The sequence below is a fragment of the Typopeltis vanoorti genome, chromosome 9 (genome assembly GCF_054136105.1).
Source record: "Typopeltis vanoorti isolate ZY-2024b chromosome 9, IOZ_Tvanoo_1.0, whole genome shotgun sequence".
Classification (NCBI taxonomy): Eukaryota; Metazoa; Arthropoda; class Arachnida; order Uropygi; family Thelyphonidae; genus Typopeltis; species Typopeltis vanoorti.
The window spans coordinates 78,619,298-78,763,476 of record NC_143557.1 but is presented as its reverse complement, the minus strand read 5'-3'; the positions used below and the strand labels follow the sequence as shown (position 1 = coordinate 78,763,476).

The 144,179-nt window shown below is 34.9% G+C and overlaps 2 protein-coding genes and 1 non-coding gene across 4 annotated transcripts; 1 reads left to right on the top strand and 2 right to left on the bottom strand.

The window, feature by feature from the left end:
* Positions 1-36,380: 36,380 nt before the first annotated feature.
* On the bottom strand, positions 36,381-36,453 carry TRNAR-CCU (transfer RNA arginine (anticodon CCU)). The gene has a single exon. It is a non-coding gene; the product is annotated as a tRNA-Arg (tRNA).
* Positions 36,454-38,388: 1,935 nt separating this feature from the next.
* LOC150103176 (N-terminal EF-hand calcium-binding protein 1-like) lies at positions 38,389-99,093 on the top strand. Its single transcript, XM_090397942.1, has 13 exons — positions 38,389-38,466; positions 38,584-38,608; positions 40,371-40,479; positions 41,922-42,045; positions 44,242-44,384; positions 45,476-45,591; positions 52,799-52,866; positions 59,201-59,254; positions 60,111-60,220; positions 64,853-64,930; positions 75,290-75,381; positions 75,478-75,557; positions 94,820-99,093. The coding sequence occupies exons 1-12, from the start codon at positions 38,410-38,412 to the stop codon at positions 75,495-75,497; spliced, it is 996 nt and encodes a 331-aa protein (XP_090254068.1). The 5' UTR covers positions 38,389-38,409; the 3' UTR covers positions 75,498-75,557; positions 94,820-99,093.
* A 5,011-nt stretch (positions 99,094-104,104) lies between these two features.
* Positions 104,105-133,168, bottom strand: LOC150103175 (acyl-coenzyme A diphosphatase NUDT19-like). 2 transcript variants are annotated; one of them, XM_090397787.1, is made up of 4 exons: positions 133,053-133,168; positions 121,513-122,270; positions 115,151-115,358; positions 104,105-107,232 (listed from the first exon to the last, which is right to left on the bottom strand). In XM_090397787.1, the coding sequence occupies exons 2-4, from the start codon at positions 122,263-122,265 to the stop codon at positions 107,012-107,014; spliced, it is 1,182 nt and encodes a 393-aa protein (XP_090253913.1). In that variant the 5' UTR covers positions 122,266-122,270; positions 133,053-133,168; the 3' UTR covers positions 104,105-107,011. The 2 variants fall into 2 exon arrangements, with proteins under 2 accessions (XP_090253913.1, XP_090253912.1); XM_090397786.1 differs by lacking the exon at positions 133,053-133,168 and adding an exon at positions 132,614-132,844.
* Positions 133,169-144,179: the final 11,011 nt, after the last annotated feature.

The following is a 144,179-nucleotide window of genomic DNA, read 5'->3' as shown; positions in this document are numbered from 1 at the left end:
AGAGTAAAAGAACGAGAGCTTCAAAGGCCTGCTATGTTTCGATTTTCTTGTGTTATGAGATGAGATGAGATGGTAGAGTTCCGGTAAACTTATATTTAGAAAAAAGGCCCTGCTTGGTATTATGTTTATCACCTATTGGTGCTACTGTATCTGTAGTTAGTCGTGTTTTCTAAAAGTAGTGTTTCCCTACTTCGAAAAGACTTTGAAATGAAAGCCAAGGATTTTTCAATCCACTTATGTTTGTGTGTAAGAATATGAAGTCGGAAATTTGGGAGGTTTTGTCTGCTTGCGTCAAAAACCTTGAAATTTACATTTTCCGATTGGATGGTTGCAGAGATTTGAAACTGGCATGTTACATCTCTTAGAAATACATTTGCAGGTGTTTATCTATTTATTCAGGATAGATGAGAATGAGACCTAATGCACGCGAATAATTATATTATACTATTGCACTTTGCACTATAATAATTAATTTAAGCGATGTAATTAAATATACTTCGCGCAATACAAACATGTTTCTATGTATATTAGAAACATTGCGAGCGATTTTCTCGTAGATATTCCAAGTGTCCGCTCTATTAATTCCATCAGAGACTCATACCAGAATAAACGAAAAAGACTTTGAATGATTGTTTTAAAAATTTATTAGCAAGTTTACTGTGTCATCCAAAATTCATATTTTAGTATTCCGAATAAGCAGGGACCTCCCTCCCTCCCACGAAGTTGTGCTCACCGCACAATTTTAAAATCTTCAGGATTCGCATCTCTAATCAGGAGAACAATCTGTTCACAGCAGGAATGAAGACCTTTACATCATCCGCTTTATACTTCTGAAGAAATATCGAAACTGATCACAAGAGGAAAGTGGGAGTTATTTATAGGCAGAAACTCTCTGTTGAGTAACAACACGCTGCGACGTCATAACGCTTCCATGAAATAATTCTGGTGTGTATATGTCTCTCTCTCTCACTCTCTCTCGTCATCAATATCAATTGTTGTTTTATTTCTTTGCTGTTGCATTGTTATTTATTTTGAATGAATTACTTCAACGTTACCATTTTAGAATTTCAATATGTCATCATTTGCAGCATTCGTTCATATGTATCCATATTTTCATTAGGTTTTCTATTCTCGATTTATATTACTATTCACACTTTCGTATTCATAAACTGAAGGCACATTCATGCATTCTGAAAGGAATGTAATGTAAACAAAGACGAGATGAGAATTCCACTATTTCACTGATGTTCTTCTACGTACTTAATGTGATATTTCTGTGATTATTAATCGTAAGAAGTGCTAGAGTTTGATAACTTTCGTGACCGATTGTGGTTACCAACTTTACTAGTTGGTAACCACAATTGGTAACCACAAGTGCGTGCGTGCGTGCGTGCCTGTGTGTGTGTGTATGAGAGAGAGAGAGAGAGAGAGAGAGAACTGAACTAAATATTAAATAATATTCAAGCAACAAAGCATTGCCGTTCCTTTTTTGATAATCCCACACAAGATAAACTTCATAGCGTTGGATTTGAATGCGTTAACTTGTACTCTACAGATATACATCAGACGAAGGCTGTATTGCATCAACAATACGGTATGCAGGATCTGCATCAGCAAAGAATCTGATGCAGATCACAGTGAGAATGAAAATATTGTCGAATATGCTAGTAGACGAAACTGAGTGTGTGAAAGAGACTTGAATGAAATATTGAGAGATTCATCTTTAATCAACCTAATTGTCCTCTTATATGCCGAATAAAATGTTTCAAGGAGATTTTAGGGGCATCACCATAAATAAAAATATATGAACTTCAAATAAACTAGATCGCAATCTACCAATAATCCTGCACTACGTAAAATGCGATAACAAGCAAGATGTCATTGGGGGTTAATAAAAGATGCAAATTCAAAAAGATACTTTGGTCTGTATATTGAAATCTTCGAGAAGTGGAATTTCCATGTCTTCTATTTGGAAAACAAAAGAAGAAACCGAATAAGAAACTCAAAGATTGGAATCAGAGAGTTTCATGCCGAATTTAGTAAACTATAAAAGTATCGGCGATTACTAGCTTGAGCTAATGCAAGTAGTCCTAGTACGTGGTACAATCTCGAGCAACTCGCAGCAAAGATGGTAAAGTTCTGATCGCTATTCTTGGTATTTTCCATAATGTAAAAACACATTTCCTAGGAAATGTATGCTATTATTGCATTATGGTGGGAGGTCACTACCCAGACCGGTTTCAGCCGTTTTTGAGGCTTCATCAGTGAGTAGCTAGACCAAATGAATACCAAAGTTTTTGGAGACTTCCCTTCAACTATATAGAAAAGTCGGATGGGTAGTCGCTCTTCAGATTATGCATAACATTATACACGTTCGCAATGGGGTGTGCTTTGCATTATGGGTAACATAATAAAGCAAGTGATATGTAATTAGCCTCTATATACAAGAGGTGAATATATTTCACGCGCATAAAATTGATCTGCTTCATTGGAAAAAGGATTAAAACCAAGTATAGATCCAAGGTAAAAACAAACTTTATATATATATATATATATATGTATGTACACACTGGACTTCTCACTTGTCTACTGTAGTCTTGATGCATATCTTTGCAACAGTGAGCATATATACTTCAAATTAGATATTTGCTCAAGTGTTATTGAGAAAGTCGGTAGATTACTTGCTTTCATTAAATTGGAATGATTGTGTATAACGTCCTCGGGAGAGTCTCCAAGGATGACAATATTATTGGCATAAACTAAGACATGGCTGGTGACAGAGCATCTCGTCACAAGAGTACAGATTTTATTTCAAAACTTCACGAATCTTTCTGGAGGAAACGAATTTCAGAGATGGTATGGTGATTACAAAGTCTTATCATAGGAATATCGTTCTGTGGTATTCTAATAAGATCCATTGCATCTCATAGTGCATTTCGTGCTATATTGCGCGATAATATACTTGGAGAAAGTATAGAGAAAATAACATATTTGAGCCACTTAGGCACAGTTTAAGTGAAGATAGCAAATCAAGTTTTGAAATAGACAAATCAGAATAAGCAAACCTGGGGAGCCAATTGAATAAAATTATATGGAATAAGAAATTAGCCAAAAAGAAGTAAGAGAAACCTCCTTAAAGAAGGTTCTTCTCACTGTGGTTGGAAAGACCTGCACTAGAATTTTGTTTAGAACAGAAAAAGGTTTTCCAGGGATTTCAATTAAAATGAGTTATCTGGTCTTATACTGAGGTAGATTGATTTTTCTCTTCGACTTTTGGGTTTATCAGCTACACGCAATATACGAAGACTTTATATTTTGGCTTGAGTCTAAACAGCTGGTAAATACTGAGGATTATTATTACTGCAGTAAGAGTTGAAGAATAACAGGAAAGATTAGCTCGGAAGTGCAACCTAATGAACTCCATGTAGAAAAGTATAAACTTTGCTGTAGAGGTAATCAAATGCTGGCTACTTTAGTAAACTACTAGTCTTGTAAATTTGTATACAAGTAATAAAATCTGCTCTTTAAAATTGTTTAGACACTCACATATCCAACATCCTTTTTCAGGGTCAGAAATGCTTATTTTATGCATTCAAGAGAGAAACCAAAACGTTTTAATGAAAATGCTTCCGAAAAAACTCAATAAAACACTTTTTTGAGAAAGTCTAATAAGAGTTATATTAAAAGAGCTCACCAGTGCTTGCAGCAGCAGCAGCGGTTCTTAGTTTTACTAAAAGCAATACTGTTATATAAATTACCTCTGTCAGATAGATAGAGAGAGAGAGAGAGAAATCTTTTAAACAGTATGCAACAGTCAGTAGCATAATTAGCTTATTGATTTTGCTGAATAACAGAATCCAACATACAATCTTAACTAGTTAAACCACACTATGAAATTTCATTAAATTGTCGATTTAATACATTACACAAATTATGAATTACATCTTGAATTAATTCTTTTTGTTATTTTTTTTACAATTTAAAAAGTAAATCTATTTTCTAAATATAGAAAAGTTCAGAAGATACACTTTGCATAGCACTTAAAGTTAAATAGAAAACTTTCACATAGCCTATAAGGCATATAGATAACCGACACGATTTTCTGAACTAATATCCAGTCCACACTTTCTGATATACACCATTGTCAAGTATCAACCTAAATAATTAACTCACGGAGAAGTATTTCTAATTTCAAGCTTCGTCTACTAAATTATATTCTCTATTATCTTTAACAGTGGACAATTATGAAAGTAAATTCGATAAAATATCATTCCTCTCAGGACGTTGCTATGTCAAAGAAACCACGGTCAGTGGTTTCTTTGACAGAGACTGTGCGCACTGTTTCCGTATTCTCACACGGAAACAGTGCGCACAGTGAAACGTAAGTTACCCGAGAAAATATCAAAGTCAAAGGAATTGAATATAAACATGACGAAAATCAGAATCAACCTTGCATAAGAGATGAATCTAGTATAAAAATCTCAGAAATAACACCTCGACATAACTTCTGTTACCGACAAAGAGGTGTATAATAGAAATAATTTCAGTTTTATTAATCTCCTTTACATTGATTATTATTGCCTGAATGTTCCATCACACGATTAAGTTCTATCTGTAAGTTGAGTAGGAGTGGGATCTGTTCAGAACTGCTGTCACTGTCTCTGTACTCTCATGGTGTGGCAGAAAGCGGCTCGGCGTGACGACGGGCAGTGAAAAAAGGGACACCTTGGTGGAACCAAGAGCTCCAAAAAGCTGTCCAGGCAAAAAAAGGAGGCCTACCTAATGTGGCTGAGGGTCAGGTCACCTGAGATGCGTTTCCGGTACGCTGAGGCACGAAACGCTGCTGCTGAGGTAGTAAAGACAACAAAGCAGAAAGCTTGGGAATCCTTTGGAGAAAGATTAGACTCATCCTATGCAGATGCAAACAAAGTATTCTGGCAGACCATCTGCAGCCTTCGAGGGAGGAAATCGTGCACAGCAAGGGCAATTAAGGCCTCTGATGGTGCACTTTTATCAACCGACAAGAATATCCTCCAGAGATGGAGGGAATATTTTGAGAGCCTTCTTAACCCATGTGGCCGAGCAGTTGTGGAACTCCAAGTGGTACAGATCAGGGCGATGTCTAGTCTCACAGCAGAAGAGGTCTATTTAGGAATAAAATCGATAAAATCTGGCAAAGCTGCAGGTGATGATGAAATTCGGCCCGAAATGCTAAAAGTCTTAAATCGAGACGGCGTTCTTTGGCTGACTCGAGTGTGTCAGGCTGTTTGGATATCTGAGTGAGCACCAAAGCAATGGCAGACTGGCATAATAATACCAGTCTTCAAGAAGAGAGACCAGAGAGAGATTGCAGCAACTATTGTGGCATCTCTCTGCTCAACCTTCCTGGGGAAGTATATGATAGGTGCTTCGAAAGAAGGTGCACGAGCATAGTTGAGTCAAAGTTTCAGGAAGAACAATGTGGCTTTCGTCCTGGTAGAAGCACAACTGACCGAATCTTCACTTTAAGGCAAGTCTTTGAGAAATCTTGGGAATATGCCAAGAATGTCTACACATGTTTTGTGGACTTAGAGAAGGGATATGACCGAGTACCGCGGGATAAGCTTTGGCAAGTAGAACAGGAGTATGGAGTCGATGGCCAACTATCAGCTGCCATCAAGTCCCTGTATGAATGCCAGGAGTGTTGTGTCAGGGTAAACAGCACAAAGTCTGAACCTTTCAGAGTCTCCGTTGGCCTCCACCAAGGGTGTGTTCTGTCACCCCTCCTTTTCATAATATTTATAGACTGGATTGATAGGCACAGCCGAGGCAGTGTCTCAGAATTGGAAGATGTAGCATCGGACGTCTGCTTTTTGCAGATGACCTAGTTTTGCTTAGCTCTTCTATAGATGACCTCCAGGATAGGTTTGTAGCTGTTTGTGCAGAAACTGGAATGAAGATCAGTGTGGCCAAAACTGAAACATTTGTGGTCTCAAGACAACCATCCCAGTGCACTCTACATGTGAGTGGAGTCCCACTGAGGCAGGTGGAGAAGTTTAAATACCTTGGGTCCATATTCACGAGTGATGGAATGTGGGACGTAGAGGTAGATTGCGGGAGCTTGGCCGTTCGGTAGTATTGAAGCGGGAGGTAAGCCAGAAGACAAAGCTGGCTGTTTTCAATACAGTCTACGTCCTCATCGTCACCTATGGTCATGAGAGTTGGGTAATGACTGAAAAAATGCGGAAACGAATCCTTGTTTGGAAAGAGTAGCCACTGGAATCCTGAATTACGATACGAAGTACCTTCATCAGGGATTTTAACTGATGTGAGTTAGCTGGTCTCATACGGATGTGGAAGTGATTTTTACTTCTGTAATTTTGAGTTTCGCCTACACGCAATTTCCACACAAGAATATATACACTGATGGCAAAAAAGGAAATGGACGCCAGCGTGTCTGGAACAAGCAGCTATGGCGCCCACGTTAATAAGATGTGGGACCTTCTTTTGATACAATGACTGCAGCAATCCTACAGGAAAAATTTTCCACACGCGTAGGATAGCGATCAATGGGAATTTTTGATCATTCATCCTATAGACATGTAATGAGGTCGTGGACGCTTGTGGGACAAACGGCCCTTGACCTCACTCGACGCTCCAGTTCCTCCACAGATGTTCAGTAGGGCTCAGATCAGGGCTCTATGGGGGCCAGACAATTATGGTGACGTTCATGTCTACAGACAGTGGTCTGTAGACAGCAACTTGTCTTGCTAAAACAGGCAGTTGTCAAATTCGTAGAAACGCCATAAAGTATGCATCCCCCTATTGTTCAGACACTTATCGGAGATCAATATCCGTAGTACTACAAATAAAAGTCTGAAGCCAAACCAAAGAAATCAATATCATACCATCACACTTCCACCTCTAAAGCCGGCCTGGTTGGCCGAGTAGTCAGCGTATCCGCTCTTCAGCCAAAAGGCTGCCGTTTCGAATCCCTCCAAGGGTATGGTTGTATGTGATTGTCCTACTAACGGTCTACCATATGCACTGCTGTAACTTGTGTCCTGGCGCAGTATGACCTTTGATGTCTTTGTGCCATAAAAATCAATCAACAACAATAACAATAATCACCTCTAAATATAATAGTTATGGTTACACAGTCTGGTAAAGAAAAGTTCGACGGTCATCCGTGACACCCACACCGGTCCATCTGTTCGGATAAGAGTGTATCGTGATTCGATGCACCATAAGAAAGTTTTCAAATCTTTCCTCTCTGCACCACTGAAGACGACGCTGCATGTTGGTTAGGGTAACATTGGGCTTGCATATTCGGGGTGTTACCATGGAGACCAATGTTGTGAAATTCCGTTATGAAAGTTTATGTGCTGATTTATATAATCTACACGAAAGGTAAAGGCCTACTGAACTTACTTTATAAATTATGGTCAAACGAACTTTAAAAAGGACAATTTGGATACACTGATAGTGATCCTTAACGGACAATCCCAGAATTACTATAACAGAAACATATGCTCTCCAGCGCAACCTAATGAACTTCGGTTAAGTAAAGTATAAACTTCGTCGCAAACCATCAGTATGATAGTATTAAAGGTATAAAGAATGTCTAATTTTAGAAATGCTTGTTTAGGCACTGCGTTCGTTGAATTCTGTCTGTCCTATATCATTGAAATTTTTTCATCTAGGTAAATTGATGTTTGAAATTCAAGAGGACTAATGAGAAATACCAAAATATTTAATGACAGTGTTTGAAAAAACTGAACAAAAATTCGATTCGCGTTAAGAATTTCGCAATTTGTATCATAGTAAAGTAGGTAACCACAATCGGTCGAAGCTTATCAAACTATCACTTATTACGATTTATAATCACAGAAATATCATTAAGTTCTTACCTGTACGTAGAAAAACATCAGTAAAATAATGGAATTCTTATCTCATATTTCGTTACATTACATCCGTTTCAGGCTTCATTCATGTGCTTTCACTTTATGAAAATGAAAGTGGTGAATATTAATATAATTCAGAACAGAAAATTTGTCACTGTCAATATTTTGTGTATGTACTCATTTGTGAACATAATGATTTATGCTGTGCAATTGTTACATTTCTTGTAACCTGGATGAGCTCATGCTCTTCGGTTACCTATAGGATGTCGTTGTTTTACAATTTTATCTTTATGAAATATAATCTAAACGAATAAGAATTAATGTAATGATGTGCATGATAATGTAATGTAATAACGTAGTCATATGTGATAACTCAATAAAAAAAGTAATGAAAATATGGATACAGTTGGATGAATGCTGCGAATTCTGACATACTGAAATTTGAAAATGGCGACATTGAAAAAATCCACTTCAAATATATAACAATGCAACAACAACAAAGAAATTAAACAACAATTAATGTTGATTACAAGAGAGAGAGAGAGTGAGAGAGAGAGACATATACACACCAGAGTTATTTCATGGAAGCGTTATGACGTCGCAGCGTGTTGTTACTCAACAGAGAGTTTCTGCCTATAAATAACTCCCACTTTCCTCTTGTGATCAGTTTCGATATTTCTTCAGAAGTATAAAGCGGATGATGTAAAGGTCTTCATTTTTGCTGTGAACAGATTGTTCTCCTGATTAGAGATGCGAATCCCGAAGATTTTAAAATTGTGCCGTGAGCACAATTTCGTGGGAGGGAGGGAGGTTCCTGCTTATTCGGAGTACCGAAATATCAATTTTGGATGATACTTTCTAATAAATATTTAAAACATTCTGAATTTTTCATTTCGTTTATTGTGGAATGGGTTCTAAGTCTGATGTAAATATTAGAGAATGCACTTGAAATCTCTTCGAGAAAATCGCTGCGATTTTTAGTTAGTAATTATATCATAAACGTTTATATGCCACGAAATATAATTAATTACATTGCTTAAATTATTATTATTATTATTATTATTATTATAGTACATTATTAAATATAATACTTAGAATGCATCATTCGACATTCCCATAACTAATCAGTTTTGAATCCTGTAAAGCCCATCAGATCATCCTAATAGGAGATATTAACATAAGTGCGCTGGATCATTCTACTAAAACCACTAACACATACCTTGATATACTAATTCAAAACAAAAGTCCTACAATAAACTTCACAATAATTGAGAGATACTAATATGATTGAGAAATACAACGCACTAATACGATTGAGAAATACAACGCACTAATACGATCAAGCATCGATCAAATCATCATAAGGGCTCTAATTAAAACATACATTATGAGTAATCACGACGAAAATCGCTAACCACTGCTGTATCTCAAGTTTGTTCAACGATACAATCTCTACTTCACTACATTCTTCAAAACTAATCCGGATAAACTACTCTACTATCATGGTAAAGAGCAACAGTCACATCCTTACAAAAACATAGACTACTGAATATAAATGATCCAATAACAATACGAAACCTTCGAATTCCTGTTCAGAAACAGAAACTCAGAATGATAATTTCTTATGATGATTATGATGATATTTCTTCTTTTGTTTTTCAAATAGAAGACTTTGGAATTCCTCTTCACGTAGCTGTCAATTATAGACAAAACTATCTTTTTGAATTTGCATCTTTTATTAACCCATATTGACATCTTGCTTGGCATCATATGTTATGTAGTGCAGGATTATCGGTAGATTGAGATCTAACTTATTTATTAATCTGAAGTTCATATATTTTGGCTTCTCTAAATTTATTTTGAAACAGTGTGTTTCATTTTTTCATATCCAAATTTATGAGGCATTTTAAAGCATTGATATTAATTTCGTGGTTCATCAAAAATGTCATCAACAAAGCAATATTTTGCGAAATAAGGTGTGGCCACAGAGATCATTGACTTAGAATAAAAGAGAATAAATATTAGTAATGATATTGAGGTATCCATATGAGGTAACCCAAAGTTAATGAATTGTTTTCTGTTAACTAAATATTATTTAAAGCATTAGCAACACTTGTGATACCATATGTATACATTTCTGTAAGCGCAGGTCGTGATGGATACAGCAGCGCTTTTCCGTGTTCAGACTCTGTCTAAAACATGGAAAAGTCAAGTCGATTGTGTGTGTGTGTGTGTGTGTGTGTGTGTGTGTGTGTGTGTGTGTGTGTGTGTGTGTGTGTGTGTGTGTGTGTGTGTGTGTGTGTGTGTGTGTGTGTGTGTGTGTGTGTGTGTGTGTGTGTGTGTGTGTGTGTGTGTGTGTGTGTGTGTGTGTGTGTGTGTGTGTGTGTGTGTGTGTGTGTCGGTAATTTTACTATTATTACGCTCTTTCCATATTATTACGCTGCTCTTATGTACTTGAGTTTTTCACTACCGACTTTGCTGGAGTATATGGGGTGTTTTACACAGGCCAAGTCATTCACGTAGATTGCTCTGTCCACAGAATTGGCCGTAACTACCGAAAATGGTAAATTGATGATTCATTTCATTGGTCTTGACATCGTTGCCATTTTCGAATATATACATAGACGTTTTATCTTATGTTTTCTTTTTTACGTTTGATCTTGTGATGTTTATTGTAAAGCTTTTGTCTCATCCTTATCATATTTTTAATTCGTCCGTATTACAGAATTTCTATAGACTATTTTTTTACCATTTGTTGTTTTCAAGTACCTGAATTTATCATTAGCGTAGTTGGTCCTTTTGACAAATTCATTTTATTATTGTTCTACATCTGACCGGTCATCATAGCGTCGATAATAATATTTATACATTTCTCAGACATATTGTAAATGAATCCGTTTTTAGTCTCTTCCATTTGATCAGCATAATTTGATCTGGCGCTATGTGGCCTTTTGACTATCTCAGTATTAGAAGATGATGTTGGTGTGAGACGTTATTAAATTTGATTACCTAAAGCAAATCTATATCTTACAAACGTATAATCTATGCAGCTTACTGAGTTCTACACTTCCATCGAATTACCTTCTATGTAAAATAGGAACCCATGAGAGAGGGAGAGAGTACAATATATTTTTACCTTCGTCAGTAGTATTGACAATTTTGCATAAGAATAAATTAATATCGCGTCCTAAAACAAAATTATGTTCTGATGAGTTTAGGACATTATCTATCTCAGTTAAAAAATCTTAGTCGGTATATTATTTGCACGATAAACAGTTTAGCTCGTATTACCACAAATGTATCATGAAATAATATTGATCCGTTTGCCTTCCAAACTTTCTCTGCAATGTTTAAATAGAGCTGCCCATATTTTTACTATTGAAAACGAAGAAGCACATTTCACTACCATCCTTTACGAACTGTTTTTTACGGAAAACAGTATTTTCCATAGTTTTTAAAATTGCAACTATTCGAATCAGTAGGTTAGGAACAGTAATCGTACAAGGGAAAGGAAGGGTAGAAGTTCCAAAGGCCATTTCAATTGATAGTGTTACCTTTGTAGTAGCATAGGACAACGGTTTGGAAGTGGTTGAATGTAGAACACATACTGTGAGAAAGGTAAGTTGAACAAGATTTTTGAATATGATCTGTGTTAACGATAGAAATAGTCACCTCTGTAATTCATTTCTAAGGATGACTGGGTAAAGAAAAAAAAAAAACATCAATGTTAGGTGGAGGGGATTATCAAACATTTCGGCACGTAGATGCACAGTTACTCATAGCAAATACTTCCGCTTGTAGCACAACTTAGTGAGTAGTGTTGGAAAAGGGAAACCAGTTGGAATTGGGACTTTAAGGTTACCTAAGAAGATGAGAACATACTTTTATAGTAAATGAAAACAGTGGTCGCAAACGCATTAAATCAAATAGCAACGCACTTTGCATCCTACACAAAAAGTTTATTTAATTTCATATAATAATGTACTGTGCATAGAATTAGGTAAAAATATATATTATTATACTACTGCATTTTCATTCTAACCTAATTGTATCAATTGCAGAGCGCATGAGAAACCTCTGCGGAAACCAAGCAAAGGCTTTTCCTAACAGAACTACTTTTGCTTGCGTTGAGATCAGAAGTTTTTTGTCCGATGTAAGAAGTGCTGGCAGAAGAAGTACTGTTTCCCAAACTTTCTGTAACAGCTTGTCTCTTTTAAGATTGTAGTAATACCGTCATATCCCCATTTCAAGAAAATGCAATTTGGAGATGTTATAATAATATTTTACTCACACAAGAATCCTTATGAAGTTTCTTTTTTTTTTAACATTGGCGCTATAATAAATACGAGTGGCGCCTGGAAAGTTTTGCTAAACGCGTAGAATAAAAATGATATTAAAGCAACTGATATAACCACAAGAAACAACATAAGATATAAGAACATAAGTTACTTTTATAACTCTCCTACTAGTATGCTCTTTCTTGTGATTATATCAGTCGCTTTAATATCAATTTTGTTCCGGTGTGGATCAGAACTTTTCAGAACGCCCCTTCGTACAAAGGAAGCATTTTTATAATAACATTCAGGAGAAACATAAATTAGGAAATTAAAGTTTTGGTAATAAATTTCACTAAGACGAATTCGGACCACAGAGTTCGAACATTTTAAATTTAAACATTTAATTCAAACAATTCGAACCACGCAGAAGAAAAGAAACGCGATATTTCCATCAATCAGATCCGCACCAAAGTGAAGGTCAGTAAATCCATACTAAGAGACATTTTGTTTAAAGCATACTTTTGACTTTTTGGTTATTGAAAAATAAAAGGATGGTATAGGCCTTCACTTTTCTACCATATTGTGGTACAAAAATATAAAAGTAATTTGGAGGGTACGCGTACACCGGTTTAAAAACAAACTTAGGGTACACTGGTTTACGGCAGTGTGCTTACATAACTCAGTCGGTTTTGACGAAACTCTTCGGTTTGAAAGGAAGATACCAAGATCGAATCCTTTATAAAAACTTTTAAGTAAAGTGAGTTATCAGATCTTAATAGGAGATCGAAGTTTGTTTGTTTGTTTTTTCTATTGGGAATTTGAGTTTTTCGGCTACACGAAATTTCAATACATGAATATATATTTAGGCATGACTACTCATCCTATAATTTATAGTACGAAAGTCAAGGAGACTTGGAAGAGAGTTGTCGTTGTTCTTAAAGGCCTGAAAGGACAGTGTATTACTAGAACAGGAAACATAAGTTACCAAACACAACGTGGTGAACTCCGTGTAAGTAACGTATAAATTTCGTGGTTTTACAGGATCTTTCCGGTTTTTACGTGCCACCCGTTTTGACACCAGTCTGTTCTTGTCAGTCATTTTCGGCGGCCGCCCTGGGTGTTTTCCTGCAGTAGCGATGTCAGAACGTCATTTGGTGGTATAGGGTTGTGTTGCCATACCACTTGTATTCAACTGGAATTATTAAATTCTGCTTCCTACTATCTATATACTGGTTTTTATGTTATTAACAAGCCTGGAATGTTCCATAACTTCAAATGACATTTGAAGAGAAGTCCCGCCAATTATTTGTAGATAGTGTATATACACTGTGGCTATAATATAACTTTCCCTCTTTGGAGACATCTGTAACTAAAGCCAATAACGCAATGAGACCAAATTTTATATTGAGACTTTTGATGTCATGGGGAGATGAATTCCGCAAAAAAAAAGATTTAGTATAAAAAGTCGCCGATAGGGGTAATTTTAGCGCCGGTGGATCCGAAAGCAGTCAAATATTTGCAGTACACACAGATAAAAAAAGATTATGCAAATTTTACTGTGCGTACGTACCAGCAGCGCCACCAATACCACTTAAAAAGGGATTAGGAACTTTCAGGCAATTATTCGAATGACTGACGAATAACATTTCGACACCGTCGAAATGTTATTCGTCAGTCATTCGAATAATTGGAATAATGGAATAATAACATTTCGACACCGTCGAAATGTTATTATTCCATTTTATCTGCCTTTAATGTAATTATCCGCTTGTTTTCGGCTCTGCCAGCGCCAAAATTTCCCCCAATTGGTGATGTTTGGTATTAAATCTTTTTCTCGCGGAAACTCATCTCCACATGTCTTCAAAAGTCTTAATATAAAATTTGGTCTCATTCGGTTTATTGGTTTTAGCTACAGATGTCTCCAAAGAGGGAAAGTTATTCTCTGGCCACCCTGTATTTAGGCATGAGTCTAAAGAGCTAGTAAATACTACAGATTACTATTACTACAGTAAATGTTGACGGATAACAGAAAATATAGCCTCCAAAATATATGATGGACTCCATGTAATAAAAGTATAAATTTTGTGACACACTATCACTGTAGAGATTGACAATTGCTTGGCTGCTCTAATAAAGTACAAGTCATGTAAATGTGTATACAAGTAATAAAATCTGATTTTTAAATTGTCTAGATACTCATGTTGTCACCTTTTTAAGGGGCAAGACCTATTTTATGCATTCAAAATGACGATTAAGAAACCGTAAAATTTTTAATGAAAATGCTCGCGAAAAAACACAAGAACATTTGTTTTCCATGCGTCTGATAAGAGGCATATTAAAAGAGCTCAGCAGTGCTTGCAGCAGTTGACTCCTAGATTTACATAAAACAATAGTGATTTATATTTCTGCTGTCAAATATAGTGATTCACAGACGATGTATCTTTTCAGCAGTATGTAAAAATCAGTAGCATAATTAGCACATTGAGTGTGCTCAATCACAGAACCTTATATACATGAGGGATTCATACACATTTAACTAGCAAAACCATTAACATGATTTATTATATTCATACAAGCATTTGTAGAATGTAGAATTCGACCCATGTGACTGCCATTCAATTGTTGGAGGTCAATTTCTGGTCAAAGTCGCTGAAAGCTTGGGTTTTCTTTGCAACTTTATATGCAGCTCTGAAGATTCTACAAGTGACTTCTTTCTCATGTTCAAATGCTTATGAACAAGCTACGTCCAATTTTCGTTCTTTTGCCGATCCTATAATTTTAGAGGCATCAATGTGAGCTGAACTGTTCTTATGGTCGTGAATTTTTTTACGTAGTGAAGTCGTTTTCTCTTTTGTATTCCTACCATAATGATAAATTTGAATATTTGCCCATGGCTTTGAAATATTCATAACTTGCTTATTCCTTTCTAATCCCAAACCTGCGACTTCCTTACATATTTTACAGCCAATGTTTTTATTCTCCACCAACAACCATTCAATTTTATTGCAAAAATCAGATTTTTGGTCTAGACTCTAGAGCCAACAGTTGCGCAGATCTTCTTGTGCGTCTTTATTCGTTGTAGTCGCTGTAGCAACCGTAGCAGCCACGTGTTTTATCTCTCCAGTTTTTCCTGTCATTGTCCACCGGGTCTGTTTTTACCTCATCACTATCACTACACTTACTGTTTTCGAGCTTTAACTTTTTAGTTGCGGGAGCGGAAGAGAAACATTGTGTCATTTTACTATTCATCGTGTAAATCTGGTGAAACTTACATGAAACACGTTAACCTCACTCACCCAAGTTGTAAAAGTGCGACTCTACTTGCGAGAACGTCTGCTTGGATGTATCACATAGCAGTTCCGCTTCCGGTAACTACCGTACCTTCCGGCCGACTATCGATTCTAATCGAAAACTTCGATCTTCGAGGTTCAATGTCAACAACACAAGATGGCAGCACTAGATTGGATGCACCAAAGATGACCCTTGATTTACGTTGTCAACGACCATAACTGAGAATTTAAAATGGAGGCAGTTCTAGTTTTGAAATACTTATAAAATGTGTTTAGGGACCATTAAAGTCTTAAATGTTCAGTGGAACGCGTTCCAGACAGTTCCAGCTGAAAAAAGGCCCTAATAACAAGACACCAGATAATAATACACACATCTTGCTGCAGGAATTAGAAAAATTCGGGTCAATCCGTACAACACATCAGCTCATCCTAATAGGAGATATTAACATAAGTACACTTGATCATTCTACCTCAACCACGAACACATATCTTGATATACTAATTAAAAACAACATACGCCCTTCCATAAACTTCGCCACAATTGAGAAATACTCAGTAATGCACTAATACGATCATGCATCGATCAAATTATTACGGGCTCCAATTAACACACACATTATGAGTAATCACGACCAAAATCGCTTACCACTGCTGTATCTCAACTTCGTTCCACGATAATTCACTACATTCTTCAAAACTAATCCAGATAAACTATTCTACTATCATGGTAAAGAGCAACGGTGACATCCTTACAAAAAAGACTATTGAATATAAATGATCAATAACTTAATACGAAACCATCGAATTCCTGTTTATAGAAATAGAAACTCGGCATGATAATTTCTTATGATATTTCTTCTTTTGTTTTTCAAATAGAAGACATGAAAATTCCACTTCCCGAAGATGTCAATATACAGAACAAACTATCTTTTTCGAATTTGCATCTTTTATTAACTCATAATGACATCTTGCTTGGCATCGTATGTTATGTAGTGCAGGAGTCTCGGTAAATTGAGTTCTAACTTATTTGTTAATCTGAAGTTCATATATTTTGGCTTCTCTAAATTTATTTTGAAACGGTTAACATGAAAATTTTGTCATATCCGGATTTATGAGACATTTTAATGCATCGATATTACCATCGTTGTACATCAAAACGATCTCATCAGAAAAGCAATATTTTGCGAAATAAGGTGTGGCCACAGAAATCATTGAGAGAATATATCATAGTACTGATATCTGTGGTATCCATATTTTATAGTTTGTATTTCACTGTTGTGATTGCCGAAGTTAATGAATTGTTTTCTGTTACCTAAATACTATTTAAAAGAATTATTGGTAACACGTGTGATACCATATTTATATACACATTTTCTGTAAGAGCAGATGGTGGAAATGAACTGTTGCTCTTTTTGTTTATATATATATGTCTATATATATATATATATGTCTATATATATATATATATATATATATATATATATATATATATATATAAACGAAAAGAGCAACATTACCGATACCATACCCTTAATATATATATATATATATAGATATTAAGGGTATGGTATCGGTAATGGAGTGTGAATGTGAATGTGAATCTATGTGAATGGCCTGGGCTGTGGCCAGGTTATTCACAGGATTGCTCTGTCCATAGAATTGATGTCGTAACTACCGAAAATGGTAAATTGATGTTCCATTTCATTGGTTGTGACATCGTTGCCATTTTGGAATATCTACGTATACTTTTTATTTCATCTTTACTTTTTTAGGTTTGATCTTTTCCTTTACGATTTTCGCAAAATTTCTATATTCCTTTTCACAGATTATAGTTTATAGTTTATGGATAAGTTTGTATGCTTATTGTAAATTTTTTTTTCATGCTTATCATATCTTTTAGTTCGTCACTAATCCAGAATTTCTACAGACTTTTTTTTTTTTACCATTTGTTGTTTTTAAAGTACCTGGATTTATCATTAGCTTAGTTGGTCCTTTTGATAAATTCATTTTATAATTGATCTACATCTGATCGGTCATCATAAGGTAGATAACAATCATTTTTATACATTTGTCAAACATGCTGAAAATTAATCCGTTTTGAGTCTCTTCTCAGCATAGTTTGAACTGGCGCCGAGTGACCATTTGACTGGCTCGGTCGCAGAGGAAGGACTGAGCCGTTATTAAGTTAAATTAACGAAGATGCACCTGAAGCAAATCCATGTTTTACAAAAGTACAATCTATGCAGCTTACCGAGTTATTCACTTCTCTGGAATTACCATCTATTTAAGCTAGGAATCGATGAGAGAGTACAATATATTTTTACATTCGCCAGTAGTGTTGTCACTTTTTCATAAGATGCAATTAATGTTGAATTCTAAAGCAAACTTATTATGTTCTGATGAGTTTACAACATCATCTAGTTCAGTTATAAATTTCTCATTCAGACATTATTGGCGCAATAAGCAGTTAATCCCGGATAACCATTAATGTATCATGAATACGGATTCGGCAGAGTTTATCTTCCAAACAATCTCTGCCATGTTTAAACAGAGCTGCCCATATATTTCCCATTGAAAACGAAATATATTTCACTGCCATTCTTTACGAAAAACAATATTTCGTCTTGTTTTTAAAAGTGCGGGTATTTGAATCAGGAGATCAGTAACAGTAGCCTTACAAGAGAAAGAAAGAGTAGAAGTTCCGTTCCGTAGGTTATACGAATTGATCGTATACTTTTGTAGTAGCATATGACAACGGTTTACAAGTTGATGAATGTAGGACGAGAACACGCACACGCACGCACACACACACACACACACACACACACACACACACACACACACACACACACACACACACACACACACACACACACACACACACACACACACACACACACATTGTGAGAAAAGGAAGTGTGACCATTGACCATTTCCATCGGTAACACAGATTGTTATCTGTGTTACCGATGGAAATGGTCAATGGTCACCTCTGCAATACATCTTTAAGGACGACTGGGTGTAGAGGATTGTACAGTGCATGAACGCCCTCAACGGTAAACCATAAGCAATTCCTTTTCCCAACAGTACTGCTTTTGCTGGCATTGAAATCGGAAGTTTTTTTTGTGCAATGTGAGAAGTACTGCCAGTGAGTAGTATTTTTTCCCAACTTTTCTGTAACCGCTTATCTCTTTTAACACTTTCATTGCCAAGCTGAAAAATTGGAATTTCGTGTTGTGGGCAAATTTTTTTAATTTTTTTATTTAGTTAGCGACGTCCATGCGATAACGCGTGATCGCGCGATATCGTTCATTGGCAAGCTGAAAATTGGAATTTCGCGTGGCGGCCAAAATTTTTTTTATTTTTTATCTAGTTAGCGGCGTCCACGCGATAACGCGTGATCGGCCGTTTGGTGAGAGCTCGCATCGCGCGATATCGCGTGATTGGCAATGAACGTGTTAAGATTGTAGTAACACCGTCGATCCCCATTTCAAGAAAATGATTTGGAGATACGTGGAAATACTTATGTGTTTGCGGTACATGTTAATTTATTTTCACGATATTGCTGACCACACAGAATAATAAGAAAATGATTAATAGATATTAACTTATGTGCCGATATTTATATTTCGCTGGTTTTATATCTAGTATCTTCAGAGCACGTACGCACGCGCGCGCACACACAAAAAAAAAAACCGTTTATCACAGTACTTGAAACAACAACAATTTGGTATAACAGTGGAATTAGTTTAAAAAATGGTAACGGACAACACAAGGAAATAAAGTCCTAATTAGATGCCATCTATGTGGATAAAGAAAGAAAACAAGTATTACAACTTAAAATGACTCTGCCAGACTTCTGGTAAATTTATACAGCCATACTTGTTCAGGTATGGAGTATGTTTTTAAGCTTCTGTTGGCTCCAAAAACAATCTCTCTGCTTATAATGACTTCTGTGTAGCACGTTTGTTTTCTTCCATCTGATTCTGTGTGAAGAGGTATGAAAGGCATGGTCTGCTAGATCCGACTTGCCGTAACGATAGTGCCTAATGTATTTGTTATGTTCACCAAGGGTTCTTCCTGTCTATCCGTAGTAAGCCCGGTCAAAAGAACAGAGCACTTAATAAACTCCTAGATGTGATAAAGAAGACCATTTGTCCTTAAGTGAACGGATAACAGTTGGCAATAAGTTGACCACAATGGGATGTTAATAGTTTTCCCTAGTCTTGTGTGGTAGGCAATGGAGGGGATTTCTGGGGAGCATTTAGTATTTTTTTTCTATCCTATGGAGAGTATAGCCATTGGCTAAGGTGTGACGTAAGTGAGTGCATTAAGCAATAAGAGCATTGTCATTGGAACAGATAGCTCTGGCTCTGTGAGTTAGTGTCTTTAGGATACCAAACTGTTGAGCTGGATGATGGTGTGACTGTGCAAATATCTCTCTATATGTGTGGAATTTCTATAAAAGAAAAAGAGATAAGGAACCACCTGGAAGTTGTGTGATTAGTATATCCAGAGAGGGCAGACAGTTATTAGTTTCCTGTTCCATTGTGAAGTGAATTTTAGGGTGTTGGCTATTTAAATTCCCTAAACGTGTATCCAATGTGTCTGGATCATGTGGTCAAATAGCAAACACATCATCAACATAGCGTAGTCAAAACCACTGATTAGAGAGCGGATGTTGCTGTTTGTATGGCAAGTTCCAAAAGCCATAATAACAGCTTCCTTTGAACGGGGAATTCATGACCTGCCTACAGTAACAACGAAAAACATTCGTTTGGATGTGGCCAACATTCAAATACATTCAAAGCCTCCCATAAACAATATCCCACAAAAGGAAATCAGAGCTTTAAAAGACCTATACAGTAATAACCACATTGTTATAGTTAAGCAGACAAAGGAAATGCAACTGTGGTGATGAATTTGGCTGAATATGAAAGCAAAATGCACACAGTTTTACAAGACCAGTCTACATACCAAATTATAGATCGTAAACCCACAAACTCTCAAAAGAATAAAGTTTGGAAATTATTGAAAAAAAGTCACTTCCTGGCCAAAAGAAACATATTGTGTAAAATATTGTACGACAATATCTTAAACGCTTAAAAGGTCGTCACAGAAGAACTTATTACAAATAATAATTACAGAAATATTATTTATGTACTTATCTGTATGTAGAAAAATATCCGTCAAATAATAGCATTCTTACCTCATATTTCGTTATGCGAGATCAGTTTCCTTTGATGTACATAGAACTCTAATTACAGTTTAAGATTACGAAAGTGATGAATATTACTATGGATAGAGAATACAAAAAGTAATGAAAATATAGAAGCAAAGGCATGAATGATGCAAATTCCGCCATACTGATATTTGCAAATGCTTCACTTCAATAAGAATGATAGCAACTAACAAATGAAACAATTACTTGAAGCAAAACGTAATATTGAAAAATAGCCTAATATGTAACAATGTTATAACAACAATTAAGCCCTACAGCTGCTCAACAGAAGTCTGGGAAATTCGGAGAATGAAGATATGAATTTTGGAGGACACAGTAAACTCTCTAATAGATATTTAAAATAATCTTTCTAACGCTTTCGTATCGTTTATTTTCGTTGCTTAAACTCTAGTGAGTTTGTATGTGTTTGAAGTAAGTAATTAAATATGTATATAAAATCCTTACGAAAAATTCTCTCCCAATGTTTCGAATCCAAAATTAGAATAACATACTTTTGTTTTATAATGCCTGTATTATATTTAATAACACTGGGCAAATTATTATTATTATTATAATAATGCAGAGTGCACTATAATAATATAATATCGAGAGAGTATTAACATACGGGTTCCTGTTAAAACATACAGGTCGTCAGTAATCACCACAAAATCGTTGAACACTAATATATGACAATTTCGTTCCAAAACACTACATTTTACCCCCAAAATCCAGTAAAACCCCACCAGATAAACTGCCCTCTACGGTCATAGTAAAACGGGAACGCTAATAACTGTACTTACAAAAAAAAAAAAAAAAAAAGGAACTGACTAATTAATATAAATAATCCGATAACTGTCTAGGACAGCCTCAAATTTCTGAAAGCCACCATCATGACTATTTCGGTGGATGATGTATCTTAGTTTGTTTTTCAAATAAGGAACCTGGGAATTCCATATGAAGTTGCTGTCGATAAACAGACTTAAGTATATTATTGAATTTCCATTTTTTTTTTATATACTTGCCTGTCATCGCAATTAAACTCGTGCAATTTTATTGATAGATTGCGATTTAGCTTATTTGCTAAGCTATCACATGTATGTGTTATTTAAATTGCTTTTGCGCCGTTAATTTGAAGCAATTAGTTTAATTTTGACATATCCTAATTTATTTGTCTATTAATGGGTCGCTATTAACTTCCTTTTAATTTAAAACGGTAGCATCAACAAACGACAGTTTGCGAAACAAGTTACCATGAAAAACATAATTGAATATAATATTGAATATAACACAAAAGAATATATCATAGTACTGTATTTCGCTGTTATGGTTGCTGAAGTTAATAAATTGTTTTCTGTTAGATAAATACGAGCAATTATTCGCAACGCGACTGATATCATACCTGTATATATACTGTATGAGCAGATCGTGATGGATACCGTCAATTTTTTTTTTGAAATATCGTGAAAAATATCTGCTGCGACCTTCCCACAATTTGTTCGTGTTGTGTATTGATTCCGCGAAAGCCTACAACATTTTTCTGTGTTGAGACAGGGTGTAAAACCGAACCGAACACTCATAAAACCGAAATCTCATGGACTTTAGATAAAGTCGATAGTACAAATACGAGTCAATATTTTTTTTTATATCGTTACGGTCACCGCCTTTACAAATTGACAATACAGAAACTACCTTTAAGTCTTCATTAAGTCTTCCCATTTTCGATTTATTTATTTATGATTTTGTAAGAAAATTTCACTTCTCTTTAGCTATAATTTGTACTTTTAGAACGTTAATTTGATCACTTTCCGCATTTCTGCCTTTATTTCACTATTATATTCTTTAAGACGGTCTCCAAGTACGTCGCGTTTCTTATACAGGGGATGTCACTCATGTCTCTTGTCCTCTCCATAGGTTCGGATTCCGTATCTGGTAAACTGGTGATTCGTTTCAATGGGTGCGGTTGTTACCACTTGGGAATATACATGTAGGCTTTTTACCTCCGATTATAGAACTGACTAATTTCCATTCTTTATTCATGTCTTTGATCGAGTGAAGAAATTCCTTTAAGCGGAAGTTTTCTTTTGATTTTTCCTTTAAGGTTTTCACAAAATTTCTATATTCATTTTCACAGACTATATGGTATGGATTCTTTTTATGCATATTGAATAGTTTTTTCATCTCATCCTTTCATATTTGTAATTCGCCATTGATGCAGAATTATTTTTTTAATCATTTATAGTAAACTGATTTACTATTAGCCTACTTTTGATAACGTCATTATATAATTTATCTATATCTGATCGATCATCATGGTATAAGTAATAATTTTTATACACATGTCTAACGTGTTGACATGTGTATAAAATCCAATTTGAATCTCTTCTTGTTGATCAACTTAGTGTGAACTACCGATAGTGGCTATTTGAGAGGCTCAGTCGTATAGAATGATGGTCTGAGACGTTAATAAAATCGAATGCTGAAAATATATCTAAAGCCAGTCTCTCTCGTACAAATATATGATCTGTGGAGGATACTGAGTTATCAGTTTTGCATGAACTCAAATTTATGTCGCCTACTAAAATAACGTTGTTATGTGTCGATGAGTTCAGGACATTGTCTAAATCAGTAATCAATTTTGGGGCATCAATGGCGCAATAAACAGCTAAATCCAGTAAGTATATCCATCAACGTATCGTGAACCATTACGGATTCGGAACAGTGCACATTTATATTAAGATTGTTAAGTTACGTTTGTTCTTCTTAGTACACACGATTCTATCTCTGAACGATTATAGCCTCGGCAATCATAATGCATATCATAGCCATTCAGTCAGTAATTTGCCATTTCAAACTGCTTTGTAGATATTTCACTTAATATTAGTATATCGATATGCGTCTCGATTTCTACAAAACGTAAAAATGTTTATCAAAATAGGACTTAAGAAACATAACATTTACATGATACAACTTGATGCTTATTTTTTGAGTCAATAATGGAAACCTCACGTAAAAACTTTATCAAAGTAGAATTTTCGCCAATTATCGTAGGCATGGTCAGTGCAGGATCACAGAACAGCAATTAAACAATAAGATACAATTCTAGACGAAAGGCAAAAAAATATTCAGAGGTCTTAAAACTTTGGCTATGCTTTCAGTAATGCTTTGCTCATAAGGGACAGGAATGCGAATTATTTCTTTTATATTAGAAGTAGAGATACCAAAACTGTTAAAGGCTTTTTTGATGAAAGAAGCCTTAAAACCATTAGACAAAAGGGTGGAATTAATATGTTATAAAGCTTTCTGTAAAAGTTCGTCATAAAACCTAAAGACCAATGACTACGATGTACTAAAGACTTAATAGTTCCAGTCTTTTCACTAGGATAGTGATGAGATTCCGCGTGGATATAAGGCCTGATCAGTCTTCTTCCAAAAAACTTTAAAAAAATTTTAAAAAAAAGTAAGCTTTCATCTGGAAGAAGACTCATAAGGCCATTATATCCAAACAGCATATAATGCAGTTTGGATATAATCACCAGCAAACTATTTAAAAAAAACAAAAACTAGAATTATTTAGATCTTACTGCACCGTGCTCATTTTTGAACTTTTACGGAAAGAATAGTACAAGAAAAAGATCACAGACTTACTCTCTGACACATCTACCTACGTGTTTTAGATTCAGACCCCACAGGAAAAAATCACAATGAAACAAACAGCTTGTTGCATAATATGGACAGCTGGCCAACAGACTTAAAACGAAGATTAAAGTCGTTGCATCCACAAACGCCGTTACTATATGTATGGCTCTCCCAAAGTGCACAAAAATGGAATACCACTGCGCCCTATAGTAGATGGAATTAATTCTTCTACATACTTATTATCGAAACGCCTCGCAGGTCACCTTAAGGCACACATTCGTAATTCGGATACCCACATAAAAAATTCACAACATTTCGTGGATAAATTGAGGAACATCTTGATCTCCGAAATAGACATTCTTGCAAGCCTGGATGTAACATACTAATTTACGAATGTTCCAGTAGACGAAGAAATCAGCATTTTGAGAAACCCTTTCTCAAAATGCTGATTACTCTTTTGTAATCAGCATTTTGAGGTTTTCTTGAGGTTTTCAAGTAATATCTTGAAAACCTCAAGATATTACTTCTCTTTTCCATCATTGCTTAAAATCTAATTTTTTCTTATGGAATGAAACGATTTACGAACAATTAACAAGCGTCGCAATGGGCAGCCCCATTCCCCTTGTGCAGATCTCTTTATGGAGAAACTGGAAAATGAAATTTTGTCTCAATTAGACCCTAAACGTGCAATTAGACCCTAATTGCGCGTTTAGGGTCTAATGACATTTGTGGATGACATTTTTATTGTATGGAAAAACACGGAAAAATGTCTTTTTGATTTTCTTACCAAGATCAACTCCTTCCATCACAAAATAAAATTTACCTTAGAACTTGAGAAGGACAAACAATTATCATTCCTGGATACTTTAATTAAGAAACAAATGGATGGACGTATCAGCCTTGCAGTCTATCGCAAACCAACCAACACAGGTCGATATTTGCACTTCACATCTTCGCACCACATTTCTCAAAAACTAAGCATCGTACACATGCTAAAAAATAGGGCCGTTCGCATCACTACAGAAGATAAAGATCTCAAAGATGAACTATCCCACATATCAAAGAACCTCATAGACAATGGTTACCCCAAAAAATTGATTCATAAGATACTTTTCTGTGACCCCCACAACAACAATCTGAAGAAATACGTTATAAATCCACCATTGCCATTCCTTATGCTGGGACAGTTTCCAAAAAGATTGCTACACTCCTCAAGCCACATGAAATACGAGTGACTTTTAAATCTTTAAAGACTATCCGCCAATTTTTAAGATCTCCGAAAGACAGTCATGCCTTCTTCAAATATGCCGGTGTCTATAACATCCCCTGTTCATGCGGATTAAACGATATTGGTCAGACCTCTAGAAGTTTGGAAATCAGGAAAAAAAGAACACGTAGGAGATGTAAACAAAAACAGAGAAGACAATCTGGGTTAGCCCTTCATTTCTCGAGGATAAACCATGCCATCGAATGGGACAAAAGCTCCATGCCCTATTTAGAGGACGATATCAGCTCCAGAAACATCAAAGAAGCCATAACAGTAATCCGTTCTAAACTCAACCTCAACAGAAACCAAGGATTAATTCTGGCTGATATTTCGAAGACCCTCATAAGATCTTTAAGAATACCAGAGTTAAATCTCGCTGCTAATTACAGAACGTTCCTGCATAACAACAGTTGATTTCATACACGCTCCATGCGTGTGATGTACGCGTTCTTCTGTATTTGTAAAAAATACAATTGTATTCGGCTCTTCCCATCATGAACAGTTTTAGTGTTTAAGTTGTTTTGTATCTATTTAATTTACCCTGAAGAAGCCAAACAGCTAAGTTGGCGAAACCTGTCTGTAATTTTTACTCAGTATCAAACAAATTACTTCGGCCAATATATATACCCAGTTGATGTCAATCTTTTCCATGGTTTTAAGGATTCCTTTATGATAGTTTTATGAAAACGTAGAAGCACGAATATCGAATTGGGAGACGAAGAACATTTATCAGGGCTTTTGACTAAAGTAACTTAGTCTATTACAGATGTGAAAGAGTTTCTTTCCCCTCCTAGACATCTCAGTTTTTTTCAGCTACACGCAATTGATACCCAAGTATATACAATTAGGTCAGTGTTTCCCAATGTGGGGCGTACGCCCCACGGGGGGGGGGGGGGGCAATTAGAAAATGAAGTTGCATTCGTCACCTCATCACCGATATACCCAAAAAACTCACCATTATCGGCGAAAATTTGTCGATGTTGCAATCCTGACTTTCCGAGAAAAAAACTGACATCACTAGTGCAGAAGTCAACATAAATACAGTATCAAGAAGAACTCTCAGAAAAGCAAAATGATGAGTCTATTAGAACTTTATTCAACATAAAAGGAACAATGGCATGGCTTTCTGACGAGACAGAAACGAAATACCGAAATTCACTTAGTTTTGCAAAAAAAAAAAAAAAATACTGTTGCAATTCCCATCATCACATTCAACTAATGTGGCTTTAGTGCTGTAAATGACTTGCTACTGAAAAAAATAAATCATCTAAATATCACAAACCATGGGGATTTGAGATTGAAAATACTAAATTAGTACCTCAAATAAAATAAAAACTCTTTGCAGCAGACATCAAGCTCAAGGATCGCATTAACTTGGATTTTATTTTCCCGAGTTCAGTTCGATTTATGTTTTATAATATGCAAAGTGTAATTAAAATTTATATTCATTGAAGAAAGTCAAGTTAAAAACAGTTTTACCTATGTTCCTTTTTTATTTAAAGTACATATTTATATTATACTTTTTCAGAACATAGCTGACTATCATGCTAGACGGGGGGGGGGAAGATTAATTAATCAAAATCTTTGAGGCGTTGAGGTGGGGCATGGCCCAAAAAACGTTGGGAAACACTGAATTAGGCTTGAGACTTTCTATAAATTATGGTGCGAAAGCCAAGAATTTTTGAAAGCCAATACTTTGTAGTTCTTAAGTGCAGTATTTACTGCCACTTACTATAAGAGGTAACTTTATTATTATACCACTGCACTTACTAAGCCGCCATACGCAACTTGTTGAACTGCACGTAAGATAAATATAAATTTCCTTGCAAACTATCATCACTGTAAATGCAATAAATACAAATATTTTATGGTTTTAAAAATGCTTTTTTACGCACTTACTTCGTGAACGTCCATTTATTCTGTATCCATGAAATGCTTTAGATAAGTGAAATTTAGATAAGTAAAATACCAAATGGCAAATGGCCTTCTACACTTTGAATGAGGTTCTGATATCACGGAATATGACGCAGAATAGCTATTAGAAGTGTTCTATTGTCCAAAAATCCGTTCGGGACAGTCCTACACTAATTCCAGGTCCGAAACCAACTATAGCAATATTATATTATTCTTTACTATTTGTTGTACTATTTGCTGCGGATAGATACAAATATCAATCGTGACACTACAGCGTAGAACATTATGAACTTTGTGAACATAGCGGCATTGCAAATTTCTGGTGTGAACGAAAAAATCACGTTACGTTCTTTTCTTTTGTTTTGCCTTACCTTCTAAGACGGTTTAAAGAGCAAAATGCGTGTCATTTAATATGTATTATACTACAAGTGCTAATGCAACATGCTTTGAGAGAAATTACGTGAAAATAAAACTTGGCCGGCCAGCTTACAGTTCCGATCTGAACTCAAATGAACACCTTTGGGATGATCTACAACTTTGGCTCGAGGTATGCACACAGAGCAACTAATAAACCTGAAAAGACTATTTCCTATAAATAAATGTCCTATTTTTAGTTCCTAAAGCGTTGAACAAACGCTGAGAATTTGAACACAAGTGATTGTTCAAAAGTACATTACCTTGAAGGACAGGTCAGGTCCTATATGTGCATCTGCTCTACAGAAGGCAATGACAAAATTATGAATTACCAACACCAGAATTTTGGCCTTCCAACGGTGCGGAGAATCAGCTGAAAATCTTAAATGTGAAATTACGTGCATGCCGGTGGAAAAAAAAAAACTCACGAATTGAAAATTTTGCAGTAAGTTGTATTCATGAAAGTGAAGTGTAAACAGCATTTTAATAATTCCTTATTGTCCGTTATCAGATGAACAATAACCGAAGAGACAAACAGAGAACCACATAGAATATCATTTCCAAATGTTATTTATTAACGCATTGAAAATCTTTTGATCACCAAACTCTACTTTTAGCTTCCTTATTGAACGTTCCAAGGATAGATAATCTGCCAAAGCCATGGAGACGCTTCTATTAAAATACAATTCGAAATTATGCATTCCCACCCACCACACCACATAAATTCTGCCAAATCTTCCCGAACCGTGTAGAACCGTTCGTTAGTCAAGGGAATCCTAGCTTGCCTCAACCTCGCCAACACCTCACTAAAAAAAAGAAAAAAGAAGAAAAGCTCTCTCGTCGAGAAGTAGGCTAGAAATAAGCACTACAGCATCCCTTTATCGAGAAGAGCGAAAACACACAACATGTAAACCACCCTCTCCACTCCTCTAATGTCATGTGCTGCTAAGATAAGCCTTGTCAGATTCGATCTGGGGGCATCCAGATCCCATCCGTAACGATACCGACAAAGAAGGAATAAAGACAATAAATCTTGATGTCTTTCTTTGGGCTCCTCTAGTGAGATCCGAAAGCAGATCACAGAAGGAATACTGGAACTATTTATAGGCTGAGAAATAATTATTGCGTAATGATGTATGACGTCACATTGTTTTTCAAAAGGAGACTCGTTTCATCTCTCCCTTTCTCTTTAGTCGTATTCATTGTTACTCCATTATCTAAAAGAACATACAGTAACAATGAATTGTGATATTCATCAAAATTAGAACAACTGTAGATAAATATATGATCATATATTTCGTAAAGGAAGCATTTTATCCGTTTGTTGATTTTCTTGATTGAAGTTCTCTCACTCGTTTCAAGGATTCTCCCCTTTTTCCTCTTCTGAGAAGAACTAAATATCTTTAGGTCTTCTCAGACTCATCGGTATAGTTTCATTCAGCTTCTTATAATCTTTGTTTTCCCTGCTGTTAGAGCTAAGATGAAAACTTTCATTTAATAAACGTGTAAAGATCTATATAGCGTAAAGCTCAGTGGAAGTGGTGATGTCACTTTAAGAAATCTGTAATAACTTGCAATCGGCGTACTTTTAACATGATCGTTACAGTTCCTATAAAATCATAGCAATGCTCACAGAAATAGTCCAAAATGTATTGGCAGAAATGTTCGAACAGATTTGAGTGGAAAGAAAAACGAAACCATAATGTGAAAGGAGGATTGGAAGGTGGAAATGCATTCATTAAAGCAAAAAAACAGAAAACATAGCTGAAGAATTAGATAAGAATAATATAAAATCGCATGCATATTGGAAGTAGAAAGGTAAAGGAATGTATAAATTTAATAACTATCGCATGTATTTCAGTGGAGTAGAGAAACAAGAGAGAGCCAAAGCAGGTGCACGAATAATAATTCTTGAGATTTTAAAAGTGAGATAAGTGAAAGAATACTTAGAATAAAAATAAAATTTGCAAAAGAAACCTCTTAATATAATCAGTGCTACAATCCCCTAGGACAATGGTTCTCAAACTGTGGGGCGCGACCCCCTGGGGGGGGGGCGAATAGCTTGAAAGGGAGCGGGGCATACTTTCCTAACAGATAATTTCTGTGTGTGTGTGTGTGTGTGTGTGTGGAGTGACTGATCTTCAGAGAGAAAAGCAAACAACTGGTGTGGAACATCACCGAGCATCGGAGTGACCATACGGCATGTGTAGATGCCCAGTGAACATAGTAGTAGTAGTAGTAGTAGTAGTTAGTTAAATATAGTTTCATTTCAATACATATTTTGGTTAATTGCAGGTGTTAAAATACCTTGAAGGACCTGATATGTCCTTCAAGGAAATACTTCTGAACAATCACTTGTGTTCAAATTCTCAGCGTTTGTTCAACAGTTTCTTATTTTTAGGAACTAAAAATAGGAAATTTATAGGAACTAAAGAGATCTGTGTGCCTACCTCAAGCCAAAGTTGTAGATCATCCCAAAGGTGTTCATTTGGGTACAGATCGGAACTGTAAAACGATAAACACTTCCAACTTTTAAGTTTTCAAGAAGAAAACAAACAAGGAATGAATTAATCTTTACACATTAAAACCATATTCGTTACACGTTAAACAGTTTCGTTACACGGATTAACTTATTAATTTTTTTTCGTTTTTGTTTCGAGAAAGAATGACAAGTTCTTAACATTTACTGTAGCAACTCTTGCAGGCAATATTCTGTACTTAATAATAATAATAATAATAATAATAATAATGAAATCAATGATGTTATGACAAGCAAGAGAAGCAAATACAATTAATTTTAACATGAAGAATTGCAAATACAATTAGCAGGCAATTAGGAAACATAATATGCTGGTATACCAGCATATTATGTTTCGGCATATTACGTCATAACATCATTGGTTTTTTTTTTATTTTATTATTATTAAGTAAAGAATATTGCCTGCAAGTTGCTACAGTAAATGTTAAGAACTTGTCATTCTTTCTCGAAACAAAAACGAAAAAAAAATTAATAAGTTAATCCGTGTAACGAAACTACAAGTAACTCTGGTTTCAATATGTAAGGATTAATTCATTCCTTGTTTGTTTTCTTCTTGAAAACTTAAAAGTTGGAAGTGTTTATCGTTTTACAGTTCCGATCTGAACCCAAATGAACACCTTTGGAATGATCTACAACTTTAGCTCGAGGTAGGCACACAGATCAACTAATAAACCTGAAGAGTCTTTAGTTCCTGTAAATTTCCTATTTTTAGTTCCTAAAAATAAGAAACTGTTGAACAAACGCTGAGAATTTGAACACAAGTGATTGTTCAGAAGTATTTCCTTGAAGGACATGTCAGGTCCTTCAAGGTATTTTAACACTTGCAATTAACCAAAATATGTATTGAAATGAAACTATATTTAACTAACTACTACTACTACTACTACTACTACTATGTTCACTGGGCATCTACACATGCCGTATGGTCACTCCGATGCTCGGTGATTTCCACACCAGGCCTCGCCATGTAGTCCTGTTGTTTGCTTTTCTGGCGGCCTCAACTCTCTGAAGATCAGTCACTCCATACACACACACACACACACACACACACACACACACACACACACACACACACACACACACACACACACACACACACACACACACACGCCATCCATCTCATTGATGGTCTGCCCCTGTCTCTTTTTCCAGGAACTTTACCTTCTATTACTGTTCTGAGAAGACCTCCTTCCATTCTTAACAAACTAACAGGTATTTAATTTTTCTCTGTAAAAATAAGCAAACATTTAAATGTCAAAGTTACACCCTCAAAACGTGGTGTAATATCAGAAATTTCCCACAGAAATTATCTGTAGGTAAGTATGTCACGCTCCCTTTCAAGCTATTTCGCCACCCCCAGGGGGTCGCGCCCCACAGTTTGAGAACCATTGTCCTAAGGGATTGCAGCACTGATTATATTAAGAGGTTTCTTTTGCAAATTTTATTTTTATTCTAAGTATTCTTTCAGTTATCTCACTTTTAAAATCTCAAGAATTATTATTCGTGCACCTGCTTTGGCTCTCTCTTGTTTCTCTACTCCACTGAAATACATGCGATAGTTATTAAATTTATACATTCCTTTACAATTAGGAAACCTAATATGCTGGTATACCCGCATATTATTGTTGGTATTTGCTGTTTCGTCGTAATAAAAACCAGAGTAGCTTTCAGGACAAATAATAATAAAAAAATTGCCTACCACATTCAGGGGAAAACTTTAAGCATTTAAAGCAACAGTTCTTCCTTATAATGAAGAACTGTTGTCCTTGCAACCGTGGAAGAAATAAATGTTATCTGCCTGAGAACAAAAAAAAAAAAAAAAAAGCAGAATCCGAAAATGGATAAAAGTGGTTGCCCCTTCTCCAAGGAATCAAAGTTAAATAATATTGCAATTTGAAGTTAAATAATTCAAATGAAAACAATTATATGGGTTTCGAAATATTTACAGATGGTTAAAAAATATTGTAAATATTATTACTGAACAATTCAAATAAATTATATTAAAAAAGCAAGATTTTTTTTTAAAATAATATTTGGCATTCCTATCTCAAAGAAAAAGCCTGGATCTTTTACTGAGATCACTCAGGAATACTTCATAACGTTGTGCTCGAATTAATTCTGCTGATGTCAAATGGCTATAAGCAAATATGTTCCTACCAGTTGAGATTGAGTCAGTTCGTATGTCGCAGGAATCCAGTTACGAATAGGAATGAACATTTACTTCTCCATCAAATATTATTGACGTGTAGTTCCGAACAATAACTACAAGCGATAATATAGAGATTTATAGTTAAAGAAAATACTTAGGAATAAAGAACAAAAAATGGAAATAGACCGGAAAGAACTGTACAATGCGTGTGTCCAAGGACCGTAGTCCGACTGGTTAATATGAAAATACAAATACAGGCAATATAGTCACTAAAAAATTAAATGACTATATCTATCGAGCTACACGTTTCTATACGGCATGTTATTGAGACATTAGATTTGAGCAATTTGAAAAATTTACATTAGAGAAAATTTTTAATTTAAATAAGAAGTATACCACGTGTTGTGCGCTACAGAGTATAAAGAAACTTCCACCTTCTTGTCATGTCGTTTATTTGTTTTCGTCAGTGGAACGCTAAGTTGTAGTACATATAAATGTTTGAATTAAAAATAAATGTAGTAATGGAAATTATTACTGTAATATTTGCGAAATACCTTTCATTATAAGAGTTCCTAACAATGGAAGCCCTTTCTTCTATGTCTCTTCATGCTAGAAATCCTAAGGGATCTTCCTGTACGCCACTGATTTGACTGCAACAAAATACAATGTTATTACTGTACCTTTTGAAAACTGATGTAAATTAAGCGTGAGTATTTCTAAAACAAAAGAATATTGTTTAAAACCTTATATACTTAACCACAGTTGTTATAATTATTGTTATAGAAGCACCTCTCTATAAAGTCCGAAGACTCATCGCAGGAGACACATATTATCAACGCAATTTCTTTCATATCTCTTCTTGGATCATTGACAGACAAAGCACTCACAGCAGACTCTGGCAATGTATTCCAATTGTTCGCCCTCTTCTACCAACAAATCAAGTCATCACACCTTTGTTAACACTCTTATTCGATTTTCAGGGATGAACTCATGTTCTATCGATTCTAGCCAATTGCTGAAACATTTCCCCTGTATTAATCCTATAAAATCCTTTTAGCAATGTAAATATTTCTATCATATCTTCTCTTTTATACCTATCAACCAACGTTTTCAACCTACAAACCTTAATTCCCATCATAATAGGGAATTACACTCACCACCATTGATCACCCGCCACTGAATCTTCGCCACCACTTTTTCCTTCACGAGAAATACAGGCGATCAGACCTGAGCATAATAATCCAAAAGCGAGCGTATCAAACCTCATAATCAACAAGCAAATAATCTTCAACAACCAAATACTCCTACGAGCTATCTTCGCAACTTTAACAATATGCCCTCTGGACTTCAGCTCCCTATCTACCAACGCCCCCAAGTCCCCCAGTTTCATCAATTTCCTAGTGTAGAATTCCATGAATGTGGTACACAACTTGTAATCTTTTTTTTTTTTTAATCTCAAAATGCATAACTTTACACTTTCCTACATTAAACTGAACCTATTATCTTTTGCCATTACTGTAAGCTTATTTAATCATCCTGCGGGAGCTCTCAACATCACCTTGACTTTAACTATTGCGCTCCTATTTTTGCATCATCCGCAAACGAATTATAGGATTTAATATAAAGATAGCTGATTGTATTATCATAAATTGGTTCATTTTACAGCCCTTGCAAGAAAGTGAGTTATAAAATTAATACGATGTACAGAAAACCAATAACCAACACCTATGATTAATATCTGGAAATCGCACATTGCCACGACCATTACGTGTAATGTTAAGTAGACTTCATCTGAATACACTCTTAAAGGCAAACATCTAAAGCATCTTAGATTCAAAACACACTTCAGTACGATATTCTTCGTTCGGCATTAATCTATTCTACTACTGAAACTTTTAGTGTCAACTGAAAGTAACCCAGATCATAACTAGAAACAAATCTAGAGGTACTGCAATATGCAATAAACATACCGCAAATGTTACACCTTAGGCAATTATACATCACTATAATTTTGTTAATAAAAATCGATAATTCACTATCAAACAAGATATTTCTTTAATAAACAGCAAAAGCATAAACTATAGTTTCAAAATCACATAAAGTTGCAATTCATAAACACTTGGTGAGAAAAAAAAAAAAATCAACAGCGATCTTGAACACTAAGAAATGAAATCAACCCAGACAAATACAGGAATCCAATGAAAGTATATTTATTTTTCTACCGAAATTAAGAAAGTTTATTCAAAATAATTGTATAAATTAATCTTCGTGAAATAGTTCACATATACTAATTAATTAATAGTGATTAAAGGATCTTTGTGTATATAACATATAAATGGCGCTACTTAGCTGCTCTGTTTATTTTCTTAAAAACCTAACTTTTTCTAACTACACTTTTTGTATTTATTATGCTTCTCTTCTTACATATATGTCTATAATGATGATGATGTATACTGCTGTCTGTAACTTTCTGCATTTTGTAATCTGGATCAGCTGTTGCTTTTGTATTATTTTTCAAAATTTTGTTCTGTAGAGCGAAATTAAAATAAACTGGTTGATCGACTGCTTCCTTGATGATGAATCAGCAGATTTCGCAGCATTTCTAGGAAATTTGATTCGGTTTTTTTTTATCTGACGACCACCCATGAAAAGTTGTACCGTGGTGAGCTAAGTATTTTTGTCCATTTTTATTATATAATCCAGCAACTTTGCTCTGGAGACAAACGTTGAACTTTATAAGCCACTTCGGCCCTCCAATAAGCGGCGAGGAGATCTGACACTGACCGATGAAATTATCACACTGTTCAAGACAATCATAAACATCCACGGAGGGATTTGAAACCCAACAGACTATTGGTTGGGGAGTAGAACCAGTAACACTCGTCCAAACGAGGCACGCAAATACCTTACAATTCTCGAAGGATTTTTTTTCTCTCTGGCATTTCATGTCTGGTGGCATTCTAGAGAATGCACTATACCAATCATAAAAATTAAAAATGACAATAATTTTTTTTTTTTTTACTTAATCAGTCATTTCTCATTTTTCTATGAGGCTCAAACAATGAATTAGCATATCTGACCTAAGCTGGCACAAGAGTCGATTTGAAAATACTGCATGAATAAATAAAATAAATAGATAAACAAAACAACGTCTAATTCAATCACGTATCCAAATTAAATATTTATATAAAATACCAAAGTTATTAGCCATTAACCAGTTAACTGGCAGTCCATTTTAACTGATGGAGATCTTTCAAGAGCAGGCAGCAGTTTACTTTTCATCAGCATATCACAGAATGAGTTCCATCACACAAACTTTCCATTATTAATTTGATTTGTGAAACTCCTTAGCGATTTATATGATATTTACTTATTCTAACAATAATACAATTTGCATATTATATATAGTATTTGAGTGATTGTAAAGTGAATATTTCCAGTGTGCATATCTGCAGTCCCCCAACCCCCGATCAGTTATTACCTAACAATTCGGTTCCCCCCCTCCCCTCCCCTCCCCTGCTAACTCCTGTTTTGGTTGGTCAATAGCGTAAACTTTATTGCACACATATATTAGAATAAGTGACTTACTGTGAAGTGACATCTGATTAATAAAAACAGAATTTTAGAAGCGGTGAACTTGGGCTTTTAGTGTAAGTAGAATTCACAACAACCAAAGTTGTGTGCCAGCATCTGTGAATTTGATTATGGATTGCTGTATTTCCAACGTAATCAATTACAAAAGTTCCAAATTACATATTCTTTTATGGGCTATAATATAAACAAAATAAACTACCCCTGGCGGGATTCGAACCCGCAATCCCCGGTTTAGGAGACCGATGCCTTATCCATTAGGCCACAGGGGCTGTACCGAAGTTGTTTCTCTTATCATAGAGAGAACGATGCTTGTGATAATCCCTCTTCTATATCCTTTTTATGTTATATTTTCTTAGTGCCTGATTTTATCAGTCATTAAGAAATCTTCGATTGTGAATTGGAATTAGGCCTCATCAGGGACAGTCTTGCTAAACGAAACCAAGCAATTCCGAAACAAAATGTCAAATCTGAAATAATAATTTTGAGCACAATCTTGAAACCAAATATTTAGGCGAAAGGTACAGTGGAGCTCGAGTATTTAAACCAAATGTTTAACACATTTAAAGTACGTCATAATATACACAGTCGGAAACGATTATTTACGTGACTGCTTTTACCGACGAAGTGTGTTATTGTTCTGTTCAACGAGTAACAGAAGTCCCCTCCTAATATTTTGCGCTCGTGGCTACCGTTACAAAAGATTGACTTGGTCTCTCCCCATGCAAAACACAAAGTTTACGTAATTTATGAATAAGTCAATATGGTGAACCTTTATCCCACAGTTTCGAATACTATACTACTGAGTGACGGGGGAAAACTATTACTGTTAAGATTATTAAGCTAAATTAAAGAAACAAACTGACTTATGACAATTTAGCTGCTATTAACACAAACTGATATTGAAAGGGGGGGGGGGTAGGCTTCATAAATAAGAACAATTAAAAAAGCTTAAAAATAATATGATTATAAACTCCAAACGCCAGTACAGGTTTAGAAATTCGACTAGCAGAAATATATTTCTCCCTAAATTCCTACAGATAACTGTGGCTAGCAAATCGCAACTCAAAAATGTACCTGCACATGCACACACACACACACACACACACCAATGAAATATTCTGCAGTCCTTACGTGTCATTTGTAGTTTAAATTCATAGTCGTATTTAAGTATTTTAAACTTAGTTTGTTTATCAAGGATTGCTTTTTATGTGAGAATACATATTATAGTTAATGCCAGCACCTCTTGATTAAAAAAAAAAAAAAATGCTAACAATAAAAATTAGTCAGTGCTTTTTTTTTTTAAATTTTCTCTACATTGTGTACCTAGGACTTTATTTATTCGCCTTTTTTTTTTTAATTTCTCTTCAACGACAGTTTTCTCTCCCGCCCCCTGCTTTTTATCTTTGTTAGGCCTCTTATTTGAATTTACCCGTGTCAGACTAAACTGTTCACAAACTCTGACGGAGGAAATTAAATGGTCCTTAATTTAGTCTGCTCGGAGCTTTAGGAAGTTCCACACTCTTCTTGTTGTGCAATGTGCACAAGTCTGGGATGTTTTATACAATCAGCTATACTCTCTGATTCTCTTTCTTCCATTCGTTGTCTTTTTTCTCTGTATTCTTTCATTGGCTTCCTCCAAATATATTTCTTTTTCTCTTTCTCGTTTCTTTCCTTCTTTTTTCTGTATTTTTAATTTTCTCTCATTCCATTTCTACCTTGCTTCTCTCTCTCTCTCTCTCTCTCTCTCTCTCTCTCTCTCTCTCTCTCTCTCTCTCTCTCTGTCTCTCTATTATAACATTTCATGTTTGTAATTCGCTTTTAGGAAAGCTCCACTGTCTGGATAGCTTTGTAACTTGGTAACCTTTCAACGAACAAACTACTGGAGAGTGCAAAATGTTTTACCGATAAAATCTTAATTAGCACTATAATTGTACTGAGGTGGCCACAGAGTATAAATATATATATAAAACCGCGCGCAGGGTGCAGCCTAGATTTAACCAATTGGATAGGAGATTAAAACTTAATGAGATAGAATAGGAAGCCAGAAAAAGAATGGACAGTACTATAAAGGACGCATTGCTAATGTCGTAAGTGTGTGTTACGCTGTAAGTATTACTCGATTACAAACCTTGAAAGACGTAACGAAGCTCCAAACAAACTCTAAAATAGCATCATTTATTTTAAGAGCTATTGCTGGCGGTAGAGGGCAGCATCAAGGCCTTGTCATGGAGCCGCATAACCCATTTCTCTCACTACAGAAAGGAATTTCAGTATTGTTGAATGTAAGAATAGCATAAATAATATAAAATGTAATAGCAATTTATCATTATTATCCATTAATAACTGCTTTAAGATATTAAGTGTGTTGATACTACTAAACTTGTTAATTTTTTTCACAGGTGTTCCACAGAGCTGATGCCAATGGTAAGCCTAGCAGTGAAATTGTAAAATGTTAAGAACAAACAATAAGATCTCTTTATTGTATCTTCCAGCTATGCTAAAAAAAGTATACTAAGATTTAACATATTTTTATCTTTGCTGTTAAGAAAATAGTATTGTAGATTAAAACTGGCTTTTTTTAAAGCAAATTTACTCGCCTTAAATTGTGTCAGTAAGTTCACAGAATACAATGCTTCTATTATTAACCCCGTGACACGATAATACACGCAGACGACAACTTTTGTTTTTTTCTTGATTTAAAATGTTTCTATTTGTGACATAAAATTAAAATCATTTTCTGTTCATTATGGTTCAAATAAAGTTACTTTAGATATATAACAAATTTACAAAATATTTATATTAAAGATATCACCGATCTGAATTATCAAGCATTATTTATTATTTATTTAAATCAATTAAAGGTGCTTTGGGAGTACGTTTGACCCTTGATGAACGCGGGTCTACTTACACGCGTTTTTTTTTTTTTTTTTTTTTGAATAAATATATTAGAAACTTTTTTGGAGATTTGCGATAATTAAAAAAAAAAACTCGCAGACAACCCTGCGTAGCCTAGAAATATCGAATATATTAAGAAAAAGTTAAGTATGTCATCAATGCATAAAATACTGTATATGTAGATATAAAATTGTCATTATTAATATTATTCTATTTTATCATTTACTACCAGAAAGTATACATAAATCTATTATAAAAAGTTAAAATTTATCAAAACGTACGCACAGAAAAACATTTACAGACTGTACATGCAATTTGCAGTCGAGAGACATGTAAACAAACGTAAAGATGCAGTATTAAATCATAACTGCATAAAATTAATTGTTGTTAATTAGTTTAATTAATTAGCATAAATTAAAATTTTATAACGATTTATTCATTAGTGTGTAGGCTAGGCTACCGCGAAGCAGGTCGTATCGATTGCACTAAGCCACCATAAAGCAATTATATTACTGCTTCTTCCTTATCAATGCATGAAAATCGTTATACCTGTAAATAAATATGAACTTCTTTTTCACATTATCGTTTCATTTTTGATGTCTAGTGTTAGTAATACGTATAACATCTACAACGTTTTGTATCATATAAGACAACACTGATTTAGGTACTGACAGACATACGATTCATCTTGTAAACAGACGACGTAAACTTACGGTATCGATAAAAATATATTTTCTCTTCCTTATGATTTTCTTTAATGACATTTTGTTTCCTCTAGCTTACTTTATTATAAGAATATGGTATATAATACATCCATACCATTCAAAATATGTGTTAATTAATTGACTGTTTATTATTGGTAAGGCTTCCGGTCAACAGTAGGCTATTATTAGTTAAGATTTTGGGGAGTCAAAAGTTATACGCGGATTTTCAAACAACGCGGAGGTCGGAGCCCCTAACTCTCGAGTTGTTCAAGAGTATATTCAAAGAACATTCGATTATACTTGCAAATAGAATTATTATATTTACAGCGCGCACACGCACCCGCACACAAACACATATTTAAAAGTAAATTGCTTTAATGAATAGAATTAATTGTCATTACAGAATATTACATATTTATAAATATCATACCGTGCCATTCTTGATATTTAAAGTACTGATTATTGCAAAAGAAATTAATTAAAATCATTAATATATATTATTTTAATTTATATGCCAACATATAGTTAAAAAACGTACTAACAAATATTTCGGAGAGCTTACAATATAAAAGCGAGTGTCTTTTTAGGTGATGGTGTTTTGTCTCGCGATGAATTTGTTGATTTTTTCTGGGATGGTATCTTGACAGAAGGAGAACTAGAAGAGCTGTTTCATGACTTCGATATCCATAATACGGGGTAAGTTCCATTCTTTCACTGAATTGCATATTCCATTAGATAGATGAAGAGCCAAAGGCTTCAATTTGACCCTTGATGAACGCGGGTCTACTTACACGCGTTTTTTTTTTTTTTTTTGAATAAATATATTAGAAACTTTTTTGGAGATTTGCGATAATTAAAAAAAAAAACTCGCAGATAACCCTGCGTAGCCTAGAAATATCGAATATATTAAGAAAAAGTTAAGTATGTCATCAATGCATAAAATATATGTAGATATAAAATTGTCATTATTAATATTATTCTATTTTATCATTTACTACCAGAAAGTATACATAAATCTATTATAAAAAGTTAAAATTTATCAAAACGTACGCACAGAAAAACATTTACAGACTGTACATGCAATTTGCAGTCGAGAGACATGTAAACAAACGTAAAGATGCAGTATTAAATCATAACTGCATAAAATTAATTGTTGTTAATTAGTTTAATTAATTAGCATAAATTAAAATTTTATAACGATTTATTCATTAGTGTGTAGGCTAGGCTACCGCGAAGCAGGTCGTATCGATTGCACTAAGCCACCATAAAGCAATTATATTACTGCTTCTTCCTTATCAATGCATGAATCGTTATACCTGTAAATAAATATTCCATATTCCATATATTGGATTGCATATTCCATTTTTTTATGGAATATGCAATCCAGTTACCACTTGAACAATAACTAGTGAACATAATTTAAACATAATAATAATAATAATAATAATAATAATAATAATAATAATAATAATAATAATAATAATTTTGTTTTACCCGTAGCGCTCACTGCGTTCAAATAACATCAAAAACGTTTCGTCTGCTTCCACTAATTTAATAGTTGTAAGTTATGAATTTCCAGGTATTAAATTACGGTACGCAATCATTAAGGAAAGTTAACTACTGAAAAGTGAGAACACGATAGTAATAACAGCCTTCAGCCGAAAGCTTTTACTATTATCATGTTCTCTATAAATATTTGCAGAAGCTTACCATGAATATGAATGAACCACGATATTTCGATATCGTTTTAAGAACAGAGACAACTTCGCGGTCTACCAGTAGATGGCACTACTAATGTAAATAGTTTAACGAATTTGTTTACATTCCAATTTTTTACGATTTGGCGCCCCTATCTTTGAAATAAATACTACGTTCAAAATTAATTGTACAATTCTCATGATTATTTTTATTTTATTTTTTAGTTGATAAAAGACACTTTTAAATTGCAAGCATGAATTTAAAAATAAATATACGAATTTTAAAATTATGTCATAATTTGTTTACTAAATTTTCAAATATCTATTTAATTATATACTAAATTTCTTTTATATTTAATTATAAAATAAATTCAGGACCATAGAATGATCATTTAATTCCAAGAAGTTATCGTTTTCATCAAGAACTTTGTTTATTTACAGGTCAGTTGATGCAGCAGAACTTTGCGCATTTCTTTGGAGACATATTGGACCATTTGCTTCCGTTTTAGCAGCATTGGAGGATTTGAATTCTGCAGTTGGTCACGTTCTATCTAGTTCTGAAAAGGTATTCTAATTAGGATATGTGCCGCATAATCTAATTCATAACCATAAATTTTATTTTCAAATTAAATAATGCATTAATTATGTTGCTAGTAAAAAACAATTAGATTAAATAATATATTTATTAAATAATTCGCTATTTTTTTTATCAAACATATCCAGACAGAAATATCCACATATTATATATATTTCTTTTCGATTTTATTTTATTTGAAACTTTGGAAATTCTTGAGCTTCAAAACCAGTTTTATTGCAACAGTTTAAAGATTTCATTTTGATTTTGCTGAAATGCGCCAAAGTAAATTTGTTACATCGACTCTATTTTCTTTTGTACGCTCAGTGCGTAATTTTTATGTTCACTTTTGTAGCTAAAAATACAAATGTACTAATTGAGCCAAAAATATGTCAACGGCACTGAAGCTTAATACATATTATTTGCTCTTGGCGAGTATCTAAAGTTTGCCAACCTCTTTTCAGTCTCTTGTATAGTCAGCAGAAATGGATGCCACAGATTTTATTTACATGCTGTTCAACCGCAGAATGAGTTACTAGCTGTTCCGTATTATGTGAGAAGTCGCCTATTTTCAGTAGCAGATTACACTACAGGTATTTAGACTTTCAGGAAGAAAAGACAGAGAAAGAAAAATGTTAGATCCCGTTTTAATTACTCGTCTGAGTTCTAGTCCGCAATCACAGTATAACAGCTTTTGTGTTGGTATACGATGTTCTTCACTTCTCATGTTCTTCAGCATGCGCTTGAAACAAATTCGACTATTACGACGAATTAGAAGGAAACAGGAAGGTATTCAGCTTATCTGTAGTTTTGATTTTTAATCGAACTTCAGGTTTTCTGGAGTAGCTCATCACATAGAACACAAACTAGATCGATCCAAGCTTTCGGCTGACATGCATTTAATAAGGATGGTTAAATTCGCTATTTGAAATGCAAACTTTTATCGTCTGAAAGGCAAAAGACATTCTTCTTCCATATAATAGTCATTGTGTGAGATAAAAGTGTTTTTTCCAGCTAAAACAAACCTATGCTTCACGTAAACTATATCCCGTCCTCAAGATATAGTTACTTATCTAATTTAAATTCCATCTGAATTGTCCAAATTTACTCTAGCCTCTGAATTAGTTCGTAACTGTGCCATTATTGTCCTAGTTTGATATGTGGACTTCATTTACTTGGCCTAGCAACTTAACATTTTATATCATTGGAAAGGGATTCTTTCAGGGGGTCACTGCCTGAAAATACTAAAAGCTTCATTAAAAAAAAAATCGGAAGGAGCTCTTCCGTAAATTATACAAGTCTAATTTCAGGATTTTGTGCTACTTCCCTCCGTCTCCAAATTGTATATGATGAATCCTTGGTATTAGCAAGGATTCATCATATACAGTACAATTTATGGTGACCTCGAGAAAATGTATATACAGTATTTTGATATTAAATTTCGCCTTAGTTGAATCAAAGGACCAAAAGAAATCCTGACAAATTATTAGATAAAGATAAATAGTATTCATTATAAAATTGTACGGATTATCGGCATTCCTGTTAAATACTACCTTAAGGAGAAATATACACCTGGGGAATATTTACACGTACAATGCAGGTGTAGGAATACACTTACATGTAGGAAATATACACCTATCCTTCAGGAGAATCCCGAAATTCCAGAGGACCAACTGTAGTTGTATAATTATAAGGATTATGATTATGTAATAATTAAAAGCGTAATGGCAATAAAAAAGGATATTTCAAAGCACCCCATGCGTACTGTGGGGAGACAATGTGAACTAAATCCAGAAAGCAGCTAACGTGGCACAAGAACTCAAGCACAAATTAACTTTTTGTTTTTGTTTTTGAAGAAGAATTAAAATTGACAAAATTATTCCGAAGCTTTGTAATTATATATAACACCTCTACCCTACCCTTCATGTAGAACAAACTATTTTTACCTTCGTTGCTGATATCTGCAGAGTGTAGAATGGAACTGATGCTGTACATATACCACGAACTATTATGAACTGTGCACAGTTCATAATAGTCCGTGAGAGAGAGAGAGAGAGAGAGAGAGAGAGAGAGAGAGAGAGAGAGAGAGAGAGAGAGAGATGTTCACACACAAAATAAGAAAATGTCCATTTTTATTTTTTATTTTTGAAATATATATATATATATATTTTTTTTTTTTTATTTCAGAAATATCCTACCTATCTTATCCCTGAACAATTTGTAATACGTTTCATGTTTCGAGAAACTCAATTTCAACTTGCTCGCTTTTCTCAACTACTAGATGGCACTGCATCGAAATTAGACGAGGAAACTATTCCTATCATTGACAGGTAAAAATAATTTAACTTTTTTAAACTTATATTATTATTAAAATCAATCAAAATTTTTTTATTATCAAAAGCAAAAAAAAAAAATTGTGTGTGTGTTGATTAGATAACTACCTTACTGCGATACATGAACTTACTTATGGGTATTATGTTATGCACACACACACACACACACACACACACACACACACATATGCATATCTCTAACGACTTTTCATTTCCTAAAGTGAGTATATGAGACCTCTTTTAGCACTGACTTTTGGAAATTGGTAGGCAGCAAGTTTCCAGCCTTAGTTATTTATCAAGTAGTTGAGTTAACTTCTACTGATAAGTTGTGGACTTTTAGGTGATAAGAATACGAGTGACAACCGGCACCATGGCATCAGTTATCTTAACTCTAACTGGTATTATTATAGGAAAAAGTGTGAGTTATTAAGTTGCCTTTTCTGAGCTGTGGAGTTAATACCCGCATTTACGAGAGAAAAACACTACTAAAAAAAAAACAGTAACTTGGGAATCAATTGAAAAAAAGTTAGGATCAATAAAGCAGTCTATAATACAATTTAGCGTTATATATTGCTTTTATAGCCTTATGTCAACGTCACAAGGCTATATAGGCGACAGTCTGAATGTTATTATGCAATGTAATTTTTTTAGTAGGATGGCCCTGTGAAATATATGTCAGTATGCTAAAAACAGCATCAAGAATTTCGTGTGTACACGAAAAATACCTACGCAAGCGACTTTATTCTCGTTGATATCTCTCTGTCAGGCAAATGAAAAATCCAGAACATACTCTTTAAAAATGAAAGCAAGAGTTTATAGCAAATGAAGTCATCCGGAAGTACTGGCAGTTAATCTAGGTATTTTATTAAATTTAGAAAACTTTAATTTAAGTATATTTAAATACGTTTAAGTTCTTATAAATTATTTTATATTAAAAATGAGTACATATTTATAAGATTCCACCCAAAATACTAGTATGAATGCATAGTTTATTTTAAATTATAATGTATCCGTTGTGTGTGATCATAATGTTATTTGGCAATAACGGTAACAAATTATTCATGGGTCCTTTCCTTCATATTTTACAGACAATCTCCACCTCCATTTAAAGTCACATCAAAATCACTTCAAATGTGTCCTACAGTGCGACCACCTGTAAGAATCAAACGGCAAATGGTTACACAGACTTCCCTCCACTTGGAAGGTATGGTGATATTTTCATTTCTGAATATTTAAATATGCAAAATGCTACAATGAAAGAAATCGGATAATGGCTAATCAAGCGATAAATAATATCGTATTTGTTCACTTATGAGATGGGTTTCTTCCATAAAAATATCTCCAAAATTGCTATAACAATTTGGATTTTTTTGTTTATTAGCCTTTTTTTTATCTAAAATTAATAGTGAAAAATGTTTAGGACATCAGTTTTGTGTTACTGTGTCTTCTTTTAGTTAGGCTTTGTTTCCTTGAAGCCTAACGGTTTTTATTTTATTTGGCTGCTACCAGTGGCGGCCCGTACATAAGCACTGCGCCACTGCAGTATCCCCACGGAAAAAAATAAAAACATTAAATTTTGTTTGTGTTTATAAATACTAACAATGCTTACAACATTATATAAATGCAATACAACATGTTAAAGGTTACAGCTTATGTTTTGACATTGATTGAATAGTTAAAACTTGGAATTGTTCGATTAACGTTTTAGATTATGAAATAAATGCACTGCGATCTAACGCCGATAGTTTGCGATTGTCATCGCACGTTACGTCATTCCCAACTGTAACTGCTCAAACGGCAGTTAGTATGCTTACACGCCTTATTTCTGTGAGATATGAAACGTCTATTATTGGTGCGTGTGCGTGGTTAACTATTTTTTGTAAATCTTATTTTATTTTGTTAAAATAACATATAATTATTTATTATAGATACAAGGCTGAATTATGGTGAGTGTCACTGTGAAAATATGAAAAGAATTATAGTTTTTCAATTATTGTTACACGAAACAAATGCACTGCGATCTAACGCCGATATTCGTTTGCGCTTGTCATTGCTATTGATACGAAACTTTTATTATTGGTGTTTGTTCGTGGTGAGGATGAAATATTTTTAATAAAGCAATTTTTAATATGTAAATTTATTTATTAATAAATTCGTTACGGATTAGAAAAAAAATTTTTTTTTTTTTTTTTTTTTTTTTTTTGTATATGCAGCACTTCCAATTAAAATTTTCACTGGCCGCCACCTTATATAAGTAGCTCACACTTTTTTTTTTTCTCCATAAATTTGAAAAACCAAAATACTGCTTTTTCTTGCTTAACATTTAATCATTCTGATAACATTTTGGAAGTGAAGTAAACTATTCTGCACTTTTCCCTCTTTACGAGTTCATCCACATATTGTCACTTAAAGTTTTGATCTAATAATATTCCTACAAATAACCAGTGGAAGATCCTCCATAAGGGCCTGCAGGGCTGCATTGAATGCAGCTCCAGCGTTGAGTATACTAGCCAGTACTACTCGTTAGTATACTCAACGCTGGAGCTGCATTCAATGCAGGCCTGCAAGCCCTTATGGACGAGCCGCCACTGCAAATAACTGTTTATTCTGTGAACTTCTAAGAAACATCACGGTGAAAGTCAAATCTGGTACCATTTATCCATTCCTCATCAGTTCGATATGGATTGAGTCCTCTAATTAGAGGTTTTAGGCAATTAATGGAGCCTGCTTGTCATTTCTCTGCTGCATCCCTTAATGACCAGTATTTTATGTCTGTACAACATCACCGATTTTTGTGTATAGTATGAGAGAGAGAGAGAGAGAGAGAGAGAGAGAGAGAGAGAGAGAGAAGTGATCAGTGTACCCTTCATTGCTGGATACATTATTAAGTAGCTTACACCCAATGTTACAATTCATTTGATAATTAACTAGTGGCTTCTGGTTCAACATAAACTTCATTACTCATTATGTTTTGTGAATCAACTTTTTCCTAATTTTCAAATTAACTCTCACCCTTTTTCCTAAAATAACTTTGAAATTTTTGGCAACTTAAGTTCTATGGCTTATGTAATCCAAATCATTGTTTCAGAAAGAACCGGAATGGCTACTAAAAAATTTTAAAAATTTTAAATACGTGGAATCATAACTGGATGTAATACTATCACTTATCTAATTGTAGGCTTGAAGTAGCAGAGCCCTTCAATATTTCCTTCCAGTATATGCAGTATGGATATTTTTGAAGATTCTTCGTGAAGTCACATCAAACATCATAAAGAAACAAAAATTTTCTTCCTTTTGAAGCTGCAGATTTAAAACGGTTATTCCATGTCCATCCTTATTTCAACCGAATTGAGTAAAAAATCTTCATTTATATGACTTAGTAAATAATCTATTATTGCACATTCGATAATTCGTCCTAATTCATCTTACCTTTAACAACAGGTAAAAAATGCATTATATTATCAAAATTCACGTCACACTCCTCCAGTTGAAATCAAAGTCAAACAGTTGCTATATATAGTATTCAACAGCGTTTGACACATTATCTTTAAAATTGTAATATTTGCATTAAAAATCCTCTAATGCCTTCTTAGAGTTAAAGGAGTTCCTCATAGAGTTCCTCATAAACGGTTTCCTCCCTCAGTCATTATTGAGTAGGACTTAATTTCTACCCATGATTTGTAAATTTACGTATAATGAGAGTACGGTAGACAGTTGCACCCACCTCTGGTTGCCAACTCCAAATTATATTATTTTCTGAAATATTGAGAATCTATAGTGGATTTGTCACGCGTTTCCGAAGCAGAAAAAGAAAATCCTACTTGACTGTTCCAAATATCAAGTGATTCAGGAACTGACTGAAGAAAAAAAATTCTAGAAAAATTTCTAAAAGCTATGGAAAAAAACTTTCTCTAGTCGGTAACTAGAATCTAGCCTATTACACAAACATCTCTTTTTCATTTTCAGTATTAAAATGCATGATTTCTGTTAATAAGCAAACATACTAAGCTATAATACAACATCATCTATGAATCATCTTTTTTTCTGGTACACGAAATTGGAAATCAAACCGTCTGTGTTACATGCTTGTTATAAGACAATCGCGACACATGATTTTTATAAACAAATAAGGAGATAATACTAAAAAAACTGTGCTTCTAGCATTATTGTACAATTACCCATTCATTATTACAGCAACCTCATCAACAACTGAACTCTGAGATATTCCCCCTCCCATCTTCTGCATGGTAGTCCGTTTTCTTGTTGTCATTTGCAACAGCTAATTCAGCACAATTTTGAAACGTTTCGCATAAAAATGGTGCGATTTAAGCCAAAATTGTATCTCTTGGCAATTTTAGACTCCATGCGTTTGCACACCACGGCGCTTAACCGCACAAAGGAAGACTTGCTTTCGATTCTAGTCGGCGACTAGAGGAAATTTTTCTAAGCCTTTTTTCGACCGTTTCCCGAGTTAGTCGATCTCTGGCACGGGCAAGCGGGTTTTTTCTCCCAGAAACTCGGGTTTTTCGTCCCATAAACTTAAGAAAATCGACCGTAGAACCCACATTATTTCAGACATTAAATATATCGTGTTAGGGTTAGGGACCACGAGATGGCGGCTCATGTTGAGCCGTCTCTCTTCACTGTGTGCTGCTTAATTAGTGATAGCCTTTGGCCATTTATCTCTGATTGGGTACCAGTGGAGATTGAACTGCCCACTCAGTCTCCAAAAGTAGATAGGGCTAACTGGCCTCGCTTACTCCCTGTATACTGGAATAAAAAGGCGTGCTGATTTTTTTTTTTAATACCAGATTCGTTAAAATTTGGTCATCAAAAGCAAAGCAATGGTGTGTGCTTAGACGGAGAAAAAAATCCAATGGATGTTTAAGTATTTTGGGAAACGCCTAAAATGATTGCATAATGCTATTTTTCTTTCTTCTCTTAAAACATGTGCCTTCCTGTAATTAATACTCCTTTTAGAAGCGAAGATGAATGGCCCTCCAACATCTCAGGAACAAGCAAAATGTACTTTCATTTCATTCAGGATTATTAATACTTAGATAAGAATTAGTTACATGAGATGCCCATGCAAAACGGAATACAAGATGCATTCGCCTGAATTGCGTTTTGCCATTTCTGAGGAGTGTGATTGTTCTGTATTTAGGCAGCGTGCTTTTTTGCAAAAAAAAAAAAAAAAGCACACGCTGCCTTTCCATCTTTATTAATGCTCAATATTATATTTAAATTGCCATGGATTTTATAAGGCGTTTAAGTACTTGGCGAGCAGGAGCACAGTTATCGCCAATTCTGTACTAAAGAAAGGCTGGACTGTGTATATAATGAGCCACTGATTAAACTAAGTCGTGTATCAAATGAAGCCTAAAAACGATGATTTTGAGAAAATAATGAAGTTAACTCCAACATCTTAAGATTTCATAAGAAGTCCATGATTATCTTTTGGTTCCATAAAGATGAGGGAAGGCGAGTATTTTGCCTTTCGGAAGTAATTACGCAGTGACTCATATCGATCCTACGCAATTTCACTGTAAAAATAAATACAGTGGCGTAGCTAAGCTTTTGCCGCCGAGGGCCGTCCCTGAGTTTGTCGCCCCTTCTCAATACACACCAAAAATGCTACAAATAGTCAAAACGACGTATAGGGAAATAAATTAAAACACTGTTTATTTTTGAAGTAAAACTTTAATTCCAACATTCTAAAATGTTATTTTTCTTGCTTTTTCGTTAGCAAAATCGTCGATGACATTGTCGAAGTCTATTTCATCACTCAGTTGTTGTTCTATGGACAGTATGGCAAGATTTGTTAAACGCAAAGTGCTGCCCCTCCATCTATGCCCCTGCATAAATAAATAAAATAAATCATCTGATGTATTTTATTCCCCAAAGGAAATAAGACTGAGCTCCCTAACTAACGTTTTCGTACGACAGAGATATCATACGACAAGCAAACAAGCAAGTAGTAGCAGTAAGCCCACTAAATTAGATTTCCTTTCGAGCTCTAAAAAGTGTAAATCTTTAGGTATCAATAATCACATGTGTCTCCCCATGGAATTTAATTTTATACTTATCTATGTGACTGTCACCTGGCAGTCATTGATTAATATAGAGTGTTTGTAAAGTGTTTATAGAGAGTTTATTAATATAAAGCCTCCGTAGCGCAATTGGAAGAACCACGGTACATTGTGCCCTTCGATTGGAACAAGTTTTTATCTGGACGATTATCTGGAGGAATCTTTATCTGGACGATTTCAATCGAAGGTGAGTTAGCCGATCTCATACGGAGGTAACAGGGTTTTTTCTACAGGAAACTCGGGTTTTTCATCCCGCATACAGACAAATCGGCCCTTCAGAACACACAATTTACAGACAAAAAAATACTAGTTGTGGTGGTGGTGGAGGTGGGCGGTAGATAGCGTTGATGGAGATGATTCGTAGTAGATGTTCGGTGTAGTGGTTGAGACAGTTGTAGGTGTCCTCCCGCGATGAGTTTTCTCACTCCTTGGAGGTATCAGGAATAATAATAATAATATCACTACATACAGAAAGTCGAGCCGTTAGACACTATTATTTCTTCCATAAATAACGATGGAATACGGTAGACAGCTGCCGCCATCTCGTGCGGCAGCTGTCTACCGTAATTTTAACTAATTTAAGTTATTAATTTAAGTGAAACTAATTTAAGTGAAAGCATGTGATTTTCAAGCTCAGGTTTTTCACTGTATAATTAAAAAGGCGAGTTCCTATGGGGGGGGGGGGGGGGACATTGATCGAAAAATTCTGAAATTGGCTAAAAAGGTATAGAAAATTTCTTTAGCAGATGACTAGAATCGTACGAACTTATACAGTTGACTCTCACTACAGCAACCACCACTAACAAATTCGCTCACTATAACAAACTGCGGAAAAAAAAGTTCCAAAGAAACACTCTATATCTAGAATGCTATGTTAAAATAATATTCCCTTTTGAAAACTATCCATTACAACGAACTCCTCCTGTGATCCCTGCCAGTTTACGGTCTTGGGAGTCGTCTGTAATATTCATTCTCCTTCCAATACAGCGTTACATAGGCACAACTCTGATGCATTTTTAATATGGAAGCGAACAGGGGCGGCTCGTGCATAGGCACTGCGAAACTGCAAACCCCCAATTTTTTTCGATATATAAATATATATATTTATTAATTTATTTATATTTGCTTGTAATATTTAATTTATCATCAACAATCTATACAATTCTCTTATTTTGTATAAAAATAATAAAAATCCATCTTGTAGCACTTAGGAGTGCGAAGGACGCTAGCAGCAGTGTGTTTACCATAGTGTCATATTGCTAGTATTTGCTACGCGCTCAAGCATATGCACGTCATTGTGAGAGGCGAGATATTAGCGTAATGCGGTACTGTCCGTCACGCAGTTCCACTGTTGTTTATATGCAGTTTGCGCCAGTAGTAGAGTGTTCGTAGTGCTTATCGTGTTTACTCCGTCTCTTTAAATATTTGGACATTACAGTTAAAGACATAATATTTGTCATAATTTTTATTTTAGAACATTATTGGGATTATTGATAATTATGACCTCAGAAATGCAACCTCAAGAAATAAGTTCTGTGACAGTAGTGACTGTAAGTGAACTACAAATTCTTCGACAGTCCTACAAACATTAAGGAAAAAGTTATTGACCTTTTCGCTCAAAACAAAACAAGAAGAATGGATTTCATTTTTAAGTAATTTTGAATTATACTAAACTGTATAATTTTATCGATAATAAACAATATTTTTTCATGTTTAATTTTGTTTTTTAAATTTTTATCGTAATTTGATATTTTATCCAAACACGTATGCACTGTATTTACAGTGCGTATGTATATTTCGAAAGTTGCAGTACCCCCCCCCCCCCCACGATTTCAAGCCACGAGCCGCCACTGCAAACAAAATAATTAAATGAAGTATTGCATTCTCTAAACTATGCTCTTTAATAGATATTTCGATCCTTTATACGTTCAACAAAATCTTGTTTTCTAAAATGAACTTGGCGAAAAATTCTACTTACCGTACTTTAGAAGTTTTATTAATGATTATGAGACTTCCATAAGTAGCACCTGTGACGTCATTATTTCACTCTTCAAGTAACAATCCACAATTTGACAAAAAATTTCTACGAATAACAATGTTATTCCCTGCCTTATATGCAGCAAGAACATTAATATTATAATGTATAATTTAATTATCATAACATATTAGATTTTATAATTATATGTCAATGACTATATATTATATTAAATAATATATTTAATAAATACATTAAATAATGTATTTTAATACATTATGAATTATTTAATAACTAAATAATTATTTAATAGTTTTAATAATTTCCTTTTAATATTCTTTATATAGACACCAGCCAAGATCTTGGAGCACAGGTGAAAAAATTGGAACGATTAGTGAAGCAATTGGAATGTCAGGTATGATAAGGGCTGTCTTTTGCATTGTCTATGGAATCCTAAACACAAACATATTTATTATAATGTATTATTGTCGCAACGAATGCCTTCATGAGTTTCAGGGTAACAGAGAATCTTCAAATCGCTTGCTTCCTACAATCTTTGATCCTAATTTAAAATATTTATTTCTCATCTGAATTCGGGTGATCCCCTTAGACTAAAAATGATATTTTCCTTAGTATTTATTCATTCTGCTAATGCTCTTTAAAAGATTTTCCAGTTTAATTACTTTTTTTTTTTCAAGGTTTCTCATTCGATCAGATTGTGTGAGTTGCTGCGTCCTTCAAAACCAGTCTGTAATCTTGCTACCTGAACACGTTTTATTTAAACACTGGAACTAATTTTTATGACAAAGCAAGCATCTATACGGTATTACGTCAACATACTTCGGGCCAAAAGGAATGCATAAATTATATCTCAAAATACAGCGAAACCTTGTAATGGAGAGATGGGATTCAACAGGTTCTGTGGAGCCGCAAGGGAGGCTGACTTAACTCCCTACCCTCCATGATCCTCAACTGAAGCGTGGTCGATGGAGAGGGGGATAAGAAATTGACTCCAGGTCCATGCTAGAGGACCTTAATTTGACTACTAAAAGCTAATAATTTTGTAATGGTTATTTCCTATTTGGCAATATTCCAACAGCTCTACTCTGAAACATATCAGGAAAAAAATATCTCTTTCAAAAATACATTCTGACGACATCATTTAGCTAAATATCTGCAACTAAGTCAAGAAAAATTAATTATACTTAACAATATTTATTGTGATCATAGACGGTATCTCCAACCGGTTTAAATTTTGTAACCTTTTGCTTCTAGTGTTGAACTCTATTTGACTCTTCCCTGCAACATTTGTTCATCTTGTTCTGAACGTCGACATGGTAGTTCTACTACGATCTAATAACTATTTAGATCATTGTACCGTAAAGTCATATACGTCTACAACACAGAAAGCAAAAAGACATGAGATTGATAATGGATGCAGAATTACGCCACTTCTAATCTTTTAACACCAGGAGAGTCCCACTTAACGCTATCAACCAACATAAGTTCGTCGTACTGCAGTGTAAACAATGTTTTTTTTTTTTTCGTTTAAATAACAAACAGAGAAAAAAGTTTTTAATTCACAGATTTATTTCCATTCCTAGTAAATATTTTATATAATTAAGTATACGGGAGACAAAGACAACTGTTAAGATGTGTTTTTTACTAACATCTCGACTCATCGCAATATTATTACTACATATCTATGCCTCACCTATTCCAGCTTATCTAAGAAAAGTGAATTTCACATTATCATTTTCAAATGGCTTTAAGTTGTGGAGTATACAAAATAAGATTACAAGAGATTATATAATCCCACGCCCTTGGGACATTTTGCGAATTAGGCAAACGCAAAGTTATGCATAAAGTAATAAAGTATACATGCATAAAAGAGCTGTAATTTATCCTACAGTAATAATGAATGAATGATACAAGAATGTAATTATGAAGCGTATCTTTTTTTGCTAATGATTATATTTATTTATTTCTATGATTATCTGAGATACTTTCCTTAGTTGTTCAAGTAAGTTTTAATGTATTCGCATTTTATTTGATTTTCACAAGCGATAATAACATTGATTTTCAGCACTGTCTACAAATTATTGAAACGATTTCTAATATCTCTCTGATAGAATGAAATTATAATTAGACGTGTCTAAACCACACATCCTGGGAATACACTGTGTTTCCAGAATACAAGATATATACAGCAGTCGGTGGTTTACCAATTAAAAACTGTTGCTGCGTGCTAGAAATGAATGTTAATAAATAATATTATTAAAAACTATTTTTGATGGTTTCATAAAATAGTTTTTAATAATATTGTTTATTAACATTAATTTCTAGCGCGCGGCAACAGTTTTTAATTGGTAAACCACCGACTCCTGTATGTATCTTGTATTCCCGTTTCTTTGATTTGCTTGTTTCTATGCACTGGTGATGATGTACTGTTATTTTCAGTACAAAATATCTGTACTTTCATTACATTTCATCAAAGTTAATTACTTAATTAACTTTGATGAAATTAATTAAGTAATTAAATTAAGTTCATGTGTTTAAATGTGTTTAAATTAAGTTAATGTGGTTATCGTGTAATTTATTGTCATAAGCATTTCGTCATATCTAAATAATAATTAAATTCATTATTGGATTATATTTTTCTACTGTATTCAGTCAGAGTACTCTGAATTATGTCTAAAACAGAAGTGGATAATACGCTGTATCAGCTGGAAAAGCAATATACTGTATACGTATGAGACGTGAGTACGAACATTCATTACAGTGTATATAAAAGGCACCAAACAACATGTCTGTTTTACTTTTTCTACTGTTATTTTTGACAACGAGGGGGGGGGGGGCATATAAAGGACTGTGCTTGATATTTTTCCGACCAAGTGAGTGTAATAAATTATCTCCATGAAATTATCAAAAAATGAAAAAAAAAATAGATATATATATATATTTTTTTTTTTTACTTCAAGTAACTATTTACGCTCTCTGTTTTATAAATCACTAGGTACTCTGGATGAAAAAAAAAAAAAAAAAAGTTATGCCTCACTTTCTTACGCTACGCTTTTACACAATTTCTAAGAATTACTTGTTGTCTTTATTCCACTCCCGCTATTTCAACCCTTTGAAAAGTATTCTGATATCTGTCTGATAAGCTCTTCTTAACAGTATGCATGCGCAGTGGTTTGTCGCCCCTCTCAATACACACCAAAAATACTACAAAAAGTCAAAATGACGTAAAGAGAAATAAATTAAAACTCTGTTTATTTTTGAGGTAAAACTTTAATTTCAACATTCTAAAATGTTATATTTCTTGCTTTTCTGTTAGCAAAATCATCGATGACATTGGCGAAGTCTATTTCATAGTAATGTAGGTAATTCTTAATCAATTTTATTTAGAAAAACTCCTCTCACAACTAGTAACACTTACAGCAGTTGTGAGGAAAATTCGCAGTTATATTACAATATTTGGAAATGAGCTCGAGACTGTATTTTAGAATTAACTGTAAAAGTTGAAAAAGGTTCAAAGTGCCGCCCGGGAGTACCTCCCCCTCCGCTCCCCACCGCACTGTGCATGGCGTCAATCATATTACTCCTATTCTGACTATTTTCCATTAATTCTTCAATTTGCATTCCAGATCTGTCATCATAGTCAATGTTTCACAAACCCGATACTGCTTTTGTCATGTGTTCCTGAACCTTTTCCAGAGCTCCCCCCCCCCAGGAAAATAACTTAACAAATCCATGTTAACCTCTACACAGAAGTTTTTCTTTATCTACCCAATCCTGTATCCTCTTTCCAACCAGTCTCTAGAAAACCTTAGCAACCACTCCAGAAATCCAATAGGTCTGTAATTCAAAACATCTGTTTTGCTTCCATCTTTATGCAATGGAGCAATCTTGCCCTCTTTCCACTCAGTAAAATCTTTAAACAGATTAGCTTTAAACTACTGTACTCCCTCGGTTGCTCTGGAATAACGTATTATGACTTGTATAAATTTTTGTTTATTTCTCTGAAGCTAAATATTTCAAAAGAACAAATTGAACAGAAAATGATATTATTATTAGACACCTCCAGGGAGTCCAAAGACTCATTGAGGGAGAGTGTGCTGACAGCATCGAACGATTGGTCCCCTTCCAACTACTAACCGCGCTCAAACTTACTTAACTGAGCTATTAGTAGCAGAGACTCTACCAATCAACCAACCTTTGCATAGCAGTTCAAGTTCTGTTAGCAAAATTCAAGTGCAGTGGTTTATCAAGTATAATCACCAAATTTGGGGATTCCAAGTTAAACACACAAGACACATATTAAACCAGAGTTTAATATTTAGCCTATGATCAGAACTATAAGAATTCAGAACTACATTTAATATCAGTGTAGCTATATAACAGAATAAAATATAAGTAGTTCTATATCATCAACAGACCACTGTTATTTCACACCTTAAAAAAAAGGGTAAAAAAAAAAAGGAAATTTACTAGTGATGCATGAAGCTCATTCAGAGAAATTATAACTGAGTGCAAGCCTGGAGATGATATATCTAAAACCCCAGACTGTATTGAAACCTGCTGATGTGGAAACTATCAATAAGAACAAGGATGTACAATTTCTGGTAATAGTCTGACGGTAATAAATTAACCTTCTAACCAAGCAAAGGATCTTGCTCCTCTTGTTATCAGTGAGAACCTGCTACCTGTAGCTAAAATATGTTTTCCAAATATATATATATATATATATATATATATATATATATATATATATATATATATATATATATATCTTTCAAGAGTTTGTATTTTCTTCAGCGGAGCACAGTAGTTTTTTTTTTTTTTTTCATATGACTTCAAGGTATCCAAAGTATTGTCAGCTAGACCTGACAGACTATAGTTGTGATGGCAGATGTATTTCTTGCATTCTTCAAGCAGCAGATGTTAGCAAATCTCCCAGTTTGACACAATGCAACAAGTTGCAAGAACAAAGGACCCTGTACATATCTGAGACAGAGAGTGGGGGGGGTGAGAAGGAGTCGGTCCTTAGGAGAGTGTGGATAATGGCAGCCAGCTTCATATGAGGTTTGAAAGCAGTGCAGATATTATATTTCTTTAAAGGTCTTGCTGTTTTTTCTGAGGTGTCATGTATAGAGGGAACAGTGATAGCACTACTGTAATTTGTATGTTAAGGGAATATGAGGTGGTGGGAGGAACAGTTATTTTGTTTGTTCTTTTTTTGGTACTGTAAGTTGGATACAGCAAATAAAGTTATGGTGCAGTAAATAAAGAAGTATTTAGTTGTAAAGAAAGCCTGGTTGATCAGAGGTTGGAGGTCCTATTAAGAAAGGTTGTTGTTTTTTTTTAAATACTGTATTGTTTGGAGGGGGAAAGAGTCTGCATATGTATATACCCACATGAGTAGGTTTTCTGTAAATTGAAAAAGAAAGAGTGCTATTGGGATGACATGTGAATTGAGTGTCTACAAAAAAATAAATGAATTTCTTTTTCTATACCGAACTGGATTCTGGGCTGTTGGCTATTAAGATAGAGCAGGAAAGAGTATAATGTGTCTGAGTGATGTGGCTAAATGAAGAACACATCATCAGTGTATCTTAGCTCCACAGAAAGCTTAAGGACAGCAGTATCAGGAGCATGTTTTTTCAAATGCACCATATAGAAATTGGCTGAGAAAGGGAATCCCCATGACTGTATCCTCTATCTGTTTATTATTATTATTATTATTATACACCTCCAGGGAGTCCAAAGACTCATCGAGGGAGAGTGTGCCAACAGCATCGAACGATTGGTCCCCTTCTAACTACTAACCGCGCTCAAACTTACTTAACTGAGCCATTAGTAGCAGAGGTTCTACCAATCGACCAACCTTTGTCGGCAATAGTTGGTCGATTGGTCGAAAAGGTTGGTCGAATTATATATGGTGCCTTTCCAAATAACTGGTATAGATGGCATTGAAGAGATCAGTGATGTTATAGAAGTAAAACACTTTTCCGTTAAGTCGAGGTGTCAGAAAGGGAACTACTTTTGGTTAATTTAAAGGAACGGGGAGTTGTAGCATTTGTTATAGGATGGAGAAGTCTATTGGATTTATGAATTGTAGGTAGACCATATATCTGAGGGAGGGGGGGTGGGACTAAAAGGTTTGAGTTTTTTAATAATTCAGGGAGTCAACAGGAGACATGTTTAAGCAGTCTTTGTAATGTTTTTTTTTTTTTTTTTTTTTTTTTAGTAATTAGCAGGTCATAATTGAGCAGTAGTGCACTCAGGGTTTAATCTTGGGAGGGGGAATGAGTAGACGATTTGAGAATACACACTAAGCATCTGCATTGATTGCTAATTCATAAGTAGTATAGAAATAGAAGACATGACACAACATAAATAAAAAAATAAATTTTATTAATTAGAAAAAGATTTTTGGAAATTTTTCTAGTGTTTTTTTCCTTTTTTCTTTGGGGAAGGGGATGCAGGGCCCCTTGCCCCCCCTTTGGGTATGCCACTGTAATTGAGTAAGAGTATGGTTAAGAAAGAAATGAAAACAAAATTTTTCAAAAGTAGGCAGTAAATGGAGTGCATTACTTGAGAGCCCATGATGAATCTTGTTACTCCTTGGAGATTTCTAAATAATGATGATAAATGATATTACGATAGCAAACCTTGACATTTGCTTGCTTTTATAAAATATATTGCATGTGCATATACTAAACAAAACTTTATGTGACCTCTTTTAGCCAAGCTTCAAACGACCAACAGAAACAGATGTTGATATTGCTGAAAATAAAATGGTAAGTTAAAAGATATTTATTTTGTGAAGAATTTGACTGCAGATAATTTGATTCTGATATTTTCTAACTAAGCATGCAAAAAAAATCAGCTAACACCTTTTTATTCCCTTATAGGGAGTAGGCGAGGCCTTTATACCTTATCTAGCTTTTGGAGACTGAGTAGGCAATTCAATCTCCACCGGTAGCCAATCAGAGATAGCTGGCCCATGTCTATCACTGATTATAGCAGCCACTGATGAAGAGGCTGGCAAACAAGTGCTGCCATCTCTTGGTATCTAACCCTAACAGGATGTGTTATCTCAAATAATGTGGGTACTGTGGTTGATTTTCTTGAGTTTACGGGACAAAAACCCAAGTAACCAGGTGGAAAAACCCGCTTGCCCATGCCAGAGATCGACTAACTCAGGAATCGGTCGAAGAAAGGCTTAGAAAAAGTTCCTCCAGTCGGCGACTAGACTTGAACTTAAGTCTGACTTCAAGCGACCAAGCGCAGAGACGCAAGTGCCACTTCCACTGAGCTGCACAGGCCTGCTAAGCATGCATTAAGAGTAAAATAAAATTAGATAATTTTGAAACTAAATATAGTGCATACTTTATTTTCATAAAAAGTTTTATAATTCAGGTGCATATTTGACGGAATGTGCTACAACACATATTTAAACTCTCAAAAATTATTACTGGAGTCTCAAAAAAATTAAATTTACTTCTCCCACTCATTTTGTATATGCTACTAGTTGCAGTTAAATATAAATAAAAATGAATATAAATTAAATAAAATATATTAAACATTCCCTTGTTTATTATATAATAAATAAATAAAATTAAATTAACCCTACAATGCATAATTTACTCATAGCTATATTTAGTTCAACAAAACCTGTCTCCTGAAGAAGAAATGTTAGAAGAATTTAAGAAGTCTCTCCAGACATACTTAGAAGAAACAAGAATGGCTGGAGGATGTCTTTAGTAAGTTTTTAGGCTAAAGCTGATACTTGGAAAAAAGAATATTCATTAATTGAAAAACTTAGGAAAACTAGGCCATAGAAAATATTAAATTTTCGTATAAAAAAGGTTTAATTAATTTTTTTATCAGTTGAATTTTTCACAATATTTATTATATGCATTGTTTTTCTATTCCACTAAAAGAATATCAATATCTACTTGTTTTATTTCTTTATTTCTTTTAAGCCATTGGCTATTTCTTATTTCTACCAGTTTGTTTTTTTAATGGGAATTATAGTTTTGTAGAAATCATTTAGGGTATATTAAAGGATGTTCATATATTAGTAATCTTGTTACATTTTGTAATAGTGTAACAAAAGAAATTGATAAAGAGAATGTATATACTGTGGTATTTCTGAAATATGCAAATGCATTTGACACATGGCCACATGGCAAGTTAGTGTTTAAACTGTAACAAATGGATGCAGATAGGAGACTAGTGGATAGGTAGAAGACTAACAGAGAGAAAGATATCAAAGAATTGTATATTGAATGGTGGAGCACTGTCAGAAAGCAGAAGAGCAAACAAGTGGGATATACAGAGCTCTGCGCTGGTCTTCTGTTCAACTTACACATAAATAATATTATAAAGAGTTTGGGGAAGAAATATTCAGTCGTTTGCTGATGATGCAAAACTGGGGAGAATTAACACAAATGTAGCTGAAGTGGCAGCTGTTCAAGATTTGAACTGCCTGGAAATATTGCCAGATGAATGGGATATTAATTCAGCATAAGGAATTAATTCAACTAAACTTAAGGAATAAAGAAATGAAAGAGATGCATTGCAAGTGGAGACAACACAGGACCTTGGAACAATAATGAATAGTGTTGAAGTTCCAAGGGCACGTTGTAAAGATGATGGGGACAACCCAAAGACTACTGTTATTGTGAAGAAAATACTGAGAAACAGGGACAAAGATTGTTTGTTCTTGTATACAACTTTGTTCAGCTACACCTCCACTACTGTGCACATATTTGACTGCAAATTAGTTTCATGGTAACACATAATTTCCAGAAAGGGTACAGGGTTGGATAACTAAGGGAATTTCAGGATAGTAAAAAGCTCAAGAGAATGTAAATTGCAGAACTGGGGAGAAGTTACCATAGTACCATCAGGTGCAAACTTCTCTGAACAAAAAGGATCTGTGGACTTACAGAGTATGAGACCATCACAAACTAAAGAAACAGATTACAGATTAGTGATCTGATGTGGCATAATCAGTTAAAGAGGAGATAAATCACTAGAGTCTGGAACTCATTTCAGATCATATACTGATGGCATAGAATTTTATGGAGGAGATATAAAGAACAGTGTACCTCTTAGCAGCATGAAGAATATAAGACACAGTTAACCCAGGTGATGAGAATAGTGAAGAAGGAGTATGGTATGTGAAAGGGGATTGAATGCGATAGCAGAACCAAATCCTAGAGAAGCTTAGTTACATAACTAATTGAATCAGGGGTGAATGTCAAAGAGTGATTTTTATTTGCATCTCCAGCAAAGTCCAGCAACAGTCTCTATATACAAACAGCCTAGCCATGAAGATACTTCATGTACAAATTTTGTTTGTTTACACTTGGGTGAAGGATTAAATAATAATATAATTTCGTGGCATGTATAATTTACTTTTGAGATGATCTGGAATAAACAAATTCATGGCACACTCCTTTAACAAAATGACCAAATGGAGCATTTCATTATCAAATTTAGCTTACTTAAGTACAGACATGACCTCACATCAAGACAACTAACATGAGAAGTGGAAGGGATGTGATAGCAAATAACATGTTGAATCCTATCTCAGCCTCTATCAACATGATGTTTAATGGATCATAGACACTCGTATTTAAACTTGCCTGAATTGCCACAAGTTCTGCAGCCTCCACAAAATTCATACAGGTTTTGTCATAAGAATTTTGGTGTTTTATAAAATTTCTGTTCATATCCTACTCTTTTGTTGATTAAATTATTACCATATCTAATTTTCAACCCAGACAAGGGCCAGATAACCCTTAATGACCATATTATTTTATCAGCAAATAGAATAATATGGTCATTGAGGGTTATATGGCTATCAAAATGTTATTCTTTCTCTTTCTCTTTCTCTCTTGAAAAAGATATGGAGTGAATTGTAAAAAAAAAAAAAGAAAGAAAAGAAAAGAAATTAACATTTATGTACCTATACATAAATGTTAATTTTTTCTTTTTAAGAAATGATTCACTTATATTTTATTCTCCCATTTCCTACTGTCACAATGCCCACCATTCATGACCCTAAAAAATTGGCTCAATAGGTTTCTATACTAAATATACTGAAAGATGCAACAACGTGTATTCCCATACACCTTTTCTGTAAGGCAGTTTTTGGTCAAAACAAAAGTTGAAATAATTACTATACTCACCAAATATTTTTCCCATCTGACTTTTCCCGTTTGCCAGAACTGAAAGATCTCATCTTGAAGGTGTTGACAATATCTAAGCTATGGACGAAGTTGGTATGTACAAAGTCGAGATAAATGTATATTCTGAAGGTGACCAATAACTATTAGTGATAAAGTAAAAATTTCAGAGAAATAATCTAGTTGTCATTCTGGTTGGCTGAATGGATAGTGTTTCTGCTCTCCAGCCTACAAACCTAGGGTTTAATTCTATCACATGGACATTTATCTTTACTACTAGATGATCTTTACTTTACTTATCTTTACTTTACTACTAGCAGGGTGACAGACAAAACTATCTGTCTGTCACCCTGCTTATTGGAGGTTTGAAGTGAATTGAAAAAACTATTGTTGGTCTCCAGAATATGGATTTTAGATTATCTAATCCCACTCACTGTACTAAGATGTGCTATAGTCTTATAACCTTTCATAGGTAAGACTGCCATTAAAAAAATACACACACGGACAAAGAAATTAACGCACCTGGAAGAAAACATGGTACAATGGCGAAACTAAGCAAATAGCTAGAGTGCCGGGTGGTATGCAAATGATCCAAGTTTGGTGCGATTGTGCATACACACCCTGCAGTGGCGCTGCAAACACAAACTGGCAGCCTTATAAAGCCGGCATGTAGTCAATAGCCGATTAAAGCGAAAACCCCTGGCCGACGCAAGCTAGAGTACAGAGTGACAATAATGCCGGGTAGATGCCAGAAACATTGATTCAAGCAACTTAAAACCAGAGGGTGGTAGGCATGCTGTATAGGCATGCACATGAACTGTTTTGACCATACCGTCTGACAATGTTGGGAGCTGTGGAGATGTTCTGGCACTGCCATATGACAGAGCAGCACCAGTCGGATCAGGAGGACCAACGGATTGTGCGGCCAGCACAGAGGGATCCCACGGTGACCCGATCCACTATACAGGCAGATGTAGGGGCTCCTGTGTGCCCACAAACCATTTCCCAATGCATCGCGGAGGCAAATCTACGATCCCAGCGCCCCTTACGTGTGCTCCCATTAACACTGCAACATCGCCGACTCCGTTTGCAGTGGTGCCAGGTGAGAGCGACGTGGAATGCCACAGACTGGTGAGGTGTGGTCTTCAGCGATGAATGCTGCTTCGTCTTGGGGATAGATGATCATCGTGTCCGGGTGTGGAGGGCCCTGGTCAACGACAATCTCGACCTTGCTATCGAGCACCACACCTCCTGCACTGCAGGCATTATGTTCTGGATAGCCATAGCCTACGATAGCCGATCACCCCTCGTAGTGGTACGTGACGCATTGACAGGGCAGTGGTATGTGGACAACATCCTACGGCCCCACGTTCTCCCATTCCTGGCTGGGATACCAGGAGCGCTATACCAGCAGGATAATGCCCGTCTGCACATGGCTCGGGTTGCTCAGGCCTGCCTACATCGTGTACAGACATCCATGGCCTGCCTGCACCCCGGACTTGTCCCCTATCAAGCATGTTTGGGAGCAGCTGAAACGGCAGCTCCCGCCGTGCTGCAATATCTGGGATTTGGAGCACAGCATCCAACACGTGTGGGCCAGTCTGCTGCAGGACAACATCAGGTGCCTGTTCGCCACCATGCCGGACCGTATTGCAGCATGTAACGCCGCAAGGCGGTGCAACGTGTTATTGATGATGAATGGATTGCTACCACAGATCCCTTTGTAATTTTCCTTCAGCTCTGTTTTTGCCATCATGTTTATCACTCACCTGTATCATTACACCAATAAAATTTCAGTTGAATCCTATGCTTCTTTCTTGGTGCGCTAATTTCTTTGTCCGTGTGTGTATATTATTATCCAACCTTATATATATATATATATATATATGTACTTTTTTTTGCATATAAAAGTTTTAATAATCATTGTTGGGAAGTATAAATTTTAGTACAGATCAGCCTGATAGCCTATTATATGGTATTATTCAGAATACTTTAGGTAAGCATATTTTAGATATAGGATGAACTATTTTTTATGTATTCTCTCATATTTATTATACTGTAGCATTTTTTGTTTGCTGTTGTCTAGTCTGTTACATTCATTGTGCATTCTTTATTTTATCCTCATCTTTCTCTATTTCTCTTCCCATCTTCCCAAAGTGTTTATAATGTGCTCTAATAAGTACTGTTTTATTTTAGTGTGGGTGTACGATGGTTCAAAGAAATCAGTATGTATTCAGTTTATGAACTATGGGAGAATCCTGTTAGCTGGCACAAGTAAGGACACTCTTCACTTATTAAATGTAGTGGTTCAATACTGTATTTATTATTATTATTATTATTATTATTATTATTATTATTATTATTATTATTATTATTATATCACACCTCCAGGGAGTCCAAAGACTCATCGAGAGAGGGCATCAACTAAAATGTCTCACTACTCCACCAACCTTCATCATCTAACACCAAAGCCATCTACGGCCAACTACCACCACTATTGCTTTCCCAGACAATGACAAACATCCATGCCCATGGTGGGATTCGAACCCGCAGCCTTTTGGCTGAAGAGTGGATACGCCAACCAGGCCGGCAAAACATTGTCCGCAGCAGGATGATGTTCTAGCATTTTTTATCAATTATTATTTTTATTATTATTATTATTATTATTATTACTATGGGTATCTGAATGGAGTCAGTAGACTCATTGTGGGAGACCCAAACTATCAAAACAATATCTATCATACCTGTTCTTGAATTCATTTACAGACGAAGAACTCACACACAACTGAGTCAGGCTATGCATTCCACTCATTCACCACCCTCCAAGCAAAAAATCTAGTTCTCACACCCTTGTTAACCACACTTTTCCTTAATTTCCAGGGATGACCTCTTGTTCTTCCATCACTATCACACAGCTGAAATATTTCCCCTGCATCAATCTTATAAAAATCTTTTAGTAATTTAAATGTTTCTATCATATCCCCCTTTTCTCCACCTATCAACCAACCTCTGCAATCCACAAGTTCTCAGTCTATCAATGTAGGGAGCATTTTTTACATCACTCACCAACTTAGGCACTCTCCTCTGAATCCTCTCCACAACCTTCTCATCTCCAAGGAATCCAGGTGACCAGACTTGAGCACAGTAATCCAAATATGGAAGTATCAACGCCTTATAATGGGGAATAATAACCTCTTTATCTCTGGATGTGTGTGTGTGTTCTTCAATAACCAAGTAATCCTATGTGCAATCTTGGCAGTGTGCCCTCTGAACTTCATCTCCCTATCCACCACCACCCCCAAGTCCCTAGCCTCATCAATCTCTTGGAGTACCATTCCATCAATGTGGTATACAGCTGGTAATCTTTTAATCCCAAAATGCATAACTTTACACTTTTCAACATTGAACTGACATCCATTACCTTTTGTCCATTTTGCCAACTTATTCAAATCATCCTGCAAACTCTCAACATTAGCTTTATTTTTTATTGCGCTACCCAACTTTGCATCATCAGCAAACAACTGAATATCTTCAAGCCATTTCCTATATCATTTATGTACAAATTAAATAATAACAGTCCAAGCACAGAACCCTGAGACACACCACTGTCACCTGCCTCATCCTGGACTCTGCTCCTCCATACACTACTTTCTGGTATCTCTCCATGAGCCATTCTCTTATCCATATCACCAGTTTAGTATCCATCCCCATCTGCTCTAATTTGCTCAACAGTAGCCCATGGGGGATATCCTGTCAAAAGCCATAGCAAAATCCAGTAATATCACTGTGTAGCCATTTCCCTTGTCCAACTCAGATGTCATTCTATTAAAAAAAGTTAATAAATTGCTAAAGCAGGATCGACCTTTAACAAAACCACATTGGCCCCTATAGAGTATCATATTCTGATCCACCCATTTTTGAATTCTGTCCTTAACCAACTTTTTCAATATTTTTACTATCACTCCCGAGATGGTGATTGGTCTGTAATTAACTGCTGCAGTCTTAGAGCCATCTTTATTCAAAGGAACCACTTTGCCTTTCTTCCACTCCCTGGGGACCATGCCAGAGTTCATACTTAAGTTAAATAACCAAGTAAGAGGCGTTGACAATTCCTTTGCACATTCATGCAACACCTGAGCTGATATTCCATCTAAACCTACAGTAGCGTTTGCATTTAAATTCTGCAATATACTAAGTACCTCTGATTTATTAACTTCCATTCTCACAATAGTTATTGCTATAGGTACAGAGATATCCTCACTTGGGTGATGGGTGATAGACTTTTGAAAAGTGATCACTCAGTAACTCTACTATTACATCTGAATTGGTCACCTCAATACCATCAGCACCCATTAAGGTTATCCTTCCAAAGTCATTCTTCCTTTTACTTGCCACATAGCGGAAGAACTCTTTGGGATTACCCTTGATCTCCTTGGCTAAGGTCTTCTCATAATCTGATTTAGTGTTTCTTACTATGCTAGTAACCTTCCTAGCTTGAGCCTTGTACTGCTTATGGGTGTACCGATCGCCTTTCTCCTTGTAAATTCTCCATAACATTTTCTTTTTTTTTGCAGATCAAGCCTGATACTACTACTACTACTACTCATTCATCTAACACCTATCTTGTTTGTCTTCCTGACCATGGAAATACATTCTGATATTGCCTTCCTCAGATACCTGCTGATTTTATCCTTTCACTGCTAACATCTTTCCCCTGCAATATGCTCTGTCATGGGATGGCTGCAAGCTCACTCTGAAGCTTGTTATAATTGCCTAACCTGTAGTTCCACATATACCCCTTCTTAAGAGAGAAATCTACAAATTTTGCAACCTTGGAGGTAACGAGGACACCTTACTTATGCATGTATCCTCTAAACCAATGACCAGGTCCAACACTCTCACACTACATATTCTTTCAGTTATGTGCTGTTTCAAGTAATTATCTCGTAGAAGATGTATGAATTCCATTTCCTTTTTGCCACGTGATATTTCCTCCTTCCAATTGATATCACCATAATTAAAATCCCCCATAATAATCACTAACCCTGCACTTATTGCACTAATTTGCTGATGCATGAATTCAATATCACCCCCTGTACCCTCTGGCCTATAACAGCAACCAACTGTATATTGGGTTACATTGGTCACTATTTCAAATGAACTATCATTCACACGTCTATCCTCTTGATATACTAATTTCTTTGGCTGCAACTCATCAGCTATCATCAACAGTACTCCTTCCCCATTCTATCTTCTCTATCCACCCTGAAAATACTGTACCCATCACATTCAATTCCAGTACCCACATCTTCTGCTGACAGTCAAGTTTCACTAGTGCCTACAACTTTTGGTGAGATTGCACTGACTAATGCCAAAAATTCTTCCCTCTTATTCCGAATGCTTCTTGCATTTGCATACAAAAATTGCAGATTCCCTTTAGTTCTTGTACCAGCTTTAGAACTGATATACATTCTACTAATTTCAGTAGTCCCATGTGATTTTTATCCACTCTATTCTTCAAATTATTCCACAAAAAAGGATCAAAATATACATTCACTGCATAAGTTTCTCCCTTGTACACTCAACCTTTTCAATTTTAGTTTCCCTGCCCAGTTACTTCGACTTGTTCAGAAAACAGTAACTTCTTCAAACGCTTATCACCCTTCCATGCTCAGATGCAACCCCATCTCTTGCATGCAGCTGTCTTTTGCCTTCAAACACGTTCCAGACATCAACAAATTCGAGACCTCTTTTTTTTTGTACATTCTTGCAATCATATCATTCATTATCATCGCTCGTCTACTTAACTCATAATTGTCAAAACGAGGCAGCACACATACACACACATACTATCCTCCCTTTGACACTTTTCTTCTTCACAATATCTAACAATGTTCTTAAATCTTTTGCTACTCGATTAATACTATCACTCAGGTCATTTGTACCCACCATAACCATAATCTTTTCTGCATCATGCCCTCTCTTTATTGCTAAAGTCACTCTCTCTATTGTTCTGCCAGACAAGCACTCCTCAGGCATATGACTCTCCATATCCTTAATCATTGAATCAGCATATATTATACCACTCATAACTTCATTCAAACAAGCGTCACTCACAGCCTCATTTTCTACACTATTCAGCACGACTCTCCCAGTTTCATTACTTTCCCTCAACACTCTTTTACTTATGTGCTGTTAGTCCTTCACTTTCACAGCATCTCATTTCTTTTAGATCTCTTGTGCCTTCATTTTATTGACTCCCAATCACTTCCATACTATTCATTACTTCATCATTCACCAAAGACTTTCTGTCTTACTCAAACCTGTTCTAGTTACTTCAGCTAAAGTAATCTCCATAGTCCTAATTTCTCTGTTCAACACATTTAACCCAGTCTTAATATCCTGAACCTCCTTACTGAGCACACTTTCAATTCCTCTTGCAGGAGATGAAGGTCGCTTTTCATTTTCACGAACTCCTGCCGAAGCTCTTCTTCTACGGTCCTGATGTTTGCTACCATTCCTAATCGCTCTAGTCTATCTAGACACTTTTCATATACATTAATGTTTTCATTCTTCTCGTTTAGCCAAACAGTCCACAGATCTTTCACATTTTTCAGTACATACATATAGCAGATCAATAAGCAAAATAAGGGAAAAGAGAGAGAGAGTTGAAACCAATAATATATTTTTGAAAAGAATGTGTAATATGGATAAACATATTACTAATAAGCACATATAACAAAATATTATTATGTGACTAAATATATCACAATGTAAATAGGCTGTGGAAGGTGTGCAAATAATGTGTACTACTTAGCACAAGTAAAAATTTATCTCTTGACCTAATTACTTCATTTATTATAATTAATGAAGCATGAAATGATAAAAACATGTGTTAAACCTTTTTTACAGTGTGTATGACTTATCAAGAGCACTATCTACTAACTAGACATGTTGAGCTATTTCATGAGAAATAGCACTTGGTTTGAGCACCTCCGTGTTCTACATAAGTTCATTTAAGTATGTTAAAAAAAAGTTGAGCTTTATTTTCTTTTATCATCTGGTATTCATTTACATGAAATACAAACATTAGGAGATATAAGTTGATAAGGACTTGTTACTAGGTTAATGTGAAAGAGATTTTTCATAGAATGGAAGATAGGAAAAACAAGATGTCATTCCTGGAAACTGTATAAGTAGAGTGTTAGCATGGGCATAAGAAGCAGGAAGAAGGGTTAGTGAATGGATTATATTGCCTGAGAGTGATGTGAATGCAGGCACACATACAAAAGGAAAAATATTAAACAGCTGCATGAAAAATATCAAGTACGAGCTAGGAAAGTTACAGGTCTAGTAAGGAAGGAATAATATATGATAAAGATTAGAAGCAAACAAAAATAAATCCTGCAGAATTTTTCCTTAATGTGAAGAATAGGAAAGAAATCATTATAGAAAAATGACTGGATGAAGTTAATCATAAAGTAACTGGTGCAGGATATGCAATAACTAATCACTTTTTTAAAGTGTTTCACAGCATTTTCATCACTTGGGGCACTTCTGTTTTTCCAGCCTAGTTGGCTAAGTGGTGCTTCATTTCAATCAATAGGCTGTAAGTTTAAATCCCACTGTGACATGGGTGTTTGTGAATGTCTTTAGGTGGTAGTTAAAATTCAATGTATGGTGCAAGACCATCCCTCCTTATTGGAAACCAGAGTGTCTTGTTAAGTTTTATGTTGGGTTTCTAGAACAGAATCTCCAGATTATCTATTCCTTAGCCATGGTACTGATGTATGATAGATTTACAATCTTTTGTTGGTGAGTGGGTTTCACATGAAAAAATGGTAGTGATACTTCATATATTTTTAGAAGAGGACAATTAGCTGTCAGAGTAAAAGTGAGTCAACTTGAAATGTTCAGAATATTCTGAACATTTCAAATGTGCTATGGTACTTATATGGTTATTTAACGAGAGTCTTGAAAGAGTACCAGTGGAATTGAAGGGAGATAAAATAGTGCCATTGCATAAAGTTGATGTGCTGACATATCGAACTACAGACCTGTTTTCATCTCTGGAGAAGTGATTATGGTTTTGGAGAATTTGATTAAGACTGGGATATACGATTGGATGGAAGAGAACGTGTTTATTTACAAAAACTAGCATGGGTTTTAAGGGATGTTTAGTTAGGTCACTAAAATTACATTTTATAATCAAGTGACAGCAGTTGCTTAATTATAAAATAAAGAAATACCACAGACATGTATAATGTAGTGCTGTATTTCTGGATTTTGCAAAGGTATTTAACAGATTTCCAATGGCAAAGTAATGCTTAACTCTAACAGATGAACTCTAACAATTGATTAGATAAGACTAGCTAAGAGAATGATATCAAAGAGTTTTGTATGTGGAGGGGCAGTCTGATAGGAGAATAGTAACAGGTGGAAAGTGGACAATGTTCTGACTACCTAATTCAACCTTTGCCGGCCTGGTTGGCTGAGTGGTTAGGTTACCCACTCTCCAACCAACAGGCTGTGTGTTCGAATTCCAGTTGTGGGTATGGACGTTTGTCATTATCTTTAGGTGGAAGATGAATTTCATCATCCAGTATGAGACTACTACTACTCTGCTTATTAGAGGCCTAAAATGGCTTGGAAAAGTTCCATATTTGGTCTCTAGAGCAGGTTTTCCAGACTATGTAAAAAATAAATTAAAAATACAAAAAAAATATAAAATTGATAAAAATAGGGAAAAAAATCCTTAGGCCACCCACGGTACAAAATGTACTATAGGTTTCTAATAACCTTTCAGTGGGAGCAACATAAAATATATATATATGATACTGTAGATGGTTTGAGGGCCTGTGTAGCTCAGTCAGTTTTATTGAGATGCACTTCATTTGGATGGGATTTGAATCGCATCTAGGACGTAAAGAATTTTTATCAGGACTTTTCAATTGAAGGTGAGTTACTTAGCCTCATGTCAAAGAGAAAGGATTTTATCTCCAAACTCAGGTTTTTGATCCTTTCTAAACAAAATCTTTAACTTTAAGAAACACACACACAAAACAATATGTTTAATATAAAGGGCCATTCTAATAACAAAAATTAATTTAACAAGTTATATTTTCCAAAAAATCAATATTTTCCCAAGAATTTAATGTTCTTCCTATTCTTATTATTTATTGACTTCTCCTTTTTTAGAATAGTTCTTGCATAAAGGAAATATGCTGCAAACAATGATATAGAACCACAAATCATTCCTATTTGAACTCCTATTGACTTAATAGGACATAATAATTAAAAAATGAGGATGTGGCTTGGCCGACTATTTTTTTTTTCATGGTAAGTAGGTTTTTGCATAATTTCCCGAGTCCTGCTTATAGGCATTGGGCTAAACACCATATCCTATAATTATGGTTATGAAATTCAAAGATACCTGAAAGGTGATGGGTACTTAAGGGCCTTTTAGAACCACTGATGACGATGATGCAGATGGTTTGGGAAGAACTGCTGCTTGCTGATAACGTATGAATGCAGAGTCGGAAAGAGGATTGATTGTTGATGTATAGAGATATTTGTTATCAGTTCAGTGTAGCCTAGGTGTAAGGTTCTGCACTGTGGAATATGGAGATGGAAAGCACATAATGTATATGGCAGGTGGAAGAAGTGGAAGAGTTAAGGGATCTTGGAGTGATAGTGAAGAGGCTATTAAAATTCTTGGGACTCACTGGCTGATGATTAAATGAAGAGTACTGTGTCAGTCAAGAAAAAAATATAAGAAATGTTGGCTCTGATCAGACAACAATCACATCTATGTGTAGATAGCTGTCTAGTTTTTTTTCTGACATGCAAATCTTAAAAGCACGGCAGTGGATAACTGATTGAGAGCGTATCAATTGCAGGGTAAATAGGAGAAGAGGAAACAATAATAGAGACATAAGTTATTGAGGGGTGCTTACTGGGGAAGGGGGGGGGTCACAAGAAGTCATTCTTGGAAGTTGTTATAATTGACATCAGGAACCCATAGCTTGCACTGAATTAGTATTTAATCATATATTATTATTATTATTATTATTATCCTAAGATCCCCATCGAGTCACAGACTCATCTAGCAGGTCCCTTTTGTCATACGCACACAGATCATCATACTGCACCTTAAACACATTCAAATTCTCTGCAGACACCATGCTCTCAATGCTCTCCAATCATTCACAACTCTCCATGCAAAAAAAAAAAAAAAAAAAGCTTCTCACACCCTCCTTATATAGCCTCCAGGGATGACTTCTTATTCTTCCCCAATCTCTCACCATTTTATGAAAAACCTCTTCAACACTAATCCTATAACAACTCCTTACTAACTTGTATGTCTCTATCATATCACCCCTCTTCCTCCTATCCACTAGACTCTGCAACTTGCATCGTCTCAATCTTTCTTCATATTCAACATTTCAGAGATCAGAAACTATTTTGGTCAATCCCCCCTTTTGACACTCTCCAACATCTCTTCATCCTTTTGTAAACCTGGTGACCAAATCTATGCACAGTAGTCCATATGTGTCCTAATCAGAGCTTTATATAATGGAACCAGAATCTCCTTGCTTCTACAAGTCAGTATCCTCCTCATTATTCTCAGAATTCGTTGTGTTGTCCTCACAATTTTGGCAATATGGCCTCTAAATTTCAGATCCTTATCCAACATCACCCCAAGATCTCTTATTTCTTCCACCTCCAACAATATATCTCCCACACACAAAGGGTAAATTCTACATCCCATTTTTGTTTTCCAAATTTTAAAACCTTACATTTTGCAACATTGCACTGGCATCCCCACTCATGTATCCATTCGCTCAGTATATTCAAGTCTTCTTCTAAGGCCACATCTGCTCTACTCTTCATAGCTCATCCCAACTTTGTATCATTCTGTAATTATCATTAACATACAAGTTAAACAGCAATGGCCCTAAAACAGATCCCTGAGGCACACCACTAGTGACTTTCCTCTTCTGGGATATTGCTCCCTCATATACAACTTGTTCATACCTATCAGACAGCCAATCTCCAATCTAATGCACTAGTCTAATATCCAATTTCATCTGCTGTAGTTTGGCTATCAACATCATGTGGTAATCGCTCAGAAGCAGTGGCATAGCTGGGGGGGGGGGGGTCTGCCCCGGGCGGCACTTGGAACCTTTTTGAACTTTTGCAGTTAATTCTAAAATACAGTCTCGAGCTCATTTCCAAATATTGTAATACAACTGCGAATTTTCCTCACAACTGCTGTAAGTGTTACTAGTTGTGAGAGGAGTTTTTCTAAATAAAATTGATTAAGAATTACCTACATTACTATGAAATAGATTTCGCTATTGTCATCGACGATTCTGCTAACAGAAAAGCAAGAAAAATAATATTTTAAAATGTTGAAGTTAAAGTTTTACTTCAAAAATAAACATAGTGTTTTAATTTATTTCCCTATATGTTGTTTTGACTTTTTGGTGCATGTTGCCTCAAAACAGTTACCACTATTTCCCCCCTTGCATCTCTATCTTGTATGGACATAACTCTTTTTTCTATCATCAGTAGCACCCCATCTCCCTTTTTACCCTTTCTATCTTCACGAAATACATTATTCCCTTCCATCTCTATTCCTGTTGAAATGTCATCCTCATCCAACTATGTCTCACTTATTCCAACAATAATCATATATTCAAATTCACATTCTCAAAAAATATAATAAGCAACTTAATTTCATCAGTTGGGTGGCTTAATTTTGTTATTATTATTACAATGAGTGTCTCCATGGAGTCAGATGAATCGTCGTGGGAGTTCCTATATTGACACACTAGCCATTCTTTTATTATTATTATTATCTGAGACCTCCAGGGAATCAAGGAATCATCGAGGGAGGCAATAAATCATCCAAACCAGCAAACCTTCCCTTAAATTCATTCACACTAGATGCACTCACTAATCCTAAAAGCAAACTATTCCACTCACTCACTGCTCTGTATTTACACAATACTTCTCCTTAAGCTTATTCACAGGTTTTTTTTTTATATTTCATTCTTACATGCATACATTGTGTGTGTGTGTGTGTGTGTGTGTGTGTGTGTGTGTGTGTGTGTGTGTGTGTGTGTGTGTGTGTGTGTGTGTGTGTGTGTGTGTGTGTGTGTGTGTGTGTGTGTGTTCTCAACTGTTAGAGGAAGCGTAATGTGTATATGCTTCCTCTAACAAGCTGTGTGTGTTTCTCAACACAACTGTGTTGTCTTCATAAAATAAGACTGTTCAATATAACTACAGTTTCTTTTATTTACATTCCATATTTTATTATGTGGTTATACCACATAATAAAATAATGGTGTTTGAGGCTGTAGCTATGAAATTTTTTCAGAATTTGATTCCCTTTAGTGATTGTTGCTTAATATTTTTAAGCCTACCTGATTAACAATAACAGCATTTGTAGATCAGTATAAGTTATTAAAATACATTTCATACGTTAGGTAGCAGTAGGCAGACTCTACACTCATGCACCCGTTGAAGCACTAAGTCATTAGGTTCTCATTTAACAGGCAATACACTAATAGCAATTTATTAATATTCTGTATAGTACTATATAAAAGAAGACATTTATTTTGGTAGGCATGTTCGATCTGAGGTATATAAAGCTTTTCAACATCACAATGTGGATTGTCTTCGGAAGCCTGAATTTTTTAATAGGATGGAGATCCCAGGTATGCTGATAACTAGTTTTACTATACTCTGAGTGTACAATTGCACCACTAGAAATGACAGACTTCCAAGTGTTTGGTTTGCTTGTTCATTTTCAGGTTCCTGGTGGGATATATGACCTGTATGGATAACAGATACCTAATAACTGTATCTGATGTGTAGATGTTCTATTTTGCAGGTAAAATTTTCTACCACTCTATTTTATTTAGCTATAAGTTAAACAAAATAGGGTTTAACTGTTGATACAAAACACTATTGATGCACAAAAAAGTAGTCTTATATTCATAAAAATCTAATGATGATTTGTTAATGACAGTGAAACCTTCACAGCTTAGTATATTAGAATTTTAAGCTATTGTTCATTGAAGTATTGCAGAACAGTTTATAGAAATAATTCAAATGTAAGGAAAATATTGGAATGACATCTTTCATTTAATTTCATATGAACATTCATTACTCACATAGCATTTTAAGTACTATGTAAGCAATGAGCATTCATAACTATATTTGTATAGTACTGTATATAAGTACTAATACTGATATTACTTACAGCAATGAGTTCTTGTTAGCACAGGTCAACAAGGTTTCAATAATATGACTGAAAGCTAACTTGTTAAATTAATTCTGACATTCTCCTTGAATAGTTGAATGTAAAAAATTTTGCATCACATCAGTTTAGAGAATATTAGAGAGAAATAAGATTCCTCTCTAATGTTCTGTGTTGATTTTGATTTCTAATATGCTAACAGTAAATACATATTATATCTGACAAAAACTATATTCTTGTTTTAATCCCTTACCCAAGCATGAGCAAACAAAATTTTCCCATGAAGTATCTCCTAACTAGGCCATTTGTATATAGAAACAGTTGATTTCACATTAGATTGCCTCAATATCTCATAGTGCACAGTATACCCTCTTTCAGACATACATATTACCATGAATTATGGAAGGGGTCGCTACTGATTTTGACCTTTAATAATTTGCTGAAAGTGTCTGAGGATTCCAAAAACTGTGGGTTATCTAAAAAGATCATCCTTTATTTATACTTAAACTAGAGGCATACTTCCCTCCAGTTGGTGAGAGTGATCATGAAGTGATCACCTCAGTTGTGGCTAGCCATATGAAGACTTTTATGCAGGAAAGGATATTGTGGAATTACAAGGCTAGTGATTATAAGAAGCTTAGGAGACAGCTTGGAGCTATAGCATGGAATGAGGAGTTAAGCAGGAAAGAAATAAATGTTTGGGAACTAACAAAAAGATATTTAACAACATCAATGTGTGAATGTATTTCTAAGGTTAATAAGGTTGAATAAAGTAAGTCAAATGGATGAACGAGGATATTAAGCATGAAATCTGGAAGAAGTCAATTTGGAGGCAGCACAAGTTGACAAGCAGAAATTATCAATCAGACCAAGAAAAACCATAGGGAATTTTTTTTCAATATGCAGCAAGTATAAAGAAGAATTATTATGGCAAGATGATATTAATGGATGAGGGGAGTAGATTGATAACTGCTGCAGAGGACATAGTCAAGATATTCATCAAGTGTTTCATTCTCAGTGTGAAATCAGTGTAGAGAATGAAACGAGAGAAGACTTACTGGTGAGTAAGCAACAGGTATATGAGGAGTTAAGTAAGTGAGATAAGGCAGACTCGATGATACATATCACCATGTTTTAAGGGAATGTTCCAGGGAGTAGTGTCAGCCTTGGCCTACCTGTTTAACAAGAGTCTTGCAACAGCACAAGTCCCAAAGGAGTGGAAGGAAGGTTAAATTGTTCCACTACAGATTACAGATTATAGGCCAGTTTTACTATCTGGAGTTGTAGTTTAGTATTGGAGAGGTAAGTGAGAAGTAGTATAAAAAGGTGGCAGCAGTGTACTCTATGCTTATCAGTATGGGCTTGTTAAAGGGAGGTCATGTTTAACAAATTTACTTATGTACTGTATAACAAGGTGATGAATGTATTTTGTGAAGGCTTTGATAGATTGTTCACACCACAAGTTGGTAATAAATTGGAGCAGATTAATGAAGATACTGAGTTAACTGCTCAGCCTCTGCTTCAGCATAAAAACATTTTTCATTGGTGAGGAATTTCAATATGAGATGAGATTGGATGATAAATTATGGTGAATAGGCAACTGGCTCTCAGATAGGTATCAGCAAGTTGTGTATTGGGGTGCAGTATCTCGGAAGAGGAAAGTCACTAGTGGTGTGCTGCAGGCATCTGTTTTGGGGCCATTGTTATTTAACTTGAGTATTAATGATATTGGGATAGATGGTACAGATGATGCAAAGAATTGTATATCTCCAACACTGAGAGGACTTAAATAGATTGTATGAATGGGCAAGTGTGTGAAACTGTCATTTCAATGTTACAAAGTGTAAGGTTCTGAAATTGGCAACAATGAGATGCAAAATATACACTTGATGGAGAAATTTTGGAATTAAGTTGAGGAGACAAAAGACCTTGGAGGTGGTGGACAAAGATCTGAAGTTCAGAGGTAGCATTGTACAAGTTGTGAAGTCATCACATCAGGTTGTGGCAATGATACAGAAGACCTTAACATGCAGAAATAAAGCTTTGTATAAAGCTTTGATCATTCTTCATATGGATTATTGTGCACAGATTTGTTCCCCCTTGTTTTCATGGAGATGAGAATATATTGGAAAGAGTCTAGAGAAGACTAACTAAAGGTGGTAACTGGTCTTTGGGATGGGGATATGAAGACAGATTGGGAGAATGAAGTTTGCAAAGTGTCATGAATAGGGGCAGTGGAAGAGATATGATGGAGATGTTTAAGTTGGTAAGGGGTTGTTACCAAGTTAATACAGAAGAAATTTTGCATAAACTGCCTGGAAACTGTATAAGGAGGGTGTGAGCAAAGGCATAATTATTATTATTATTATTAACACTAGACCTCCATGGAGTCAAGTTAGCACAGTTTGATGGGCTTTGTGTGTAACAGTGTAGCCCATCATTGAATATATGCCCCTGTGGCCTAATGGATAAGGCATCGGTCTCCTAAACCCAAGATTGCAGGTTCGAGTCCCACCACAAGTAATTTTTGCCAGCCTGGTTGGCCAAGTGGTTAGCGTATCTGCTCTCCAGCCAAAAGGCTGCAGGTTCGAATCCCGCCATGGGCATGGATGTTTGTGATTGTCTGCGAGAGTATTAGTGGTGGTAGTCAGTGATAGATGGTGTTGGTGTTAGATGATGAAGGTTGGTGGAGTAGTGAGACATAGAGTTGTAGAATAGATATCCTCCCTTGATGAGTCTTTGGACTCCCTGGAGGTGTGATGTTATAATAATAATAATAATAATAATAATATATCTGCATTCACCACAATGTCAGGCAATGCATTCCACTTACCAACTACACAGCATGCAAAGCACTTGCTCCTTAGGCCCCCTGCTCACACCCTACTTAGGCAGCTTCTTATAAGGAGCAGGTTCTTTGCATGGAGAATGGTTAGCAAGTGGAATTAACTGCCTCACAGTATGACAAATACAGATACATTGAATGAGTTTAAAGCATGGTTTGATGAGCTTTGTGTGTAACAGTGTTTACCTCCTGCAGTGAGACTTGTAACTCCATGGAGGCCTGGTTTTAATAATAATAATAATCACTCTCATCTTAGAGACCCAGATCCTGAAATGACCTAGAATCTGAGTCTCAAGGAGTTGCTTTTGGTTCTACCAATCTGTTCCTTGTTGAGCACCAGCATTGAACAGTAGAAGGCCAAAGCCAGCCATGTGTCAAACCATGACTACTTAGTGGTAAGACCAGCCAACTAGCACTGACTGTCTTGCTTACTTTTAAAGCAAGCCAGTCACAGTGGCTTCCTTTTAGGATAAGTACCCTGTACAAGACTTTTAAAAAAGTGCTAAATCAATGGGGGGGCCAGATTAATGAAGATACTGAGTTAACTGCTCAGCTTCTGCTTCAGCATAAAAACATTTTTCATTAGTGAGGAATTTCAATAGCACTCACCAGTGGCGCACCTGGGGGGGGGGACAGGGGGCCCTGGCCTCCTCCAAAGAAAAAGGAAAAAAACACTAGAAAATTTTCCAAAAATCTTTCCCTAATTAAAATTCATTTTTTTATTTATGTTTTGTTGTGTCTTCTATTTCTATACTACTTATGAATGAGCGATCATTGCATATGCAATGTATATGCATATGATATGCAATGATCATTGCATATCATATGCGATGCTTAGTGTGTCAAATCGTCTACTCAACTCGGGCCCCCTCCAAGATTAAATCCTGAGTGCACTACTGGCACTCACATGTTCGTGCATTAAAAATTCTATTACTGAGTGCTATTTTACATGCTTCAACTAACTTATAAACAATCTATCCACTCTGTATGATAAAACTAGAAATACAACTTCAGTCCTACATTATTTGCAAACTGTAGCAAAGGAATGAAGGAAAAAAAACAAACCTAGACATTTTAAGGGAACTTACACTCCAAGCACCCTAGCACACAGGCATTACTTTCAATTTTTGTTTTCCCTGATTAATGATAATTTCCCTTGCTTATATTTATATACTACACATTTTTTTCCATCATCTCTAGCATCTTTCACTTGATCTTTCCTGTTCAGTGGCATAATTCCATTCATAAGTTCTCATTCCTTCCCAGCCATTTCTTGCCAGTCATAATATATGTAGAAAGTTTTTTCACATGGTAACAAAGTAAATTATGCTAAAATTATATGGAGTAAATATAACATGATATAGAACAGCTAATATATATATATATATATATATATAACTAATAAATAATCTATATTTAAGTTGTAAGTCAGCAGTTAGAATTAAAGGAAGTAGAACAAGATGGTTTGATGGTATAATTTAGTTTGATTAAGTATAAGACTAGGGTGCACACTATCTCCACTCTCTTATTCATCATCAATATGGATTGCATTATGGAAAAAAAGTAGCATTAACCATGATCAAAATTGGAGATATCAAACTTGGCTCATTGCTCTATGTATGCATTCACATCCATAATTAGATTCTCTGTGGACAGTAAATTATATTCTTGTTTAATCCTTTATTCAAGTGTAAGCCAAACAAACTTCTGAAATTTGTTATACAGGCAGCCCTCGGTTTACGCCGATTCACAATAACGCCGGTTGCCTGAGAAACGACGCTAGCAGGTACTCTAGTGTTTGAGTGTTTACTGCGCTACTACGACATATATGTATCAAACCTAGTTTTAATGTTGAATCTACCTAATTGTTCTATTAATTTTTTTTACATACATATGTATTTAAATTGATGAAGTATGTAATTACATACCAAGTCTGATAATAGAAGTGAAGAAAAATTAGCAGAACTTGGTGTTAAGAAGGCACGAAATCAATCACACTTGAAAAGAAGAGGGAGGTGATTCGAAGAATGGAAGATGGGCAGACACCTGCTAATGTGTGTAGAAGTATGAACTTACCTCCATCGACTGTTACTACAATTATGAAAAATGCAGATAGAATAAAACAGTCTGTGCAACAATCTATGGCAGCACTAAATGCAAAACATGTATGTTATAGCAGGGTTAAACTTCATGAAAAAATGGAAAAAGTATTATCATTATATGTGGATGACTTGAATCAGAAAAACATTCCTCTGATGCAGGCTGTCATAGCTGAGAAAGAAAAAACAATTTTTGAGGATCTTAAAAAGACAGATGGAGGCGAAGAAACATTTTTAGGAAGCAAAAGTTGGTTCATGAGATTTAAGTCTCGAAGTAAGTGCCACAGTGTCAAATTTTGTGGTGAGGTGGCAAGTGCAGATGTTGCGGCAGCGGCTGCTTTTCTTAAAGAATTTCATTTCAAGACTGTGTAGAACAAGGAAGTTATCCTCCTGATCTCATTTTTATTGTTGATGAGACTGAGCTCTACTGGAAAAAATTGCCATCACGCACCTTCATTTCCTGTGAAGAACGTTCCGCTCCAGGTTTAAAAGCTGCAAAAGATAGACTTATGCTTTTGTTGGGTGCAAATGTCTCTGGAACTTTAAAGCTTAAACCAATGTTGGTGTACCATTCACAGACACGTACCTTCAAGGGTCTAAAAGCTATGCTGCCAGTCTATTTGAAATGGAACAAGAAAGCTTGAGTTACACAAGCCGTTTTTATAGATTGGTACACAAATTATTTTTGTCCTACCGTGCTTCGCTTCTGTAAAGAAAATGATTTGCCAGCCAAGGCATTGCTTCTCTTGGATAATTTCCCTGGACATCCTCAAAACCTTGCTGAAGTAAGAACACCATTGGATGTCAAGGTTGTTTACATGCCTCCAAACACAACATCACTTTTGCAATCGATGGATCAGGGGATTATATCAATCTTCAAAGCCTACTACCTCCGTATAACATTTATGGAAATGGTAAGAGTCTTGGACACTTCAGGAAAAATTATTAAAGACTATTAGCGGTCATTCGATATTTTGAAGGGCATTAACAACATCGAGGCAGCTTGGAACGAAGTGTCAGCAAAGTGTTTAAAAGGAGCATGGCGAAAACTTCTTCCAACATTTATGCACGACTTCAAGGAATTAGAGCAGGAGGAGAATGTTATTGAAGATGTTACCAAGCTTGCGCAAGAGGTAGGATTGTACGATATTACAGCTGAAGATGTGACAGAAGTCTTAGAGAGCCATGATAAACCGCTTTCCAATGAAGACTTAAAAGAATTAGCTGAACAATTAAGTCAACATCCAAAGGAGGAGAAAGAAAATGAAGGTCCTCTGAGAGATATGAAAATGGCTGATTTACAGCATATCCTTGCAAGCATAGAGACATTGACTGACGAACTCTGCGAAATGGACCACAATTGGGAACGGAGTGTGAATGTAAAAAGGAGTGCAATCGCATCTATTCAACCTTACACTGAACTCCTTAAAGAAAGAAAAAGAAAATCTAGGCAGTTAACACTGGATACTTTTTTTTAAAAAATGCAGGTGATCCGAAACTAGGAACTTCAACATAGAAATATGTAATATCTTTTGAAGTTTCATATTTTTTGTATACAATTTTGTTTTAACAAGTATATATATGTATGTATTATCAAAAGCTTTAAATATAATAATGTTACACATACTTCATGTGCATATTTTTCGACTGTGCAGAACATAACTTCATACCTCCCATTAAAATTGGGTTCATTTTATGCCGATTCAGTTTACGCCCGTTTTTTCAGGAGTGGAACTGAGGCATAAACTGAGAAATGCCTGTACTTGATATTCCTGTTATCCACCTATGCATTCTAACTTTTCCATAATTATTCTTTTTCTGTAGATTACTAACAAATTAAATAAAATTTATGTCTCTATTTGTACATATAATGAAGGTGTTCCAGTCACTGGATGAAAGTAGGACAATGCTAAATCTCATACAAGGATAGAAGTGCAGTTTTTTTTTTTTTAATTCAGACGATTGCTTTTTTTACAGGTCAAATAATCTTATTTATTCATATATCAGTCTCTCACAAAAGTGATGGATAAGCATATCTATTGTAGGGACAATAGCATAGGGAACAATTTTTGTATATTTTCTTAATTTTCTGAAGTTATATTACATTATAAATGCAGTGCATTGTCTGAGAGCATGGTAAGTGCAGAGATGTGAGCCAAGAGATGTATAGCAATGGGCCAAGTTTGATATTTTCAATTTTGATCACATTTAATGTCACTTTCTTTCAAAATGCAGTCCATATAGATGATGAATAAGAGAGTGGAGACAGTGTGCACCTTTGTCTTACACCTGATTTTACATCAAACCATCTTGCTCTACTTCCTTCAATTCTGACTGCTGACTTACAACTTAAATATATGCTATGTATTTCTGCTCTGTATAATGTTATATTTGTCCCTCATGATTTTAGCATTTAAAAAAAAACCTTTCTCTTGATACATTGTCATATGCTTTTCCAAATCTACAAAACTTAAGAACAGTCTTTATTTTGTTCACATGATTTCTTAACTATTTGTCATAAAATGAATATCTGATCCTGCCCAACCTCTATTTGGCCTCAACCTAACTTGTTCAGAAGTCGACTTCACCACATGCCAAGTTTCTATTACACAATTTTTCTTAGCCTCCTCTCAAGTATGCTTGCATAAATTTTATATCATCCACTTAGTAGGAAAATTCCTCTTTAATTCTCACATTAAGTTTTATTTTGCTTTTTATAGATGGGAACTATGAGAGCTCTACTCCAGTTATCCAGAATTTGACTTGAATTATGCAGTGTAGCCACTGTAAAACTTTTATGTCTCGTAAACTTTGTCTCCACTGAACATTTCTGTTAAATATCATCTACTCCAGCTACCTTTCCACATTTCAGATCTCTGAGGACTTTTTCTGCCTCAAGTACAGATATGTTCTCCTGATTGCTTTCCACTTAAATATTTTTGGCTACTGTTCTGTCATTTCTGTTGTCATTAAGCGATCTTTCAAAGTAATTACTTTATACATCTTGGAATTCTAATCCGTAAACTACAACATATGGGAATGGTATAGGGTTGGTGAGATGGATAGGTGGGTGGTTGATGGAGAGATATCAAAGAGTACTTTATTCAGGAGTAGAGTCCAAAAGACGGCCTGTGACTAGTGGTGTGCCGCAGGGTTCTGTTCTTGGACCACTGCTATTTAATTTGTTCATTAACGGCTGATGATGCAAAGTTGGATAGGGCAATAGTGAATGCAGAAGATGTCAAAATCTTGCAGGACGACTTGGATAGATTGGAGTTCTGGGCTAAGGAGAATGGATGTCAATTTAATGTGACAAAATGTAAGGTTATGCATTTTGGGGTGAAAAGATTAGCAGCAGTATACCACATTGGTGGAACTGTACTCCAGGAGATTGATGAGGCCAGGGACTTGGGAGTGTTGGTGGATAGGGAGATGAAGTTTAGGGGGCACATTGCAAAAGTAGCTAAATCAGCTCATCAACTCGCTTGGTTGTTGAAAAATACCTTGACGAGCAGAGACAAGCAAGTTATTGTACCTCTGTACCGAGCCTTGATAAGACCTCATCTCGACTACTGTGCCCAGATTTGATCACCTAGGTTCCTTCTTGATGGGGAGGAGGTGGAGAGGATCCAGAGGCGAGTGACTAAGATGATAGCAGGTCTATGGAATGAACCATATGAGAACAGGTTGAAGATTTGTGAGTTGCAGAAATTAGTTGATAGGTGGAAAAGGGGAGATATGATTAAGACATTCAAATTGCTAAAGGGTTTCTATAGGATTAATTCAGAGGATATTTTTGAGATCAGGACTGGTGGTGGGAGAACTAGGCGACACCTATGGAAGCTGGGCAAGAGTGTGGTTAGCAGGGGTGTTAGAGCGGTAAATGAGTGGAATAAGCTGCCAGAGTCTGTTGTGGGTGCTATGACGGTGAGTAAGTTCAAGGCAAGGTATGATAGATACTGTGAGAATGTCATATAGTTGTGTGGACATGATGTTTAGGGCCTTCCTCGATGAGTCTAAGGACTCCCTGGAGTTGCCCGTAATAATAATAATAATAATAATCTTCACTTGTTATTTCACCTTTATCATCATTGATTCCTTTAATAGTACTCTTTCCTCCATTTCAAAACTTCTTCAATCCCTAGTTTAGCTCTCTTCCATTTTTCTTTGTTCTCTCTTAGGACATCTGCCAACTTACTTGCTATGAACTTTTGATACACTTTCTTCTTTCCTGCAACTGCTCTTTACCTTCCTGTGTCCACCATGGTGTTCTGATTTTTCTATACTTGCAGACAACTTTACCACATGCCTCATTAGCTGAATCAATCAATGTTTTCTTCAGAATTTATCACTGAAACTCCAAGGATTATTTATTGTTTTCAAAATTTCATTTTTCCTGAATAATATTTGTAGAGTTGAGTCTATGATTCACTTTTAAAAGCTGCTTGACTTTAATTCTTTTTAAAACTTTCAAACATATTTTTCTTTTCAGTATTTATATCCTGCTTAAAACTAAGTGATGATCATTTCCAATTTCAAGTTCCCTGTATACTCTTGTATTCTGAACCATGTCATCATCAACAATAACATAGTCAGCAATACTTTTTTTCTTGTGTCTTCTCTCCATGTGAATCTGTGCACATCTTTACATTGAAACCATTGATGACTAGCTCGTGTCCTGGACAGAAATTCAACAAGCATTTACCATTATCATTAGTTCTGCTCTTTTTTCTAAATTTTCCCAAAACATTAACACTGGGGAGATTTTTCATATGGTAGAATGAGGGAAAGGAACAAGGACAGGGGGGGGCCATCCCCTTGTCCTTGTGGTTGGTGCAAAATGGCTGCAAAAATAAGTAGTGGGTAAAAGATTAAGAAGTAAGTTTACATGGAGATTGGAGAGCATGGAATGCATTGCCTGAGGGGGGGTGAAAGTGCAAACAGTGGATGAGTTAAAGAGTGGTACAATAAACTTTGTATCGACTGGCTTTGACTTCCCTCAATGAGTCTTGTGACTCCACAGAGGCCAAGAAAATAATAATTCTATACATCTGGGATTCATTTCCTATCCTACTGTGTGCATCTCCAACAAGGACCAGTGTTTCCATTTTCTTTATGTCAGCTACTTTCACCAATGATTCAATAAATTCCTCTACTACTTCCTTACAACCTTCTGGGGGCCCATAAGCACAAATTAGTTTCACTGTCCAATTACCCACAGAGTTCTACTTGAAACTACCTGCCAATCAAGTTTATCTTCTTGTTTAGTTTCAAATGCTATTGCTACTTCTTCTTTTCCCCAGTCACTGTTTCTGAATATAACATGCTGTATTTCTTTTTAGTCTTTTTTTAGTGTTTTTTGTCTCAGTAACACCAATTATTATTATTATTATTATTATTATTATTACGGGCAACTCCAAGGAGTACTTAGACTCATCGAGGGAGACCCTAAACATCATGTCAAGAACTATCCAAAATTTGCGCAGTATCCATCATACTTTGCTTTGAACTCATTCACAGTCATGGCACATAACAGACTCTGGCAACCTATTCCACTCATTCACTACTCTCCAAGCAAAAAACCTAGTTCTAACCCCCTTGCTAACTACACTCTTGCATAATCTTACACTTTGCCACATTAAACTGACATCCATTCTCCTTTGCTCAGTCTGCCAATCTATCCAAATCATCCTGCAAAATTTTGACATCATCTTTGCTCTACCCAACTTTGCATCATCAGCAAATAATTGATGAGTTCCTCTCAGATCCTTTCCTATATCGCTAATGAACAAATTAAACAGTAACAGTCCAAGAACAGAATCCTGAGGCAGGCCATTAATCATAGGTCTTCTTTTGGATTCTACTCCTGAATAAACTACTCTCTGATATCTCTCCATCAACCACCCTCCTATCTATCTCACCAACCCTACAATGGATGAGTTAAACTGATGGAATTCTAATCAGTTTACTGATTAGAATTCCATGTAGTATCTTGGCAAAAAGACAAACTGGCAGAAGAACTGCATTCCATGCAGTTCTGCCAGTTTGTCTTTTCTTTGATATCCCTTATGTCAATGGTGCCCATCTCCAATTCTTCTGATGTTATGTTTTAGTGGCTATATCCTAAATTAAAACAAGGCATAGAGATGATCTGATCTCCAACTCAGCTCAGCAAAAAACCATGGTCTTATCCTTAACCAGTTATGGTCCTCCTTCACAAAATATCTTAATCTTATAGGACAAACAAAGCTAATTATTGTTGGTTTTTATATTACATTCTATTAAGTTTTTAGGCATAAGTTTTAAGTCTGATTTTTGTGTGTAATAGCTCTTATCAACACATTTTAATATATTCCTAAAGAAAATGATGAAAGACTAGTTGAATAAACATTTCTGTGTGTGTGTGTGTGTGTGTGTGTGTGTGTGTGTTGCATACTGGTTATTAATCTTTTCACTCTTGAGAACATGAAGCCAACTAAACTCTCCTTGCTGAGTTATTTCCTTTTATGATATAATTTAAAAATGTGCAAAACTTTAGGCTGTTTGCTTCCAATTTAACCAAAATTGTTCCACAATACATTATGTTTCATTGAAAAATCTTGCTCATTATTTTATAATACTGAACATTTTGTATCATCCTTTCAAAATTTAGACTGCATGATATTTTTCACAACAGGAGGTAGTCACATATGGTAATGCAACATTTGTTATGTATATCTGTTCTCTTTCTCTCTCTTCTTTTCTTTAAATGAAGTATATGGACACACACGGTAATATCTAGGATTTTTTTTTTATTTGGTGTGGAAAGAACTAGGGTTGGTAAGTGTCTTCCTTTCAATCTGAGGGACTGGCCACTCTCTCTATGTATGGAAGTTTTGAAATTTTTCTCTTATGAGAGAGTTGAAAATTTGCTAATATTATGTTTTTCCCTGTTTTAACTTTGTACAGTCTGAGAATTTTGAACTGTTAGGTGGAGGAGAGGAAAACAGAATTTTCAATATCACTTCAAGGCCTTATATAAACATTCAGCAGAACTACTCATCATGTCTGTCCTGTCAAATGCTTTTGTTATTCTTATTGCATTGTATTACATAATGGGCTTCACTATTGGTTGATTGCTCTATAGTCTCTCTCTCTCCTTTCCTGATGATTTTATGCAATTTTTATTACTTGTGGTTGGCATGAAAACTTGGTGCATTTTTTATTATCCCTGGAGAGCCACACCATGTGGTACATCGGTCAGGAGATTTCTTCTCCTATATTCTATAATAAATTTAGTTTAATCCTTTATCCAAGTGTGAGCAAACAAAGTTTGCGCCTGAAAGTATCTTCAGGACTGGGGTAAGGTGGTACAACACCAGGGCAACTCGTTGCAAAGGTGGAGCAAGCTACCAACACTCCTGTCTCAGCATCTCCTATAATTCAAAACACATCTCCTTGCAGATATGTCTAATGTTATGCATTAAGGGAATGGCCACTACCCAGACTAGTTTCAAAAGTACAAATATTTGCCCCCAGTTTTAGCAGATGAAGACAGAGAAGTGCTTGAGTTTATTTTTATTATTATAATAAACTCAAGCACTAATCTGAAAAAATTATAAAAAGTGCTCGAGTTTAACTGAATTATATTCAAAATACATATCACCATATCTGAGAAATTCAAATATGTTTAAAAGTTGTTTTTGCAGAGTTTTTTTAAATGCATGGACACACTCAAAATTACAAGAGCTCAGCAATGACTCATTTTTAAAATGTGTGAGATAATTTGAGCCTAGCAGTGATAAGGTTTATAGTAATAACTAAAGAAGTTTGCAAATTTTCATCATCATCATCAAATTCCTGACAGGTACCCTCAAGGGGTGTACAGGATATGATAGTACTACATGAAAAATTTACATCATTACTAACTTCTTATCTACAATTTTCTTCCAAATCAGTCTGTTACTTGTCAAGACTCGAACATTATCAGATCTTATATTTCTATTGTCTAAGGCACTTTGTACCGTATCAATCCACCTATATCTTGGTCTTCCTCTGGGTCGTTTTCCTGCCAAACTGGCAGAAAACACTTGTTTTGCTAATCTTTCCTCGCCCATTCTGTTTAAGTGCCCATACCACCTTAGATTAGCTCTGCTAACACATTCCTGGATGCTGACAATGTCAAGTTCTTTCCTAATATCCTCGTTTTTTATATGATATTGCCATTGATGCCATCTGTTCATGCCTCTAATCTTTCTCAGGACTCGTATCTGCGGTCTCTAGTCTTTGGTCAAGTGTTTTACTTCTGACCCAGCTCTCAGATCCACAAGTTAAAACTGGTTTGAACACTGTCTTGTATACAGGTAAGTTAGTGTTCTGACTAATTTCTCTCTTATTCCATATGAATTTATTCAATTGACTTCCTACCATACCAGCTTTGATGATTCTCTTATCTATTTCCATATTTAATTTACCATCTTCAATAAAAATCTTGCCTAAGTAGCTGAAATGTTTTATTTGTTCCACAGGTGGTTCTCCATTCACAACACAGTTGATATTTTCAATGATTCTACCTATTTTCATTGTCCTTATCTTTTTTATTGCTGACCTTCATACCATATCTATTACAACAGTTATTCAATTTAGTCAAAGAATCTTGCAAACTCATAGCAGATTTATTTAGAAGTATAACATCATCTGCATAAAGCAAAGAGCTGACATTAACATCTTCAATTTTGATATCTGCTTTAATACCACTTTCCTTCATAATGTGATCCATATAGATAATGAATAACAGAAGGATAGTGTACATCGTTGTCTCACACCAGATTTAACATTGAACCATCTTCCTGTACTTCCTTCAATTCTAACTGCTGACTTACAACTCAAATAAAGACTAAGTATTGCTTGATATAATGCCCCATTGACACCATATAACTGTAGAGTATTGAAAAGGTTCTCTCTTGGCACTTTGTCATATGCCTTTTCCAGATCAACAAAACTTAAATTCAGATCTTTGTTATATTCCCATGCATTCTCAACTATTTGTCATAAAGTGAAGATCTGATCCTGACAGCCTCTATTTGGCCTGAATCCAGCTTGTTCTTCACCAATTCTTCTCAACCGTTTCTCAAGTATACTGGCATAAATCTTGCCTGGAACACTCAGTAGGGAAATACCTCTGTAATTCTTGCATTCAGTTTTATTTCTCTTTTTATATACGGGTACTATGAGAGCTCTACTCCGATCATCAGGAATTTGCCCCTCTGTCCAGGCCTTTTGAACTATGCAGTGCAGCCACTGTAAGACTTTTATACCACCATACTTCAGCATTTCTGGTTGAATATCATCTACTCCTGGTGCCTTTCCACATTTCAAGCCTTTGATGGCTTTTTCTACTTCAAGTATGGATATGTATTCCTGACTGTGTGCCTGTTGAGTGTTTTTTACCACTCTGCTATCACTGCTTGTTTCATTTAGCAATTTTTCGAAGTACTCCATACTTCAAGGATATCTTTTTCTCCCATTTTCATGTCACCTTTATCATCTCTAACTCCTTTTACAGCACTGTTTCCTCCATTTCTAAACTTCTTCAACAGCCTCCAGAATATTTTGCCACCTTCTTGATATTTATTTTCTATATTCTGGCCAGAGTCCTCCTATGACTTTTGTTTAGCCAGTTTTACAGTGTTTAGCTTTCTTACATTTGTCTCTGTATTCTCTAAGAGCACAAGCTGACTTATTTGCCAGGAACTTTTAATATGCTTTCTTCTTTTCCTTCACTGCCTCTTTAACTTCCTGTGTCCACCATGGAGTTCTGATTTTTCTGTCCTTGCAGACAACCTCCCCACATGCCTCTCTGGCTGAATCAATCAGGGTTTTCTTCAAGGCTTGCCACTGAATCTCCAAGGTTTGGTTCCTGTTCTCACTCTTTTATTTTTTCTTCAATAAGCTTCGTGTATTTTAGTCTACAGTTCACATCTGACAGTTGCTCAACTTTTATTCGCTTTAAAACTTTCTTACATGTTATTCTTTTCAATATGAAATTCAGTTTTATCCTGCTCAAGACTAAATAGTGATCACTTCCAATTTCCAATACTCTGTACACTCTGGTGTCCTGCATCAGGGAGAAAACATCACTATCAACAATAACATAGTCAATGAGACTTTTCTTATTCCTTGCCTCTTCTCTCCATGAGCACATTTTTATGTTGGAACATAGTGTTAGTAATAACCAGTCCATGTCCTGAGCAGAAATCCAACAGGTATTTGCCATTATTATTAGCTTTGCTCTTTTCTCCAAATTTTCCCAAAAAATATTTTTGTATGTCTGACAATCATTTCCTACTCTGCTATTTAGATCCCTAACAAGGACCAACTTTTCCTTTTTCATTGTGTCAGTTGCTTTTTCTAAAGCATCAAAAAATAATCAGCAAATTTTCATAGGAACTCGATGATTCATTGCAACATGTTGACATCAAATCAACTAGCAATTGCTATTTTTTTTTTAGATTTGGCACACAAATCTGTGTTCCAACACAAATGTGTGTGTTCCTTTGATGTCTTCATTGAATGTTTCATTAGTTTATTTTTTCACATTTTAAAATGAGACTTGTCTGCGCATGGGATGCTGTAAACTTTTCTTGCTCCTTTATTATTATTATTACATCACACCTCCAGGGAGTCCAAAGACTCATCGAGGGAAGGCATCTACTCTATAACTCTTTGTCTCACTACTCCACCAACCTTCATCTAAAACCAACACCATCTACCACCACTATCACTTTCACAGACAATCATAAACATCCATGCCCATGGCAGGATTCAAACCTGCAGCCTTTTTGGCTGGAGAGCGGACACGCTAACCACTCGGCCAACCTCTCCTGAATTTCATCTATTCTACAGGATTTACATAAAAGAAGAGTATTTAGTGTTTATATTTTCAAGATTTTTTTTTTATTTGGAGTGAATCAGTTCAATATGAGCTCTATTTGTCCTGCATACACCCAACCTGCAGCCTCTGGTCTTCCAAGTGTACTCTAACATTTACACTGTAAATGTAATACAATGTCTTTAATCTTATCTTTTAACTCTTATGGTAAACTCACTTTTGTTGTAATGAAGGAGAGGTTCTCAGTGGATGACCTTTCCTCCAATGGATCAAAGTCTCCATGAGTGAACGTTATGATTTCTTTAATGAAAGAAGTAGTGATTGTTTATTTACCTTCTCAACTTTTGTTTCATTCTATTTTGGGTTAACTGTAGTCTATTTTTCAGTATGTGTTCAGCAATATGGTGTATGGTGTAGCTTCTTTCTCCATAGAGAAAGAAGCTACACCATACAAAAAAAAAAAAACTACAAGGCGGTCAGAAATTAAGAAATGAGCATCCAAAGTTTGTTGTTCAGTATTCTTCAGTTTTTCTCAAATTTTCCTCAATTATTGAATGCACAGGAATTATTAACTGAAATTTCATGTACTGTGAAACACAGTGGGGTTTTTGTTGAACTGCTGCCATTTTGACACCAATTAGAATGGGAGTAGGTAACAACTATCTTAGGTGACTATCTGTAGTCTGATTTGAAAATATTTACATTAAAATGGCATTATGTAAAAACCCCATATTTTATGGGAGAGGGGGTTAATATCTTATCCATTTTTATACCCTGCATCCATTTCATCAGTACATCATGAATGTAATTTTTTCCTCTTTTCTAGTTTTTTCTTGCCATGAAGTTTTTCTCCTTTATATCAAACAAACAGTTCTTTAAATTCTTTTGCATTTTTTTTTCTTTGTTAGTACATCTTGAGTTTTATTTCATAAAGGAAATTTTCTGTGTGTGTGATGTGGTGGTGGAATATAGCATATTATATTCTTGAGAAAAATCAACTCAAATTTAACTTAATAAAGTCAACTGGACAACCTATTACAGAAAATCCTCATGTTAAAATGCTGAACACATACTGAAAAATAGACTAGTTAACCCAAAATAGAATGAAACAAAAGTTGAGAAGGTAAATAAACAATCACTACTTCTTTCATTAAAGAAATCACAAAGTTCGCTCATGGAGACTTTGATCCATTGGAGGAAAGGTCATCCACTGAGAACCTCTCCTTCATTAAAGGAGAAGAAAAGGTTATCCATTGATACAAAAAAAGGAATGTCTGTGTAACATAACCAGTGTGGTTCAAAGAAGCATTTTATAATGAAATAAAAAAGGACATAAAAGAAATGCCTGGAAATAAAAAATAGAATAAAAAAATTCATAATGAACTAAAAATAAAACAACAACAAAAAAAAAAAATATATATATATATACTTAAAAAAAACACAAAACATGAAAAGATAGAGATAGTACAAAAATTTGTTAAAAAAACATGACTGTGAAATTGAAACCATGGAAAATAGGAAGGAAAGAAAGATAGAAAGAAGAAAAAGTGGAACTGTTTGAGTGGGGGGGTTAGAATAACCTTTCCCTAATCTTTGAGAGTGAAAGGTTATACTGTTGCATCACTTTAGCTTCTTTTCATACCATTTTAAGATTATTATTATCAGATCTCATGGAGTCAAAAGACATTACAGGAGGTTCACACTCTCCAACAAAAAGACCATTGAATACCTTAAACTCCTTTAGAGTTTCTGCACTTCTTACATTCTCATTCATTCACCAACTACTTTTCATGCAAAGAACATGCTCCTTATGCAGCTCTTTTTCTACTCCTCTCCCCCTCTACTCTATGAAAATTTTTTCCATTTTAATCTGGTAACAACCCCCTCATCAACTTGTCTCACTCATTATTCACATGTGTGCAAACAGCATTCCCTCAGTCTGTCTTCATATCCTACCAGTGGTGGCTGGTGAAATTTTAAGTGGGGGTGCTGCCTATACAAAATAAAAATTTTTTTTTTCCTAATTAGTAACCAATTTAATAAATTGGTTACTGATTAGGAAAAAAATAATTAAATATAACCAATTAAAATAATTGGTAACCAATTTATTAAATTGGTTACTAATTAGGAAATAAATATTTTTTTAAATTTTATATTGTATAGCATTAAATTTCACCGGCCACCACTGTATCCTACATTCCTATGACCCAGCATCACCTAAGTAAGTTTTCTCTGGGTATTCTCCAAGATAGCCTTATCCCTTTGAAAATAGACAAACTGATCTGTACATAGTATTATGCATGTGGCCTGATCTGGTCATTATACAAGATAACCATAACCTCTTTGCTTCATGACATCTGCCTCATCACTATCATAATTCATTGTGAAGGTAGTCACAATTTTAGCAATATGACCTCTTAACAGAAAATGAGTTTAAGGCATGATTCATGATCATGGCCGGCGCTCTACCATTTAGGCAACCGCCTAGGGCACAAAACTTCAAGCTATGCTTTATTCATACTTTACTAAAATATCAAAATTAAATAGTGATATATAATTTAGGTATCGATTCTTTTTCCTTACCCCTCACACATCACACTATTTTACTCTTGGTTCTTTTTTGTTCCTTACCTAAATGATCTGAACTTGCTGCTATTTAAAAATCAGTTAAGATAAATATTTTAAAACATTAACATTTTAAAATATTAAATTTCGGTATTTATAACTTTTTTTTTGTAAGTGAATTATAACAGAGAATTTTCAAATTAATTAAAAAAGAAAATAAAAAAAAGCCCTATTAATTTAACCTGAAAGACAATTTTATTTTGTTTAATGTCAATTAGAAACATTTTAGTTTATGAAATAAGGGGTGCACTTCTTAACTTTGCCTAGGGTGCAAAATAACCTGGCACCGACAGTGTTCATGATCTTGTAGGTAACAGTGCACAATGAGTCTTTTGACTCCACGGATATCTAATATTATTAATAATAACAGCTTAAAAGCATACTTGCAAAGGCTTTTAACACTCAAGACACATGCTGCAAAATACTAATACACTGTGTTTATTATATTTTGCAGATATTTCTGACATTAGCTACTAGTGCCAATTTGTTTGTACAAGAAAAAATCACATTGTCAAGATGGTATTCCAATTTTGAAATGCTGATGAATGTCACTATTTTCGTCAATCATAAATCTTGTTTCATGACTGATAAAGAAGTTCTTAGTGCAATAGTTAAAAACAAGATAAAATCTTGTTTTTAACTACAGCACCAAGAATGTATCTCTCCTATATAATGACCTGAAATGTGAATTAGAAGAAAAACATTGATGCCATTCTTCAGAAAAATCCTATTATGTATTAGCAGAGAAATTCCTCTTTCTTGGCTGCAATATATAATTTCTTATGAAAATTGGTATTGTATTATTATATTGTAAATTCACTGAATCCAAATGAGTTTCTGGAACATGGAATCTGAGACATGGTACAATTAGAATTTATAACATCAAATACACTATTTAATTACATCATCAGAAGTAGCATAATCTGGCAGCATAGTTAAATGCATGTTCAGCTGAAACATACAGACAGTGATTGTATTATTGCACCATATGGCACAGTAACACAATCACTGCTGGGACTGTTACATGTCATTGGCATATACATTCCCATAAAAAAATAAAATATATATAATGTATAGCAAACAAAAGTGTTTGAAGATTAGACAGCAAGTTAGGCAAATGTGTCCAGGCACCAATAACAACACCTAAAATTATCCACCAAAACCACATTAAGTCACTGTGTATACTGTATGTTAACCTTAAATTACATATTGTCACAGTGAAGAAACTTGCTTCTCTGTTCAGCTCAAAAAAATAATTTAAACCTACTGAAATTTGAAAATCATCTAATATTAATAAATGAACAGTAAATACTGTCTAAATGCTATTTGCAAGCTTTATAATCAACACCACAAGAGAAATATATATGAAGTACTTTGCAAAACTACTAAGAGACTTCACTTTGAAATAGACCCAGCTAATACGAGATTATATTTCTTCTTCTGCACATTACTGCTTGAGGCTAGTCCTCCACAGACTGACATATAACATAAGAAAAAAAAAGGTCACTGCTAGGAGTAGCAAAGGCAGTGGTTATCATAACAGACTCTAGATTACAATCTGTAATCTGTTTGTTACAAGATGATAACAATTGTAATCATTACTAAAAATCCCATTAGGAGCCACTTAAAGAAACAAACTCTGACATGAGTTTTTTTTTTTGTCTTGAAAAACAGTAACAGAGAATTAAGAATTTGTGGCCTGCCAAAATATGTATACGAGACATTCCACTGTGCCCTTTTATGCACAGTATACTGATTCCCAATTTATAAATCATCAAAACATTTCAGTTTTGTCTGCTACCACTGGGCATTACCCTGTTATATGCAAAATACAGCCAATTTTCTCAACAAGATAAGATATATTTATGAAGTGAAGATGTAAGCTCTGATGAGGTTCCTCTTTATAAATGACATTCTTCTAAATGACATGTAAAAACTCTTGTAGCACAAATTTCCTCCAGATGTCTGCCTATTTGATTTTACTACCCATGCAGTGTACTTTCACATAAAGTTGTGAAAAAAACAGAAGAGTACAATTGAATTCAACTTTTTTTTTTTCAACTGGAATTTCTAAATTTCTATATGAACACCTCAAATGGAAAGTATTTACTACTATCATTCCACAGAACTGAATTGGTTTTGATGATGCCCTTTAGTTAGAAAGACATGCATTCAAATTTGGTCTAAGACACGAAGAACCTTTATCAGAATTTTCAAAGGTGAGTTAGCTGGTTTATACAAATGTGGCAAAGTTTTTCATTCCACAAAACGGACATACTGGGCCAGAACAACTCATGTACTTGACCATATCACATTATGTAGATAGGATTATCCACCATATCAGAGCATTATATGGAAAAAAATTAACCTACTCCATATGTTTGGAATTTACCAAGCTTTTAGATGAATACACTGGTGTTAATTCCTACTCATCTACCTAATTACATTGCCTGATCTCCAACAGCTCAGTATGCTATATTAATTTATTAATATGGCAAATTAAGCAAGTAAATTTGTTATTTATTAATATGACTAATTTACTAATTTGCTTCCTTACGCCTTCCTGTTATCTCTAATACTTATTCCCAGTAGATCATCACATTTTTAAGTACTTCTTAGAGTCCATGTTTCAACTCAATGGAGAATGTTTAATTCTGATGAAAGCATAACACAAAATTAATTATTTGTGATTAACTATTGTAACTATGTTTTTCAATTACAGTAGCTACTAAATAAGTTGGTCAAATTGTGCATAACAAGTACAACAAATCATTCATTTGGCTGCAAATATCTCTATGTAGCAGTTACCCTGAATTGACTTATTTAATTTACTATTTTTCTTGATGCTGGGCTTAGAACTAAAAAACTACAGGAATCCCTCCATTTACAGGTTAATGCATTCTATGAAAATGCCTTGTGAAAACTGAAAAATGTGTTAAACATAATAAGCAATGAAAAAAATAATGTAACTTATCCATAGACTTGCAAAATATTTACTTTTTTTCTCCAAATACAAATGTACATCTCACAGTAACAACTCATTGCTTGGTTACATTTCCTGCAGACTTGTGCACTGCAGTGAAGCTTATTGTCAACATCCAAAAGTAGTTTCAAAGTTTCAACAGCTTGAAACTGATTCAAATTCATTTCAAGTTATGTTTTATTGATATGTTTTCTTCTGCATCACAAACCTCATGTTCTTCATATGCATATTGTTCATTGATGTTAATGAGGTGATTATCACTTAGTTCTTCTGAATGTGATTTTAATAATTCCCAAATATCTACTGAATGGAGCCAAAATTTGCAATGTTGCTTTGTTCAGTCCAAAATGATGTATATGAGTATTGTGATAAAGTAAAAATTGCACATCTCTTAATTAAAGTTTTTGCTGTAAAGTGATAATTTTATAAATTTAATTTATAAAATACGTCCTTTATTGGCACTCATCTAATTTTTTAAATTCATAGTAAACATTCAAGAATATTTTTTGATATAAAAATGCTTATATATGTATATTGCAGTAAACAAGTCAACACATGATTATTTGATGGTGGCTTGAACCACAATGTTCACAGTGCATATGTATAGAGCATGTATGTTCATACTATTATGAAGTCATGCGCATCATTTGAAATTCTTGGCAGAAACACTGAATTAGTTCACTGCAAATTATTTCACAATGGAGCTGTGCCGTCACGTGTTTTGCTTCAAGCAGGAATTCACTTGATATTATATCCCTTTACAAAATTTTGAAACAATCATTGTTTCAAATTTTCATCAAGGACGTATTTTTATGTTTTCAATATACATACAGCACACTAGTTTGAATGGTTTGGGTTAAATTTTATTTGTAAAATTAGAATTTGTGAACCAGCTTAATGATATAGAAAATCTCAATGTAATTTGAACTGATTTCAAGTCTTATATATGTATATATAACTTGAAAATTTTCTTTACGTGAAGTGTTTGGTTTCTGCACTGAATGACTTCATTATAAACAAGTGTTACCACATATTTTCTACAGCTGAGAATTTGAAAGACGATGTCACGGCAATGTATTTAGTTAAATACTGTGTTAGTTAAATACAATAAAACTATTTTGCTTGCATAGATGCAGTATAGTATCTGTGGGAGGGAGGTGTTTTGCATTATACAAGGTCATTTTCATTCCAGTTGTCTCTCATTATGCTAATTGTCACTGAATATAGTACATAGGCTATCTCTATACCATATTTAGTGATACGATAAAGCTATGTCTCACCTCATGGTCTAGAATAGTTGGAGAAGTTTCATCGCAACCAGCATTAATGGAATGCATTAAGTGAATCTTTAACTTGAGTTAAATAAATTGTAATAACAATTTATCAACCATGTTAATTTGAAAAGCATGTTATTCAAAACCATGTAAAGTGAGGGATTCCTGTATTAATAAAAAATAATTCTTCCCAGAGTATCATACTGAGAGACAAAAGAATGGCCTGAATGTTTCCCACACTTGATCTTGTTTAGTCACTTAAACATTTTTAATGTTCACAAAAGTATCATGTACTTCATATAAAACTGGCAAAACTCAAATAATCTAAACATCTCTGTAAATCCATTTTTATTTTAAAATTTTGTATAGTAGTTATGAGTGCTGTTCTAAAAAGATACAAGCTGAGCAAACAAATGTGGTAATCATATTGATGACAATATTTAAAATGTTTATTAAAAAAAGTTCAACTGATATGTTTACTTTTATTTTTGGATTAACTACAGCACATGCATTCTTAGTCAGAATATTATGACCAGCATCCTAATAGTGCATAGGTTGTCAGAATTGCCAATACATGGCATGGCAATGAATGTTAAGATCTTTGGATGTTACAGCAGGTATTACTGTACCATGTTGTCTGGATTGTTCCCCACAGATCCTTGAGCATTCGCGGTAGAGAATTCAAATGTCAGATGTTTTGATCCATAATCCCAGAGATGTTCTATGGAATTTAAATCCAGTAAATTCATTGGCCATAACACCTATAAATGTGCTCTGTGAACTACTCTTAAAATAAACTGGTAATATGGCATGATTCATTATCCTGCTGGAATATACTTGTACCACATGAGAAGATACTTTAGTTATTACAAAAGGGATGTACTTGATCAGCAATAGGTACAACATTCATAGTCTCTGAGTATAGGGCTGCAAGAAATTTGCAGATAAACATTCTCCCATACCATAATGCTGCCATCACTACCTGTGTTTCTGCCAAGTCATGACAGTGGGCAAGGTGGGAGGGAGTCCTCTCCCCCAGAATAGCTAGAAATGAAATTCATCCCCATAGAGGTAACTTTTTTTCAGTTTTCAATGGTTCAATGATGTCTCTTAGATAACTATAGATGTTGATGATTATATTACATGTAAGCATGTAAACCTTGACTAGGCACCTACATCAGAGGCTCATCCAAAGGAAGGCATGTTGGATTGTGGTCTGGGAAACACTGCTATACATCTCCTGGTTAAATTCCATGGTCAAGGACACATGGATAAATGCAGGAAGTCCTTGTGGCAGGACTGCCTGCATTTATCACATACTTCAATGAGACTTCAATACCTGCCACTGCTGACACTTGTGATATGAGTAACACTGGCAGGGTGGAATAGCCAGTCCTGAAATAATGGGAGATGGTCATAATATTCTGAATGGACTCTCATTACACACACACACACACACACACACACACACACACACACACACACACACACACACACACACACACACACGTGTGTGTGTGTGTGTGGCAGCAGCTATAATGATACTTGCAACAATTAAATGAGTTAGGTTTCACTTATCTAAAACTACTAAATTCCAAAAATCTGTCCAGCGAATAATTATATAATGTCCAGATTTTAGTAAAGATTCCAAATAAACTTCAAAATTGTTTAGCCAAAATGGCTTGACAGAATGCACATGCACACAGTCAAAGTGATCCTAACAGTGCTACATATTTTATGAAATTCACCTAAAAATTAACAAGAAAACCACATAACAGGTTACATTATCCAGTTTCATCTATTTCACTGACATTTTCAGGGTATATAGAACTATCCAACACCACATTACATCGTGAAAAATGGAAAGAGTACAAAAGTGACACATGAAGCACATGTCAACTGGTATGGTCTATTTAAGATGAGCCATCAACTCTAATCTAATTAGGTCCATTATACTTTCAGCATAATGGATCTAATCGGATCCTGTTAATTTGTACCATCATTATGATGTTTCAATTGGGAAAGTTCATTTTATTTTGTAAATGTGTTTACCCAAAAATTACAAATAATGTTCAACATAAGTTTAAACCAATATTTTGATATATGGGGGGGGGTCCACTAAATAAGGGAAAAAGTCAAATTGTTTTGATAAGATTTCATTCAGATTGCAGAGTTTGAGGAATAATCTCGTCTGATGTGTCTGTCCAGACATTTCTTTATTGCATTTGAAGTAATCATTTTGATTTCATTCAACAACAGATATCCAATTTGTGAGTCCATTCAAACAGTTCTTGAAATTTCTCTGCTTGAATCAAATCAGTAGAAAACATTTCATATATTTTGTTATGTTTAACAACAGAAATACACTTATTCAGACTCTTTGTATGTTTATGTAATTTAACAATTTGATACAGTTCCCACCCCCCCATAAAAATGCAACATTTCCAACAATATAATACCATTAAAAATCTCTATTACTGTACTTGTATTTTTGAAATGCAAAATTCACATCAGTGTCAGATGTCTGTTTCCTTTTCAGTTGTCCTTCAATCTGCAATTTGACTTCCTTGTGATGATAATGTCTTGAAAATTTTGAAGATTCATTAATCTACCATTATTCCTTTAGTTCTAATAGCAATTTAGTTAATGATCCATTACAATGAAACATAAACATTATAAATTGTTAACTTATGAGGACAATAGATTTGGCAAAACTGATTCAAGATGTTTTGTGCAAAGTGAGATGAGAGAATGTTTAACACTGTATTTAAATTTTGTTTTAATATAAAAAATTTATAAATTATTGCTTGTTTGGTCAACTGGATATCTGGATACATTTTAGAAAATGTATCCAGTTATCTTAGATCTCCATCATTTGAGATCTAGTAAACATTCTACTGAATACTCGCGACTTTTTTTTTTTTTTTTTGCATCAGACATGATCATTAAGGGTTTTCTGTAAAAATTATTTCAACACAATTCAAACTTTTGCTAAAATAATTATTTTAATAAGAAACTATTACAACAAAATGAAATTCACTCCCATGCACTGCAGAACGAAAATATCTAGTGACTAAAAATAACATTGAAGTTTGACAACAGCAATGGTGGTAAAAGGAAGCTGAGCAAAACCACTTGAATGAAAATCTGTTTGGATACTAAAATAATTTATTTATGTTTATGAGGGTACACAGTTGATGTGCTGCCAGGTGCATAATGATAAGCTGCTTCGTTAACTGCCTGACTTGACTTGTTTCATATACTAATTCTAGATTTATCTTTATGAGGAAAGATTTTCTTTAAAGATCCCTAAAACAATCTTACCAACCCTATTGCCTTTATTAGGAATTAAAGATCCCCCCCCCAACTTAGCAACCATATGCCTGGGGAAGGAGTATTCCAGGTTCAATTCCTGTCGGTGACGTGAGGAGCTGAAGGATTTTCCTCAGCCATAGCCAAGTTAGCCGATCTTGGGTATGGACAGTAGGGTTTTTTTCCCCCAGCTTATCCTGGGGTTTTTCATCCTGCAAAGCAGGCAAACCGGCCTTGAGAACTCAACACTGCAGGACATAGGATACACCGGGGTATAGGGCTGACTACTTTATCCTGTGAACGGTTTGAGGTCTGATGATTAATAAACCCTCAACACTGCAAGGTAAAAAGAGGATAAAAGGAAGATGAGATGAGAAGATCCCCCCTAAAAAACGTTTCTCAAAGACCCCGAAGGATGGGGGGGGGGGGATCACTACCAACCACTTGGGGAATCCCTCTTCTAGGCTATATGCTGTTAATATTGTCTTGCGTGCTGATGTTTTTCTTTTTAAATCCTAAATATGGTATCCATATCAAATATAATAGTCTAATAAACATGCTAAAAATTTTAACAGTTTTATTTAGCTTGCATAAAATTTTACAAGTGATGAAAAAATATTAATTTTTACAAATGCAGAGAAAAAAAAATATTTACAATATTGAAACCTAGTAGCACATATATAAGCCTATTATACAGCAAAAAATGATTCTTAAATTATGTCCAGAGCTTGTTATTGAAGAATTACCTATGCAATTTCCATATATTGCTTTGCTTGTTATACAATATATAATGCAAATATATTATGGTGTGATATTTAAGTTACCTGTAAGCAACTTAAGATTCACTGTCCTAGCAGTGTTTAGCTTAGTTCAACATTAAGCTCAAGCTTCAAGTAATTTATAATCACTTAATAATTAGTTATCAAAGAACTAGAAATGAATTTTGTACAGTTTCTCTATATATAATACCTTACCATTTTTTGTTTCTGTATCAAACAGGTTATAATAATTTATGACATTTATCTTCTCATACACTACTGTGTTTTCTCTAGTTTTGATGCTGTGCCAAAAAATTTCTGAATAAGCCAGAAAAGAAATTGATATTTAAATATACTAAGCTGATAAACAGCATAGTATATTTGGGATTATGATAGAAAGAACTAAAGCTATGAGACCAGCAGGGTCCCCAGGCCAGGATTTTTTGCAGGCCTCCCTACCTGTCGCTCAGGTTAAGGACGACACATTGCTCTACCGAGTTTAGGTTCAATTAGTTTAAATGATAACACAGAAGCTTAGCCAAATCATTTTCGATGCACAAAATTGCTAGGGGATTAAGTCGTTCTTGGCTATATCTAATATACCTAAGAAATTCCCATTATGAACATCTACAATCCATTGCAGAAGTGCTCTCCACTTATTTGTTTCATATTGAATTTGTAGTTGTAAGTCTTTATCGATTCCATGTCCTTTCAATGACTGCAAAAGGGATTTCCAAGCCAGATATTGTTTTCTGTGCTCGGTACTATTTTTGTGAAGAGGCAACGCCATACAACTTTTTCCAATGCTTTCTAGGCAAAAATCCCTCTTGGGTTAAACTGCTTAAGTTTTCATTATTAGAGTCGCAAAAAATACGACATGGTAGACAAAGATTTTCTTTCAATACAACCCATGTTAACCATTCTCTTGTTCTTTCATCTTTCATTTTCGTATAGAGCAAAAAATCTTGAAATTTCATACCATTAAGATCTCTTGGCAATTCCTTATAAATCTTTTGGAATTCTTGAAAGCTGATAGTTCGTACTATCTCTTGCCACATGTTGTTTGAGATTACTCTGGGCCAAATACTAGGGTCATCATATTTTATATCAGATTTTTCAACAGGGCCTGCAACTGAAGCATCAACTATATCATATTCTTCCATAGTCACTCCTCCTGCAGGTTTTTCACTTGTGGCCTTTTCTTCAGTTGCAAGAGGTTCACATGTAACAGTCGCTTGACTTTCGACTGCTTTATGAGTTTCGATTTGACACTGATATTCTGTTTGGATTTCAATGTCACAAACATTATCACCACCTTCACTATGATCAGTACTGGGAACTATGTCCTTTTCATTTTCAGATTTTATTAAGTTTCCTCTTCTGAGCTCCGGATTTATGTTTGTACTTTGAATCAGACATTGGGATTTTATTTATTTTAACTAGAACATCTTTGCTTGCTTGAGAGCAATTTATTTAAATATTTTTAATATCTCAAATTTGTATGATCTGGAAAAAAAAATTAAGTTTGTTTCATACAAAAAAATCATAACTAAAAAAGCTTCATATTTTCTTTTACTAACTAGCAAAATTTTAATAATAAGACAAATCCTTCTCAAATAAAGAATTTTATAGAAAATTTTCAGTTTCTTGAGATCAACTTAATCTACTAAAACTATCAAATAAAGTTTTCTCTTTTATGAATAAAATAAAATTCTCTCAGCATCCGTAGCATAGGCACTGGTAGGGTAGTGTGCTGGTAACATTGGAGCAGCGTCGGCATTGAAACGGACGAATGAAAACTCAAATAAATCCTTTAGATTTGGAAGTTCAGAAGCGTAACCATAAGTCTGAAAAGATGGATAATGGGTTGAAAACGATTGCAAAAAGCTAGTAGTCCTTCTTAGCACATATTCATTCTTATTTTATAAAGTTTCTTTTTGTCTTTTGTTAGTCTCACTTAACTGCCTGACCCAACAAGATGGGGCCAGTAATTGCAGGCCCCTAGGCTAGAGCCTTGTCAGCCATACCCTTGTGGGGGACCATGGAGACCAGTGTACTATGTCTATTAATTTGTGTTTTTGGCCAGTTTGCTTATTTTGTGGGATGAAAATACAAATTTTCAGGAGGAAAAATCTTGTCACCTCCATGTGAAAATGGCTTATAAACAGCAGGATAAAAACACTGATGGGTACTGTGTTACAACTCTAAGAACTGAGTGTGTTAGGACAAAATGTTCTTGAACAATTCCTACTTTATTTTTCTCATTATATGGGAGTTGGGGACAACCTTTTCTCTAGAATGAGAATGTCATGGAATACTAATTAAGACCTTGAGATCTATACATACAAAATGACATACCTCTGTCAAGTTTTATATACGATGAAACAAACACAAAACAATAAATAGAAATTAATTTTTAAAAAAAAAGCATTTCTACTAAATGAAATGGAGGAAGCTGTGGTGCTCAATACAAAATGGAAATTTTTCATTTTTTATTTATTTTATTTTATTTTTTTAATAAGAAAATTATTTTGATTTTTTTCTGTGATCAATTCATTGTAATCAACAAACAGTATTACACTCCACATATTCAAAAACAACAACTTCAAGATTAAATATCTCCAAAGGTCACTGCATAATAAGGAACATTTATACCATTACAGTTAGACCTCTTTAATAACAGTCTTGGGAGCAAACAAGTCAAATTAGCAATATTTAAACTACAGATGTACATAACCTGTCTTTTTAAAATAAGTGTTATATATATATATATATATATATACACACACACACACACACACACACACACACACACACACACACACACACAATTATACTGAAAAAACTAAGCTGTATGTATATTATTTCAGTTATACGCACGCACACACACACACAATTATACTGAAAAAACTAAGCTGTATGTATATTGTTTCAATTACTTTTAACATAGTATTGTATTGTACAACATTAGTTACAGAAATATGTCATCTACACAGTTCCTTTGTTTAACTATATAGCAACAGTATTAATACCTTAGATTTTACTAATCCATAAGTGTATTGAATGAATCTATCCATCTATGCAAAGAAGCCATTCTGAGAACCATCTGAGATTATGAAAATCACAAATTCCAAACTAAAGAAGTTAACTGTACTGTACTTTATAGTACAGTACAGTTAACTTCCAAACTATCATTTGGGGAAGTAATATTCTAAATGAAGACTAAAATAGTAAAGATTAATTTTTGCTTAGTAGATAGAATTAGTTCAACTCTCTGATTTGATAAGCTTTTTATATGCATTTAAGCTTATTATCAATTTAAAATTGTTGCAGTCTAATCTTTCATAAGAATACAATAATCTGGAAGTGGATTTAATGTCTTGTTAACTAATAAAGAAAGCATAAAACAGTATTTTACTGAAAAATGCTTTTAAGTAAGCTTGCATAATATGGGAGAACTGTATTATTACAGTGCATTGAGAAAGTGGAGAATATTATTCTGCAAGGGTTTTTCACTTATTAAAAATTTTACATTTATCCAAACTATGCTCTTTAACCATTTTGTGTAAATATATGCAATGAAAGCTCAATAAGCCAGATAGTCTATATGATGATCCTGGCCAAATATCCATAAGAACACTGTTAAAATGTAATGATTTTACATTTTCTACACACCTTTATTTTTCCAAAATTTGCACCTCCTCTTTTTTTTTTAAAGCTTGATTTTATATTACATAGTTCTATTTTCAGAATTTATCTCTCAGAAATTTACTCCCTTTTCTATTTGCAGCCACAAATACTTTAAAAATATATACTTTCAATTGGATGATGCATAACAGTGTCATCTTCTGATGAATAATGTAACTTCACTAAAGTTTTGTTGTTTATTACAGTGATTAAAATTGAATGATCAGGTTAATTTGAAGTTTTGTGAAGACAATTTTATTATGGAACTAAGCAGAGTTCAAACATGCACCTTAAGTGAATTTTAAATTGCTAACATTTTTCTATAAGCTTTTTTTAGATTGCATGATCTTCATTTTTCTGACTTTATATTTAAGGTGGTCCCTTCAAATGGGTTTCACCACACACACACAGTAAATGACAAATTAAAAAATATATATTTTAAGTGACAACTTCAACAACGGCACTATAATGCCATAAATATCATATTTAGACTTAAACATGACAGCATGCATTGGGAAAAATTTAACTTTTACTTACATACTCATAATGCAATCTAGAACAACTCTTCCGACATATGTAAGTTACTGACATTAAAAAACATTAACAGCACTAAAGTTGCAAAGTTTTAGGAACTAAAGAAAGGACTGCACTATAGGCTGAGATGGATGATACTGCAATGGTTGCAGATGGCCACATGAAATATTTACATTGCAGAAAGATGTATAAACAGGGCCACGAATCTCTAATCTGTGCAAATCATGGCATTTGCTCCTCAGTTCTTCTAAGGTATATGGGAATTCCAATCCTTTAATAACGCCAACATAATCGGGATCATCGGGATATAATTCATCTCCTGTTAAAAGATAAAATTTTCAATTGCAAACTCTTATACAGCACTAATATTGACATTATTTCCTTGAAATGTTTTCATTCAAAACTTATTTTCTAATCTCAAAAAAAAAAAGAAAAAAAAAGTCACTCTCTCTCAATAATATAGCTACACTGAACAACTGACATCTGCCCCACATGTTATATATATCAACATGCGAGGTCACAAGATCTATAACACAACAGTGCCATGGGTAGCCATCATACAGTAGAACAAATAAATATTAATGACATAATGATGAGTAATAATCTATTTTTAATAAAAACTCATACAATGCTAATATGTTATTTACTAATTAAGTACTGAGTGTGTTTTATTATATAGTTATTTATATGTGTTGATAGTGTGTGACAGAGAAGGATACTGTTACAGGAATATAATGCGACGAGTTGACGGTATTCAGATAGGATAGACGTTTGGGGGGAGTATTAATGATTGCAAAGGAATTAAATCAAACTAGAGTAGAAACTTCCAATTGTGATGGTAATAAGCAATGAAAGCCACAAGTTCTTTGAGCCTTGACTTAAATTTCTTTCAATGTAGTGTGTGTGTGTGTGTGTGTGTGTGTGTGTGTGTGTGTGTGTGTGTGCGCGTGCGTGCGTGCGTGCAGAATATATGTTGGTGAATGTGGATAGCTTGAAGAATAGAAGGCAATACTACTAGAACTGTAAAAAATGCAAGCAGAAATTCAATAGGAGAAATGAGATGCATGGCAGGTAGTGAAGCATGCTAAGCAGAATGGATGCAAAAAAGATAGCTGAACAAAAAAAGTTCAGCTTTGACAAGGGCTGCAGAATACTAAAGAAGAGTTGGAGAGACTAGAAAAGCACTTGGAAAATAGCAAGAAAAGGGATGAAATATTGTAAAAGACTAAAGGATCAAGAAAGCAAATGGGTGAAAAAGGTTATGGCATTTCTATTATCAGAAGTTCAGATAAGAAAGAAATGAAAGCATGTTTTTACCTAGACATGAAGATACATGATTTGACTGAAGCAATATGTAAACAAGCAGAACAAGTAGATGATACAGGCTGTGTTGGTGGAACAAGTGACCTGAAAAGAGAAAAATATGGTATGAGAGGATATGAAAGATTTGAGAGAGAGGCAAAATGAAGATCAAAGGAGTAAAGATTATGAGTCTGTTGCTATGATAGGATGGGAGTGAGCTGAGGAGAACTGTGAGCAGTTCTCTTCAGACACTCCATTGCAATCTACTTTAAGACTTATTTGCAAACAGGAAATAAGTCTAAAAGTAGATTGTGTAGGAGAAACAGTGCATAGTATGTAGATGTATGGGTGACTTTAATGGTTGAAAAGATTTGTACATGAAAGATGGATTTGAATGGCTTTGATATCAGGTACTTGGAGAAATTATTTGGAAAGAGTGACTATGAATTTTCAGAGAAACTAGATGTGTCTGATGACTGCATGAAAGCATAGGCACATTCACTAAATCAAGTGGTAGAAATTGTGAATAATATCAGATATTACACACACACACATTATTATTATTCCGGGAAACTCCAAGGAGTCGACCGACTCATCGAGGGAGGCCCTAATATCATGTCAAGAACAACTATTCGACATTCGCACAGTATCTATCATACCTTGCCTTGAACTCATTCATGGTCGTAGCACCCACAACAGACTCTGGCAGCTTATTCCACTCATTCACCACTCTCCAAGTAAAAACCCTTGCTCTAACACCCTTGTTAACCACATTCTTGCCCAGCTTCCATGCATGGCCACTAGTCCTCCCACCACCAGTCCTATTTTCAAAAATATCTTCTGGATTAATCTTATAGAAACCCTTCAGTAATTTGAATGTCTCAATCATATCACCCCTTTTCTGCCTATCGACCAATTTTGCAACCCACAAATCTTCAACCTATTCTCATAAGGTTCATTCCACAGACCTGCTATCATCTTGGTCAATCATCTCTGGATCCTCTCCACTTCCTCCCCATCACGAAGAAACCCTGGTGCCCATAACTGGGCACAGTAGTCCAGATGGGGTCTTATCAAGGCTCGATACAGAGGAACAATAACTTGTTTGTCTCTGCATGTTAAAGTATTTTTCAGAAGCCAAGTGATTTGATGAGCTGATTTAGCCACTTTTGCAATGTGCCTCCTAAACTTCAATTCCCTATCCACCAACACTCCCAAATCCCTGGCCTCAATCTCCTGGAGTATACGGTTCCACCAATGTGATATACTACTGCTATTCTTTTCATCCCAAAATGCATAACCTTACACTTTGCCACATTAAATTGACAACCATTTTTCCTAGCCCAGTCCTCCAAACTATCCAAATCATCCTGTAAAATTTTGACATCCTGTGCACTCACAATTGCTGTACCCAACTTTGCATCATCAGCAAACAAGTGAACGCTTCCTCTCAGATCCTTTCCTATATCATTGATGAACAAATTGAAAAGTAGTGGTCCAAGAACAGAGCCCTGCGGCACATCACTAGTCACACGCCGTCTTCTAGACTCCACTCCTGCATAAACCACTCTCTGGTATCTCTCCTTCAACCACCCTCCTATCCATCTCACCAACCCTATATCCATCCCCATCTGCTCCAGTTTACTGATTAGGGTTCCATGTGGTATCTTGTCAAAGACCTTGGCAAGGTCCAGTAGAATCACTGTAAACCCATTACGCTTATCCAGTTCAGCCGTCACTGTGTTATAAAACATGAGCAAGTTACTGAGGCATGATCTACCCTTCACAAAACCATGTTGTCCCCCATACAATATCCCATTTTCATCTATCAAATCCTGTATTCTTTTCTTGACTAATTTCTCTATGACCTTGACAACGATTCCTGATATGCTAATTGGTCAGTAATTTACAACAGCAGTCTTGGAACCACCTTTATGCAGTGGAACTATTTTCCCCTCTTTCCAGCCCCTCGGGACTAACCCAGACCCGACTCTCAAATTAAACAAAATGGTCAAGGGTACTGACAATTCTTTAGCCGCTTCTCATACAACACGAGCTGGTATACCATCCAATCCCACAGATGTATTGACATTGAGGTTATGCAATAGACTACTCACCTCCACTTCATTCACCAATTCCCGTATAATCTACTGGTTCATTCATTCCTGCAATGTCACCACCTGGATGATATATTCTTGCAAAGTGCTCACTCAGTAACTCAACTATATCAACTGATTCAGTTACCTCCCTACCATTGGCATTCTTTAAAATCATTCTGCCATATACATTTTTCCTTTTACTTGCAACATATTGAAAAAACTGTTCAGAATTCTCTTTAGCCTGCATAATTCTTTCGTAATCCTTTTTTGCTTTTCTTACCACACTCGTTACCCTTCTGGCCTGCGCTTTACACCGTTCATGTGCCTGCCGGTCACCTTTCTCCTTAAATTCCCTCCATAGTTGTTTCTATTTTTGCAGCTCAAGCTTAATGGTGTTATTCATCCATTTAACCCCTAGGGGGGTTAAATGGATGAATTATTATTCGGACTCTAGGTATCTAGGACTCTTGATTTATTATTCGGACTCTAGGTATACAGTCAGCCATTGCTTCATGCAAACATTTCTTAACTGCCTCCCATGCACTATCAACTTCTAGTCCTTGCAGTTGTACATGCCATGGCACTGAACCAATCAAACTCCTAAGCTTGTCATACTTTCCAGCCCAATAATTCCACATGTACCCTGTCTTAATTGTAAATTCCACACCTTTAGCCACCTCCCAAGTCAAGACCCTATGATCACTCTCACCAATTGGTGGCAATGTGGTCATATTTGTTACAGCCAAATCCTCAGATGTAATTACTAGGTCAAGCACTCTCTGACCCCTAGTATTTTCCATTACATGCTATCGCAGATAGTTATCTCTTAATAACTGCATAAAATCCAGTTCATTCCTCCCGTGTGTCCTCTCCTCACTCCAATCACAATGCGACCATAGTTGAAATCTCCCATAATAATTACCCTCCTTCCACTCATTTTTTCTATTTGCTTGTGCATACTGTCTCCACCATCTTTTCCATCACCTGGTCTATAGCAGCACCCAATTGTATATTTTGTTCTGCTAGCCACAATCTCACACCAGATGGCCTCAAATGTGCTCTTTTCTCTATCCTGCAATTCAACTTCTATTCTCCTTGGCTGCAGCTCATCAGCTACCATCAACAATACTCCCCCCCCCCCATTTTATTCTCCCTGTCATTCCTGAACACACTATACCCATCACATTCAATCCCACTACCTATATCATCTACAGTCAGCCATGATTCACTAATGCTAATAATCTGTGGTCTGGAAGCACCAACCATGGCCAAAAACTCTTCCTTCTTGTTCCTAATACTCCTAGCATTAGTGTACATGAATTTAAGACCCCATCCCTACCTTGATGCCTTATATTAACTATCCCATTCTGATTTGTTGTCCTTATTTGCTCGGGCATATTATACTCATTCATACATTCAACTGCCTCCCTAAGGCCTGTATATCTACTCCCCCCCCTTAATAAATCTAGTTTCCCTGTGCACATCCACTACATTCAGCAACACTTTTTCAAGTCTCCTTACACCGAATCCATTCAAATGCAAGCCATCCATCTTATATAGATCCCTTCGCCCATCGAATTCACTCCACACGTCCACAAATTCCACACCATTCGTCATACATAACCCACGCATAAAATCATTTGCAATTATGGCCCTCCTTTTAAACACTTCACTGTCATACCGTGGCAAAAGACTAATCATCCTAACTCTCTCACTCTTTTCTTTTGCTACCTCAAACAATTCATTCATGTCCTCTATCATTTCCCTTTTATCTCCTTTCAAATCATTCGTAGCCACAACAATCAATTCTTTCACCCTTTCCTTTTGCTCTCTAATAGACTCAGTTACATCCTTTATGGTCGCACCAGGTTGGTACGATTTTGTCAAATCCTCTACTAACACACCTCATACTAACGAGTCTCCATACAGCACTCTCTCCTTCATTTTGTTTACGTTCACACTTATACGCTTATTTTTCCTAACATACTTTTTATTATTGGCTGGTACACTCAGTCGACTTTTGTTCATATGCTCTAGCTGCCGCTTTGCCCTTTGTATCGCTCCGCTCAACAACGCGATCTCACTCATTGCATCTATCTCATCTTTTTTATTCTCTGTAAAACCATTAATTTGCTCTGAATTAATACCATCATTCACACTTTCTACATTCATGCCCTCACAGTTCTCTGGTACAACCTCGCCATTTCTTGTCATATCACTATTTTAATCTCTCTCATATATATTTTATATATAAGAGAGAGAAAAATTAACTTGTTGAGGGTGACCCCAGGAAATGCAAAACCAGTTTTGTCAAGAAAGAAAAGTATAACTGTGAAGGAAATAGGAGGCAGATTTGGTTCAAGATTCAAATCATCAGCCTGGTGGTCAGTTGTCATGTATGCACTAATGCCAGAAGGATCAGGAATAAAAGCTAGAAGTTCTTAGCATTGCAGTGGATCCAAAAATGGCAGGCATTAGTGAGACCTGGAGACTAGAGAAGGATGTTACAGGAATATAAATGTGATGAGTTGACTTTATTCAGAGAGGACAGACAAGATAAAAAGGGTTGGAGAGTATTATGATTGCAAAGGAATTAAATCAAACCAGAGTAGAAACTTCCAATGGTGATAGTAGTAATACAGAAAACAGGCTTGAAGCTGTTTGGTGTGAGATAGAGTTTAACAGCGTAAAATACACAATTAAGTGTTCTACAGAGCAGGATCATCTGAAGAGGATTGTGAACTATATTGATATATCATGAAAGTATTTTTATTTGGTTATAAATTAAATGATGCCAAGAAATTATATTCTTGTTTAATCCTTTATCCAAGTGTGAGCAAACAAAGTTTGTAAGTGAAGATGGCTACATTACTTGTATACAGAGGCTAGTAACTTCACATTATTTGCCTTATTAAAGACAAGGGTAGAGCTAGGACTGATGCACATTACAGGCCATTTATCATCTCTAGTGTGGTCATGAAATTCATCAATTGAAAAGGCTGGTCAGGAATCGCATCTTAAGGTGAATAGACAACAGTGGAATCCTCTATAGAAGACAGCATGACTGTGAAAGATATGTCTTACTTCAGCTGATGTTCTCTAAGTGACAGGAGAGTTGGATAAGGGAAATACTATGATACATCTGGATTTTGCTAAGGCATGACAGGATTCCACATTGGAGGTTGTTATATAAACTCAAAGGAATAGGTATGCAAAATAAACTTGTGACATAGATTGGAGAGCAGCTGGTCAATACGAATCCAAAAGTGTTGTAGTGCTGAGCCTTTGAGGAGGGGGGAGGATGACCAGCAATGTACCTCAGAGTTCTGTACTTAGACCATTGTTGCTACATGTATATTTAATGATATTCGAAAGGATCTTCAATTTGCTTGATACCTGATTATTTTTTGATGATGCTAAGTTATGGAGAAAGATAAATGTAGCTGATACAGAATTCCTGCAGGCTAATTTTTTTTTTTAAAAAAAAAAAGGTTGCATGGGCAAATGACAATGAATATCATTTCAGTATTGCCAAATGTAAAATTATGCTTAAATTAAGGGGATATTAAATCCCACATAGTTTTAAAACCAAATAAGAAACTCAAAGATTGGAATCAGAGAGTTTCTTGCCGAATATAGTAAACTATAAAGTATCGGCGACACTAGCGTTAGCCAATGCAAGTGATCCTAGTACGTAGTACAGTACCGGGCAACTCGTTGCAAAGGTGGGGAAGTTCAGATCGCTATTCTTAGGTATTTTCCATAATGTAAAAACACATTTCCTAGGAAATGTATGCTGTTATTACATTATGGAGGGAGGTCACTACCCAGACCGGTTTCAGCCTTTTTTGAGGCTTCATCTGTGAGTAGCTAGACCTAATACCAAAGTGTATAGCGAAAAGAACTTATGTACTCTGCGAACGAGTTATCCAAACAGGTGCAACCATTAAGAATAGCGATCTGAACTTCCCCACCTTTGCAACGAGTTGCCCGGTACTGTACTACGTACTAGGATCACTTGCATTGGCTAACGCTAGTGTCGCCGATACTTTATAGTTTAGTATATTCGGCAAGAAACTCTCTGATTCCAATCTTTGAGTTTCTTATTCGGTTTTAAAACTATGTGGGATTTAATATCCCCTTAATTTAAGTAATGTTTTCATTGCCGAAATGAAACTTATTAGCTCTTTATACTTAAGTAAAATTATGTATTTTGGATGGAGGAGAATACAAATATGGTATTTTATTCATGGGAATTCATTGGAAATCAGTCATGAATGAAACTACAGATGCGGAGGGTTATTGTGAACCAAGTTAAAGTTCAGAAGTCACAATGCTAAAGTCATCACATTGAATAACAGCACTATTAAAAGAGAACATTTAATCTGTGAGAATAAGGAAGTTATTCTTTCTCTTTAAGATAAAACAATATTTAGACTACCAGGTACAGTTATGGTCATCTGGATTCAAAGGAGATAGCCAAAACGATTCAGCAGCAAGTAACCAAGATAACTGGCCAATGGAATAGCGCATATGAGGACAGACTGATGGACTGTAGTTTTCAAAGCTTGAGGAATAGACAAAAGAAAAAAAGATATGATAGAAACATAGGTTAGTAAGAGGTTCTTACAGCACAAAATGAGAATTTGCAGCTTATAGGCAGCAAAGATAGAACTTAGTCATCTCTGGAAGCTGGGTGGGGTTTTTTTTTTTGTTAAGCATATGAGATCTCATGATGGTAGCATGAGGAATGGCAGCCCATTCCTCATACTACCAAGGCCAGATAAGAGTTAACCATATATAGTACATAATGAAGATACCTTTATAAACACATACCTGGTAATAAAGATATAGCACCATCCTTTGAAGTGGCAATAACTGGCAACCATCTTTCACATCCTTTTACATTTCGTTGTTTTGAAAACTGACTCAACTGATGAAATGAGCTCAAATGAATAATACGAGATAACTCATAAAATTGTGGAGCTGCTAGGAAGACTGCACCTGTTGAATTTTCTTCCAGCATATTATAAGGTGTACACCACTGAAAAAGAAATCACTCCAATTAAGATACAGCCAATGTTATCCTAGGTTTCACAAAGATTATCAATCTGTTTTTTCCTTATTTGCATACTAGTAAACAGTAAACTAAACACAAAAAGATATTGCTGAAATAGTTAACATATCTAATTCCTGATGTAGATTTTTTCATATCAGATATAACTGGGACCCCTTTGTATTAAGAAAAATACACCATAATACTCAAATTGCGTAAGGATTTTTCAAAGTAAGATATACAATTGGACAGACCTTACAATATCATGGGTGGAAATTTACCATGCTGTAGTGTGTTGAAGTTGGCTCACACATGCTGATTGTTAAATGTTCACAAATTTTGCAAGCCAGATGTTAAACTGAACCAAGGATATAAGATGTAGAGCAGCATACATAAGTTTATCACCCAAATCTCTTCAGCATTTGGGTGATAAACTTATGTATGCTAACACTAAAAATCTAGCCAGGTTGCACTTATTCTGCCACCCTTTGTATTCACTCCCCCTTCTCCTCCTTACATGGTAGCCTGTATAGGTATTATCTCCACTAGCAATTTTAGAATTATATTATTTTTCAACAATCCACTTTTCTTTTTTCTTTTTAAGAGTCTTCTTTTTAAGTAATGACAATCCATTGCTTGACAATGCTGTAAAACAACTAATAAGGTCATTACCCTAAGAAGAAGCAACCCCGGCTGCTATGCTAATAATAAAATTCATTTATACTTTCTTTGAGGAGGAGGGGGAGAGAGGTTGTAATTCTCAAAAGGGAAAACTCATTACATAGTTTCAAAACAAATAGAAGTGGAGAAGGAAGCACAAGTGATGCTGTTTATTTCATACTATGAATATCTATAATACTATGACTCAATGAGTACTGTAGCGGATTCTGAGAAAGATGTCTTTATTTTATTTTTATTTTTTATTTTTGAATTGGTTGTTAAAAATTTACCAACAGATGCTACTGTTCAAAAGTGTGCCATAATCACCCACTTTAAACTCCACATATATCTGTTTTTAGCAGTAACCTTTTCTTGTTTCACCACTTCCCAAGCAATTACCTCATGATTACTCATCAGCCAGTGGCAGTGTCAACACCTTATTAACAACAACATCTATGAAGTTATCACCAAATCCAAAACATTAAAGCCGCTAGTTGCTTCAGTCACATGCTGCTTAAGATATTTCTCTCAGAAATTCCACAAACTCACTCTCCTTGTTCCCATACACTATCTCTTCCTTCCATTCTATATTCCTGTGATTAAATTCTTCCATCAGTAGGAATTTAATCACAGGAATATAGAATGGAATTTAATAATAAAAAGAAGAATTAAATACTTCTTTTTACATGCCTAACCATTTCACAATCAGTATTCTCTACATTCCCTGGCCTATAACAGCATCTTATTAGATATACTAGCCTGTTAATTTCAACTTCACACCACACAGATTCAAAATCTGTGCATGTCCTATCAACTTCCACACATTGTGGACTCAATTCCTCTGCAATCATTATCAGCACTTCTCCTCTTTTTCACATTTCTATCCTTCCATTTCTATTTCTGACAGTATATCCTCCTCAGACAAAGACAACCAAGTTTCACTTATTCCAATTATCTTTGGGCATACTGACTCAATCAATGCAACAAACTCAGTTCTGTTGTTTTGAATACTCCTTACATTTGTGTATAAACAAATGTAAGGAGTATTCAAACCCTGTGTCTTTGAGGTCATTCTATCAGCACCAACATTCTCTATTCTAGGTGCTATACCGCACCTCTCTTCAGTCTGACCACTCCCATTTCCCTGATCCTGACTGATTTCCATTCCTACCTGTCTCATCCTCATCTTTATGCATTCCATCACTTTGTGCTGCTGCAACATCTTCAACCTTGTATTCATCTTCCTCCTGACATACAATACATTTAGTTGTGCTATCCTGCTTCACAAGTAGACTCTGATCATTGACTACATTAACTTTCTGACTCTGTGCCTACTCAGAAAATAGTCTTTCTAAATGTCCAACACCAAACTCATTCAAATGCAATCCATCAACTTTAAACCATTCCAAATTTCCTTCATATTCACTCCATACATTTACAAAGTGAACCACCCCTTTGCATCACACAACTCAGCCATCTTACTATTCATTATATCTGCCCTCCTCAATTCACTATTGTCATATCTGGCCAACATGACTTTTCCAGTAACACTATTTGTGATAGAAAATATTGCAGCATTTCTGCCTGCTTGAAATGTTTCAGTTGGAAAGGAAGCCAGTTGGAGTAGTGAGCATTAAAATCTCCAAGGAAGATGATCTCATTATTAGACAGAAAATTAACATTTAAAGAAAAGAAACAAAAAAATAGTTCAGCTTAGCTAGTGACATTAGGAGACCTGAACTGGCAACCATTTGTTTTTTATATTTCTTCAAAACATATTAAAACACAAGCAGCTTCTGTTTAATAACCAAGCACTGTACATGTTCAAACTTGCCAAACCAATTTCTTACATTCTATCATTCCATCTGCCGGTTCTTCAGAACTTTCCCCATACTGTTTTCACCAAAGAAAATGACATCCAGCTTCTCAAGAAACATTAACAGATGCCTTTTAATCACTTTCCCACATGTGGCATTGCTGTGTTATAGGTTTTGCAACCTCCTCTTGTGTGAGATCGATATGTAAAAAATTATCAAAAATTATAAGCAGAATCCAAAAATGAACTAAATCAATATAAATTTAAAATAAGATGTATTACCCAATACATCATCTTCAGTGAAGTACAATGATTTACCTAATTTATTTTTATTCTGCAACCAAAAGATTGGTTTGAATTATGACCCAAAGCCATAAGGAAATTATAATGTATCAATTGCATGAGTTCCCAGCCAACTTGCCAGTTCTATTATTATGTAACACCTCCAAGGAGTCCAATGATTCATCATGGGAGGGCACTACTCAAATACACACAACTCGCCGTCTCCCCTACTTAATCCTCCAACTACACAACACCATCTACTGCCCATCACCAACAGTATTTTTTGGCTGTAAATTACATGTGTTCTATGATAAAAAAATCCCTGTCATATCCATATTATCATTATACAAGCACCTTCATGGAGTCTGAAACTCATCAATGACCCACAGTAAAGCTTATATACAGAATACCTATCATATGCACTCACTATCAAGGGAACTTGCAAATAATCATGGCAATCCATTCCACACCCAACTCTGCAAGCAAAAAATCTAGTCTGCACACCCTTACTAACTACTCTCTTACAGCAACTTCCAGAGGTGAACTCTAGTTCTCTATTGGCCATGTACTGAAAAATTTCCTTTGTGTCAATCTCCCTCTATCATTAAGAACCACTTTAATACCCTAAAAGTTTCTATTGTGTCCCCTCTTTTCTCCTTGTCAACTAAACTTTGCAACTCACACAGTGTCACCAACTTGGTCACTCATCTCTAAATCCTCTCTCACCTCCTGATTGCACAAGAAACCCAGGTGATCAATTTGAGCACAGTAGTCAGCAAATCACAGCCTAATAAAGAGGGATAATAACTTCCCTATCTTTACATGTTAATATGCTTTTCAACGTCCACACAATCCTTTCAGCTATTTTACCAACTTTTGCAATATGCCCTCTGAACTTCAACTCTCTGTTCACCATTATTCCCAAGTCTCTAGCCTCAATTTACTAGAATCCAGTACCATCAATGCGACAGGCAGACAGCACACAAACCTTACATTTTGCAACATTAACTTGACAATCGTTATCCTTTGCCCACAATACTAATTTATTTAAATCATCCTGCAAGATATTTATATCACCTTTATCAACTATTGCACTCCAAAGTTTTGCACCAGCAAACAACTAAATAACCTCCTGCTTAAATCTTTCTCTATATCTTTAATATACAAATTAACAAGTGATGGCCCTAGATAGTTTAATATTCATTTCCATTTGATCCAACTATTGTAATAGTTTTCCATGCAGTATTCTGTCAAATGCCTTTGCAAAGTCTGGCAGTATCACAGTGTAGCCATTTTCCTTATCCAATTCTGCTGTCACTGTTATAAAATGTGAGTAAATTACTAAGGCAGGATCTACCTTATACAAATCCAGGCTGCCCAGCATAGAGTATCATATTATTACGTAACACCTCCAGGGAGTCGTCCAAAGACCCATCGATGGAGGGCACCTACTCTACAACTCTCCGTTTCCACCAGCCACAACTACCTTCATGATCTATACCAATGCCGTCTACCGTCAACCACCGCCACTAGTATTTTCACAGTCAATAACGAACATCCATACCTAGGGTGGAATTCGAACCTGCAGCCTTTTGGCTGGAGAGCGGATACGCTAACCACTTAGCCAACCAGGCTGGCATATTCCTATAAAGGTAAAAAAAGGTAAAATCTACATACCAGTAGATTTTACCTTTAACCAACTTTTCCAATACATTAACCACCATTCCTGAGATGTTAATTGGTCTCTAATCGGCTACTTCTGTCTTGGAACCACCTTTCTCCCTTTCCACTACCTTGGAACCTTGCCAGAGCTGAGACTTAGATTGAATAACTATAGAGACATTGCCAATTCTCTTGCACATGGGCCAATATGTTGAGCACTTCCTGTTCATCTGCCTCTATTCTGAGAATCAACAACTGGAATATCTCCACCTGGACAACAACACTGTTGCAAAGTGATCAATCAGCAACTCAACTATTTCTTTTGTCTCTGCTTCCTGCCATCGCACTGATTAATCATCCTCCTCCTTACTTGCTAGAAAAAATTCTTCTGGATTTACTTTGGCCTTTTTTAGCCAATTTTCTCTAATAATCTGATTCGGCCTTTCTTACCATACTAGTCACCTTTCTTGTTGCACTTTTACGGTTCACGAATATGCCGATTGCAATTTTTTTTATATTCCCACCATAATTTTTTTTTTTTTTTTTTTAAACACCCACACCTCTTACTTTATATCTCTACTACTCATCCACTTAATCCGTATTTGGTTCATCTTCCTGACTGTGGGCATGCAGTCTGATACTGCTTCTCTCAAACAATCCCTGACCATTTCCCATGTATTACTGACATTCTTCGTAGCTTCTCAAGCCATGGCACTGCTTCAAGATGCCCTCATAAGCGTGTCATAATTACCAGCATTATAGATCAACATAATTCCTTTCTTGACTGAGAATTCCACATGTTTAGCCACCTCCCAAAACAGGACTGCATGGTCACTCTGCCCCAGTTAGAGGCAGAGTGTCACCTTGGTTATGGATACATCTTCTGATGCTACCATCAGATCCAGCAGTCTTATCAACTGCATAAATTCCACTTTCATCTTGCCATGGTCCATTTCCTCTCTCCAATATATATATGTCCCCACAGATGAAGTTCCCCATATGAGATTAGCTAACTCATCTTCACATTCTAGATGGGATTTAAACCTAGGTCTTTCCAACCAACTACTGAGAGCTATTAAGGCTGATTCATAAGGTAGAAAAATAAATAAATAAAACATTGTTAAACCAAACAAACAGAAATTAAGATGTGGTTAAAGCTTAATAATAATAATAAGGTTAGACATCCCACAAACGAGCATTTTGATTCCAAAGGAATGGAAATAACTGTAATGCAGAATTTTAATTCTTGAAAGGCTACATATTAGTACTTAACATATTTAAAAAGATGATAATTTTTGAAAATTCTAATGATTTTTTTAAACCAATTTAACAGTCTGTTTGTGAGAAATGGACATTTCATTCTTTTAAATAGAATTTTACAAACATTAAAATTGCAAGTCTTTTTTAATGTAAATCCCACCTACAAAAGATTATAACCCTATCAATATATTAATACTATGTGAGTGAGCTAAGAGCTATATATTCATAAACCCTGCTCTGAAGACCAAATATGAAAATTTTCCCAAGAAACTTCCAGCATCTTATTAGCAAGGTGGTGGTCTCATACCAGACCATGAAATTTACCTACGGTTATGCTTCATCACCATTTTTAATCCCAGATTGTTCAAAAAAGTAATACATACCTTCTATTAAATTAACACATTAAAATTAAGAAATTTTGCATATATTTCCATTTTGATTAAAAATTAATATAATTCTCACCTTCAAGGCTGTTACTTCAGTATGATCTAACATTACTTCAGGCTGTTTAGGTAAGCAACAGATGTAAAATATAGTATCGTAACGACGATGACCAATTGAGGTAGGAGTCAACCAATCTGACCATTCATACAGTGACCAGATATCAGGACACATATTGGCCTCAAGACACATATCGATAAATGTATGTGGATCTTTATGAATCTTGTTTCGCCAGTCTATTAAGTCAATGTTTCTACTTTTCAGCGTAAAAGCAACTGCTTCTTGGGTACTTTCTAATGAAGGCTGGGTTAAAAGAAGTACTCCGGTTTCCTCAAAAGTCTCACGAATTGCTGCAATGCGTAATCCAACATCTGCTGGAATGTGATCTTGTCCAAAAGTATGCATTGCCTTTGCAAGTGTCATGGGGTTCTTCACTATTGGTGGTCGTGGTCCTGTGAATGAATGGCAAAAATCTTCAATGTCTTTTCTATTTACACCAACTTTATCAAACATTGACCACCATTGAGATGAAAAATCAGCAGGCTCAACTAATCCACCAGGAAAAACAAAAGCATTAGCCATGAATGAACTTAATCCGCTCCTTTTCACCATTAACAATTTATAATCTGAACGGGAAAGTGCATCTTTACTATATGTCCATTTGGTAGCACTTATTACATTTCCTAAATTCCTTCCCTTTGCTACTACTTCATGAAGAGGAACTTTAGTAGCAATAATTAGACTAGCAGCCTCTCTCCATGGTGACTGATTCATTGTGGCTACAAAAATAAAAATAATTGCTGAGAAAAATATTACTAACAAAAATATATATTCTGAAATAAAAAAATTAATGATTTATGTTCTGATTCTAATATAATTATGAAAAAGATATCAACAATGCATTGAAGGCTTTGAAAATATGCTTAAATGAGGTAGTATCTAAATGTGTCCTTTGAGTTCAAAAAACAAATAGGGTAAGAGAATAATGGATGTGCAACCTTATTAAGTAAGAGATCCATAAAATGTGTAAGGAATACCTAAGAATAAGAGTGAAAGGAGTTATGAAATATATAAAGTGCAGACCAGAGAAGTTAAATCGGAGTACAAAGAAAAATTGGCTATGCAGAAAATTGGACAATCCAAAAGAATTTTATCATTATGCTGAAAGAAAGAAAGAATGAATGTGGAAGAATAACTTTACTGAATGTAGATGTTATTCTTCTGTCAGAAGAGCTGTTGTATAAGAATTTGGTGATAAGGACAGATGGAATATTGCATTGTATGCTAAAGGAATGTTCAGAAGAATTGGCTAATCCTTGATATGTTTGTATAACTTGAGTTTATAGCTTAGGAAAGATATCAGGAATGAAAGGCATGTGTAATAGTTCGGTTGTACAAGGGTGTGCGAAACCAATATGTCCAACTACTGACTTATCATCAGTATTTCTATAGTAGTGGTGAAATTTTAGAGACGTTATAGAGAAATGAGTTTACAGACAAACTATATTCTGCAAGGAACAGCATGGGTTTAAGTAAAGAGAGTCAGGTTTTAGCAGTCTGCTCATATTTATAATAATGTTATGGCTGAATAGAATAAAAGGAAATGGATACATGATGATACTGTTAGACATTGCTAAGGCATTCGATAGAATATCACATGAAAGGCTGTTACATAAATTGGAAAATATGGAATTAAAATATAAACTGACTTGGATAAGTGGATAGTTGATGGACAGGTATCAAAAAGTGATATATGGGGGATGTGAATCAGCCAAATTTAAGGGAGAGCCATAGTTGTGGGGGGGGGGGCAGTCTGTACCAGGCAGCACTTTGAACCTTTTTGAACTTTTGCAGTTAATTCTAAAATATAGTCCCAAGAACTCATTTCCAAATATTGTAATACTGCTGCAAATTTTCCTCACAATTACTGTAAGTGTTACTAGTTGTGAGAGGAGTTTTTCTAAATAAAATTGATTAAGAATTACCTACATTACTATGAAATAGACTTTATTATTATATAACACCTCCAGGGAGTCTAAAGACTCATCGAGGGAGGACACCTACTCTACAACTGTTCATATCTACCAACCGCAACTACCTTCATCATCTACACCAATGGCATCTACTGCCGACTACCACCACTAGTATTTTCACAGACAATCACAAACATCCCTGCCCACAGCGGGATTCGAACCCGCAGCCTTTTGGCTGGAGAGCGGATATGCTAACCACTCGGCCAACCAGGCTGACTTCGCCAATGTCATCGGCAATTTTGCTAACAGAAAAGCAAGAAAAATAACATTTTAGAATGTTGAAATTAAAGTTTTACTTCAAAATAAACACATAGTGTTTTAATTTATTTCCTTATATGTCATTTTGACTTTTTGTAGTATTTTTGGTGTGTATTGAGAGGGGTGGCAAACTCGGGAGACCGCCCCAGGTGGCAAAAGCTGTAGCTACCAGTGATTTAAGGTGATCAGTCATTGGACCACTGTTGTTCCATCTATATATAAATATCAATGATATTCCACCACTATCGTTTATATATAATTAATGATATTGGGAAGGATTCAACAGATGTTTAATTGTTAGCTGATAATGCAAAAGATAGGCAAGGCAATCAGAGATGCTACTGATATCCAGCATTTACAGAATGATTTGAATAAGCTTGAAATAAAATGTTAGCGAGTGTAGAAGGTATGCACTTCGGCATGATGAGATTTCCAATGACATATTATACAGGTGGAATTATGCTACAAGAAACTGATGATGCCATGAATCTTGTAGTTATTATGGTGGATAGAAATTTGAAGTTCAAAGGTCACACAGCAAAAGTTGCAAATACAACTTAGAGGATAATGCAATGTTGAAATGAACATTGATATATAAGGATAAGGAAGTTATTTTGGCTATTTACAATCACCTTGCTACAATCGGACTGGACTATTGTGCACAGATTTGGTCTTCTGAGTTCGGATGGGGATAAAAAAAACCTGTAGAAAGGCAGAAAAAAAAGTTACAAAGATTATATCAGTATTATGGAATGTACATTATGAGGGACAGATTGAGAATATGTGAGCTGCAGACAAAAGAAAAAGAGGTGATATGATGGAGGTCTATAAACTTCTTATATTATATTCTGATGAAAATTTTAATTATGTGGAAGGCAAGGAGAAAACATGGATGCATCTGGGAAGTTATGTTTGCACCTGGTTCTGAAAGGGACAAGAGCTAGATTTTTCTCCCTGAGCAGTAAGTGAGTGGAACAGGTTTACCTGTTGAAGTAGTGAGTGAATCTAGTATGAATGAGTTCAAGAAAGCTTGGAAACTATTCATGATTTTTCTCATGAGACAAAGGTCACATGCAGTAAGCTTTTCTTGGTATAGTGGGAGGGTGATGACAATTTGCTTGGGTATCTACACAATGTGTGTTAGAAGAAAAGGCTGATTTTTGATTGATAACATTACTTATCTTTGATGTTATAATGATAACATCTGGATGTGTGACAGCTGAAAACATGACTGACCAATAACGTGGATGAGGTACTATGTGGCTTTCAAGCCATTGAGCAAGAGGCAACTTTTCTGCATTTGACAATTTGTCAAATTTGGATAATTTTTTTTTTTTAATATGTTGTGAGCTGCAGTTTAGACCAAGCACAATGTTGGATTTGACTCAAGACTTTGCTATGCTAAATTTTTTTATTTGAATTAATTTTTCTTGAGAGAGAGAGAGGCTCTTCATGGAAATCTCCTCCAAACTGGGAACACAATTGCATGACCAATTGCATGTAGTATATGGCCTCCCTCGATGAGCCAGGGACTCATCGAGGGAGGCCATATACTACATGCACCAGTTATCATACTTATTCTTGAATTCATTCAAACTGTTTGCACACACAACATCCAATGGCAATCCATTCCAATCATGCACCACTTTGAGAGAAAACTCTAGCCCCCACCCCCTTCTTGTGGCATTTATTCTCAACTTCCAAGGATGCCCTCTTGTCCTTTACCCCCATCCTCCATAAAATGGAAAATTCCATCAACTGAAATCCTGTATGACCCTTTCAGAACTTTGTAGGTCTCAATCATATCACCCCTCTTTTTCCTGTTCGCTAGTGTCTGCAGTCTACATATTCTCAATCTGTCTTCACAATCAGTATTTCATAAACCTAATAATTTCAGCATATCATTTTAGCACTCTCTCTCCACTGTATCAGAATCACAATGGAAACCAGGAGACCAGACCTGTGTACAATAGTCCAAGTAAGGTCTTATCAAGGCACCTTGTAAAAATTTCATTTCTGCAGTTTGAATCCATTTTTCATTCTTTTTTTTATGATCCATTGTTCACTTTCATACAGTATAACAAAGCTGATTTAGACTGGACATTATATTATTTCATGACATTCAACATTTAAAAATGCTAACTGGACAAAATGTGGCATTGTTATTGATCAAGGACTATAGAGGATTATGAACTGAACATGCAACTTTGCTTAATGAAATAACAGCAATGATTACAGATGATCTACTATAGCAAGATACACTGAAAAGTAAAAGAATACAGAGAGAAGGAAAGGGAATATATTGTTATTAAAAGATAATTACTTTGAGCAGCATATCACACGGGAATCATAATAGAGATGTGTGTTGAATTAGAGGATATGTCTACAAATAAATTGATCTGGTCTCCAATAGTTTGAGTGATTATGTAGCTCAGACTTGAAGATAGCAAGACATGATGACATGTTATCGCAGCAGTTCATGAGTATTTCATGTAATTCATGTAACATTTGACTGCATCCTCAGAGTTAGGAGAATAAATGATGAGAGTTAAACAGACGAGTAAAATCATAAAGCAAAAACTGCATAAAATAGAAAAGGTTCACACCTTGCAGGGAAATTTTCAATTTTGATGAATCCTTCAGGGGCTCTGCTGGATCAACAAGTTCTAGAAGGCAGCTATTCAATTTCTGTATTAAATGCAATCAGTATGTAATATAATTCTAGAGAGTATATACAGTTCTTTACTATTGATGAACTTGGGAAAAGTGATAAAATAACTAATTATATGAAGAGCCAAAGGCTTCATATTTAGCCGTATTTCTTACGGCTAAGAAACAATATGGGATATAATATCCCTTAACTTAAATAAGTTCATGTCGCCGAATTGAAGCCTTTGGGCTCTTCATATAATTAGTAATTTATTAGGATACCTCTTGGCAATTCTCATAAAAGGGATGCAAGTTCTGTTCGCTACAAACTTGGTATTAACTAGGTCTACCTACTCACTGATGAGACCTCAAAAAAGGTCGAAACCGGTCTGGGTAGTGACCTTCTCTCACAATGTTGAACAATAATACAGTTCCTAGGAGTTAAGTTCACATTATGGGTAAATATCAAGAATAGTGATCGGGGCTTGCTCCACCCTTTTTATGAGTTGCCTCAGCTTGCACTACCTTCAAGGATCAGGTGCTGCACTATCCAGGTATTTGCGTACGCTTGGAATCGCCGAACTTCACATAGTTTCTATATTCGGCATGAAACTCTCTGAGTTTCTTATTCAGCTAAGAAACAAAATGGGATATAATATAATATCCCTTAACTTAAATAAGTGATAAAATAATATTTCTGATATCAAATCCCTGCAGGATTTGAAACAGAATAGTTCAATATGACTGAATAACTTTATGCCTGCTAGCTGCATGAGTTCCTCTGTTGGTTTGCCTGTTTTGAAGGGTAAATGAAAAATCTAAGTTCTCCTGACAGGGAAAACCTTTCCATTTCCACAAAAGATGGGCTAACTCACTTTCAATTGAAAAGCTGTTAAAAGTTCCTATCCTGGATGGGATGTGAACTCAGGTCTTTTCTTATGAAGAGTAAATGTCATGATGTTCTTGTAACTGTGTTATAGAGATGCCCTAACTTGTAAGGAATAAGGAATTTTTTTTTTGTTATATCTGATCCACACCTGAAAGGCCACGAGACCTATAGCACATTAGTGCCATGTGTGGACAAGAGGAATAAAAGAAAGGAGGAATCTGTTCACATTTTGCTCTGAGGGTTGTACTCTTTGGGGAAGGCAGAGTGGGGAAACTGTTCCCAAGTAGATGGGATGAAGGAGAAGGCAGTGAAGTTGGTTTGGAGAGTTTCAAGATGGACTGTAAAAAGGGGATGGTTAGCAGTGGCTCTTGTTTTAATGGTTTTAGAGGAGTGGAGGAATAACAGTGGCCAATTCAGCAGAGCACTGTCCATGAAATTATGTATAGAAGAGGCATAAGGCAGAAACTGAATGTCTGTGAGAGAGGGATCATTAAATAGCCAGATTTCCCTCTTCTAAATTTTGGTGTTGCACCGCAAATATGGGAGCAATATTCCATGGCTGGGCAGATTTGGGCTTTGTATAAAGTTAGCAGCTGTGAAGTAGTGTCTTGTGCAGAAAAGTACACCAACTTTTATGGTGGCTGCAGAAGCTATAATTGAAATATGGTTGTGCCAGGACGGATCGAAGGTGCAGGTCAGTTTAAGTATCCCTTGACGAGTCTGTCGACTCCTTGGAGTTTCCCGGAATAATAATAATAATAATAATAATAATAATAATAATAAGTAGAGAAATATAATCGCATCTGGATATCTCCATATTACTGAAGGTGAGGAGGAGCGATAGTTCTTACTTGTGAGAGATCAGACAGGACTGAGTTTTGGTGGCACTAACATTTACAAAGTTGACCTTACTCCATTGGGGTACAGCTAGGAGATCTGAGTTCAGGTCACTGGCCATGGTAGATGGAAGAATTACTTCTTATCTAATAATAAGACAACATCTCAACTTTCTCCATTATCTCTTAATTCCACAGAATACAATGATCTAAGAGACAGTGAAAAAAGTTCAGAAGCATGTAACCAGGATAATATTGGGCCTGCAGAATTCTGATTAGGAGAGACCATGTGGTGAATTCTCTCTTGGTCTCTCCTCATCTGGTTAACAGATGGTGGCAAGCAGTGGTGAGCTATGGAAATTTTAACAAAGGGCTAACATCGTCAAGCAAAAAAAAAAAAAAACAGCCATATTTCACATAAAAACTTTTATTAATACAGCTTGTGTACAAATTCCAATCAAAAAGTATGAGAGGACAATCAACCTCTAAAGGCTATCATTTTTAAACAAATATTTCATGATCTAAACGTGAAATATTTGTACACAATCAACAGTGTTAATTTATCTTACATAAGAAAAACATTTTTTAACTACCAAAATATAATAAGAATGAAATCTTTTATAATCATTTATAAAACATTTGATTGGCTACTGGTTTTATCATACAATTGGCTACCAGAAGGGAGAAGGGTAAAGATAGCGTATGCGCTTATTTTATTTTCATACTTGGGCGCATTCGTTATAGAGGAGTTGAAACAATAATTCCAAATAATCTATACACTGCGAACAGACTAATTTTTGTTAGGTTACTGTATGAGTTTGTCGCTTAATATGTTTAAAAAAAAATTTTTTTTTGAAAAAATAAAAAAGTAAACAAGAAGAACAGGGGACTCGCAAATTTGAGAAAAATTTAACAAAGGGCTCGTGTAAGCCTCTTATAGCTCACCACTGGTGGCAAGTGACTATAGTGGAGATACAAATTAATAAGAATTAGACTGCAGGAGAAAATATGATTCATGGCAGAAGAGGAAAAAACAAAGATAGTCATTACATTTTTGCTGGCCATACTCTTCCTCTGATTTCAGAGGAAGAGTATGGCCAGCAAAAATGTAATGTCTAACTTTTCTCATGATAGGTGAACATTTTGGTGATGAAGTCAATACCAGTCTGATTAGCTGAGTGGTTAGCGATGAATGTATTTTGCTAAACATAAAAACATTACAGAAATCTGCACCATATTCATTTTCGAATGTATTGTATAAATTAATACAAAGAATGGAAATATATGTCAACAAGATATATAAAAAATGCAGTATTTCTAAAAAAAATTAAATTTAATTGTTATTGCCAAATATCTCCCCTCCCCCCAAAAAAACACTACTTTAAATCTGTTGTCAGAAAAATCAGCACTTGAAAATGTCATTCAACTATCCTTTATGCTCATGTCAAATCAGAAATGATATTCCAACATTGCTATAAATGTTAAAATATGTGGCAAGTTATAGCACTCCATAAATTTGGTGTATATTTGATGAATGTTCTAATTATTTTTTTTTTGTAAAATTAATTTTTACAATCACAAATGTGAAAGATTAGATAAGTAACAAAACAGCAAATAAACATGAATTAATGCTTAGTTTTGGTAGGAAGGTCAGTTAATTCATTACAAAAATTATGGAACAACTACAGTGTTAATATAAAACTTCAGTTTAATGTAAACCAAAATAATCATACGACATTTCAGCCTTCACATTAAGGTCATCATCTGGAGTATACACACACACACACACACATATATATATATATATATATACATACAAAGAAACAAGCTGCACTATGATCTACATGCTAAAGGTACAATGATTTGTTCAACTATTGGCCTGACCTCTGGTGAAAAAAAAAACCTTACTACATCAAGTCTTGTTATTATTATGAACAAATAAAAATTAACATGTTGTTCTCAAGCTTAATTTATTTTTGTAATCAAACAGATAATAATAATAACAACAGGACTCTAGAGATGATGTAGTAAGGTTGTTTTTTTTCATCAGAGGTCAGGCCAATAGTTGACCAAATCAATGTAACTTTAGCATGCCAAGTAGTGCAGCTTGTTTCTTTGTATGCATGTGTATACTCCAGATGATGACTTTAATGTGAAGGTTGAAACGTGGAGTGATTATTCTGGTTTATATTAAGCTGAAGTTTTACTCTAACATGGTAGTTGTTTCCATAATCTTTAGTACTTGTTTCCATAATCTTTATGTTGAATTCTGATCACTGTGTAACCATGAAGGAAAGGTTAGTTGATAAATAAGTGTTGACTATAAACAAAACATGTATATTTGTGTGTATAATATAAAAATGAATGTTGTTCTAGTTTGTCAAATGAAGAATAGCATTCACTCTCCAATAGACTGCAAGTTTGAAACTCACTATGACATATCATCAGGTGAATGCCTGTGAATGACTGCACTGCAAACCATTTTCACAGCACAAAGTGAAATGAAACAACCACCCTACATATTGGAGATGTGAAGTGACTTGAGAAACTACTATTTGGTCTACAGCAGGAAAAATTGTATTATCTAACACTCAACCCATCTACAGTTCTAAGTGTCTAAAAGACTTATGGGCCTTTCGTGAGCATAAAATAATAAAAAGGTAAAAAAAATATTTTAAAAAAAATTTTTTTTTTTACAATCTCTCCAAAGAAATACATGATATAGTCAGTTTTGTGTAATATACATACAAAAGGAATTTCATCTGTTATTTTAATATTATGAAACTTATGTTAGGAAAATATAATTCCATATTTGCAGAATTTTCAGTTGGTTTCATAGTCATTATCAATACAGTTGAAAAGGGATAACCACAACAATTAGAAAAACATTTAAATTGCAAACATGTGACAATATAAGTGCTATCAACTGCATGAGGATAACTCCATCTACACCTCCTAGAATTCAAAGAAATAAATTTAAATAAATACAATTTTGTAAAACACACTAATGAGGAGTGTTATTTAGGATGACTTACCGAAATTGTGAAAGTTTTAAAGCAATCGTTTTTGTTGAAGTTAGGACTGTGAGTGTGTGTGTGCTTCACAACTTTATATAATCTTTCCAGAAGAAAATGACTTAAATGAATTCTATATCTAGTTGACAAGGCGTGGTACTAAATAAACAGACTTAGACTCCACGCCTTGTTAACTAGATATAGAATTCATTGGAATAAAATGAAAGTTCGTACACAAAAGCCATTTTCTTCTGGAAATATTATATAAAGAAAGTTGCGAATCACACACTCACAGTCATGACTTCAAGAGTAACTATTGCTTTAAAACAAAAATTTATTTTTCTTTTCTCAATTTTGGTAAATTATCCTAAATGACATTCCTCATTACTGTGTTTCATAAAATTTTATTCATTTAAATTTATTTGTGTAGATGGAGTTATCCTCACGTAGTTCATAACACATGTATTGTCACACACTTGCAATTTAAGTGGTGTTCTAATTGTGTTTATCTCTATTCAACTGTACTGATAATAGCTATGAAACCTAGCCGAAAATTCTTCAAATATTCAATTATTTTTTCCTAACGTAAGTATCATTCATCCGTTATTTTAATTTTATGTTGTTCCCTTACGTCTCGATTTTTAAAACTAAGGTAATTTCACTTTTAACCTTATTAGGTCTACTCAGAAACTGAAATGCATTTTTTGTTTTGAAATGATGTTCGGACAAACACGCAACAGCAAATAAATAAAACATGGCGAAAGAAATATATAAGTATTTATTTCTTTTTTTATAATATACAAAATATATGGAAAAAGAGGAATCAGAAGATTAAGAACGCGATGACAATGATACACACACATTGTATTCATCCATAGTACTAACACTGAAATCGACTCCTTCAAGGAAGGATAAAAGCATCCATAAGTTGTTCCAAGAAGACATGAATCGGCCCTTCATACAAAAATGAACTTTCTTTTATTTTCTTCCTAAAATGGAAGAAGATGAAAGAAAAATTAAATGCATAGTGCACAAAGTAATTAAGAAATGAAACGAAACACGTTTCGAGTTCTCTAAAATCGAAGATCTTTTAATTCTGGTCGCAACAGTCGACCGAAAAGCGGACGACCTACTCACGGTATCCGTCTGCGCCAAACACCTTGGGCGCATAGTAACACCGGTCCTGCGATCGGTGATACTATGGCGATAATAATCATGATAACTTCTCCAATGAGATGCAATAATAATCAGATATGCTGCTGCACATGTAATTATTATTGAAATAGTGTTTTGGGGAAAAGCATCCCATTTCTAAGGATGCATGGTTTCGCTGAGAAAAAAAAGAATAGCATTTGGAGACGTAGTAAACAACAGCAGACAACTTGTACAAACATTATCACTTTGCTTATCCTACGAGAAGACAAATATCATTAATTAACATACCATTTTGAGTCTTATCAGATGTTGCAGCTTTGGCGGTCGTACTATAATAGCAAAGTATATCTGCTGGATTGAGAGGCATTGTGTGTGTATCACGTTTCAGATGCTTTCCGAATACAACCTCGAACATAAAAAATGGAAAACTACTGATAACAGAATTAACACCACGAAGGAGTTTCTCTCTAGTTGTTAAATACAAATGACTAGCGCGCCCCATGGTATAAGTATGCAACACAAGTTACAAGAAACGTAATCACCCAATGACGAAACTAAGCACATGACAAAATTGAACGTTGCGCATGAATTCATAAACAAGTAACACGCCACCTTACGAACGTTTAATTCAAACTGAAAATTTTAATTAAAAATACTCTCATTTTTAGGAACTAAGCAGTGATAATAAATGTATGTTGAATCTAACTAACAAGTCCACAATACATACCAGCTCCAAGTGTGACTTCTTGTAGGTTGTGATGCGAAGTGAAATAGGAACACTTTCTCCGCCAGAGTTATACGCAAGAACGGATTCGCCTTCGATATCCCGCAGCGCACACTTTCTAATCGTGCAATCAGAAACAAGGAAGACCAAGGTTCCATGAGAAAGCTTTATTCTATATTCCGAGAACAAAAAGTGACGCTCTATTGGACCTACTGACTTACGTAGAGTAGTAAATACAACTTTCCAAGTTTATATCCTATGTTACATCTGAAAACGAAGGCATCTACACTATATTGTAAAAGAGAAGCTTTCTCATGTGGATAAAAAAAATATATTATGAAAAGATACTTATACTAGTAGAAGAAAACTTATTTAACCTATTTCATTTATGAATGGTCTGCCTAAATACGTGGTTTAAATGTGAAATTAGCATGATTGAAAAGTACTCTTACACTGAAACGAAAAGTGAAAACTTGGATTAAAAAGATCGAAAAATTAGCAACTTCAGGATACAAGCTCGTGAACACCAATTAATCTACCGAAGAAGGATCAAATCCAGTTTTTTTCCAACCGAAGTGCGATGTCGCGTCGTCCAAGCCACTGTATTAAGGATGCCAGCAGAACGCCTCGTTTCTGGACGTTTGTTAGTCAATTATTAGCGTGAAATATTCGGGGAGGGGAAGGAAGAAACGAAAATATTAAATTGTTGGTAACGGAGAAAAAATGAGTAAAATGGATAGTTCGTTGTGAAAAAAATTAGTTAAGACATTAAATGAAACACTCGTTATAGCGATCGTGATTATTAACTTGATCTATTATTATTATTATTATTATTATTATTATTATTATTATTATTATTATTATTATTATTATTATATTCATCACTATGATTTATTTCAAGAATTTAGGCCAACGGTGGGTTCTAGCTTCATTAGCTACCAGCCATTCTCTTTAATTGATGGCCGTGTCTCCTTTTTTCAGTTTGCACAGTTTTCTGTTTACTTTAAAAAAAAATAATAAAAAAAAATAAAAAAAAAATAAAATAAATAAATAAATAAATATATATATATATATATATAAAGATAAAAAATAAAGATATAAACACAGGGAATGGTATATATATATATATATATATATATATATATATATATATATATATATATATATATATATATATATATACCATTCCCTGTGTTTATATCTTTATTTTTGATACACAGGTTCTTCGTTTAATGTTTTTATTACATCTTCATATAAATACAAAATATTTCTGCAACTCCTTTTATTTCCCCAAAGGGAGTAGGCTGAGCTACTTTAATATAACTTTTGAAGTCAGGTGGAAGGTAGTCTCCATCCGTCCACCGGCGATAGTGAGCCCGAGCTCAAATGACCCAAGGGTTTCAAGAGACAGTATGGCAAACAACCACCATTATCTTGTAGTCCTGAATCCTAACACTTTTATTATTTTGAAAAGCAGAATTTTAGGAATAGAGAAAAAAAAAAAAAAAGAAGATATGTTTGATGTTTTTCTCATAATTTTTTTGGTTTCTTTTACTCCTTGTTGTATATTTTTTCTTTTATTGTCTGTATTTCACATCCATAAAGTAGATAAATCTAGTTGGTGGATCGTAAACTTAATCAATGTTTTTCCTTGCGCTAAGATTTATTTATTTATTATTATTATTATTATTATTATTATTATTATTATTATTATTATTATTATTATTATTATTATTATAGGATTTATTAGCACGAGATGGTGCCAGCTGTTTGCACTCCCTTCTCTGAAAGTCTTGATTCATTGATAGCCTGAAGCTCATCTATCACTGAAGGCTGAAGGGTAGAGCCTGAATGTTTCCTATCTTCAAAAAGTTAAATAGGGCTAAAAGAGTTCTACCTACTCCCTTGGAGAATAAAACGAGTCGCTGACCAGAGGAACTTTTTCTAAGCCTTTCTTCTACTGATTCCAGATTTAGCCAATCTCTGGCACAAGCAAGCTGGTTTTTTCTCCCGGAAACTCGGATTTTTCGTCCTAAACTCAAGAAAATCGACTGTAGAGTCAATGCTATTTCAGACAATAACATATTGTGTTAGGATTGGGTACCACGAGATGGCAACACTTCTTAGGCGTCTCTTCACTGGATGCTACTTATAATTAGTGATAGTCTTGAGCCAGCTATCTCTGATTAGCTACCAGTGGAGACTGAAATGCCCATTCAGTTTCCAAAATTAAGATAGGGCTAAAAGGGCCTTGACTACACCCTGTAAGGGAAAGAAAGGTGTTAGCTGATTTATTTTTTGATACTTTCATTAGCAAATCTTAACAGAATCAACTTGCTCAGAGCAGACCTATATAACCCATATACTGTTTTATCGCTATGTTAATTTATTATAGTTTTTTACATCGGTAAATATAAATCAAATTAAAAAATAAACAAAAGTTTACATAATAAAAGAAAGAAAGTTTAAAAAGAGCTGTGAGAGTATAAAATCATACATATAATATGTCATATCGCTATATTAAAATGTATAGACTAATATAAATCGTTAAATAGGGGTAAAAAAGTAGTCAAACTTGATGAAGGAAAAGATAAACCAGGGTCTGAATTAATCCTAGTGTAATGTTAAAAATATTATTATGAGAAATGGAAATGAGAATTTTACAAAGCTATATAACTGGTAGTGTCTAGGAAAATTTTTATTGATGGACCCACATCCCTAAATTTTGTGTGACCCTCGATTTTATTATGAAAAGAATACCGGCTTTTAACCAAAACTTTGGAAAATGCTGTATAATAATAATAATAATAATAATAATAATAATAATAATAATAATAATAATAATAATAATAATAATAATTCAAAAACATATTTTAAAATTGTTTTAAAAATCATTTAAGTATCTGAGTAATACCTGGTAATTTTGCTTAGTTATAAGTTAGTCTTCAATATTGAAAATAAAGTAGTATAATTTAATAACTTTTTTTAATTTCTAACCTTATGGAATTAAATTTCTTATTGATGAGTGAAACGTTTTTAATTAAAACGATAACTTCAGACGTAGTGGCCCCTGTTACTAAAGCTACCTTCCGTTCTCTGTCTAACATTTCATTTACTCTAATCAAATTGAATAAGTTCAAACATTATTATTTTTATTTTATTATTACGCAACACCTTACGTAGTTGAATAACTACATACTCCACCATTTCACCACCAACTAATAGAATAATATTTCTGTTTCTTGCGATTTTCTGGACGATTGGCCTGCATACCGAATAAACAGGAGTCTCCAGGTGGAGAAAAAATCACCCTCTCCCCTATGAGGTCAGCTGACTCGCCTTCAAATGAAAACGTCCATATATATATATATATATATATATATATATATATATATATATATATATATATATATAACGATTCCTCTTGAATCGAACTCAAGTCTGCTCCAGTCGAAGGAGACATTGTGCTTTCATTCTTCTAAATGAGCTACGGAGGAGGAGGCATAACACACATATTTATCAGTGGCATATTCAGAGTTTATAGTATGACTGTAAATCAGATAAGGTGAGCATTGCCGTCGAAGTGCGCCTTGATTAGTCTTATACGAGGGTGGTCTGGACAGTTCTCGGCCTAACAATGAAAAAACGAATTTATAATTTCAAAATTATTTTTATTTTTCAACATAATCCCTCATAAGACTAATACATTTATTCCAGCGAAGCTCCAGCACCATTATCTCATCCCTGTAGTGGTTCTCAGTAAGATCTGCAAAATACCCCTCTACAGCTGCAATCATCACCTCTTGATTCGAAGAAAAACGCTGACCAGCGAGGAAGTGTTTTAGTTTTGGGAAGAGATAGAAGTCAGAGAGAGCCAAATCTGGGGAAAATTGTCTATATTGGCATTTTGTGTCATTTTAAGGTAGAGTCTTAGACAAAGTAACAAAATATTTTGCTATTGCCTAAGTTGCCATGCTATTAATTAGTCTAACGCATCAGTAGGCACATCACATTCTAGAAACGTCTCTGAATGTGAATAGAAGCAGTTTTTCTTGTGGGGGGGGGGATATTTTAATCTTTCTTGGTGAACAAAAGGCTTTATGGTTTTGAGTATCGGTTTTCAATAGAATGCTGTTCATTCACCTCAGGGCGGTCATCAAATGATTTACAATGAAAAAGTAAGAATTCTTTAAACTCCACTCGCCTTCGTTTCCGAAAGTTTTTTTTTTTTTTTCAAAAAACCAGTTATATATTTGCAGAGTTAAAATCCCACATGATAAAAATCTTTGAATCTCTACAATGGTCACCCTTCACCTTCAAACCACTAGAACGTTGTCCTCATCTTCATGAATTTCAATGAGGTATACTTAACTTGTTCCTAAAGGCAATCGTAAACTATTTGCCCAAGGGCAATTGCATTGCCCTTCCCGCATTTAGTTAATACATTTTTTAATTCTTATTTGCAATTCAGCTTTGGTGAATACTGTTGTAGCAACACACAAGCAAGCATGCGTGAGGAACCCCCCCCCCCCCCCCGATACACACACACACACACGTGCGCAATCTTTTAGGAATAGAAATTACTGAAAATGAATGAACGGATTTAATTTGTTTCTCGTCGTCTCGGCATATTTTTCATGTCTTTTCTTTGTCGTCAGATTTCTATTGGAAAACTTAAATCTATCTAGGAAGGATGGTATAAACTCCACAAATTAATAAATTCATACTTTATATGATTCCCGTATAGCCGTGTGGAAATAGTCGTGACAAAAAAAAACGCTTTTATAAATATTCTTCCTTACGGTTCCAGAGTTTGTCGATCTTTGACATGAGTAAACGGTTTGTTTCTCCAGGAAACTTGGGTTTTTAACCCTGCATTTAAAAATCGACTGTAGAACTTACACTATTACAGACAATAATACAAGTGTTAGGAGTTTGGTTTAAGGCCATTGGATGGCAGCAGTGGTCTGCCATGCTCTCTCTCTCTCTCTCTCTCTCTCCCCCCCCCCAGAGGGGTAAAAATTCAGACAGTTGGTGAACATGTAATGTATTAGGTAACCACCGCTGTATTCAAAGTGACACACAACACATGTTCACGATCCCATTTATAGTTTGTTTTGTTTATGTTCACACTCATAGCTAACCTCTCCAACGCCTTCATGTTTCACATGTTTTTAGACTAGTTCGCTTTTGAACGCTGCTATTAGTGTCATCGTATTGAAAGGTAGTACTCAAAGCGAGTACATTCACTGCGTGACTAGCGTATACAATGGAGCGATGAATGAACATAATGTGTAACTAATTCCTTACCTTTTATTTATCAAGTAATAGTCGTTACTTAACTGCGCTTGTAATCGTTCTCTGTGGATATTAATTAAATATAATCTGGAGCTAATCTTTTAATTTTTTTTTATTAATGTGCTTACAATATTATGTTGTACATAAACTACTACTTAACTTGTCATTAATCAGTGGTACATTTATATTCAGTAATCTTTATACTTCGTTATAGCCTGTCTGTCTGGGTGAGTGGATAGCGTATTCACTCTCTAGCCAACTGGTTGTGGTTCAAAATTCCACAGTAGCATGAATGTTTATAAAACTCTTAAAATGATAAGTGGTTTTCATTGACTATTAGAAACCTGCAATGACTTGAGAAAAAAAAATACCATATTTATTTCAGCTCACTCACGATACAGATATGTCTATAAATCAAAACAGAAAGAAACACTTTGGAACAGTTTACAATGCATTTCATTAATCAGATTTTGAGTCAGATTTTTTTAACAATTATGTTAAAGAATTAAAATTTACATTCTCACAGGTTATTATTATTATCATTATGTGTGCCTCCAAGCAACCCAAGGACTCGTCGCGGAGCACACACGATTCCACTATGCACAACTGACCGCCTCCATTACTTAATCCATCAATTATACACAATGCCACAACAACTATCTACACACGACACCATCTACTGCCCATCACGATAGTATTATTATTATTATTATTATTATTATTATTATTATTATTATTATTATTTAGCATCAACAGAAACTGTCAGCTGGATCAGATCTCTCCATTTCTGTCTGTCCTCCCAAATACTTCCTTCATGAACACTTTACCAGTTCAAGTTTTTCTTTTTTAGATCTCTTATCTGGTCTCTCCATTTTTTCCGTAGTCTTCCCCTTCATATTTCACATTTCATTTCATACTATTCCATTTGTCCAGTTTCTTCTGTAGTTCTTCTGAATGCGCCCAAATCACCACATCATCATCTTATCATCTTCAAACACAGCTGTTTCTTCTTTCTCCTTTAACATTTTAAAGATGTTATTTTTATTTTAAGTACTTTTGCCAAAGAAAACGACATTATAACGAGAAAAAGAAATGGAGATGGGAGAACTCACTCACCAAGTAGTCTTAGAGTGATCACTGGATTAAGAACGAATATTACTATATCAGCATATGACGAAATAAACATTGAGCTTAAATTGCCTCTTATAATCATTTACATATAATGCAATTGGAAATTGTTTAAGAGTTGAAGTTTTGATTGTTTGCAGGTTCGTTGGATATCTGTCATGATATCTAACAACATCTTTATGTGATTTATCGAGATTATTGAGTATAGTACTTTTATAAAAATTCGACGACTGAATCCAATATTATAAAAACAATTTGATATTTCCCACAAATCGACCAGTTTTGGAATTATACACATGCCTGCCACTAAATTAGAAACTTTTATTTAATATTGTGTTGTATCGCCTTTAACCTGTACAACACATATGCGGTTTGTAACGATTCCACAAGATGTTGGATTGCATCTATGTCTATAACATACTAGGAGTTCGCCAGACAGTCTTTTAACGGGGCTCGGATTTTACAGAAAAGGCATATGCTCCCTGATCTGTTTTTCTAACATGTCTCACACCTTCTCAATGCGGTTCAGATCCAGGCTTTGTGGTAGCCAGGGGGGAAAAATGGTGGAAGTTGCTGTCGTGCGTGCTGAATCACTGCTGAACAATTCTTGCACGATGGACAATAGCATTGTCATCCATGAAACAACTGTCAACTATAGGATAAAAAGTCAACATTGCAGGATGGACTTCATTGGCAACAATGTTCAGATATTTCATGAGGCTCCCGCAAAACTCTCCGCCTACCGTCAGTTCAAAATAAGGCGTACCGTGACTCGTTGGGCTATATGACTTATTTCAATCTTGCAGTGTTTAGTCACGGTGTTCCTAATAGCACTGTAGACGAACTTTCCGGTTCTTCGCAGAAATCAGTGATTTCTTTATAGGCATGCGACTGCCATACTGATCCTTTTCAATTTCCTGAACATAGTTTGGCGAGATATGGGTTTAGAACAGCTTTCGTTAAATGCGTGGGCTTACAGGCCTTCTCACAAATGACGGCGATCTCGTTCTTGATAGACTCTTAGAACTGCAGTTCTATCTCTTAGACAAGCAATGTGGGTTATTTTCCCACTAATTAAACACCCAAGATATCTCTCCTTTTGAGAAACCAGTCAGCTATGCTGCTGTCAGAATCGTGGCTCAGGCCAGACGGACATCCACAATAATCCCCCGAACTCAGAAAGATCCTTTGTTTTCCTCATTGTGATCAACACTATTGTCGATTACTGATCAGTAGCATTCTTAATTAGTTGCCTAGAACAGGTAGTGACACATATGACCAAATATTCTGCATATACACTGCGTAAGTGACGTTTACTTATATCTGCATAAAGATTTCTAATTCAGTGGCCGGTATGTGTATATTCTGATGTAGCTTTGTTTTGCCTAATTTTGCCAACTACAGATGGTTCGGTCGAAGCAATTCTACAAACTTTAAAAAGGGATTAAAAAACAAGGAGAAAACCATTAAATACTATCCAGAGAAGAAGATTATTGAGATATATAATTTCAACACGTTTGTCCATTTGTGTCTCTGCAAATTCATTCGAATGAAACAAAAATTCGGATGGTCAAACATTTCCAAATTTCAATAAAATCACTACAGTCAGAGTTCTGGAAGAACGTGATTGACGGACAAAATGAATGTAAACGGATGTTTGCATGTTTTACGAATAGCACATAAATGAGTCGCCATTTCATAAACGTGTTGACTTTTGAAAAAACGTTTTGTATTTGTAAACAAATAAATAAATAATACTAGCATCCAGTAAAATAAAACTCTTTGAATAATATTAATTATTCAAAATAGACATTATTTCCTTGAGGAGACTATCATGAGATAGTCCTCAAAGAAAACTATGGAAATATCGACGATCCAAAATTCATCTCTGAGCAATCTGCAGTGGTTAAATTGTAAACGAATAAGCTCCGGGGGGGGGGGGGGCTTAACGTAAGGATCATAAATGTGAGAATATTGCTAAATTGTCGCAAAATGTTTTTACATTTTATTTATTTATTTATTCTGGTGAAGTTAAAGCCATCAGGCCTTCTCTTCCACACCACCAGAAACATTAAATACAAATACAAAATTACAAATTAATATATTACGTCTAACATGTTAATCGTAATCGTTCGTAATCAGGCGACTGTTGATATTGGCCCGATGAATAAAAAAGTTCCTTGACCCGGCTGAATTTAACCACTGGCAATCTGTATTGTCAGTAAAATGGTTCGCAATATATAACTATTATTTGTCAAAAGTATCATATTATTTAGAAGTGATTTTAGTGTTGTCAACAGATTGGAATGCCGCTTCTCAATAGACGACATAGCGATCAAATGATTTTTATATAATGAACGTCTTTTTGACAGGCTTTGGATTTCAATTTACAAAGCCCTACATCAACCACCAGAAAGTTACAACAAAAGAGACTGTTTTGTAACGGACATTTTGTGTGGCGCTAGTGAGCATTCTCCGACATATAGTATCACATCCAGATATACAGTACTGTACTATGTTTTATATTCAATGTTTTCTTTCACAGATCGAAAAAATAATCATCCACACTATATTGTAGCTTTCAAGCATAATCCCACTCATCTATTGCAGATTTTTTTGTAAGTCCACCTACAAGGTATTTAATATAATATATTTCATAAAAAAAACTTACATATAGTAAAAAAGAAAAAGAAAAGAAAAAAGAAGAAGAAGTAAGTTGAAGTATGTACTGAGAAAGCAGCAGGTTGTCTGCAATATAAAAGCAGATATTTTGCTGAACGTTTTTATTAAAGGTATCATTATTGCTGTCGTTATTGTGCGACGTGACTTTCCCAGGATATTTATTATTCACGACAATTAAAATAATAACTTCATCCAACGTAAGCAAACGTCATGCTTTCTGAGCACTAGGTTCAGTTTTTTTTTTTTTTTACTTATGAGATTGTTTATCTGAAATCTCACTATTTTTTTTAAGATGAAATACATAAACTAGTGGAGGAATAAATAGTTGAATTCAGTGAAAGATTCGACCTTCGAAGGGGATCAGCATCATTTTACTTCCGTTACAATACAGCATTTTGTGCGTTTGTGACAAAAATGTTGATCTTATTTTGCAGCCAAAAACGGTTGAATGTATTCCCTCGATACAACCTGAAAAAATATCTGCAGGAGAAGCGAATCGTCAACAATCCTTCCTCTTTATTTTAATCCGAATTGGGCTGGATTTTTTTAGAGGATCTTAACAGTAATATTCTAAACTGGTCAAAACCAGTTGCCGCCCCCCCCCCCAAAAAAAAACGGTACCTTCATTTTATTCTGAGTGAGCTGAAAGTCTCAGGAGACAATAAACAGCAAGAAAGAACTATATTTTTATTCTAGATTTGGTCAAATATGTAGAGAGAGCGTCCCTCCACTTCCATACTTTTCGGTTTAATTAGCTGACGCTGAATTCTCAGACCTTCAGTAACATAAGAAAGAACTATAATCCAAATGTTGATAGAAATTCGTTGAATAATGCAACCTGCAGAAATATGTGTATGGGGCGGGGATGATAATCCCATTTTTCGACAATTAAAATAATAACTTCATCCAATGACCTCTGATTTTAGGAGTTAACTGATGATGTTACATTTCATTGGGATGTGCGTATATCTGGAACATTATGCCGTAAAAAGTTGGGGATAACTGTTTGGAATTAAGGAAGAAACAACTAAAGATTTTTCGGCATGAAACTCTATAGTTTTCGATGGATTTCGATCCGCGTTTCTTACCCGGCTATTAAAACATAAAAGGATTTACCATCCCCCTTTCTATTAAAGATTATTTGTGTTTTTAGATGTTATTCTAACCCAGGTCTTTCAAACTAGAGGTCGTCGTCGAAGAAAAAACAAAGAAAGTTAAAAAAAAAAAAAAAAAAAAAAAACTAAATGAAGTCATGACAGTCCGTAAGATTTCTCTTTTTTCACAAAAGGTCACTAAAGTTGCAAGCTCACCACTTTGTCATACATGACATATGCTTTCGTAATAATTTTGTACGAAGAATCTTAAGGAACATGTCACAAATGTGCCATATCCTACTGATTCAGTGAATGACACAGTACTTGTTTCATTTTCATTTCGTATTTCAACATTAGTGTGGAAATTTCTTGCCAACACGATTGCTGATAGAACTTTGATGAAACGCTTACAATATCCGTTCGTACATTAAGCAGTCATGGTGATGATCGTTGTATCACTGGATGAATGGTCGAACGTACCTTTTTGTCGGTGCACATAATGATGACCTCATGGTTCTACGTATTTAAACATAGTTCTCCCTTTTTTGCTTGTTCGTTTTACCTTACTAATATTCTCTTTTTATGTAACCATTTTTAAATGGTTACTTTTCATTTATGTTAAAATAATTTAGGAATATTTTTCATTCGCATTTTGTTTTACATAACATGACGTGGACATGAATAAGAGAATGATTTGCATATCGATAATAATAGCCAGTAAATGAGCTTAAGGTGTGGTAAAATAAACTTCGTGACACCTTTCACTTATCATAGAACACCTGCGATCAGTCTCTCGGCTAGAGCAAACGGAAGTCCAATACTAATAATATATAGAATACCGAATTAATAATAGTGATGTATTTGCTTATGCAGATTACATGTATTTGTAATAGTGACGTATTCGCATATTAGCTGTCATTTAAAGCAA

Bases quoted from the DNA above. Each gene is read 5' to 3' on its own strand.
- LOC150103176 (XM_090397942.1), top strand. From the start codon at position 38,410: ATGGAGCCGCATAACCCATTTCTCTCACTACAGAAAGGAATTTCAGTA. The intron at 45,592-52,798 runs GTATGGTGATAT...TTCTTTATATAG, and splicing joins GACTTCCCTCCACTTGGAAG to ACACCAGCCAAGATCTTGGA. The intron at 75,382-75,477 runs GTATGCTGATAA...GTTCATTTTCAG, and splicing joins TAATAGGATGGAGATCCCAG to GTTCCTGGTGGGATATATGA.
- LOC150103175 (XM_090397786.1), bottom strand. From the start codon at position 132,827: ATGGGGCGCGCTAGTCATTTGTATTTAACAACTAGAGAGAAACTCCTT. The intron at 122,271-132,613 runs GTATGTTAATTA...TTATTTTTGTAG, and splicing joins ATCTGATAAGACTCAAAATG to CCACAATGAATCAGTCACCA. The intron at 115,359-121,512 runs GTGAGAATTATA...TTTCTTTTTCAG, and splicing joins CTGAAGTAACAGCCTTGAAG to TGGTGTACACCTTATAATAT.